General features: G+C 40.3%; 6 protein-coding genes and 2 non-coding genes across 18 annotated transcripts; 2 read left to right on the top strand and 6 right to left on the bottom strand.

Moving 5' to 3' along the window:
• Positions 1–13,973: 13,973 nt before the first annotated feature.
• Positions 13,974–27,695, bottom strand: mfsd8l1 (major facilitator superfamily domain containing 8-like 1). 7 transcript variants are annotated; one of them, XM_054790721.1, is made up of 12 exons: positions 27,334–27,695; positions 25,290–25,475; positions 25,123–25,185; positions 23,792–23,911; positions 21,179–21,258; positions 18,922–19,267; positions 18,741–18,814; positions 18,408–18,621; positions 17,334–17,456; positions 15,531–15,661; positions 15,311–15,405; positions 13,974–14,720 (listed from the first exon to the last, which is right to left on the bottom strand). In XM_054790721.1, exons 1-11 carry the CDS (start codon positions 27,407–27,409, stop codon positions 15,328–15,330), a joined length of 1,491 nt encoding a protein of 496 aa, XP_054646696.1. In that variant the 5' UTR covers positions 27,410–27,695; the 3' UTR covers positions 13,974–14,720; positions 15,311–15,327. The 7 variants fall into 7 exon arrangements, with proteins under 7 accessions (XP_054646696.1, XP_054646695.1, XP_054646694.1 ...); XM_054790720.1 differs by having other exon boundaries at positions 13,974–14,627; XM_054790719.1 differs by having other exon boundaries at positions 13,974–15,405.
• Positions 27,696–27,876: 181 nt separating this feature from the next.
• polr2h (RNA polymerase II, I and III subunit H) lies at positions 27,877–31,038 on the bottom strand. Its single transcript, XM_054789942.1, has 6 exons — positions 30,847–31,038; positions 30,470–30,550; positions 30,040–30,123; positions 29,757–29,850; positions 29,597–29,680; positions 27,877–28,734 (listed from the first exon to the last, which is right to left on the bottom strand). Exons 2-6 carry the CDS (start codon positions 30,540–30,542, stop codon positions 28,617–28,619), a joined length of 453 nt encoding a protein of 150 aa, XP_054645917.1. The 5' UTR covers positions 30,543–30,550; positions 30,847–31,038; the 3' UTR covers positions 27,877–28,616.
• Positions 31,039–31,259: 221 nt separating this feature from the next.
• Positions 31,260–58,836, top strand: LOC129188519 (lisH domain-containing protein ARMC9). Of its 3 annotated transcripts, none has more exons than XM_054789175.1 (26): positions 31,260–31,430; positions 31,730–31,987; positions 32,084–32,209; positions 32,311–32,475; positions 33,363–33,518; positions 33,631–33,723; positions 35,415–35,439; positions 38,715–38,872; positions 39,054–39,152; positions 40,347–40,382; positions 42,907–42,941; positions 43,023–43,131; positions 43,490–43,582; positions 44,073–44,160; positions 44,462–44,585; positions 44,699–44,838; positions 44,923–44,999; positions 46,135–46,209; positions 46,497–46,587; positions 48,467–48,519; positions 49,008–49,106; positions 49,894–50,009; positions 51,102–51,256; positions 51,959–52,067; positions 53,400–53,578; positions 56,200–58,836. In XM_054789175.1, the coding sequence occupies exons 2-26, from the start codon at positions 31,913–31,915 to the stop codon at positions 56,241–56,243; spliced, it is 2,520 nt and encodes an 839-aa protein (XP_054645150.1). In that variant the 5' UTR covers positions 31,260–31,430; positions 31,730–31,912; the 3' UTR covers positions 56,244–58,836. The 3 variants fall into 3 exon arrangements, with proteins under 3 accessions (XP_054645150.1, XP_054645151.1, XP_054645152.1); XM_054789176.1 differs by having other exon boundaries at positions 56,196–58,836; XM_054789177.1 differs by lacking the exon at positions 40,347–40,382.
• Positions 58,837–69,018: 10,182 nt separating this feature from the next.
• Positions 69,019–77,663, top strand: b3gnt7 (UDP-GlcNAc:betaGal beta-1,3-N-acetylglucosaminyltransferase 7). Of its 3 annotated transcripts, XR_008572657.1 has the most exons (3): positions 69,019–69,204; positions 71,640–73,226; positions 74,110–77,663. XR_008572657.1 is itself a non-coding variant. In XM_054789179.1 (2 exons), coding segments are annotated over exons 1-2 (1,257 nt in total). In that variant the 5' UTR covers positions 69,019–69,202; the 3' UTR covers positions 72,895–75,669. The 3 variants fall into 3 exon arrangements, 2 of the variants coding, with proteins under 2 accessions (XP_054645154.1, XP_054645155.1); XM_054789179.1 differs by having other exon boundaries at positions 71,640–75,669; XM_054789180.1 differs by having other exon boundaries at positions 69,020–69,204; positions 71,635–75,669.
• Positions 76,931–84,956, bottom strand: ncl (nucleolin). The gene is made up of 16 exons (XM_054789178.1): positions 84,793–84,956; positions 83,773–83,871; positions 83,592–83,694; positions 82,726–82,815; positions 82,261–82,482; positions 81,925–82,083; positions 81,491–81,571; positions 80,728–80,851; positions 80,401–80,537; positions 80,196–80,322; positions 79,960–80,096; positions 79,744–79,882; positions 79,357–79,502; positions 79,046–79,172; positions 78,544–78,830; positions 76,931–77,667 (listed from the first exon to the last, which is right to left on the bottom strand). Exons 1-16 carry the CDS (start codon positions 84,808–84,810, stop codon positions 77,603–77,605), a joined length of 2,061 nt encoding a protein of 686 aa, XP_054645153.1. The 5' UTR covers positions 84,811–84,956; the 3' UTR covers positions 76,931–77,602.
• Positions 82,153–82,221, bottom strand: LOC129189378 (small nucleolar RNA SNORD82). Its single transcript, XR_008572798.1, has one exon. It is a non-coding gene; the product is annotated as a small nucleolar RNA SNORD82 (small nucleolar RNA).
• Positions 82,554–82,690, bottom strand: LOC129189379 (small nucleolar RNA SNORA57). Its single transcript, XR_008572799.1, has one exon. It is a non-coding gene; the product is annotated as a small nucleolar RNA SNORA57 (small nucleolar RNA).
• Positions 84,957–90,195: 5,239 nt separating the features above from the next.
• On the bottom strand, positions 90,196–93,330 carry nppc (natriuretic peptide C). Its single transcript, XM_054790322.1, has 3 exons — positions 93,121–93,330; positions 92,413–92,707; positions 90,196–90,536 (listed from the first exon to the last, which is right to left on the bottom strand). The coding sequence occupies exons 1-2, from the start codon at positions 93,211–93,213 to the stop codon at positions 92,435–92,437; spliced, it is 366 nt and encodes a 121-aa protein (XP_054646297.1). The 5' UTR covers positions 93,214–93,330; the 3' UTR covers positions 90,196–90,536; positions 92,413–92,434.
• Between the last annotated feature and the right edge of the window lie 39,016 nt (positions 93,331–132,346).

Genomic DNA, 132,346 nt, shown 5'->3' with positions numbered 1-132,346 from the left:
AATAATTACAAAAGATTAAAATTTGTAATCATTTGAAAGCCCTAACTTATACGTCCTTTACGTTCTTTTGCGTGAGAGGCAAAAAGAGTTGATGATGCAACTGCACAGTAAAATATGTCACTTTTAAAGCAGGTTTAAGCCATAAAAACGGCCACAAAGTGACAGAAGTCCATTTGATAAGAGCTCGGCGTGGATCTTTCGTATTTAAAAGCATGCTCGACAGGAAGGAGGAAGTGAGGGAGCGTGGAGGAGTGTAGCGTGCGGAATGTTACGCATTGTAGGAAAAACTTTGAAATGCAATTACATCTTTTATTTAAAAGGGCATTGTGCCAATTTGCAAGGAAACAAGTTTAGTAGAGTACAGCATATGTGGCGCTACAAAGCATTCCATTAAATCTACACCCGTAATCCTAGATTATCTTTTTTCATGCACTGTCTTTGTTATCAGAAGAGAAATCGGTGCAATGAAAGCAAATGAAGAGAGAAAGAGATTTGTGCAGAGCCCCTAATGCACTTTTGAGCCACGACGTAAGGCTGGAGCTGTTCTGGGCTACTGGGCCCAAGATGGGAACACTTGACTTAACCGCAGGATTTAGCTTTGCAAACTTAAATCGGTCAGGTGACGCGGCCCGGTCACAATCTGACTCCTTCCCACAAAGAGACGGGTATTTGACTGCACTTGGCTGAGTCTGACCAAAGATACACCTTTTACACATTTCTATATGTGCGTATGATACTATTCTGACTTAATCACACTAAGCGATTCTTCCAGAGCTTGTCCTCACTGGGGTCGCAGGTATGCTGGTATGCAGCTCTCTTGGGGCACCAGCCAAAAGTGATATTGGGATGAATACGGTTTATACAACACCTAACATAATACAGTACGTCCAGAACAGTACTTTTATTTTTACAGTGATTATATTTTGATTTAATATGCATAATATTTTCATAGTTCCGATATTCCCCCTGTACTTGCATGGATTTACTTATTTAGTTATTTAATTATTTTGTTATTATTATTTTTTTTAATCTAATCCATGTATTTATTTACTGAGTGGCTCTCTGCACATTTGAGATGCAGGGATTTTGTGGCTTATTGGTTGAAAAAAAAAAATAAAAAAATGAACAATGTAAATTGAAAAATTATAAAAATGTGTAATTTCTAAAATAAAAGTCAAATAAAATAATGCAAATTAATTAAATAATAGTAGTAGTAGTAATAATAATAATAATAATAATAATAGCAATAATAATAATATGAATATTTAATATGTAATTAAAATACAATAATATACATATGTATATAATATATAATGTATGTATTTTTATTTATTTGTTTATTCATTAATTTATTGTCAAAAAACTTTCCTTCCCAAATGATCCCTTCCCACAGAAAACACAACACATTCAACCTAGGTTGGTAATAATTAACATTGGTATATATATATATATATATATATATATATATATATATATATATATATATATATATATAATTATTTTATTTTAATTATTAAACAAACTTGTATTGCAATTCAATTTGTAGCTGACATAAGTGGGAAGTACAGTCATGTAAAAGTCAATGCAATGGTCAATGGTCCAACCAATCAAATCAGCTTTTGAGTACTGTAGTCTAAAATATATCAAAAAAAAAAAAAATCTGGATGAATGTTATAGCAGTTCAAATATTCTGCATGTATTTTTTTTAAATCTCCTGTTTTACAGTATGTACAGAAATGTTTTAGACGAGGAGTAAAATGTTCAGGTGTTTTGTATTCCAGTTTACAAAAAAGAATCACGGCAATACAGAGATGCAACAAGCGTGGAGCTGACTCTACATCGTAAAATCAACTAAAATGAAAAACATGTCAAATGAATAATTCACATGGCGAGTGGCATTACCGTAGTGTGAGGGATCAGGCCAATGTTCCAATACAAATTCAAGATTCAAGATTCAAGATTCAAGAGAGTTTTATTAATGTCTCCACTGGGGAAATAAACCATACACTGTATATTTCCCCTTTGAAAGGGAAACTTATATTACTTAAATTAAATCTAAACATTTTTTTTCAACTTTTGCACAATATTGTAATTAATTGAGATGCCCCTGTACATGGTTGTTGTATTTTCACTTTTTAAGTGTGATAGACAACCATCTCTAGCATTAACCATGACATTAAAAAAAAAATTACAAACGTTGTCATGCTTGAAATGAATGATTATTGATAATAACTGATCATCTTTTAAAAGACATTAGGGCATAAAAGTAGAAGTATTTCAATAGGGTGCTTCCAGACCAATGAACCTTGAAAAAATGATTTCTTTTGAGAACATGAGCATAGATTGATAAAAGTCTACAGCCTTTCCCAAACTTCAATTTCAGACGTAGAAATCCTGTATCCAGGAAACATTTGTCCAGTAGTCTTTTAGAAAGGTTACAAAGAGGCCACGCGAGGGTGAAGTTGTGTTTTCTAATTATGTAGCATTTGTCTTTGCGCTGCATGGGTGTGATGCTAATGTCTCTCTTCCACATGCCAGTTTTATTTTTCTTTAATGTGATCAGACATGAATTAGTATGATTATGTTATCTGCAGTTGAAGTTCTGCTTCTCCGTCCTTAATTAGGACAGAGCTATGGTGTAAATCAGGGGTGCCCACACTTTTTTAGCCTTGGAGCTACTTTTAAAATGACCAAATCTGAAAAAGATCTACATCCCACTATGAAAATTATATATATATATATATATATATATATATATATTTTTTTTTTTTTTTTTTTTTAATGCATTTTATTTTTCCTGCTGAAATTTAATTGCAGATATGAAAAAATTGGCATGAAAATGCAAAGTTTTACAGGGATTTCCCATTAAATATTTACTCATCATTTTTTATTAAACTGTCAATGGAAAAAATAAATAAAAATAAAAATGGATATTATTATATAATATATAATCCATCCATCCATTTTCTATGCTGCTTATCTTCACCAGGGTCACGAGGATATTTGAGCCTATCCCAGCTGACTTTTGGGCGAGAGGCGGGGTACACCCTGGACTGGTCGCCAGCCAATGGCAGCGCACATATAGACAAGAAATACATCAGGCATATTAGTATAAATAATGTATTAATTTATTGTGCAAATGCAACACGTTGCCATAAGTTCGCTTATTGGTGAACTATTCGATAAATTACCGTAAATTCCGGTGTATAAACTGCACCAGCGTATAAGCCGCATGTGTCCATGTGGCCAAGCAGCATAGAAAATGGTGGGCGGCGCTGCAATGCTGCCTCTGTCCACCAGAGGGACCCAGAGGAGCCCAGAGGGAGGCTGAAGTCATTGCAGCACCCCAACGAATGGGTTGCTCAGATGCAATGCATTATGGGAAAACTTTAAAAATGTCAATTTTAGCTGAAGCCTGAAAACGGCCCCCCGGCCCACATTTTGGACATCCCTGTACTATGAATCTTTCATGCAATATTATTGATTGAAGTGGACATTCGATGCAGCACACTGGCTGATTTTTCTTTTTAAATGTAATTCACTTGTTGTGTTATTTGTCACCTCCTCATTTGGCAGGAGGGTAGTTCTCACCAAAAGCGCCATCGGCTTTATGCACTCTCCAAACATTCCGCCTCATCCTACCGCCCCCCTAATTGGATTTAATGAGTGATTTAACAACACAGCGCTGCCCCATCAAATCAAACTGCTACTGTCCACCACACTTACGTATGGGTCACCGCTCTCTAATGCTAACGTGTTCCAGGACCCTCTTAATGCAGCAGGACCCCATCCCTCCCGTCTGCTTGTCTCACCCTCCACTGCACCCACATAGTTTCTACGTTCTCACAACACGGGTGGGCCCTGCAGAGGGGAGGGGCGGTGCGGTGCGGTTTGGCCTGTTTGTTGCTGAGCTCAGGGTGCTATCACACCTGTAGGTTAAAGGAGAGAATATACCCCATGCGCTGCGCAAGTAACATCTTTCAAGAAGATTGAAAAAGTATTTAAAATAATGCACGTTTTTTTATTTTGGTTTTTGTATCGCTCCCCATGGTATGGCGTGACATCAAAGCAGTGTGATGTTGTTATGAGGTGCAATATGATCCTTTTTTAGTATACATTAGATCCCCACATTTCGTTGGGGTTACACACCAGGACCACCAGCCAACGATGAAAATAATGCAAATAATTGATGTCAATTTTTGACAACCCTAATTAGGATAAGCGGCATAGAAAATTGATTTTTGATAAGATGTTTTCTGCAAAAAAAAAGGCATGTTTTTGGAGGGAAAAAACCCAACAATTGTATTTATTTTTATACATTTTTTTTTTTACAATTTTTTTAAATACAAAATACAGTGAGTAGTGCTGCCATGGCAGAATATGTACATCTTTTTGCTGCAATATATTGGATTATGTTTATTATATTGAAATATTTGTGGCAACAAATGGGGCACAAAATATATATTTGAAGTGCATCTTATGTTATATATTATTATAGGGCCGCACGGTGGTCTAGTGGTTAGCATGTTGGCCAACACAGTAACAGCCTGGAGATCGGGAAGACCTGGGTTCGATTCTCCCCTGGGCATTTCTGTGTGGAGTTTGCATGTTCTCCCCGTGTGCGCGTGGGTTTTCTCCGGGTACTCCGGCTTCCTCCCACATTCCAAAAACATGCATGTTAGGTTAATTGGCGACTCTAAATTGTCAATAGTTGTGAATGTGAGTGTGAATGGTTGTTTGTCTATATGTGCCCTGCCATTGGCTGGCCACCAGTCCAGGGTGTACCCCGCCTGTCGTCTGAAGTCAGCTGGGATAGGCTCCAGCATGCCCCCGCGACCCTAATGAGGAAGAAGCGGTATAGAAAATGGATGGATGGATTATTATTATATCATTATATACATATTTATTACATATTAAATTGCCTAATCAACCAAAAATGTCACTTTGCAGAAAACAAACTCAAAAAGTAATAAATAAAAAAATGCCAAAACTCAGACATAACATTCTTTAACACCAGTGTAAGTAATTTATTATGATATCGTATCAAAGAGGACACTCCTATAGCTGCTATACATAAATACATTTTCATGCATTTCTTTTTGCCTGCTAAATTTAATTACACTTCTGAAAACATTAGCATGAAAAAGAGCACAGGGGATGGCTTGCATCATTTCCCGCTCATTATTTAGTCAAAATCATTTTTTTTAAATTGAACGTTCACTGGAACTATTCAAATTAAAATGTCCCTTATTTTTTTCTCCCAAAGTCAGCTTTCATAGGCTCCAGCATACACCCACAACCCTAGTAAGGACTAGCGGCATAGAAAATGAATGAATGAATGAATTATAATTGTTATTATTTTATATGTCCATAATAATAATAATAATAATATTTGTTACTATTTATTATTATGAGTTATTATAATTATGATAATAATGTAATAAAATACATGATGCATGTTAGTATGGATAATGTATTCTGCAAAAGCAACATGTTTGTTTTTGTGTCATTTGTATTAATTATTTACTCTAAATATTTTTGTTTAGGTGTTACAAATAGTAATGGCAGACTCTACTTCCTAAGGAAGCGTACGTCCTTCTTCGGTGTGTACAGCAAGCTGCTGGAGATCGTCTACCAATCTGTGGTGGCCAGTTCCTTGTATTATGCTGTGGACAAACGGATCCGGAAAGTCGAACAAAGTTATCGGCACTCAGCTGGAGGCGTTTGTAACAGTGAGAGACAGGAGGACACTGGACAAACTGCTCTCCATCACGGACAACCCCACCCGCCCACTCCATCGGACAATAGAGCTCATTCTCCAACAGACTCCTCCGGTTCCGTTCCCACAGTAAACGCAACAGGACTTCATTTATTCCACACACCATACCTCACCTGCCTGTAAAAGATAATTATTACGCTGTACTGTCTGCCCTCCCTTGTATAAAGTGTAAATTTACTTGTATTTACCATATTTGTACACACTATATGTAAATATGCAACTCTTGTTTATCTTATATTCCTTTTATTTACCTTGTATTCTTTTATTTTATTATATTTTAGTCACAATGCATTGCATTTTATTTATTTATTTTCTTCTGCTACTGTAACCAAACAATTTCCCTTGTGGATCAATAAAGTCTGTCTAAGTCTAATAAATACTGTATATGTATTTCTAGTAAATTACGAAAAACTACTGATGTCCTAATAAGAAATCATTTATTATTTACATGTATAACAAAACATTATTATTAACGGGCATATCAAATTGCTGATTTTTCAAACAGTAAATTTGCAGATGTATCCGAGAACAAAATGAAATACTGCGTATAAGGCAGCACTTATTACATACTTACTTACTTAAATACTATTAATACATTATCCGTGGCATTTAACTAGTTGTTCCAAGCTCAAGCCGTGAAAGTACAAGCTAAAACGTTTAGAAAAATCATTTCCTATAAAGCAAAATACACGATGGAAAAGATCATTTGAACGTCTCAATGTTGATGCAAAAGCTGCACAAGCAAAAACCGTCTTTTATTGAAGACTGTATTCACAAGATATTGAAGGTACTGCACGCAATGCAGAGAACGTCCACAAAGTCTTCCCTGTGTGATGATAACCTCGCCTTAACAGTTACGGACGCTTTAATGGCCTCAGCGGGACCCGGTGGCCATAATTGCAACACAGCAATTTATGCGTTACTGCTGGATATTGCTGCTGACACCCTGTTTGTATAATTCCACCCTCACATCCATACATCTTTTTTTTCTCTCATGCATTGACTGGTAGGGGGTCAACCAACGCTTCTTCTATTCTCACCCCTCCATCCACTTTTTTTTTTTTTTTTTCACGCTTGTGCTCTCATCATCCCTCCCCAAGTTTGCCCAATTCCCGTTCGGTTCAGCGGCAGGGCACTGGGTCACGACACTGGCTTGATTTTCACACTGTTCCCTCTATTGAACGCCACGTCACGTTAATCGGGGTTAACAACTGCGCCGGTGCCTTGCTGGGCAGGGCTCCCGTCGGCTTAACGCGGCCTGGTGCTGGTGATACAGATGGGCTGGTAATCTGTGCTCTGGTTGCTGGATGGGTGTGACGGTTAGCTGAAAATTAAAAACGGTGTCACAGGGGCTCAGACAAGGGAGATTTACTCACAAAACAACACCAGCATTGCCGCCGTGACTCGTGGCTGCAAGTAAATTGTACATGATTGTCAACATACAGTAGTTGAAGGGTTACCTTCTAAGACCCCCAGCGAAAAAAAGGCCCTAAAAGGCCTATTTTTGATTTTCATCTAAACAATATAATATACCCCCGTTATTAACATCAGTTTAAATTCCGTTTTACACATTAAACAACAATCCAGTATACAGTATTACCCTTGCAAAACATCACATCTTGACAAAGCATCTTCCTGCTGGAAAATGTTTAGCGAATTGACTTGTGAGACAGCACCCTCTGCTGGATTCATAGCTGCAGCACTCTTTTTCCCTTGCAGATAGCGCCATCAAGCAACTTTCGAGTTGAAGTTACCATACAAAAACAAATGATTGACAATTTAGAGCAGAGAAAAGAAATTTGGCAACAAATACTGACGAACTTTACAAGGTTTATGTGGAAGAATCATATTCCTAGCGCTCCGCAAAGACTAAACTACAATGTACGAAAAATGAAGCAGAAAACAGCCATGGATGAGGAGACGTCTATAATTATCTTATTTTTATTATACTCACATAAGCTCAACCTGGTTGTTCGTTTGTAGTTAACTCATTCAATACCAAAGACGTACTTATACGTTTTAATGAACCTGAGCGCACAATCCCATCAATGTAATTATAATTTTTTTTTGCGCGAGAGGTAAAAAGAGGTCATGACTAGTGCATTTCACTTCAGAGCAATTTTAAGCCATTAAAAGTGTCCACAAGGTGGCAGAAGTGCATTTGATAAGAGTTCGGCAGGAATCATGTGTACGGAAAAAACACACATGACAGGAAGGAGGAAGTGAGAGAGTGCGGAGGAGTGTAGTGTGCAGAAGGTTACGCATTGTAGGTAATTTTAATGCATGCACACGCGCACACACACACACGCGCGCACACACATAGTTCAGTTCCAAAAGTGAAAATTGTAAATCGTTCACATTCAATAGTTCAATTTGGAAATAAATTGTTAATTTGATGTAAAAAAAAACCTTTATGTTGGTATAGTTGTAAGATATTTAAGCTGTCACACAAGGAAAAAATAGCATGTGCGTCAAAAGTGAAAGAAATGTATCTTTTCACAAAAAGCTGGTTTTCTGCCTGTTTTAGTCAGGACCTGATATTTTCCTGAAACTTACCTATGTTCTACTGCTGATTACTAAAGAATGGAAAAAGGTAGAAACAAACCTTTTTTTCTGATAAAAGACAGGAGTCTAATCTTTTTTTTTGTTCGGTTCCATGTTTATATAACCATAGAACACAATATTTCGTGCGCCTTGAAAGATCAGTCAAAAATCGTCTAAAATGGCCTGTAGTGAATGGGTTGTCTTTTGAAAAATGGCTGGGATTGAATGAGTTAAAATATTCAAATCATGTTACATTCCAGTCCGGTGGGGGGGGGGCAGTAATGTGCATGACAGAATGGCAAAAGGAGAACAGGTCATGGATCCATGGATCAGATTATTAATTTACAATTATTCATTACGGATAATGACGAGCGGTACTCGTTTCATGCTCGTACTCGGCAAAAATGCATTATCGTCTAAAACGAGCATCCCGCTCATCCCCACTAACTACTTGACTCACCAACTAAAACCAATAAGACAACTCACCAAGTCCTCATACAAGTCAGGAATATAGATTTTAAATGAACAGATCTTCATGGGGGGCAAAGTTTCCATTTGAAAAGGTGCAACCTTCATTTCTTAAGCGCCATCTGCGCTGATCCCAAGGACCACACGGCTTCATACTTGGAGCAAAAAGCAGGGTTAAAGGTAAGGAAGGACTTTGGATTTTCATTGGAAGATCAAAGATTGTTCAAAAGAAGACAGAACACATCTCTCACTTTGGGAGCAGCTGGCCGACTCGGTGCTTGCTGGCTGTAGGCTGCACATATTCCATTATTCATTCACTCCAAAAAAAGCTTTACACAACACTTCAGAGTCAACAAGGGGGTGGGGGGAGCTTGTCCCGCAGCCTAAGGTGACAGAAAGAAATGGAGTTCCATTTTCACAGTCGCCAAACCAAGCCTGGCTTTCAAGCTAACATTTAAAATGAAAGACTGAAGTCTTTGACACAAGAGCTCTCATGTAACCTTGTATCACCTTCTACCTTTTTTTCCGTTGGTCACTGCGCCTCCGCGCTTCTCCCACGACTCAAGCATTCTGATCCATCCTTTCAGGCGCCACACACCTTCGGAGTGACACATGTTTTATTAACGAGCCGTTCCGTGGCGACTGGCAGACTTTCACGGGTTTTTGTCGGTGCCACCGTTTTGATTTGGCCGTGCGAGGGACACTTTTGAACGTGCGACACGAGTGAATATTTAACACACCCGACATTTTAACGCTAGTGCTTGAGAGTAGCGCTATTTATTCCCCAATCTCCGCTTGGGTCATGAAAGTCTTAGAAGGACGAAGTGTACTCTTCTTGAAATATCAGTTCAGTGCAGCCGAGGGGGGTGAAAATGGAGGAAAATAATGCTACAGTAGGGCACGGGTGTCCAAACTTTTTCCAGCGAGGGCCACATACTGAACTAGAAAAGCACTCAGACAGCGCAGACCTCCGCCAAGCGCAATAGTTGCCTCCATATTGTGATTTACAGCATAAATATTAGTCCTGTATTTATTTTATTTACATATTTAGATTCCTTAAAAACATAGCATGGATCATAGTATTCGGAATCATTCCATTATCTGGATCAGTCTTTGATATTTTGTAGAATCTGTTGGAAACCTGTCCTGTAATTTTTTTTTCCAAGTTCTCTGACCTTTTTTTTGTGGAGTTATATGCACAAATGCCGAAAATGGTCCCATCTCCCAATGTTAAAGAATCCGTTTAAAAATTCCTGGATCCAGACGGTGTTCCGGATCACTCCCAAAATTTGATCAGTTCTCCCAAATCCCATTTCCGACAACTCCTGACCATTTCCTCCAAATCCATTCGGAACTTTACAAGTTATTTTGAACACAAACAGATAAAACGCCGGCAAAGACATAACCTCCACGCTGCGCTTGGCGGAGGTAACAAAGTAACTGGAAAATTAGGTTGAGGAAAAAGTTCTGCGTCAAAAGTAAATATTAGGAGAACAAAGGCTAGTGTTACAGGACAAAAATTTACGAAGATTATTTGAGAAGAAAGTTGAAATATTTGAAAATTTTTGAGAAGGCAACAGCAAAATTTGAAAAAAAGAGGAAAGAATGAAGTTGATGTTAATACGCTTTTTCACCTTTATCACAAAGCTGAGATGCATTTTTTTTATATATACAATTTCTTAGCATATCTACTTGTGTTGCTTTACAAAATATCAAAGTGGCAAAGTTGCATCCTTTCATTTTTACCTCCGCCAAGCGCAGCGTGGAGGTTATGTTTTAGTCGGCGTTTCTCTGTTTGTGTTCAAAATAACTTGAAAAATTCTGAATGGATTTCGATGAAATTTTCAGGAATTGTCGGAAATGGGATACGGAAGAACTGATAAAATTTTGGGGGTGATCCGGATCACCGTCTGGAACCAGGAGTTTTTTAAAGGATTCTTTAACATTGCGACATTGGCAATTGTGCATATAACTTTGCTGCTGATAATATTCCGACTTTTTTTTTTACGTCTTTTCTTTAATATTTCACCTTCTCAGAATTATGACATAATTCCCATAATATTTTGACTTTATTTTTATAATATTCTATTTTTTCTAAAACACCATTTCCCCAAAATGATTTTATTCTTTGTTTACTTTGCTTCTCATAAAATTACGTCTTAAAAAAAACGTTTTCTTTAATATTTCAACTTTATGCTATTAAAATGACCTTATTTTTCTTCACAATAATATGACTATTTGTTGTTGTTTTTTTTTTTATTTTCCGACTATTTCCACATTATTTGTCTAAATTTTCTTCTCAGAATTATGACTTTATTCCCATCATACTTTGACATGAGTCTCATAATATTATAATTTTTTTTTCGCAACCTGATTTTCCAAAAAATACGACTTCCTTCTTTTTCTCATATTACGCTTAAAAAAAAAAACAAACAAAAACACACTTTTTTCTTTAATATTTCATACTTATGGAACTAAAATGTAGTTATTTTTCCTCATAATAGTACGACGTTATTTTTGTAAATTAATAATTTTTCTTGTTAGGTTAAAAAAAACTTAATATTTTGACTTTATTCTTGTAAAATTACAGCATTTTATTCATTTATGCAGGGTTTTTTTTAATTTTCCAAGCATTCTTCTGGTAAATTTTTGTCTCATAATTATGAATGATGATAATATTACAACTTCATTTTTTTTGTCTTTTCTTTAATATTTCACGTTCTTGTCATAATTCTGACATTATTCCCATAATATTTTGACTTTATTCCAGTAATATTATAACTTTTCCTGCAACCTAATTTCACCAAAATGACAACGTTTTTCTTTGTTTACTTTGCTGTCATTACCCTTGTAAATGTACTGCTGATTTGTCATTTTTGCTACGTTTTCTTGTTAAATTATATACTTACAATGTTCTGCGGGCCAATAAAAAATATGTAGGCCCCCGTGCCGCACTTTGGACACCCCTGCAGTGTGGTTTGATGAGGCTAAGCTTACGGCGCATGGTCCAAATTCATCCCAGGCAAATTGACTAATGAAGGCCAGGGAAATGGATGGGGAGAAAATAAAAACCATCCACACATTTAAGCCCTACTAAACTCCACCTGACCTCACTGCCCGTCTAGAGGAAATAACACAGTTCACCAAAAGTTCACGTGTCGGTTATCGTTGCCGATTCTCGCCTTATATGCCTCAAAGCAGCCCTGTGATTGGCTGGAAACAAGGAAGCAAACATACCCCGACTACTGTTCGTATGACACTCGACGTGTTCTACACCTCTGACCCTGATACACGGGGTCGCTGTTCGGTCAGACTGCTGCTGCAGGCCAAGTGTGATGTGTGTGTGTGTGTGTGTGTGTGTGTATGCAGAATGAGGGGAGGGGTGACCCGTTATGGGGGAAAAAAAAAAAAAAACATCAAGAGGTAAACGCTGAAAATATCTCCGTATCTGGCCTCGTGTCGTAACATTTTGGAGCCCGCACCGCCCTACATTAAAGCGGGTTCAAGTGCAGTTCACGTCTCAAGCCACGCCCCCTCGCCACCGTGTCGTCATGAGCGAGACACGCCACCACTTGTCGCTCAGACACAGTGACCCCCAGCGGGGCCTTCATTACACTTCTTTATTTTTTGGCGATACAAAGAAAGAATACATCATTGCCTAAAAAAATAAAGGTAAATGTAAACATGTTTTACAGTCATTACAGGCAACGCCACAGTGAGTTGATGTGTTTTGTTTGGGAGATTTTATTAGTATTCAAACCTTCTATTTTGTGACAATTGTGTTTTTTTGATATGACTTATGCCTTCATATTTATGTAAAACACTATTAATACTATTAAAAATATGTAAGAAAGGATACTTATTTTGCATTAATTACTGCTAAAAAAAAAACAGCAATCAATAAATAATAAAATGAAAATCAATAACATTTAAATACTTGGATATACTCAAATAATTATTACATGATATGCATTATTTTTCTTATTTTCCCAGAAAATATATTTCTTAGATGAAGAAGAATCGGTGTCAATACAGGATCACTAATATTATTAATAATAATAATAATAATAATAATAATAATGTAACATAATATTAATGTCAATCATTTATAATGGATTTAATATCACGTAAATTTATCATATTAAATGACGATTTTTTTGAGAAAAGTAAAATCCAAATCAAGGACTACTTAAATATTACATTTCCTAATACAGATAATCTTCATTTACTTGTGCATTTAATAGTATTCCTATAGTATGACTGTCAGTTAATTTGTTTAATTATTAGTTAGTTAATTATAAAACATATTCAGATCATTTCTATATGAACTGGGATATTTTGCTCACTAATGATATTTTATAAATATTACATTTCCTAATACCTATTATTTAATTTCTAAATTCCTGAGGTATAATTCATGTATATATTGTAATAGTTGGACATATTCCAAATAACTATTATATTATTTGTGATATTTTGCTCATTAAGGATATTTTTTTTTATATGTTTTTAATGAAAAGTAAGCTGTCTATTTGTCTTTTTTTTATGTAAAGCAAAACCAAAACGGGACATAGTTAAACATTGCTAAAATATGACATTTCCTCAAATCCATCACCTTCATTCACTAGTGTATTTCATAGTATTTCTCAATTGCTGACATATGATTAATATGTATATTACAATATACAGACATATCCAAATAATTACTATATTACCTGCGATGTTTTTTGCATGAAGGATATGTTTTTTCTGGAATACATTTATTTAAATGATGGGTATGTAGTGTACAACTAACAATGTACGAATATTTGTCTATTTTTGATGTAATATCTCATGCCATATACTATATTTCCTAATACTGATAGTCTAAACTAGTATTTTAAAATGACTGATGTATAATTCATGTGTATATTGTAATATGGACATATTGAAATAATGACTATATTATCATCTGGACTATTTCGCTCATTAAGGTTGTTTTTTCTGGAATGAATTTCTGAAATGAAGAATATGTAAGGGTTTTAAGAATATTCGTCATTTTATTGTGTCACGTAAAAACACGACTAGAGATGTTTAAATATTATATTGCAGTAAGATTTCTATGGGTCACATTAATCATCAAATGACTAAAAATATATATATATAGATACAAAAATAATAATAACGAAACACAAAAGTCAAGTGACGTTTGACATGTGTCGTTTAATAATTTATTGTAACATTACCCTTTCAGTCAAAAGAACATTAAGAGCAAATTGTTATATCAAAATTAGTGAAAGCATTTAAATATTTTCATGACTTTTTCAATGAACTATTCATGTTTGGGGGTAAAAGACAAAAAAAGAACATGCAATGGCTGCACGAGGAACGTATTTTGGTTTTGTTATTAACAGACTTCATTTGGCAAATTTAACTGAACAAGCAAATGTTTACTACATAAAATAACAACAGCAAAAAGTGGAACATTTGACTGTAAATAAATAAATCACTATTATTCCTGGCAGAGATAAAAGACACGCCAGTGCAACAGTCATCTCCTTTAGAAGTCCACGCGCGCCCTCTAGTGTTAACATCAAAAATCTTTCTTTTTTTTCCCCCTTGTGAGTGGATAACTGCAAGTTTGAACGTGTAAATTCAATAGCTTAACGTGTGCACTGAAAAAAATATGTTGGTACAACAACAAAAAAACACAATGAAAAAACAATCATCCTACAATTGGACAAATATGTCAGTTGGAGTCCATATTTCCATGGGAAATATCCATATTCACCATAACAGTCCTCCCACCTTCATTAGTGTGCAACGCTTTCCAAACACAAAAAGGAAGCCTTGAGTCCTGAGGTGCCAAGCAGGAAAAAAAAAAATTGATAAAAAGCAGAAAGGCTGATCTTTACATCCTGCAACACCTTCTAAAACCTACGGAAAAACACTAAGAAAATATAGCTTGAAAAAAACTCAATATCAAAAACTAAATACAGTGGTAAATGTTTCAGATCATCAAACAGACTTTGGAGTGGCCTAGTCAAAGTCCTGACCTGAAGCCTGCCGAGATGCTGTGGCATGACCTTAAAAAGGCGCTTCATGCTGGAAAACCCTCCAATGTGGCTGAGCGACAACAATTCTGCAAAGATGAGTGGGCCTAAATTCCTCCACAGCGCTGTAAGAGACTCATTGCAAGTTATCACAAACGCTTGATTGCAGTTGTTGCTGCTAAGGGGGGCCCAACCACTCATTAGGTTTAGGGGGCAATCACTTTTCCACACAGGACCGTGTAGCTTTGGATTTGTTTTCTCCCTTGAGAAAAAGTTTCATTTATAAACTAAATATTGTGTTCAATTGTGTTGTCATTGACTAATGTTAAAATGTATTTGATGATCTGAAACATTTAAGTGTGACAAACATGCAAAAAAGTAAGAAATCAGAAAGGGGGCAAACACTTTTCCACACCACTGTATATTTTGCAATTGTGTTGCCAATGTGTCTGTTAGAAATAAGATATTTTTAGAATGACCAACCAACCTTCCATAGCAACTGGATTAACAGCTGACTCTGCTTTCCGTTTCCTCCTCTTGAGAAGGTTCCACCAGCCGCTTGTACGAAAAGGCCAGCATCACCTGGACAGAAATATATGACATCAACATGAAAATATTAAACGAACCTGTCATTCTCCTCTTCATTAACAACAGGGCTCTTGAAAGACTTGTCCTCCTTTAGTTCCCTTGAACTACATGTTGCTTACCGTTAGCAGTACCAGCAGCGCCATCATGACCCCAATCATGATATACAAGTTGTACGTGAGGCCACCAGCCCACAGCGGACCCAGGATGGTAGCAAGACCTCCAACCGAACGACGTACCCCCTGACTGAAACCTGCAAGGCCAGCAACACATCCGCTAGATCGGGGTTGGCAACCTTTAGCATCAAAAGAGCCATCTTGCCTCCTCTTCCAGTAAAGATAAATGGTCTGCTTTGCTGGGACTAAATGCATGATGGGAAAAAGTTTAAATGGTTTTTTTTTTCATTTAAACTCGTATTGGTACTGGTATTGTATATTTCTTAGCTACCTTTTGAGTGTTAAGTTGCTGTGTGATGATTTTAGTATTATTTGTAAGATGAACCCGTAAGTCAGACTGTTATACTGAGTAATGACCTCCTGCGATTTCCAATGGGTTGACAAGCTCGTCGTGAGTTTATTCATGCTCATGATTGGCTCCAGTCAAATAAAGAGCTTCCTGGTCCTCATGGACTCGTGCCATTTTGTGACATGGACGTGGGCGGCTTCTAGTCTGGTGCGGCTTATATATGTACAGATCTGTTTTTCTCTTAAAATTTAGTGGGTGCGGTTTATACACTGGAATTTATGGTCGTCAACAAGAGGTTTAAATGGTATGTTTTTTTTTTTTTTGCCTGAATCAAGCATAAAAATGGCTAAATTAACTAAAACAGAAATATAAGGTATTCAAAAGACGCCCTCAAAGTCGTCATTATACATACTATACTGGTCACTAGGTGTCAGTAATGCTCCTGTAATATTTCGTGAGACACACAAGCACCAGACATGAGTGCCAGAACAGGCTCATATTGCATGTTTGAATCATCTCACAAACAGCCACAATAATCCCTAACACGGGCTACTGTTGCACCCGTAAGCAACACATACCAGTAGGAGTCTGGTTTATGTCTTAAATGGCTATTTTCTCATATTACTACACGTTTACTACATTGGGTAATATGAGTGTAAAGGTGAGTGAAGGGGTGTTAGTTCATGTCTACAGAGCTCTAATGTTAAAAAGTGTATTGAGAAGGTGGTAAACAGGTTTATTATGCCTAATATGTCTTATTTTCACTTATTATTTTTACTATATTGGATAATACAAGTGTAAAGGTGAGTGTAGGGGTGTTAGTTCATGTCTAGAGGGCTCTAATAATGTTGAAAAGTGTATTTAGAAGGTGGTAAACAGGTTTATTATGCCTAATAGGTCTAATTTCCTATTATTATGTCTACTATATTGGGTAATAGGAGTGTAAATGTGACTATAGGGGTGTTAGTTCATGTCTAGAGGGCTCCATTAATGTTAAAAACCCCAATTTAGAGGGTCATAAAAAGGTTTTTGATGCTCTAACTACAAAAATATTCAGTTTATAAAGAAAGAATCCTACTTTGCGGAAATTGACTTATAACGGTGGGGTGTGGACCTAATTAACTACGATAAACGAGGGATTGCTGCATTTGGGTTGATAAGCTGTTTGTGATGTGTGAGTAAGGGTGTAAATATCAAGCTGATTCACTGCATACCTTCTCAGGCAAGCTCAAGCTTGCTACATTCTGTGCAACTCATAGGTGGATTTTATCAAATTATACTGTATCTCATTTGTTGGTTTGTGTAGAATTTCCTAGCTATTTCTTGATGCATCAACTTTTAACCCTTTTATCAGTTGATTTTCTTTCATGCATGCTCCCATTTTGGTCCATATCCACACACCGAATGTATTTGATTCACTCATTTCACACGCAAAAAAATTCTCTCTTGTTGTTTCTCACCTTGCGTTTCCTCAGAAGTGACTTTGGAGAAGAGGGAAATCTGGGCAACCGCTACAAACGGCAGACCCAGAACCTGAAGAAATACGCCTATGATAAACTCTGTCAGCTGCCACGGGAAACCACCTGCACCAAGACACAAGCCAGTAGAGATAAATGTATGAAAGTTAAAAGAGGAGCACTATTAACTCATTCAATCCCAGCCATTTTTCAAAAGACAACCCCTTCAGTACCTCCCATTTTAGACGATTTTGACTGATCTTTCCAGGCACACAGAATATTGTGTTCTATGGTTATATAAACATGGAACCTACCAAAAGAAAGATCAGATACCCGTCTTTCATCAGAAAAAAAGGTTGTTTCTACCTTTTTCCGTTCTTTAGTAATCAGCAGTAGAACATAGGTAAGTTTCAGGAAAATATCAGTTCCTGACTAGGAAAGGGAGAAAATTAGCTTTTTGCAAAAAGATACATTTCAAGCATAACTTTCACTTTGACACAAATGTTTTGCTTTTGTGACAGCTCAAATTATCGAAACAACTATACCAACATAAAAAGCACAAAAAAGGTCGTTTTACATCAAAATAACAATTTATTTACAAATATAACACCATGAACTACCGTATTTACAATTTGACATTTGGAACTGAACTGTGTGTGCAGGCGTGCATTTGCACGTGTGTGCATGTGCATGCGTTAACATTTCCCTACAATGCATAACCTTCTGCACACTTCACTCCTCCACGTTCTCTCGCTTCTTCCTTGCTGTCATGTGTGTTTTTTTTTCATTTAAATTCACATGCCAAGCTCTTATCAAATGCACTTCTGCTACCTTGTGGCCGTTTTTATGGCTTAAAACTGTTCTAAAAAAAGCCATCCATTAGTTGCAGTTGCATCATCACCTCTTTTTGCCTCTCGTGCAAAAAAGCGCAATGACGTATAAATATGTCTTTGGTATTGAACGAGTTAATGTTAAGTGTGTATTTTCAGGGATCAACATGGTCAATCCAATTAAAAACATTACCCCCAGTTACACAAAATTTTGGTGCATAAGCCATGGGCCGTGATGCAGACTGACCTAGCGGGTTAGCCACGAAGATGAGGCACCAGACACAGGAAATGTTGCAAATACTGAGGCCAACAGCCAGAATCACTCGCTCAGCAACACGCCGGCTCAGCCAGCGCACAAACAGGAAGCCAGCGATCACCTCCACGCCGCAAAGACAGTACATGAGGCTGTTCTCCAGCTCCCCGTAGTTGAAGTACTTCTGTGTCAGTGGAGTCACCATAGTCTGGAGAACAAGTGGTGCATTGCATTTCTATTAACATTTTTATTAAAATGACTGAACAGCAGTTTTTTCATTAGGTTGGATTTTGCTCTAAAATTGCTGATGTCTGTTTTGTATTCTACCTCCAGTGCGGTCTGATTAAAGAGGGTGATGAACTGAGCAGCCAGCAGCACAACCACCTCCTCTCTCAGGAACTCTGCAGTCCAAAATAGAAAAGACCCAGCCAGGTCAGACTGTGTGAAATCAATGAAATGAAATGAAACTCAAAGTGCTTAGGCACTGAAAACCGAAAGAACCACCTACCACGAGAGAGGCTGAAATTCTTAAAGGGACTTGGGGATTCCTGTGACTCTGCTGGCCCGGGAGAAGGTGAAATATGATTCAGGGTTGGATCGGAAATCGGAGCAGCACGATTCCTGTGTGAGTCGGAAGCAACCACTGAGGTGTAGGATCCCACCAGCTCCTGGGAGTGCATTAGTGGCTTTCCTTCTTCATTATCCTTGCCCTCATCTTCTTCGGTCTCTTGTTCGTTCTCAGACACACTGTGTGGAGCTTTAGGAGTGTCCTTCCCCCTTTCCAGAGGTGGAAGATCCCAGTACATAAAGACCACAGCCAGTTGAAGAAGAATCCACAGTAAACACATGAACAACTGGAGGGAACACAGGAACAACATAAAAAGGCTGCACATAATTATCATATTGTTCCAATGTTTACCTCTGACAGTGGAAATCCAAATGATTATATTTTGTCTATACGCCCGTGTATTGAATTTTATTTCATAGGCGTGCAGGTGTACAAGCGGTCTGAGTTTTACCGCTTTCCGTTTTACGATAGCGTGCGGTTACGTACACACTCCTATAAACTTAATACTGTACAAAAAGGAGAACTAGTTACGTGACTGCAGCGGAAGAATACGTAAGCGGAGTAATACGTGGTTGCGTCGCGACAGTGAGGAACGACAACGTCACTTTTGTTCTTTTTTGTTAACTTTTGAAACTTTAACCTCCATCATGTCTCCCAAGTGTGAGGCAGACTCTTCTGATGGCAGCGCGTAAAAGAAAAGGAAAGTGAAAGAAGTGAAGTGAAATTAGACATCTTCAAACGCTCAGTGGAGAAATCAAGAACAGGAAAGTGACAGTGAAAAGTAAAGTAAGATTAGACATCTTAAAATGCTCAGTGGAGAAGTCAAGGAAAAACAAAGGGACAGTGAAAAGTGAAGCGAAATTAAACATCGTAAAACGCTCAGTGGAGAAACTGACAAATCAAAAAAGGAACGTGACAGTGAAAAGTGAAGTGAGATGAAACATTGTAAAACGCTCAGTAGTGGAGAAAACAAGAAAAGGAAAATGACAGTGATAACTAAAGTGACATTAAATATTATAAAATGCTAAGTGGAGAAATCAAGAAAAGGAAAGTGACAGTGAAAAGTAAAGTGAGATTAAACATTGTAAAATGCTTAGTGGAGAAAACAAGAACAGGAAAGGGAGGGGAGGAAAGGGGGGAAAGTTAGGACAATTCCATGGTCCCCTGACTGCCAGGGGGTCATAAAGATAGGTAATTATTAAAAAATAAAAAAAGGGAGGGGGCGCCCAAAGTTGTTTTTTTTTCTCTCCACGGGGCCCAGAATTCCTGGCCGCACCGCTGCTATTAGCTGTATGATATGAAAAATGGAACCATAAAATCACCTACATTTAAGCAAAAACATATTTGACTTACTTTTTCAAGAGAACATGTATCACTGGCGACACTTAGAGAGGATCCTCCTTCTTTACGGGTACTTTGGATGCAAGTACATAGTTTGATGGAGTTCTAGTAGGACTGCCAGGTATCATGCAGCGGGGCTCCAAGTAAGAGAGCAGACGGCAAACCCGGTGTCTTCCACGGCTGAGAGAGGGTGGTCATCTAGTCCGATGAATTCAATAATTTTTGGGGTTATTCGCTTTAGACTGCTGACTATCACGCACATACAGGCGAGTGTTGGCTACATTAGCCAACTGATTTGACTGATGATCACATCGTGAGTCTCGAAAAATCACCATACTCAGTCACGTGCTTGTTCTTCAAATGCCGTATTAAATTAAAGCTTTTTAAACGTGCTACTCCGCCCAGATTAGTTCCGTGGCACCTTTTTGCAGGGTGCAAAATTGATATAACTCTCATAATGGGCAGGTAAACTCCACATGGCAGACATATTTGTTTTGGGTGTGGCATGCCTGTGCAGTGTGAAGGAAAGTGGGCAGGCTCGCTACAGGCTGCAGTAGTACGAGCCACAGGTTATTGGCTTTTGTGATCGCCGTTGAAAGGCATTTATCAGCATATGCCGATCACGTGCTTATTCACGGCAAACGGCCGATATCGATGGTGGCCGATCGCTTGGAGCATCCCTACTAATTTCCACTGTCTTTGAAATACATTTCAGTGAGGAAATTTGTTGAAAACAAATTATTTAATGTATTTACTTAAAGATAGATAAGGCCATGATTCATCTGAGTGAACTTAGAAATAATTAGGTTAGTATCCAGACAATTAAACAACAAATGTATTTTCTTCTATTGATTACCCCAGGTGCTGTGTAGGTATTGACCACAAAGGGACCCAGACGGAAGTCACATAGTCGCAGGAAGATGTTAAATGCTGGACCTAAAGACACATGGAAAATGTGTTAATAAGAAGTCAAGTCATCACTACACAGTGATTCAACAACGAGAAGTAAAATACGCTTCTATTTTGACTGCTAAATATTTTTTAATACCCTTGAACTGGCGAGGTGTCTACTCGAAGCCCACGAATGCATTGAGGTCGCTAGTGAGACGTCATGTAGCTGTCCCACAGTACTGTCACTCCTATTTGCTCATATTGAAAGTTTAAATCAAGTTTAACAGCTGAAGTCGGTGGTGGAGTATTTGGATTTCAAACTCAAGTCGTCAACGTTTATTTGGAATTCCAAACTGTGTCAAAAATGCAGACTAGTTAGCTCTAGTTAGCTAACCTCTGAGGTGGCTGAGTACGATGGCCTTTGGGAACAAACGTGCCTACTGAAAAACGACATAATGTAGATATCGGCGCCTGGTTTCAGTGCTAAGTTAACTCATTCAATCCCAGGCATTTTTTAAAAGACAAACTCTCTTTTGATTTTGACCGATCTTCCAAGGCACAGAGAAAATTGTGTTCTAAGGCTTTATAAACATGGAACCTACCAGACTCATCTTTTATCAGAAAAAAAAGCTTGTTTCTACCTTTTTCCGTTTTTTAGTAGTACAAAAGTAGTAGTACATCAGTACAAAATAGGTACGTTTCAAGGAAATATCAGTTCCCGACTAAAACAAAGAGGAAAAACAGCTTTTTGTGAAAAGATACATTTCAAGCAATAACTTTCACTTTGACACAATTTAGTTTGCTTTTGTGACAGCTTGAATATCTAAACAAGTATACCAAAATCAGAGTCCACAACCGCACATCCAGCTCAAGAATTGTGAGCACTGGGACCCCACAGGGGTGTGTGCTGAGTCCACTCCTCTACACGCTCTTCACCTACGATTGCGTGGCCTCCCAGAACAACACCAGCATCATTAAATTTGCGGATGACACTACAGTCATCGGACTGATCACTGGTGGTGTTGAAACATCATACAGAAGAGAGGTGGCGGACCTCATAGCTTGGTGTCGTGATAACAATCTCCTTCTCAATACAGATAAGACTAAAGAGATGATCATCGACCCAAGAACAAGGGAAAAGGAGCCACATAGACCCCTGTTTATTGGTGAGACTGAGGTGGAGAGGGTGAAAACCTTCAAGTTCCTTGGCACACACATCAGCGAGGACCTCACCTGGTCTCACAACACCCAACAAATTCTGAAGAAGTCCCAAAGGAGACTGTACTTCCTGAGAAGACTGAGGAAATTTGGCATGTCCACCACAATCCTGAGTTGCTTCTACAGATGCACCATCGAAAGTGTCCTTACCGCCTCCATCACTGTTTGGTACGGTAACTGTACAACACGTGATAGGAAGGCACTCCAGCGGGTGATCAAGACCTCACAGAACATTGTTGGGGCAGCCCTCCCCTCACTGCAAGACATTTATACATCTAGAGTCCTACGCAGAACACACAACCTCATCAAGGACAGCACACATCCACAACACTCATTATTCACACTCCTGCCATCAGGCAGACGCTACAGGAGTTTGAAGTCCAGGACCACAAGGCTGGCAAACAGCTTTTACCCACAGGCCATCAGGCTTCTCAATGAAGCACTCAGACACGCCACACGCAACACACACTCATAGCACTTTATTTATTTATTTATTTATTTGTATTATTTACTTGCATTAATGTCTCTTCTGTTGTTGTTGCTTAATTTCTTGGTATTTATGTATATGTGTTTATGTTTCTTATGTTCCTATTCTTTCTTGTGTTTTTCTTTCTTTTCCTTGGGAGAATGAACAGAATAAGATTTTCATTGCATGGTATAACTGCTGTTTTACCATGCACATGACAATAAAACTCTCTTGAATCTCTTGAATCTTGAAAATAAACAACACAGAAAGAGTTGTTTTACAGTACAGGCCACAACACAAGTGGTGGTCCCAAACCCCATTAATAAGGCAAGAAATTCTACTCAGTAACCCTGACAAGTCACACCTGTGAAGTGAAAACTTCCTAATATGCTAGTTCAGGACACATTAACAAGTCTTCAACTCTCACATGAGTGTACAACACCCTCTACTGGTAGCAGTTGTAAATACACTCAGAACACAATGTGCGTACATACGCAAAAAACATGCAAAATTGCAGTTTAAACAGCGAGTCCCCGAAACATGATGTAGTGAAGGAACACTGTATCTGATCCCGCACACAATCACTGGTACTGTGTGCTCTGATGGGCTAATTTTGCAGAAGCTTGTGTTTCAGTTATCACACATGGTATGTCAGTAATGACTAGCTGTAATACTGCGTTATATTGACTTCCTTATGCGTCTTTGCCTCAGGTTTTATTACTAAACAGCCCAGCCTTAAACAAGAATATGATAATGATGTTTTCTCCTATTGTTATTATTCATGTTGAACAACTTTTAGACACCACACCGAATGAAGAGCTAGCAGCACAGTAGGAAACTCCTAAACAACCTGATTCTTAAAAACCTACAATATCTGCACCCTTACTCACTCACCAATCAGAAGGCCCACTTGTCGACACACCATGACGGCGGCAAACACAGTCGAGCGATCCTCTGGGAGTGTGCTTCTGGTCAGGAAACCGAAGATGGACGAGCCAGCGCCTGTGCCAATGCCTGAAGAGAACATGTCCAACACAACTATGCTGCAAGCTTTGTGACGCATGTCACAAGGTCACACGGTGGTATCATCTTTTCAAAAACAATACATGCCGTATATCAGACACCACAATGTAACATTAAAGGAAAACGGCACTTTTGTTTGGAATTTTGCCCATCATCCACAATCCTTATGTGAAACATGAATACATATTTCTTTACCTTTTCTGTACATTCTAGCGAGAGAAAACATGTTGGTATGGGCCAGCTGACATTGCAGGTCATGGGAGGTACCCATTTCAACTATGAAGCCCTCGAAAAAGATCTCTAACAACATTGTATGGTTTTATATCCATGCTGTGATCATGCATTAACAAGTACATTGATGATAACATGTAATACTTACAGTACCTTGCCGTATTTTAATTATTTTAAACATTACCGAAACTTCTTTCCTAGGTGCGTTGATTTGACATAGCCCATAGGAGCTAACGCTACTTCCATCAACAACAGCAGCATAGAAACTGCAACGACACTTCCAGTGTCGGCTCTCATTGGGATGGCTGTGTCTTCCAGCACACGACTTGTGCTCCACTCCTCAGGTAAAAAATGCTGACAGCAAACGAGCATCTTGTTCAGTCTTCGTAGATTGTGAGAACCAGTAGTATCCACTCTTGTGTCTGTCCCGTTGCGGTGGCTTGAGGCCGGGACTTGAGACTAGCGGCTAGCGAGGCATCATGTTACTCCACCAGATAAATATAGTTTTTCATTTTAGCTGCTGTAATAACAATATCGCTCTAGCTTGATTAATATACAGCATCAAAACAGGTATCTCCCATGATATGCATTGTTAGCTGGCTCATACTAAACTCGTTATCTCTCGTTAAGAACGCACAGAAAAGGGGAAAAAAATTCCTGTTTCACATAAGGATTGGGAATGATTGGAAAAATTAAAAAAAAACTGCACTTTTCCTCTAAGGAGTGGGGGAGGGCACAAGAGTTAGGTACACCAGCATAGCTATGTGTGCTGCAGTACCAGGCTTATCTCTACATTGCATGCATTGCAACACATCAGGACCAGGTCAAAGTCAGAGTGATGTGGTGATGGAAAAGGTTCTGCACCACTGATCTACTACTGGGTGTTAGACCTTGACGGTGCTCAGAAGTGCAATTTCAACACGCATTCGGCAACAAATTCACTAATAAAAAAGCCTGCTTCGTTGCCTCACCTGCCACCAGTCTGCTCGACAGCAGGAGCCACTTGGAGAAGCCCATAAAGTACATAAAGTTACCTGCACAGCCAAAAGAAGAAAAAAAGGTAAATACAGAAGAACAAGAGAAAGAATTTGCTCCCTTTTACCAGCTACACACGAGTGCAAGCGAGGTGGGAACTCACCCGCAATCTCAAAAAGGTTGGAAAACAAGATTATCTTCTTGGTGGTTCGCGTTCTGTCTGACCAGTGACCAAACAGCGGCCCTGACAGGAGGCCGCTCAGGCTGAACGCTGATAGGGTCAGACCCAGGAAGTACGGTGGTGCATCTAATGTTTGCAGATACTTCCATATTGTGGGCAGTATCACCGCTAAAGAGGAAAACGAGAGAGGGTTACCGTTGGTTTACTTGGTGGGACAGACATACAGTATATGATAAAATCATGCAATGTGCATGTTGACCATCATTGTGGTATTTGCACTTTGTTTCTCACGATGATATATCTGAATTTATGCAGGCCAAGAGGTGCAAAAATGTATAAGCAGGTTGGTAGAAAATAACATAGGTGATCAGCATTAAAGATCTACCGGTGGGATGCAGTCAGGGCCAGCAAAGCCTTCTCTGCTGGCCTGAACACGAGCGCTGACCTACATTTACAACTTAAATTCTAGCATTTGTTCCATGTAGGGTTGGGCATTGTCGGAATTTGAACGATTCCAGTTCCGATTTCAATTCCTTGTTTCGATACATAACGATTCTCGATTCCGATGCTTTTTAGAGGCAGTTCTTTCTGGATGAAATGCCTGAATGTATCCATGAATTGTTTCATGATTGATTTATCAACTATACAATTAATTTCTTACAGGCGTATTTTCAACCGTCAAAGCATTCGGTACTGTGTTATTTCTACACCATGAACGTGTGAACATGAATCATGTTGCTCGTGCTCCCCCCTTCGCATGACACTGTGTTGCAAATGTTGCGCCGAGCCGACCGCTCTTATTTATGAAGTTAAGCCAAACTTTTCTGTTCTTCGCTCGTGCTTGCCAGCTTCTTCTTTGTCGTGTTTGCGGCTATTTCTATTTCTCCCAGGTAACAAATGCGCCGCCTGAATTCTACATGTGTGTGGGTCAAACAAACCTTCTAAACTACCTCTGTGTCTTGATGTTAACGCTGCCAGGCCTACCGAAACATACTTGCGAGCAACCTTGACTGCTGAAGCAAATAGCTGACTCACTGCATTTCACATGTTATTCCCGGGCGTGTTTGCGAACAATGAAGTCAACTATTCCGCACCAAACTTGTTTTCAGAGGGTGAATACCACCGTCTTGTCACCCTGACAAAGATATCTCTATGTGAGGCTCGTTAAATGATGAGCTCACTAGACATTTTAGGCAGTATCTGTAATCTGATAGTGGGCCAGAAAATGCTGAGCAATCACAATCTTAATATGTCATTATTTTCTACTGATTCAGCGATTATTGACTATGGGATTCCTGAAAAATACAAAAGTTGTCATGTTTTCACACGGGGACATGAAGGTTTGGATTTTTTTTGCCCTTAATAATAAAACGTTTCAGTTAAAAACTGCATTTTGCTGCATCATTGACTAATATTTAAATTTGTTTGATGATCTGGAAGATGTAAGTGTGACAAACGTGGCGTTGTCCATCGAGGGAAAGGCTTCTTGAGACGTCATCTGTACTTCTGTGAAGAAAGTGTCGGACGTTTCGCTCCTCATCCGAAGAGCTTCGTCAGCGAACTAATAAGTGCTGGTAGCCTAGGCCTTTTATATTGTATTTTTATATATATTGTATTTTGCAATATTTGTCTTGGAGTTCTGGGCCGACGTCTACAAGCTATGGATACTTTTAGAGAATACCATTTTACAAAATGTTGTTCTTCTTCTGCTTCTTATTATTATTATATGAGAATATCTCTGTGCTTTTCATTTTGTAAATATACCAAACTGAACTGGACAGATGTGCATATTGTCAGATAATTCAAACACATTTGGTCACTTTCTTAAGCATACCTGCGTAAACAAGCTTATACAATCCTGAAAAAACGTTAATGAAAGAGGAAGATTATTATCATGTATAAATGCAGAATATTTGATACTCGTCTGAACCAAGCATTTTGATCCCACAATAAATAGTCAATGTGATAGATTACTGTCCCTGTCGCACATCCATGCAAAGGTTACTGTTTTCAAAGACATACTTACCATATTCCACGCCGCTCAAGAGGAAGATGAATCCGATGGTAATAAACGTCAACTTCTTTTTGCGTCCTTTATCCATCGCGATAGGCTGCTAAACACGTTTAATGCTCAACCACATTATTGCGATGAAGCGTCATCAGTGAACATAATCCTGAGTGAGCTGCTCCCAATTACCGCCCTGTGAGTATGTCTTTTAAAGGAACGTGATAAAACACATCCACGGGAATAGAGTGAATGAGGGTTTCTGTCCGTGGGGCATTCTTGAATCCCAGAACAAGAAGAACTGGCTGCACCTTCATATGAAAAAGGTTAAACATGCCAAGCACACGCGCGGCTTCCTGCGCATTTTAAGATCTCGTACATCACTTCCGGGTATCGGTTACACCTCAACCAATCACAAACGCGGATTCGGCTCCTGTCCAGAATTTATTGCGACACTTGAAAGAATACAAACATGATTCATAAAAATTATTTAATAGAATGGAAAATAAAGTCAAAGGTTTAAATACACTAAATTTGTTGTTTTCATTGAACCAGGTAAAGAGCTCTACACTATTGTGCAAAGTCTTGAGTTGTTTTATTCAAATCACTATCACTGAGGGGTTCTGCTGGACATCTTAGCAAACATTGAATGTCAGTACATTCTTTTTGGACAATTATATGCTTCCAGCTATGTGGGTAAGGCACTTGCTGTACCCTGTGCAGTTCTCACTGCTTGCAGGTGTAAACGCTGTGCACTATATAATAGGATAGATACGGCTATTGGCCTGTAATGTGCCAAGTCTGTTGGTCTGAGCCCCTTCGCAGTGTTACTCACCATCCTGTGACATCCATTACACACATGTGACATTGTGCTGGAATTCCACACAACACTCTGCCCCTTTCAGCTCCACCCTTAATTACATTTTGACCCCAGTGTCCACTTTTAGTGCCCACTATTGTACATGTAGGCACCCGTACGCTAAAATGCTCAAACCATTTAAAATGTCAGTTTCAGTTTATAGTGTTGTAATGTTAAAGGAAGAAGACGACATCAGAACTGCAGTTTCAAATATCAAAGCTTTATGTGATTTTTTTTTTCTTTGAAGGACCTCCATCATTTTGAAACTTGCTAAATGTATGAAAATGTAAGGTATTATTTTATTTAAAAAAAAAAGAAAAGAATATATATATATATTTACAGATTATGAGCAGATGGAGGTTTTAGAAGTGTCGCAAATGTGTGAGCATCTCCATGTGTGATTCTTGGAAAGCCTTCTCTAAACTGTTCGTTATTAGACTGGGCTCTAGAAGGCCAGCTTCTTCATGAGAAGGTACACCCTGGAGTCCACCTCGAAGCCGTGGAGGTTGTTGGCGTCTCCCTGCAGCCTCATGAGCAGGCCGCCGTAAGAAACATAGGCGGAGCTGAAAGAGGAGATGGCATGTTAAAGCTGTTTAATGTAAGATCGTATATGTAGGTGAAGCATCTTCACCCCCTTCATTCATTCACTCATTTAGTTTTGACTGATGGTAATAACTTGCAAAAAACATAACAAAAACAAATGATATCTTATATAGTTACAGAATAAAAAAAAACGTCCAGGCTGGACTTAAAAGGGAGCAGCTGTACCATTACATCACCAGGGAGTGTTACCCACTGAGGCAGTGAGAGTGGTGTCAGATTCCTCGTCTTTTTTTCTGTCCTTCTGTAAAGGATGCCAGCCAGTGAGGCTGTGCAAGTGTACGTTGGTAAAACCTCACTCTCTCGGCCATAAGAGCTGCGCTAAATGCTTGCCCGACAGTCCAGGCTATTGGCCAAGCGGTCAGCGCTTTCGCCTCCCATTCCGAACGAAGGTCCTGTGTTCGAGTCCTGGCACGGGCAGTGTGAAGCAGGCGGGTTACACTGCATCGAGCTGACTTGGTGCTCTATGCCTCATGGTAACGATGTGCACCCTTTGCGCATATGCCGAGAATGCGTGGCTCAAAATGGGGGTCCCAGGCCCCTGCTTTCACGTTTTTAACTCAATTTTTGTCTCTCCTACAGCATTATTCCTCTCTCCTACAGCATCTGCTACAATTACATGCACATGCAGTTATGCAAATTAGACGTTATGTCATTTAAAGACAATAGCTACCTTATTCCTAACCATAAATTAATAATTCAAAAAATAACTAATTATATTATTATGCCCACCCCTATTATGGACTAAGAATGATACAAATGCTGCAACAGGTCATTATATGATGTCAAACAACGATATGAGGCCAAATAATAAAAATTACTCACAGGCGCGTTGCTGCTTCCGTTGATGTCTCATCGCCCTCAATCTTATAAACTTTCCCGTACATCACATAGTCAAATTGGTCTGCCCTGAAAATTAGACACAATTACAGCACACTGGATATCATCTTAATAAACACGTTATTTACCACAAGTGGAAACATACCTTGACGGCCGGTCGTCCTGAGGATTGTACTCCCCATCATCCGGCGTCCCATCTTCGTACAACGTGCTGGCAATGACCAATCTGAACTTGTCACCTTCATGAGATGAACACACACTGTTTAACTTGACTTTCTCCTAACCTAAATAAGCTACGTAGGTTGACCCTAGGCAGGTGTACGCACACAGCTTTAATGACCTCAGTACGTGATTTCAGGGGTACATCATTTACTAAATTGTCAGGCAAAGACGCATGCAACTAGATGTGTGTGGAGATGTGTCCTTACCGAGATCCACAGGGTAGATTTGAATGTTTACATCTAAAATGAGGTCCATCTTAAACGATTCACTTTCACAATGTAGACGAGACACTGTGGGGAAATAATCAGTAAAACGGCATAAATCACCTCTGGCTTCATTGAGCAATGTAGAATGAATTGATCAGCAAATACTAATAATACAGTCAAAGATGGAAATATTCTTTTCACTTGTGTCCACAGGGGGGCGATGTTGCCTTTAAATTTGCTGATACAGCACATCACAACTTTTGCAATTGGCTCAATTCAAATCAGTTGCAAGAAAAATCAGGATAAAAATAAATAAATAAAATGTGCATAATTTTTGTAGAAGGTGGTTTTAATCTCACACTGTCATGGGTCATAAATATTTTCTATAATTAAACTAAAGCACCTTTCACTATAAAGAGTCACTACAAACCTCTGTCAAACTTCTTGCCATCTGGGTCGATGTCTTTCACGTCAAATATATCCTCAAAAAGAATTCCAGCCATTTGTTTCCCTACAGAAAAAAACAGACAGAAACACAAAAAAAAAACGTTGAAAACATGACTTATCTCAGTGTTTGGACATTTACAAGACGGTTGCTCCTCGATGGATTCACTACGCCGTACCGTGATATATTCTAAATTACAAATAAGATACTACCAAGTCTAACTTAACTTGCATAGATATGTCTCACTGTAGATTATATTTGAAAACAACACGTTATCATCGTACTAGCCACAAAGTTACTGTAAAGTGCAGTACAATGTTAGCTGTCTAGCTAGCTGTTAGCTTCAGCGCCCATTTCCTTACCTTACAAGTTATTTGATGCTGGTGAGCTGCGTTATCCCGTATTGTCCACAAACACAATGTTCCAGTACGTTCCTCAGGTATGTGACAATACGTGTGATTACAAGATGCACTTAATTCCTTATTTGGTTAAATCTTCATTCATTCACTCACTCATTCATAACATCGTGAGGCGGCGGAACAATGTGCACAACCTTTGACCCGTCAAGCACTTCCGGTTAACTTGAGCGTCATAGTGCATGTACTGTATAATGTTAGTAGTCATATTTAGAAAATATTGTCGTGATACGCTAATACATATTTTGATTTTTATTTGTTGCTGAAATTGTGAATATCTCAATTTTGAGGCGCAGAGAAAAATATTTTAGGGCAGTACTTTGCGACATATACTTCCGCTTTCCAGCCGCAACCGTCTGGTTGCTATGTAGTTTGTTTATTATCTGTTTACGGTTGCTAGCTAAAGGATAGCAGCCAGCGTAAAATAACTTGTGAGGTGTTATTATAATGTCCATATGATATTTTGAGTTCTGGAGAGAGGATACATGCACCTTTAATGATGTTATCTTAGTTTCCGATGTGGGAACAAGGTGAGAATGATTGTTTTGACGTCCTCTGTTAAAACAAGGGCTACTAGCATGCCAGCTAGCCTCATTTTAGTCGGCGATGAAATAGTGTTGCTGTATGTATTATCATGAAAATGTTGCTGTATGTATTATAATGAAAATGTAAACCCATACTTATTTAACACAGACTGGGTTAATGGTGACCAAAAGTAAACCCACGGCGGCTGCGTGAAGATGGTGTCCGCTTTTTCAGATTAAGAAAATCACAGTATAGAGAATAGACCTTGCATTGCTAACGTTTACTGTATGCTATGTGTTTACAGGCTTTAATGAGTACTTTGGAATCGACGATGAAGGCTTCAGTAGAAGAAACACGTTGGATCCAATGATGTACCAACAGGAGCATCACGCTGGAATCAACAAAGGCTTCGAGGAAGAAATATAATCTTGAATAAGGAGGAGAAATGTTTGCCTTCTACGTGTGATTGAAAAAAGTTGACACTCACATGAGTTTCAAGAAGGAAGCCAAGATGGGGGACATCTTAGCCACTGAAGCCAATCTGCTCGGGATGATCAAGGAGGTAGGAACGTAGTTTTTATATAGTGAAGTCATATCAGTCTTTGTCTTCTTTCATTGGTTCTTTTTGCTTGTTTTTCCATTGCCCATACACCTGTAGTACCTCAAAGTTGAACAGTTTGATGAGACTGCTCACAGCTTTGACAAGGAGTGCAAAAGCAAAGGAAAACTTGTGTCCAAGCCTCAAGGAAATGCTCTGAGGGACTTAAAGACTCATGTCATCCAGGTACATTTATTCAATGATGATACGCCATTCCAATGTGACAACTAGAGAGTGTGCAGCCAAGCACTTGTGATGCATCATTACCTTTTTATCTCCATACACAGAAAGACCTACTTAACGCTTTCGATGATGGAGACTACAAGGTGTTCTTTGAGCTGTGGACGGAGAACATTCCATATGATGCAAACAACACAGAGGCCCAACAACTGGAGTTCTACCTTCACATCCACTTTACAGTCTACCCACTGAGAAGCCACCCTGGAAGACACGTATGCTGATTGTTTTGTCTTGCATTTTGATAATTTTAATCAGGGGAGTCCAAAGTGCGGCCTGGGGGCCATTTGTGGCCTGCAGCTGTTTTTTTTTATTAGCCTGAGGCACATTCTGAAAATATAATTTAACAAGAACATTTTTAAAAAGTAAAAATCATCAGTAATTTTGCAAGAATAAAATTGAAATTGTAAATATTAAATATAAAACATATGGAAAAAATATATACATATATAATATATATAATTAGGATAACATAAGATATGCCTTTATTGGTCCCACAAGGGGAAATTCCAGTCTTACAGCAACAAAAGTACAAGAGCACAAAATAGCAGAGTACAAAAGCAGAAAAAGTGCTAAATCAAGGTAATACTAATCAGGAAGTTATATACACGTTTTACAGCTGTATACATGTTGATCAAGCCACAGGTTTATTGCAGTTATTGTACAGGATTTTTGGAGCAGTTTTTGTTATGGCGTCTGACAGCTGTAGGAAGGAAAGACCTGCAATACCTCTCCTTCACACACTTTGGATGTATCATCCCATCACTAATGGAGCTCCTTAGTGCAATGAGTGTGTGTTGGAGGGGGTGGGCGTCTTTGTCCATCATAGAGGACAGCTTTTATTATTTATATAAAAATATACATCATGGAAAAAGTTTGGACACCCCGATTTATATGATGAGATCATACTTTTCCTAACAGCACAGCACACAAGGGTCAGCTGCTCAAGATGTCCACTAAGCTGTGCTATTGGTCAGAATGTTGCATTGCCACAAGTTACAGCAGTGTTGCTTTGTAGCGGGCTGCTCACCAAGAAGTGGATGTGCAAACTGAAAGTGAATGGGTCTTTGACTGCTTGTAACTGCATTCTGATGGTCTGCAGGACCGGGAAGAGTTTGAAGAGAGGATTTCTTATTTCAAGAAGTACCTGGAGACGCGAGGAGGAGCACTGAGCCAGGCCACAGAATTTTTGCCTTACTATGCCTTGCCCTTCGTGTCCAATCCGAGCATCCATCCCTCCTTCAAGGATCTCTTTAAGGTTCTCAGTTCTGTTATTTAAATTTGTTGTCCTTTACACAAACAATATTTGATCTCAGAGCCATCACTTCAATTCACAAAACTACATGTTCTTTCACATTTTGCTGATTTAGGATTCCTGGATACCAAAGTTGAAGAATAAACTTGAAGAGTTTCTGCCTGTGACCCTCAAGCCTTCAAACTGTCCAAGGCTGCTGACGTTATATGTATCCTTGACCTTGGTGCCTGAGAATAATGACGTGCGCGGGTTAGGTTTAGGTTACATTAAAGCGGGGGTCTCTAAAGTGTGGCCTGAAGGCCATCTGCGGCCCGCAGCACATTGCTAATCACCGCTTTTGAACAAATGCGACATATGGGATTGTCGGTGTTCATGTGCTCACCTTGTTCATTCTGTTTGAAACCGAAATATTCCCACACTGGGGATGTGGCATTCGCCTTAAAAATCATTGCTTGTGTGCCTTCATCCATGTTTGCGTATGCTGGCTCACGAGGCTAACGTGCTAGCACTCTGTGCGCTGTAGCCGCTCACGAGTAGCCCCGCCTCCACAAAGAGACTGAATGAGATGTAGGCTCACTGTCTCTGTTCACTCCACTATAGAACTAATGCACACAGACAGATGCAGAGTGAACCCTCTTATCATCCAGCCTGTGTGATACAGAGAAACGAGCAGATGAAACAAACGACATACATGTACGTCCATTTATTGAGGGCATCATAATTATCTACCTGTTTTTTTGTGTTTTTTATTGTTGGAATAATCAAATTATCAATTATCTTGACAGGCCTACAATAGGCTATGCATTTAATAACATCTAATGTGAGTAGCTAAACATTTCCGAATCACTATCATTCACTGACAACAAACCTTTCATTTGTTGCTACGCTAGGCAGCCGGGGAACCCCTTTGACCTATGGTCCCTTTAAATACGTAAAAGGCAAGATATGTTTAGAGTGCCAATAACTCACTTATTGTCTCTAATGCCAAATTTGAAATGGGAAATGAAACTCCAAAATGAAGAATAGTTGTCTTTCTCCTTCCCAGAATTGAAATTCTACAATCAAGCATCAGTTGACATGACTCTACGTCACCAAACAGATCAAACTACTGCTGTCTGCAAACTAATGCACTTAACATTGTGTTTGTAATATGCATGTAATAATAGCTACAGAAAACACTATAGACTCAACAGTAAGACAAGTAAAGGATAACAATACTTGTTGTTCTTACTGGAAATCAGAGGATCATTTTTCATCCTTCATATACATACATCCATGAAACTGAACCCTAGCCTCACCGGCTGCTGATTGGAGACTATAGATTAACATATTAGTTACACTGTCATTTCAAAAGCTGAGGAAAGAAAATAGTTTTTGTGTCCATATAGCGTAACATAAAGCAGCTTATCTGAAGGCTTTCATTGTGCAAACACTCACACAGCCGTCGTGTTTCTCTCTCACACACACACACACACACACACACACACATGCACGCACATTAAATAAACGGCTGCTTGGCTAACTTTTATTTGTTATAGAAGAAATGGGCATGCTGGAAGAGGTCCCCTGTTAAGTACTTGTCAACTCAAGCATGACAGCTGTGTTTGTCCATGTAAGGGTGTTGGAGAATTTCTCAAGACCGGTTCCATGCCTCCCTGCAAAACAAACTAGTATCAATCGTGTATCGACACCGGTTTGGCGTCACACTGTAATATGGATTATCTTAATCCTGGACAAATCGTCCGTGGGAGGGTCGTGCCTGCTTTCAACAGGATGTACAACATGGAATGACTCACAACTTTAGATATTCTTTATGCTTAATTGTATGTCGCACTGGGAGCAATGTTGGGTGGTCAAATGATGAGTGCTGACGTGTGTTCTTTAACAGATGGCATGCAGAAGGAGGGTGGAAAGAGTTCTAAAGGTAAATGTCCCAATGTTCCTTCTAACGACCACATTGTAAACACTTAAAGATTGATTAACTCGTTCAGTCCCAGCCATTTTTCAAAATTCAACGCCTTCAGTAATGGCCATTTTAGACAGATTTTTTGCCGGTGTGAATGGCCGGTGTGGAAGGGGCTGTCATTTGAAAAATGGCTGGGACTGAATAAGTTCAAATTTACCAGGCACATTATATGTGCCGCAAAGTATTGGTATCAGATCGGTATCGCCCATATCAGACTGAATTTTATCCAATATAGGGTAAGAAGAGAAATCAGTGGTATCGCACATCACTAGTGGGGGGCCCCCTACACATAAATGAATGTCTCTATTAGAAACACTGTGTTACAACGGTGACAGGGTTTGTAGGTGTTCAGCATGCTTGAGTTTCTGACTAGGTCATTGTCTTTTAACAAATGCAAGTTTTTCCACAGTGATTTCAGCAAATTCATATTTCTTGAAGAGACATACCACAATAATTAAAAGGGGCAGAAGGATGATGGCAGGTGTCCATTGGAAGTACCGGAAGAGTAAGGTCAATTCCTTTATTTTTGCTGTAGACTGAAAACGTCTGGGTTTGACATAAAAAGAGGAATATGAAACCAGACAGCAACATTTCAGCTTTTTTCCCCAGGTATTTACGTCTAGATTGGATGCGCAGTTTAGAAGATAGCACCTTTTGTTTGAACCCAACCCTGTTTTCCATCCATCTTCTACTGCTTATCTGAGATTGGGTCAGCAGCCTAAACAGGGAAGCCCAGACTTCCTTCTCCCTGGCTACTTCATCCAGCTCCTCCCGGCGGATCCCGAGGCGTTCCCAGGCCAGTTGAGAGACGTAGTCTCTCTCCAACGTGTCCTGGGTCTTCCCCGAGGCCTCCTACTGGTCGGACGTGCCCTGGACACCTCCCCAGGGAAGCATCCGGGAGGCATCCTGACCAGATGCCCAACCAATCTCATTTGGCTCCTCTCAGTGTGGAGGAGCAGCGGTTCTACTAGTTTCTCCCGGATGACAGTGCTTCTCACCTTATCTCGAAGGGAGAACCCAGCCACCCTATGTCGAAAACTCATTTCGGCCACTTGTACCCGCCATCTTGTCCTTTCCGTCACTACCCAAAGCTGATGATCATAGTCGTAGCCAGTTTTCATATGATCAAAAGTATTGGAACATGTGACTGACGGGTGTGCTTTGATGCTTATTATGTTCCTTATTCAATCAACACTGAATGTCGATGCTCAGTTGCAGGTTGGGTAGGATAGTGTTTTCTTGCATAAACTGCATTTAGAGGTGAAAACAACATGACACCTGGAGAGCTGCCTATGGGTGACAAGCAAGCGCTTGGAGAATCTGAGAGAAGATGGAAAATCAATCAGAACCGTTGCACACACATTGCTCATAGGCACTACAACCATTCGGGATGTCCTGAAGAAGGAGTAACAGGCGTGGAACAGGTAGACCAAGTAAAACATTGGTAGTTGATGACAGAAACATTGTGGGAGATGTAAAGAAAGACCCTAAACTGAACATGAACAAAGGTACAGTGGCTACACCTGAAGATGCAAACCACTAATTAGCAAGAACAATAGGAAGGTCAGGTCAGGAATTTGCCAAAAAGTCCAGAAGTGAGTCTCAGAAATTCTGAGACAAATGTTTTACAGACTGATGAATTCTCAATCTGATGTGAACTTATTGATATTGTGAATTTCTCTGCACCAGGAGAAAGCTACACATAGAATGCTCTCTGCAGAGTGAAATCTGAGTAAAAGAGCAGCTCTCAAGTTGAACAGACATGCCTTGACATACACGGTGAAATCTTACACATGTATCCGTTTACTATTTGTCCCGTTACGTAACAAATAGCTGGCTCTTAGTCACGTTGACGTCCGCCTATTTCATTGAAAGTGTGGGCTGCAAGTCATAATCTTCAGCTTGTCCCCTGTCTGGAACAATGCCGCCATGTCATGATCCGAGATCGATGTAAAGTTGTCTGGTACAGTTCTCTTCCCTAAAGTAGTCTGCCCCTTCATTGTGTCCCGTGTCCATTGCCATACTATCGCTTACTGTACGTATTTGTGTCTTTGAGAAAGTATTGAAAAAGGACACACCTGGGCAACAAAACACACCTGTCAGTCACATGTTCCAATACTTTTGTTCACGTGGTTCAAACAAAAGGTGCTATCTTTGAAGTTGTGCCTCTGATTCAGATGTAAATACTTGGAAATGAAAGCTGCAATGTTGCTCTCTGGTCTCATATTCATCTTTTGATTTCAAACCCAGTGAAAATAAATGACCTGACCTCAGTGTTCCAATACTTCTGGGGGGCGCTGTATGTGTGAAATGTTTGTTGTTTTTTTTTACTTCCGCCAAGCGCAGCGTGGAGGTTATTTTTTTGCCGGTGTTTAAAGTAACTTGAAAAGTTCTGAAGGGATTTGTATGAAATTTTCAGGAATTGTGGGAAATTAGATATGGAAGAACTGACTACATTTTGGGGGTGATCCAAAATTCAGCCTTTTCCCTCTGACTAATTATTATTATTACCGATTCACCTCATTTCAACATCAACTCATTCAACAAAGTCAGGACATTCATGCTATTAGCCACAGCACCACGTTTTTTCTTCCAGCACACAAAATGCCTTTGATCTAAAGAGTTCTAGCTACTTCCACAGTTCTCAACCCATTCAGACCGTTCCAAAGTCAAAATTCTCAAGTCATTCAGGACATTTAGCCTTCCCGGTACATTGTGCTGTCATGCTAGGTGTTAGCCATGTTAAAGTTAGTATGTTAGCATTTCTAGCATGCTAACGTTAGCATATTAGCATTTTTTCCTGGGTAGACAAGCACTATTGTGCTACATGTTAGCATGCGAACGTTAGCATTGTTAGCATGCTAACGTTAGCATAGCAACATTTTTAGCCATGTTCATAGCTAGACACTTATATAAACTTTTTATATAAACACCACTATTATGCTAGATGTTAGCATGCTAACATTAGCAATCTAAATATGTAGATAAAATAAATGTAGGATTAATATTTATGGTGTAAATGGTTATGGTGAAACTATGCCGCTTGGCGGAGGTGTACACTTTCCAAGTGCTTTTATAGTTTTCTATTCTTATGAGGTGGGGTAAAGGGTAGTAAAATATATATAGATTTGTTGTCTGGTGCATTTTGAGCTTTGCACATATTGTATTTAATTTACAACACATCTCGCATTGTTAAAGTTATCTTCAAAAAATACATGTTTGAATCTACACAGAGGTCGTGCAGCAGCTCCAACTCCAGCTGGCTGAGTCGGAGCGGCGCGCTTCCAGTCACATGCGGAAGTTCAACAAGATGCAAGCTGACTATTACCAGCTGATTGGAATCACTGCTGAGCTGGTCGACTCTATGGAGGCCACCATCAGCGGAAAAACGGTAGTGGGAGCAAACAACACACACAATGAAACACTAGCTAGCTACAAGACTCATGTAAAATTGCTGTGAAAAGAAAAAAAAACAGAAATTTAGTCCCCTGGTTTTCATGGTTATAAAAATAACAACACTGCTATCTTGTGTTAGACCTCTAAAGCTCACGGGGCCTGCTGTGTTTTCTCAGATCTCCCCTGAGTACCTGCAGAGTGTGTGTTTTCGCCTGTTCAGCAGCCAGATGAGGCAAAGTGCGGTGCAGATGAGCGACTTCACCAGGCCTGGAACTGTAAGTGGAAGTATCTGCTCTCCCTAATAGATCCGTGCCAAACCGTGTCATGCCGTGGGCATATAGAGTAGCTACATCTGCATCACTGTTTCCAGTTAAGCACTGACACTGGCAGTATGTGAGGAATGGGCAAATAATTTACGTTGAATTTACATTGATCTTGTGGTGTAGAACTGCTCAAGTTGGTAAAGCGGCATCAAGAAATACCATAAATTCCGGTGTATAAACCACAACTTTTTTCTTAAACTTTGAACCCTCTGGCTTATACATCGGTGCGGCTAATTTATGGCTAAATTCTAATCTCATGACATCTCCTTTACTCCAGAACTGATTGTTTAAATACTGTGGCATTTACGAGTCAGTCATCCTAGTCATCAGTGTACTCACAACAAGCCTGTCAACCCATTGGAATCAGTGGAGGCCAGAATATGTAACAGTATAATAACAGTCTGACTCATGGTTTCATCTTTCAAAGAACACTTTATACTCAATATTGTATATACAAATATACAAACATGTCCCAATATGAATTTAAAATAAAAAGAAAAACAACATTTTAAAGGTTTCCGATAATGCATTGCGTCTGAGCAACACATTCATTGGGGCGCCGCAATGACGTCACCTTTCCTCTTTTTCGCTTTGGGCTCCGGGTCCTCTAGCTCCCTCAGGCGGACAGAAGCAGCATTGCAGCCATTTTCTATGCTTTCTATTCTCTCCTCCAATGAAATGGTTTTCTCAACCGCAAATATATTATGGTAAAACTTTAAAATGTTTTTTTTCCATATTAAACTTGTAGCGGTACATGTTTGTATATTTCAGAGGTATAACATTTGAGTGTTAACTTGCTGTGTGATGAGTTTAATGTTGTTTGTAAGATGACACAGTGAGTCAGATTGTTATATTGAGTAATGACCTCCAGAAATTTCCAATGGGTTGAGGAGCTCGTTTATTCATAGCTCATGATTGGCTCCTCATGGACTCGTGTGCAGCACAATATGTCATTTTGTGATGTAGACATGTGCAGCTTATACATCATAAGAACAAATGTGGTTTAAATTTAGTAGGCGCGGCTTATACACCGGAATTAACAGCAGTTGATTGCAGACACTTTCTAGTTTTCTTCCTACTCAGAACTGAACAACTTCTCTGTGTGTTTGTGTTTTCTTTGCGTGTATGACACTTTTGTCCCCAAAGGGATATTACTCTATGAGTCCCTATGATGATGGCTATGTAAGTTTCTTGTTTTCATCTTTTTTTTTTTTTTTTAACGTCTGAGCTGCTCTCTGCTTCCCGTCTCGCTCGCCGTGTCTCCTTTTCCACTTGTCTCCAACTCGTGCCTCTCCTTCACTGGCAAATAACCCCCCTCAAACTGCTTTGTGCTCACCTGTCTCCCATTCCTGCTAGATTGTCCTCGTTGAAAGGGCCTCATGTGACGTATACAAGACCCCTTTTGTCAGGCGTTCCTTTAAGATGCATCTCAGTATGAAATTCACCTGCATCCTTGTTGCTCCCCCTCTCTGCTTGTTTCATTTTTCTCCCAGCACCATTTGTTGAACAGTGCAGATTTAGACAGACGCAGTCAAAGGACCGGAACGGTAAACAAAAGGAGTTTTGATGCAAAAGCATTTCTCTCATGCTCAGGTTGGCTTGAATTACAGCCATTTAAAAAGGAGGCAACCGGTGTGTTTTTCTAGAAATCATCATAATTGTCAATCAGGTACAAAAAAATAATAATTGAGTCCGGAACACATTTCTATCTGCAGAGACAGGCGGCATTGTTTTCACTGTACGGACGTAACACCATAATTGATCATAATGGACAGTTTGTTTTGTCGCTTGGCTTGAGTTTTATACGCTAGGGAATGTCGGAGCAGAGCTGTCACCATAGACTATAACATGAACAATAAAAGGCTTTACAGCATAGTAAAGGCGAGACGACAGAATAGACATTGCTTATGTAAACCTTGTATCTTCTGAGTTGCGTGACTTTGTGCTGAATGATGCAATATGAAACCAAAGTCAATGAAAAGGCAGATGGTTTGCTTAATGCGACCTTTTATACAATATAATTTTGAAACACCAGCACCCATGGTCACGTTATGGAGTGTCTTATGTTGCATTGGAACTCCCTTGGTTAAATGTTAACAAGTTACTCCCCTCATTCTATGCCTTACCCACATTTTCAGTAGTAAAAATAAAAACAAACGCATATCTCCTGCCACCACGCACCAAAAAATGTAAACAAAATGATGTAAACCCAAGATTTACACAGCGGTATAATGGAATGTTTTTGTTGTAGGGGTGCAACAATACATGTATCTGTATCGAACCGTGTGATACCACTGTGAATCGAATGAGTCGCAAACGTCACATGTCATTAGTCAGCTGACATCAAAGTCCCCTCTCGATTCGCTGTTGCTCATCCATGGCGGCAAAGATGAAATCCTCGCAGTTGGGAGCAACCAGCGGCACTTGTTGTGGCGTCTCAAGTGGCATGCAAAACTCCATTTTTCTTCTTTATTATCCAAATTCTGATAAAATACATCAGCGGTAAGATACATACAGTATACAGACAATAAAAGTCCTCATTGCATTTGTAGCAGGTAGTTTCATATAAAACCTTTAAAAAAAAAAGTAAATTGCGCCAAGCGCGCCCTGAACTCCATTATGGAAATGTATTTTTTTTACACTTGCTTGTTATTGTTGCTATTATTTTATTATTCATTGAAAAAATATTCTCATTGCTTGAGTTTTTTTATGTGTTGCCTTGACTTCGGCTGTATTGCCATTTCGGCAATTGTGTTTGTTTCTTTTGTAATTGTATTGTTTAATAGCAAGCTGAACGTGTACATGAACGATGGAAATAACGCTATTTGATGGAAATACAAATGAATCTATGAACAGAATTATTGATGATTTATGTGTAATTAGCTTTATTGCCATGTTGAATTGAATTGTAAATTATTCATATTTTCTTTATTTCATTAATATTTTTACAAGGTGCTGTTTTTGTTTTATACGGTTCTAACTTGGTTTGTACAGCAGAAAATGAGGAGATATAGCTGTATTTTCAATACAATACAAGTTTAAAAAGGCATGAAAATCTAGTATCGATAAAATAACGAACCGTGACACTAAAGTATCGAATGAAACCGAACTGTGAATTTTCTGCACCCCTAGTAAATACCAGTCAAAAGCAGTAAATGTGTTTTTGTTTTCTGTGTTTATGTTCCACTAAATGGTGCGGGGTTGCCATGGCAATGCCTGAGAGGCTTTGGTGCTTACTACAAGCCAATACAATTACAATGACTTGTCGCTGTAAGAGTCAGCTACTTCACATTTCAATCCACTTCTGTGAAAATAATGGAATACATCGTTGACCTTTCTCGGGACAAATGGCAAACTTACCAAGGTGGCAATGTTTTACGTGCTAACACAACTGTGGGTGGCTGTTCTCCATTAACTCAAACAATTGTCTGCATGGATGATCTTGCCAAACTGAATGACATGTTTGGAGATTCAGCATGTACCACACGCATGATATAAGCATGGCCATACACTAGCAGTGATGGAAGTGTTCTAGGTGAGGAACACATCTGGGTGAGTATTGGGACAGCAAACATTCACACGTACAGTTTATTGTGTACGTATACTGTATACCGACACAACCTGGTAAATTATGTTGATCTAACAGCATGAGTAAGAATGTGTAAACAAACATGTTTCTTTTCCAAAATTCATATTGATTTCCTAGGCTTCCTCAATGCTACGAGCATCCATTGCACCACAGTAAGTCCTGATGTGTTCTGTACATGTGCTTCATTTGTACAGCCTTATAATGACACTTCTTTTTCTAACAACCCCCGTCAGACCAAAGGAAGTGCCAATGCTGCCCTCTTTGGATTATGTGAAGTTGAAGAAGGACCTGCTTGAAGGATCAGACCGCCTCAGGTCCATGCTGCTTCAGGCGCTGCGCTGGGTTTGTAAATCGGCCTTCCTCGACTAGATTACATATTAAAAGGAATAGTTGGGATTTTTTGACATGAAGTTGTGTGACATCCTCATCAGCAGTGTAGTACGTCAACATGGACTTACCTAGCACATTTATCGACTGATGACGGAGGAGCAACTGGGGGTTCAGTATCTTCCCCAAGGACACTTCAGGTTCAGACCTTCAGGTTGGGAGACGACCATTCACTCTTGATGTATGACACTGCTGATGGGGATGTCATACAACTTTGTGTCAAAAAATCCCAACTATCCCTTGAAACTCCTGTTGTGTCACCTTTTGTTTCCTGACTCTGCGCTACGCATTTTCACTTTTTCCTTCTTTTTAGCGACTGACTCGCTCACTTCCTGGTGAACAGAGGGACACCGTGCTTCAGGCCTACATCAGCAATGACTTGTTGGAACGCTGCGACGCAAAGCAGGTGGAGAACCATCATTAAATCCAATTGTTTTGTAACTTTATTCTCTCAGGACATTGAATCGATCGCAACTGGACTGTTCAAGTTCTCTTTAGAAGATATTCCACCCCTCATCTGACCAGGCTTCATCAGTTCATGCTCAAAGACTAGATAGGACAAGACCTGTCCTATCTAGTCAATGACAGGCCATCAAAAGACTTTGAGCTTCAGCGACCCACCAGTTGAGAATCACTGCGTCAGAAGACATTTCGCCTCTCATTCGAGCAGGCTTCACCACTTCATGCTCAAAGTCCTATTTTTAACTAGATAGGACCCTTCTAGCTTATAATATGTATAAATGAAGGAACCAACTAGCCAGTGGACTGAATGAACCGGTGAGGTTGTTGGTGTTTATGTGCCTTGTGAGTTAATACCTTTCCAGCAACTGGTTTCAGGTAAAAAAAATAAAGAAAAATAAAAAATCGAATCATCCCTGCACTTCCTGTCTCAATAGGAAGTGCTTCTTTTACTGACTTTGAAGAATGACATGGTGCGACAGTACATGGCTCGTCTCATCAATGCATTTGCCTCCTTTGCAGAGGGTAAGTGATCAACCGCTACAATAAATCACTGAATTCAAAGTCCTGTGATCCAGTAGATTTGTTTAATAGTTCCAGCAATGCTGTATTTTCATTGTTTCTCACTTATATAAAAAAAAACAATGCAATACAAAGAAGAACTTATTGACATACAGTGGTAGGTATTGATCTACCTTGCACTTGTGAAACAGCAGGAAATTGCATCTCTTAAGCCTACATGGAATGGATAAATGTCAGAATGTTACTTCTTTAACTTTTAACTAACCATTTTGAAATTGAACCTGTGTTGTGTTTGTGCTTCCAGGGCGGGCTTACCTCTCCCAAATCCCGTATCTCCTTAGAATCCTGATGGACACACTTACCACAGAGGAGAAGGACTCCTTGACCAGAGAGAATGTACTAGTGGCTCTGCAGAAACTCAGCCTGAGGTGATGGAGAGTTTGGAAAGCACAGTGTGTCGCAAATAATCGCTCATTCAACAGTGATTGCCACACATATTTCTAATGTTTAATCAACCTTTATGATCACACCTCTAATGTAGGAGGAGCCAGCAGACGATCATGATAGAAAATGATCTGATTGGCTGGCTTGTGGATGAACTCCATGACTCAGACTGTCTGAGTGATTCCACCCTAGAGTATTCTGCAGCTCTTCTTATGAACTTGTGCCTGCGAACAAAAGGTGAAGCACCCAATATGAATCTGAGGTCATTTGTTTGTGTGGATGTTGGGATTGTGTGCTTATTAACCGGCTGTGTTTATACAGGAAAAAGGAAGTGTGCAGAGAACGCAAAGCACGTGCTGAAGGTCCTAACTGACCTCCTTGGACATGAGAACCATGAGGTGACTCAAACATCTGTTAATTCCTGCAAACAATTGTCATAGACTGACACAACTACAGAAAAATATACATACATACAGTAGAGCCGCGCGTAAAGGAGACGCCCATACTCGCCACTAGTGAACGATAATGTAAAATGATCAATGAACAGATGGAATCCGAGTCACGGTATAGAAGTTAGATACTGTATGTTTCACTGTTGCGTCTTACAGCACCGTAGAGTCCGTTCAAGGAAGGCAGAACAAAGTGCGAAATCTTGACGAAAAAACATCAGTGAAGTGTAGACATAAACATGCAAAAAATTGTAGTGTACATTTTACCTTTATTATCATATTGTTACAAATGATTACCGACTAAGGCAGAATGAGATGTGCTTTCTGCTGCTGTGGAAAAAAATGAGATATTTTTTGAGTTTTTTATTTATTTATTTTTTTTTTAGCAAAAATACACTAATTTGCGGGCCGTGAATGCCGTATTGCAAATGTGTGGGGATCCACTGTAAATACAGTATGTCACTCACTCACTGTGGATTTTTATACATCTGTAATAATGCATTTTTATCAGTTTAATGGAGAGATTTGCCAAAGTTTATTATTTTATTAATTTATTGCGTGATATATAGTTTCTAATAATGTGGCTACCAGTGACATGCGCTGAGCTTTATGACTACTGAGGCACAGACTTCTTTGGAGTTAATTTTTTATATTAAGACACATTGCTCATTAAGAGGATAACAACACAAATAAAACAATAATGTCACTTTTGTTAAAAAAAGATTTTTTGAATACTTGATAGTCCCATTTACATTTTTTTTATCTTACCTTTTGTATATGAATTTCCTGTGCCCTATCCTTCTCCGAAGTTCTGATACTTTGTTGTGAAAGTCTGATGACCTCCTGAGATCTTGTCCCAAGTGGAGGAGTTTAAGTACCTTGGGATCTTGTTCACGAGTGAGGGAGGGATAGAACGCTCACGGCAGCCTCATTTTAGTTTTCTGCCCTTTATTTGATCAGAAAATGTACAAATTCAACAATTTTTACTAAATAAAATGTTAAAACTATGAGAATTATAGTACTGTATTGTATTTCGCCACACATGAGGCGTACTTTTTACGCACGGGTATCTGTTTCCTTGCAGATTCGTCCATATGTGAATGGAGCACTGTACAGCATCTTGTGCATCCCATCTGTGAGACAAGAAGCAAAAGAGATGGTGAGATAGCGAAGATGTCTTCACTCGCTTTGCAGACATCTCACTTTGCTTTTCTTTTCCTGTTTAATGTTGCAACACATCAAGCAGGTGTTCAGGCTTACCCAGCTGCTCCTTTTTTTTTTACAGTTGTTTTGCTTTAGGGATTCAAAACATTCCATATGACATTATATTCCATATAATCTTCCAAAGCCTTTGAAATGTACAAATGGGAAAGGTGACATTTTAAATCCTTTGGTTAGGCTCATATTAATAATCCACTGGAATGTGTGTTTTGCCTCCTCGTGTAGAGTGTGGATGAGATCCTTTGCTGCTACAGCAAAGAGGACAACCCCGATCTTAACAGGCAAATCGGCTTCATCATTAAAGAGCTCAACTCAGGTCAGTGCATGCACATGTACATTATTTCACTTGCTCACTACAATCAGTGGCGGAGCCAGCAATGTTTCATTGGGGTGGCCAAGGTGAGACTATTACTCACATAGGGGTGACAATAACTTGATACCTGAAATGTCGAGATGGCCAGCAATGCCACTGACTACAATGCAGGTCTCTGAATATTGGTTCCCAAACTTTTCACAGCTGCGTACCCCTTCAGACATTGGACTTGAAGCCATGTACCCCCTCCTCCTGCACTCTTAAACAACATAAACCTTTTTTAATCTACATTAACTTGATTAACATGATTAACTGATTAATTTATAGTAAGTAATTCTTGTTCAAAAATCTGTATTTTGCGTGGTCAAATGAACGTTTGACATGAGCACTGATAAATAGGTATGTATTGGTCCTAAATGTCTTTTATTTCAGCCAGGTGTTTGAATGGGATGAACTTGAACTTGCAGTCGCTATAATTTAAGTCTGCATATTAATTTGATACCAAACTGAAAGGGGAAATTGAACAAACATGATAAAGCAGTATCCAAAGTACAAAAATACACACAAGCAGTGATAAAGCCCCATTTTCGGGGGAATCCCCACTCTCTCATCCTGACACGCACATACATTGACAGGTTTTCACAGTGCGGGGATTGGAACACCAATATAAATTAAATATTCAACATGAAATACTCTTAATGCACAACATCAGCATCAAACTTACTTACTTGTTCATATAACTCACACAGAGCAATGAACAACTTCACGCCGTGTCTCCTGTTTTCTTTCTGCTTTGACTGCGCCGCTCAGTGCTGTGAGGCGTTCAGGCGCACTCGTAATTGTAAGTGTTACGCGGTAATTGTTTTTCATTTTTATTCACGTACCCCTTATGACAATTGGTGTACCCCACTTTGGGAACCTATGGCCAGGGGCGGAGCTACCATCAGGCAAACACATTCACTTGCTTGGGGCCCCGAGATTTCCAGGGGCCCCCAAACATCTCATACAAACTGATTATTGATTTTTTTTTCTTCAGTTGTAAAGTACTTTCTACTGTTTTGAAATGACTAAATACACCCCTGCCTATGGCCTATAGGACGCATTCGCCGAAGTAGCTGACTAAACAAAACTGAACGTTGAAGTGGACTCAAAACTTGCTTATTTTTTTTGCAGTGTTCAATCACCGACAGCATGCAATGTTAAGTTCATGGAAAATAGTGGTAAATAAAACCTTGCACTCGCAAAGCATTCATGTCGGTGATGACAGTCGTGATGTTTGGAGACCGTGCAATTTTTTTAGATATGAATATTATTAGAATTAACTGAATGAAGGTTTATTCATGTGGAGTAATTTGACAACAGAACTATAGCCTCACTTCTTGCTTAGCAGCTTGTGCGAGCTGACGGATGTCATGACAAGTGACATTTACGCGATCGACCCAAAGTACATTGGCGACCTACTGGTAGCTCGCGATCGACGTAATGGGCACCCGTGTTTTACAAGATGCAATTAGAGTTCATATCAGAGCCACTTAGTTAAACTATGATATTCTATGTTTCCCCCAATATCCAGGATTACATTATCAATGAAGGAAAGATCAAACGTTATCCAATATTCATTTTATCATAACTATATCTCAATAATGTAATAATTACAACCATGGAATTTCCATTTCACCTACGACTATGGATTTGAAAATAGACATAGCATAGAAGATCCTTGTAAAGATCTCTGCAGGTTGGGAGAACGTGTCATGTCTTCAATATCTGCTATTGTAGATGTACTTTATACTACTAATAACACATGAATAATAAATCATGTATTCCTCATATCGGGAAATATAAGTGAAGTTGTTTTTATTTTTACCATAAAACCATCCAGCTGAGGAAGAAGGGCCAGAGTCGGACGACGAAGAGGATGAGGATGACAATGATGTAAGTTAATACTTTGATGAGACACACCCAGTCCATCACAGAAACATAATAGTGACACACATATTTAACATAAGATTTTAAAAAAACAAAGGAGAAAATGAGGAGCCAAACCCAAAGAATTTGTTGTAAAGCGTACGGTAGTGGAGATGCTTATCTTGATATGGCACAGGTATTGCATGTCTTCCTCTTGTACATGTGTGAACGTTTATTTGGTGAGAGGCAGCAGGATTTAGTGTTAAAGAGGTTTATGAAGATTTATGGAGCTGAGGTCTATAAAGCTGGGCCTCCACCTGTACCTCATATCCATTTGTACTGGTGACCATGACACCAAACACTTGTGTAAACTAGTTTTTAAAGGATTCCTGTGGAGAACTGGAACACACAGTCTCACAAAGCTTACAGACTGAAGCATATTTTCACTACATTCAGCCTAAGAGCAGAGCAGAAACACTTGAATATCTTTTGTGTGTGGGATTGTGTTGTGACAGGAAGATTTAATAGAGGCAGACCTGGATAAAGAGGAAGTCCTCCAGCCTCAGCCCAGGGAGCTGTCTGGGGAAAGTCTGCTCACCACTGAGTACCTGGGTGTAAGAGTGCATACACACACACACACACACACATTCAACACAGCATTTACATTCACATACTTACACACCCGAGTGCGGTGTGGCGTTTTTTTTCCTAAGACTAATGTAAATGTAGCAGGAAGCCTCACAGACACAAGAGGTACACTAATCTTTTTACTTAAAGGCGCTTTTAAGACAAAGGGTAAGCATGTAGCGAAGCATGCGGCCATTACATTATACATTATTAAACCTTCAGTAGTCGTATTGACCTGAAATTTGTCACCCATTTTAGGAGTGTGGCCAAATTGCCACCAAAGGCGCATGTCGAAATATTTGTATTTATGTACTGTAGTGTAATGTGTGTGGTCTTTGACAGGTAAAATTTGATCTGAAACAGGTACATGCTTTGCATGCTAATAGTCATGTCTAGGGTTGGGTGATATGGACCTTAGCATGTATCATGATATTTATGGGATGGATCGCGATATGACTATATAATTAAATTCAGCAGAGTCTTTCATAAGAAGCTACAACCTTTAACCCATATAAGTAAATACACGAGCGTTCCTTCTCCTCACCATGACAGCATTTCATTCACATTGTCAATTTCTGCGAGATTCCACGTTTAACAGTAAATTCCGTTTTTACTGGCCGATTCCATTAATGCAGAAATCATAGAGCCCTACATGCTATGGTACACGTGAGGCTTCTGTACCGGTATTATTCATTTCCTTACCATTGGAAGAATTTATACCGGTATTTAACAAATTATCGCCCAACCCTAGTCGTGTGTGTGTTGGTTGTGCAGATTATTACCAACGTACCCAAAGTGAAGAGGAAATCGACCCGACAGCATCAACCAAGCGCTGACGAGCCCCTACAGCGGCCGGTGACCCCGAGCTCTCATCGTAACACTAACGCAGGGTGAGTGAGTGTGTCTTATTACAGTATATAACTGGCTCCTTACTGGTAGACTTTAAGATATATTTAGATTTTGGTGTTTATCAACAGTGACTTGGTCCCGCGAGTCCAGTTCTGGTTGGATTTCCGTGACGAGGAACGTAGTTCCGCTTGGCTGCTGCGTCATTTAAGTAAAGAGTTTGGCTTCTTAAAACAGCGTTCAAAAGAGTAATACATTTGCATTAAAAAAAAACAGACCTCACAAATCGCTGGGTGTTATGTTTTTCTCCCGTCGTATCCCTGCGCACTGTCGCCTGTCCATTCTTACGTATGTGATGAAGACGATCACATCTTCTTCCACTGTGGAACACACACGTAAACAAGATGGCCGCGGCGCTCAGTCGCGGAAGAAGATGCGAGCGTCTTCATCACATACATAAGAATGGACAGGCGACAGTGCGCAGGGATACGGGGAACACCCAGCGATTTGTGAGTTCTGACTTTTTTTGAGGAGGCATTTTTATTATGCAAATGTATTACTCTTTTGAACGCATATCGTTTTGAGAAGCCAAACTCTTTACTTAAATGACCCAGCGGCTAAGAGGAACTACGTTCCTCGCCAGGGGATGTCATACAACTTCATGTCAAAAAATCTCAACTATCCCTTTAATCCGCCTGGGGGTGATCACATGACATCAGCACAAAAAGAACAACAAATGGCTCATTGTTAAAACTTAAGTTTGGACAATGACGCACACCTCCAACAATAAAGAGCAAAGAGGTCATTATGACAATGATCGTGTTGCCCGTTTTGAAACGTTTCAACCTATTGTAATCTTTAAAAGTAGAGCAGTGGGTCAAAGAAGGAAATGGGTCAGCCTATAGCTTGAAATTAAGTTGTGTATGAAAGGAAAGGTTTTAAGGAGCAATGGATATGGACTCTAGTAACTGATGTGATCTGCTGCTGATTATTGACGCTTATCTGCAAGTGGGGGCGTACCACAGGGAAGCAGCATAAATTGAAATGTGTAGGATGAAACCATTTTTAACAGCATCTTATCTCTGGCTTCATCCAAAATCATATCTCAAGTGTGTTCCCCTGCGTGTCATGTGTAGGGATTACCGCCCAGGAAATCAGGGTGGTGATGGAGGCAGGGAGGTTGGGAACAGGAATGAGCAAAACACCTCCTCTCCGTTCAAATACGGCTCGCGACCTCACACAGGCTCTGGCAATCGCTCATGGGCGGCTGACTCCCTGCATCAGAGCACAAGTGAGTAGAAAAGTTTATGTGGAATTACAAGAAATACTACAAGTGTCAGCACACAGCAATCACTCGTAAAGGCATGCTTGGGTGCGTTTGGAGTGGAACAACTAGTGAGCCCTGACCTCAACACCCTCAAACACCTCCAAATAAACTTGCCTTTTTATTCTAGAGGGAATTTTTTTTCATGCAGCGAGGTGTCGTCTATTAATACTCTTTAAGGTGGCGACAACGCTCAGTAGTGCTGTTTGAAACCCACTTTCATAGAAGAAGACCAGCAACCTTTGTTAGTATATTTGGCGATCTTGAGTGGCACAGGAAATGGTCAGAGGTATCTTCAGGTATCACTTGCAGGTATCAAACTAACATCTACTGACATACATGCAAAACTATACGGGCATGTATAACCCGCAAGGCATGCTGGGTAACTTCGCTATAGCTGCCCCACATGCTCCACAGTAGCAGCGTGTTATTGTGCACTACCTCAAATTCAATCTGCACTGTCTTTTCATCAAATATTTGAGAAATTTGAGTTGGAAAAATGGGGGAAGGTGGGTCACGCAGCCAAACAAGGTGAGAAGCACTGAACTTGAACATGACAAACGATGCTTTTCTTTTATGTCCCATTTGCAGCAGTTTAGTTTGCTAATAGTTGTCAGATGTAAAAAGGTCTGAAGTCATCTTTAATTTCCCTTCATCACACACACACAGACTTGGAGTTCGGCCGTCTACCTGAGACTTCTGAGCTGGACCGATCCTACGAGGCCCAAGCAAGAGACGGAAACCTGCAGAAGGACAAACCCCATGACAATTTATCAAGGTGACTTGAAACACGTCCGCAGAAATCACATTTCATCAATGAAAAGTTAGTATGATTTTCATAACGGTAGGGACAAGGGATGTCCAATATTGGCATAAAAATGATATTGAATCATGCCAGTCGTTTTTTCTGCCGATAACGACATCAGCGCTTGAGTGAGACCTCATCAAACTGCACGGTGCTCCACATAGCAACAAGTTTTCCAGCTCAGCATGTCAGCGGTCTGGAATTAGTGGCAAATTGAATTAGCAATTTACACCATACACATAGCAATATAGAGGCGACTAAAGACAGAAATGCCATCAGTGTCTTGACTGTCTCAGGTTGGTTTTTAATGTGCTGCTCCACTGGAGTGATGTATCTTCCCACAGTTTTTGAAGTAGAGTTGCATAAAACTAGAAAAAAATTAAACTGCATTCCATCCAGCGTTCATGGATGACCATCACCTGCATGACTGAGAGCCTATGCAGCCATGCAGTTGCATAACATTCAATTATAGATGCTATCAGTGATGCTGGAGCCTGTGAAATGACTGTTAGCAGAGAGGAAAAATGAAATCCATCTCTTAGGACATCGGATAGCTCCACCAGCTTATTGCCAGATAAGGACATTAGCCAAATTTGGACTTTCACTGACTACTCAGTGTCAAGTGCCATCCTGAACACCCCATTGATTTTCCTTGGTATGTACTTACTTTATATCTGAGACAGCATGATGCATTTGGTTTCCAGATAGTCTTGAAATTCAGAGCCTCAGGCCCCACAACCAAGCCCTTACGGAATGAGCTACTATACCACTGCCAACCCCTACAATGAATACAAATACAAACTTGCGCTTGTAAAGTAGCGGTTGTGTGTGTGCTATGGATGAGCCTGCTGATAGCTATCTTGAAAGCATCAGCAATCAAGTCTGGTATGAAGATGTGGGGGCTTTAGATTGAAACAAGCTAAATGAGTGCTATCACGTGTCAAGGTCAAAGTTCCGGCAGGCATTGTGCCTGCAAAGCACCTTGTCACGTAAGAGCAGGATGAATGATCCCAGCAACCAAGTAAGAAAGGCTGATGTTGAACAAAGTGACTTCATAACGTTGCATAGTCAGGGGATGACTCAACAAATATAGCTTGAACACAAACGACCATCCATCCATGCATCCATCCATCCATTTTCTGTACCGCTTGTCCTCATTAGGGTCGTGGGTATGCTGGAGTCTATCCCAGGATGAGAGGCTGCTCCTCACAAATGACATTGACTGCATTTGTATAGAGCAGTGTACAGTTTATAGAGCAAAGCCTGGACTTACTGCATTTCTTCATCTCCTCTTTCCTCTTTCAGCGGAGATTCAATCGCGGCATTTGTAAGCAAACCTAAGATCTCCCGAACTCCTGAACCAGGAGCCATGCCGAGAGACACCGCCTGGACCCTGGCGCCCACGTTTTCCCACTCTGAACCCCAGCAGAGCAGCCGGCCGTGCTCTGCAAGCTCCGCAAGTGGAGTCGGAGAGCAGAGTGGAGGTGGGTCTAATGGTCTGGAAAGGGTGAGACATCAACATGACACATGATTGGAACAGGTTTTCAAATTCTTGAAAAGAGTTGCAATGGTGTATGTTGTGGCCTCCTTGTACCTTTTGCCGCTGAGAGCTCTCACAGCTATAATTGGAAGCATTTGGAAATACTAGAAATCAGAAGATCTACCCACTAAATGGTATTTTCATTGTTTTTTTACAGATAGTATCGTGATTCTTTATAACACTGCCCTGTGACTGACCAGTTCAAGGTGTACCCCGCCTCTTGATCCTGTATTGTAATATTATTAGGGGTGATCGATCCGATCGATCGGCCACCGATCAGTATCAGCAGATTTCCGTGAAAAAGCACGGTATCAATACTTGCTTTATAATACAGGTCACATCCGGCAATCAGCCCCACCCCCATTGCAGCATCCGGCCTATAGCGACCGTATCCCGCCCACTTTCCCTTCACAAAGCCAAAACAAGCATGTCTGTCGTCGTGAGAGTGATGCCACGAAAATATCTTAAAAAGCTTTAGTTTGGTGCTGCATTTGGTGGGCGGGGGGGCACTTTGCAGAGTGTGGTGTTCCCCCCGGTGAAAACGGCCCCCACAATTGAAAGCTTTAAGTCTCGTCTTAAAACCCACTTTTATTCTCTGGCTTTTAACTCGGCGTGAGTCGTGTGGTCCTCTGTGTCTTTTATTCTTTTCTTTTTAATTTTGATTGGTTTTATTTATTCTACTTTTTATTTTATTTTATTTTATTTTATTTTATTTTATTTTATTTATTTATTTATTTATTTATTTATTTATTTATTTATTTATTTACCAGCTTATTGTATATTTGCTGTTATTACTTCTTGTTTTAAATATTTTACTGTTTTAAGCGTCTTTGTTTTTATTTGATCTTCTAGCTTTTACTGTCGTCATTTGTACTTTTACTTCTTATTATTTATGGTTTTACTAGTCTTTACTAGTCTGGAAACTGTGTTCATAACATGTGCTATATAAATAAAGTGGATTGGATTGGATTAAACATTTACACTTCATCTATGTGATCCGTATCAGTATCAGCCCATTTCACTCACGGATGATCAGTATTGGTATCGGCAGCATAAAACCCTGATCGGAGCGTCCATAAAAAAAAAACTTAAATTAAATATGTATTTAATATTACGTATTATAGTTTGGTTTGATTAATAATTGTATTACTTAAATGAATTTATTTGATAATTAATTTCCATATTCTTGGCTCTTCCATAAGACAGGGAGGACATGTATGGCATTTCGGGTATATTTTATCTGTAAATGTTTTAAAATATTGAAAATATAAATATTATATAAAAAGTTAAATCTAAAATGGGAAGCTTGAGCTCCTCCAGAGCTTGCAACTCTGGTGCTCTTAGACGAGCGATAGCATCAATTCCATGCACTCATGCGTCTTACTTCCGCTTCCAACACCAGGCGCCCTCCCCCCGATCCATAAATCCTGTAATAGAGCCTAATGCTGAGTGTGTTTTCCAAGTCTGGCGTGTGTCAGACGTCAATGAGCTCATGGAGACGTCACTTAATCGAACTTTGAAGGGAGCGGAAACGAAGGCACACGGCACAACAAAGTAAATAAGTGCATTTATTGTGAGCATCCATTGCTTTTTTCCCCATAATGTCCCTTGTTATCTCTTTCCAGCCACTATCAGTCCAATTAGTTTACACTTGAGTGCAGTTTCTGCTGCCTGTTTGGCGTTTTTATCCCTAATATTTGCCACTTGCTGGTTTCCTGACTCCAGGGGGGGTGGTGGAACATCAGCTGCACGCTGAGGCACATCACCCTTCAGGGCCACATTTGCTACGCAACAGTCACATGCCAGCGCCGGCCACCCACTCTGCACATAAACAGGGGAGCTGCTCATCATAGGAAGATGGGAAAAAACATGCTTTTATACCCCCCCGGATTGAGTAGGGGAGATGGTTCCATAACAGAGGAGCCTGATAACTAAATGCTCTACCTCCCATTCTACTTCTAAAAATCCTAGGAGAGGCAAGTAATTGTAAATTGTGGGAGCTTGGTGTTCTCCTGGGTTGGTAGGGTTCTAGGAGCTCTTTAAGATATGCTGGTGCCTGACCGTGTAGCGCTTTATATGCAGGAAGGAGAATTTTCAACTGCAGTGAGGCTAATACAGGTGAGATATGATCTCCTTTGCTGGTTCCGGTTAAGGCTCGTGCGGCAACCTATTATCAGAGTGTTACAATAATCCAACCTGGAGGTCACAAAAGCAACAACAAGTTTTTCTGCATCTGGTAGTGGCAGGAATTGTCTGATTTTCTTTATGTTTGGTAAATGAAAAAATGCTGTTGTTGACACTTGTCGTATTTTGGAAAGGTCCTGATGGAGGATGACACCAAGGTTGCTGACTGTATTGTGGGGTTTCAAGTTAGTTCGAGTTTAGGCTTTTATTGTTAATAGTGGTTCGACACATATGACCACTAAGAATGGTGAAAGCTTTTACGATGCTAACATTTTGATCCTGCGATAGAAATATTCACTCAAAATGTTATAAATTAAAAGCTAACGGTCTGTCTTGTTGCCCCTACCCCCCGACGAACCCCCTGTGTTCTCCTCCAGGCAGCCACTCAAAGCGGAGGTGAAGAGGGAGCTGTCACCACGACGTAGCTCTATCTCCCCCGGAGCATCGGGCTTCCTGTAACCTCATCCTTCCAGGTTTTGATCAGGGTCAGGGTAACAGAGAGGGTCCAGAATCGGCGGCGGGGGCGCAGGGGCTTGAACAATGCAAAGGATTGTGGTCCTGCATTTTTTTTCTCGGCTTCAGCGCAGACTTTTGTAACCTAATATGGGGTCAGACAATAATCGCGTCCCCCAGCCGGCCAAGCTGGAGCTCTTTGTGGCCTCGTTTGGCCCTCAGTTTCTCCACTCTCTCTCGCAACGAGGTCACACTTGGCACACCTGAAAATGTGCAACATCCTGCCGCCATGACAGGTCACATAGCTAAGATTTTTTTAAACTGGATCTATTATTTATTGTAATGTTTACTGCTACAGAGTTAAGGGACGATGACCTAACAAAGAAATATGACATTACATCGTTTGTTCCAAAAGCTCTGACACAGACTGAAACAATGTTTTATAATATAAAAAATCCTAGGAATCCAATGAATCCATTCCAGACCCCCAAAAATATAAGCAAAAAGTACCATTTAATAGGGAATAATTCTACTTTTACATGCAGAAAACAATGTGAAATGATTATAAATGGTGAATGAAATGAATAAATAAAAAACATTTAACATCACTACAGAAAATGAAGCAGGATTTTGGCGAAAATTGCCATATCATGGGGCGTTCAAAAACCGAGGTTTGACTGTCTGTATATAGCAGGGGTGTCCAAAGTCCAGCTCGAGCCTGTTTATTTTATTATTTTATTTTTTTATCGGCACCTGGCACCTTCTAAAAATAGAATAGAAAATGGAAAAAAAACAAACCATCCACAACAGCAAAAATGGAAAAATCAACAGTAATTTTACAAGAATAAAGTCAAAATATTAAGAGAAAAAAGTTGTACCGTAAAGCACCGTGTATAAACCGCACCCGTGTATTAACCACACCCCCATTTTCAGGCTCATGCCGGGGAAAAAAAATTTTAGTTCATAAATGCTTGCCAACACTTTCATCTCAAATCAACATGCGTAAAGGTACAAAACAATTTCAAAAAGAAGAATAAAGGAGAAATCTGAACTTCGGCATCTAGATCTTTAATATTATGGCCAAGCACAGATTAATAATAATAATAATAATAATAATAAATAAAAATAAAGAAATTTGCAATTTTCAGAGATGTTTTGATATCTTATCTTTCACTCCTTCTCTTTTTCTCTGTTATTTTTTTGCATTGCTTCAGTGTGAATTTGAATCAACTCCAACGTTGTATTGTATTTTACATTGGAAGCTTAGGTTAGCTTCAGTGTATATAGAGATCGTTTCACTGTGAAAATACAGACAGCCGTCACATAAGTTACTGTAGTTGCATACACAAGCATTTTCAGCAACTGTACAGCAGAGGGCGCTAAAGTCAAAGCAACTGTCTGACCCACAGACGGCTATTCTAAAATGGACTTCTCGTCAATTTCTGCGTCTGGTCACAGACCTGTCATCGTGTAGAAACCGCACCCCGATTTTTTGCTTCTTACCAGTGGAAAAAAAGTGCGGTTTATACACGATGCTTTACGGTAATCTAACAAGAAGAAGTCCTAATTTTACGAGAACAACACTGTAATATTATAAAGAAAATTCATTCAAGTCATTTTAGGCATACATTTGAATATTAAAACGTTTTGGAGTCGTAATATCAGAAACAAACAAAACAACGAATAAAGTTGAAATTTTGGGTAAATTATGTTGAGGAAAAGTTATAAAGTTGGGAGAACAAAGTCAAACTATGATGGGAATAAAGTCATAATTCCGAGAAGAAAATTTATAAGAAGAGAGTTGAAAAAGTTGGAAAAAAGTTGAAAAAATGAAAAAACAGCTGTAATTTTATAAAAATAAAGTCAAAATATTAAGAGAAAAAAGTTGTATTCTAGCGAGTAAAGTTGCATTTTACGATAAGAAATACGTAATATTATGAGGGGAAAATAATGGCATTTTAGTCATAGTTTTTTTAAAAGTCGTGACATCTTGTCAAACAAACAAAACAATAAAATTGTAAGTTTTAGAAAATTTATTTGTGGAAAAATGGTATCATTATGACAATAAAAGTCCAAATATGATGGGTATACAGTCACAGTATAACAAAAAGAAAATTTACAAAGATTATTTAAGAAGAAAGTTGAAATATTGGGGGAAAAAAAAAAAACAGCAAAAATCAGGGGAAAATAAGAACAAAAAGCTTTTTCATCTGTATCACAAAGCTGAGATGCATCAGTATGTGGACACCCCCGGTATATACAGTACATTATACACGTGGTTTTTATTATATATCTTTTGTTAGCGCTGTCATCTACCGCTTAGTGTACTACGCACTTAATTGAAGTTATAAAATCTTTTTATTTATCAATATCCACCATCATGTACATACATCCTATGGCAAAAAACTTGAAATTGTGTGACTGTTGTAAATGCATCATTCTGTAAATTGCACATTTGCACTGTTGGGATATATTTATGTGGATTGCAACATTGGTTTTTGTTACGGTAAGACATCTTGGCGAACATTGCATTGGCACACAATAAATGACATGCAAATAATCAAACTGCCGTGTGGCCCACTTTCCCAAGGGCAGGGATCAGACTCTGCTTCAGAAAGTCAGAGCACGTGTTAGAATACATTTTTCTCTCAATGAACCGCAGCTCTCTCCAGTGCCAGCAGCACTCTCCAGTGCCAGCAGCACTCGTGCAGCCCCAGACCAGGACACTTGTAAACAGAGTGACAATGCCATTATGTCATAATTCTAGACAGTAAAACCGCCAGTTTTAGCTGTTCCCTAAATCCCATTTTGTCTCTCGACGGATGACTGCTCCGTTGACTCACAGTGCGGACTGTGCCGGTGAGATGCAGCACAATGTGAGGAAACAAGTCGCACATGACACACTGACGCACTTGCATGCAGGTGGCTGGCTAACCCTTCGCTCCAGCATGCTGGTACCGTCCAGCTGTAATCGCAGCAGAGAGGAAGCCGCTGCTTGTTATCAAAACAAAAGTGTGGCTAAAGAGATTGAGGGGGGAAAATAGATGGCTTTTCTGGCTTGTCACATTACAGAATGGAAAACTTGTTTCCATGACCTTCTGAGTGTATTAGTAGGGGTGGAACGGTGCACTAGAGTGTAATTTCGGTTCGGTTCAGTTTCTTTAAGTGCTCGGTTCAGTTAATTTTTGGTACAAAGAAGGCAGAAAAAATGACTTGCTTTAAATAAAATGCTTTTATTGAAAACAATACAAACAGAACTTTTTTTAAAAAAATAAATAAAAGCCCAATTGGGTGATATTTCAAATAAATTTATAAGTAATAATATATATTTTTTTTTAAATAGAAAAATAATAATAAAATACAATAAAAACTTTTGTATTTAACCATTTGTTTTAGCTTTTGTTTTGTTTTGAAATGTAATGGACAGTTGCAGTTAAATCGCTGTCTGTTGCGCGTGCGATAGCTTGTTGACGGCATCACTTTTAGCTTTCAGAATGCTGGCATAACTTTCCAAACATGCACAACCGAAACAGTTCAATACGTCCAAGTGAACCGTTATACCCCTATGTATTACAACACTGATTTGTATCAACCGGGTCTATCAGTCATGCCATTCCAGTGTAAAAGTGTCATGTAGAAAAGACGTGTAGAGGACAGCTTGCATCATACAATTGAAAAGTGCTCAGTTTGATTCGCTGGGTTTCCCTTCTTTCCATTTGCGTGTAAAAACCTGCCTCTTCTACTATTTAACGGCAGGAACTTTGTGTAACTTTACTACAAAGAATATACTACCGAGAATATATGTGTATGACGTCACGGGACATGGAGAACATGTTAGAAGGACATAACTGCAACATCTGGAGCAATTGGGGGCCGTGGTCTAATCAGATATGCTCTTTTGCCGGGTCACTTGATCTTGTATTATCTTCCATAGACAAACACACTGGGATTACACCTACAAAAAGTACCACTTCACCACAAAAACACCTTGCACTCTTCTGGGAAGCCCTTTCCGTTTCTCCAGAGGAACATTGTCTCAATTGGCAGTTAGATCTATGGAGTGTTCTTGCTGCTGCCCTCTGGAAAGAGGTTCCACAGCCACGGGAAATTGTTATTTTGCTCGGTCACATGATCCTGTGTTATCGTCCATAGACAAACACTTTGGGATTACACCTAGAAAATTTACCATTTCACCACTGTAACATCTTCCGCTCTACTGGGAAGCCCGTTCTGGTTTTGTCCATTTCTCCAGAAGAGCGTTGTCTCAATTGGCAGTTAACTCTATGGACAGTTCAGGCTGCTTCCACATCCTTCAGACGTTGTTCTTTTTCTCGGTCACTTGATCCTGTATTATCTTCCATAAACAAACACATTGTGATTACACCGACAGAAAGTACTATTGTAACTGTAACATTTTCCACTCTTGCGGGAAGCCTTTCTACAATATGTTGGCATGTGTCTGGGAGGTTTTGTTCCTTCATCCAGAAGAACATTTTCTCAATGTTCAGTAAGTTCTATGGACAGTTCAGGCTGCTTCCCTTTGGAAAGAAGTTCCCCAGCATTTGGAGCACAACAGCCAGGTTCACAAACAGCCTCTCCTCACAAGCCACAAGACTGGTAAATTCAAAATAACCGCCCATCCATATACATGCACATCCTGCAATGCCAGGACCGGAGTGTGAAGTCATCGACACCTGGCACTCACTCCTCCCGTCCTGTTGTGTTGAAAGTAATTGTCGCCATCTGGCAAGTATTGTACACACTGGTGCTGAGGTCATCATGCATATATGATTCCTTGTTGCTGTGTAAACATGCATGCAAGCAACGCCGTTGTTTTGCTTTGCTGGGTTCTGTGTGAAAGGCCAGACTGTTAGGGCTATGATGCCCTCATTTTGTGGGGGCGACTCCTTAGTGGTATTCCACTCACATGTGTTTATCAGCAAGTGTCCATGTGCGCTGCTGATAAAAGGTGACGCCAGCCAAGACAAGACAGTATTTCAGTGCGTCTGTCTCCTGAACCTCCTGTTTCCTCTTGAACTGTCCTTGTGTGACCTCCCACACACTTTCAGGCCAGTGGCCATAACTTTTTGGTTATTTTCAAACCCATTCATCTTATTGACAAATCACCTTTTACACGGTGTACCCTGTCGGGAATGTCCTCACAAATCTAATCATTAACCTTTCTGGATGAATGCAAAGTGTGTACAGGGCCACAGCAAGTTACCGTTGCGGGACCTGGCGTCGATCCACAGCTGTTGACTTGTGAACAGGAAGGAGATAAAAGCTGAATCAGTGTCACGGATGGCGACTGCATCAGCTTAAGTCCTTATGAGCAGTATTGGGAGTAATGGCGTTAAAAATAACGGCGTTACTAATGTTTCTGACGTGTTATTATTGTAGCGTAACATAGAGTCCTCAAACACCAAAGAAGTACAGGAAAAACTGTAAGACAGGCTCTCTTTCCAGTCCGACATTCTGGATGATTGGAAGAGTTGAAGCTGTTAAAGCTGCAAAGGGTAGACAAAATCTACATTTTCTTCCATTTTCACTTCCTTATACTTCCTTATACCAACAAAACATTGCATCAATGATTAATATCCTTGACCTGAAGAATGCTGGAGTCGGTAAACCATGACAAACACTAGATTCTGTTGCGGTATTTACGGCGCCTGCACAGGCTCCTGGATGTTTTCACGAACAACCCGATGATCACATCGCTTTTGTTCCCGTTGCCCTGTCAGAAAAGAACGTCCTCATTTGATGGCTGAGTGGAAAAGGGGGGGTAACGGAAGGGGGTCGGTATGCCCTCAAGCGTGTTTTGGGTTTTTTTTGCCTCGGAAGTAAATTCCTTCATGGTGACTTATAGCTGACAGACCCCAGGTAATCCTCTCAGGTGGGCTTACCTCAACAAAGGACAAACTTCCTGTGGGCTAGAAGGCAGGAGAGCAACTTGTCCCTTGTCTTATTAACAGCCTCTTTTTCTTATCACTGCTCATGTTGACACCTTCCTTGTTCTTGCATAACCTGCAAGAAAACATGAAAAGGAGCAGCTGATGGAGATGGAAACAAAGGTGTGTTCAAGGGCGTACTCATACTAGGTCGTGCCATGTGGCGCAGTGGCCTACGCTCGTTCATTCATGCCAACAGTAAGAGTATACAAGTAATGGGCATTTCTTCTACACTTTCACTGACTTTGTGGATTATTTCCAGTCTTCTTATAGTCATTGCGGATGAGCGAACGTGCCGTGGTCTTGACTTTTGGGTCGGTTATCGTTAAGAACTTGGGAGGAGCGTTGTGAAGTGGGCCCAAGCACGGTATGATTGGCCGAGAGTGGGTACTAAAGCATGGATTATGTTCCTGCGTTGAGGCGCCAGCGTATGCGTAGCTTGACATGTCTCTCCCAAACAAAAAGCAACCGTGTGTCGTGGACACGCAGACTATGAACCGATTTGTTGGCTCCTAGTACGTTACAGTAGGACAGTAATCCCTCCTTCATTGCAGTCAACTGCTTCCATACCCGACCGTAATAAGTGAATTTCCGCAAAGTAGGATTATAGTTATAGCATAGAAAACCTGCTTACAACCTTCTAATTATATTTTTTAACATTATTAAACCCATCTAGACATGAACTAACGCCCCTATAGTCACTTATTACAGACATAATAAGAGAAAAGAAGCCATTTAAGACATAAATGAGACTCGTGCTTGTGTGTTGCTATAAATGTGTTCCCCAGGGGAGCGCAGTGCTGGGCGGACAAGAAGTGACGTTGGGGGTTCAGAGGTGAGGATGGCGTGGGTTGTGGCCGCAACAGCAGCCCATGTTTTTATTTCGGATCATTGTTGTCTTTTGGAGATGATTCAAACCTGCAATAAAAGCCTGTTGTTGTGGCGATCAAGTCTGGCGTTTGTGTGCTTCACCGAACATTAGAGTAACATTACTGACACCTAGTGACCAGTGTAGAATACTACATATCACAGTGTCTTTGAATACGTCTGAATGCCTTGTATTTGTATTTTACTTAATTTAACCATTTTTATGCTTAAAAAAATCTGTAATTTTAGCAACAAATATGTAAAATTTGCTTCAAAATGCTCGTTTTTTGACATAACTGTCCATATTCAACCACGAAACAGTATTAATGTTTTTGAAAAGCTAAGATAGAGTGAAGGCACAGAATTTGAGCCGTGAAGTGGCGAGGGACGGCTACATATTTCCTGTGTGTATACGACTCGTTCAGAGGGCGTACGCCTTCGCCTCCGATTGTGGATCACCATTTGCAATAAAAGTGAAACCCGATGGCGACAAAAGAACGCTAACAGGTCAACCAGAGTTGCGGTTTCTCTTGAGTTCAGTCTCCGGACATCACCGCCCCTCGCGTTCCGGCAGAAAATTCCATGTCACGTCATTACACTCGATCCCGCCGAAACAAGGGTCGCGGCGCCGTCCAATGGGACAGCGTTGGTGAATCCAGGCTTTAGTCATTCCACCTGTTCAAGATTGCACAACACTTGTCTTGCTTGCGTGTTCCTTGCAAGGTTCATCAAACGAGGAAGCTGTTACGTAATTATTAACCCACGTCTTGCATTTCGTCTTTTCGGGTTTTACCTTCGGTCACTTTCATGAAAAAAAACATTCCAGCTCACATTCTTGGCCGCTTGGCATTTTTGGGTTGGTTGGTTTGTTAGTTAGCATAAACTTTGTGGGGGCGTGGTACACGAGTGAAGGCAGATTAGGTATTCAGACAAGAGGAGGACGAATGTATTTTATTTTCTCTTTTTCTGTTTGAGCCACAGTGGAACTAAACACGTTGCACTTTTTTGCTCATTTTTCTATTTTTGCTTTTAAAAGTGTTTTTTTTTTTTTGGACAAAATATTTTAAGTATATTCTTGTGAATCTTTTTTCCCCTCATAATATTATGACTTTGTCACAAAATATTTCAATTTTGTTCTCATAGAACTTCTTCCCAACCGACATTTCCAAAAGTTGCATCTTTATGCTTGGTTTTGTTTGTCATATTACGACAAAAAAGCAAAAAAAAAACATTTCTTTCATATTTCAACTCTATACTTCTAAAATGTACTTTTTTCCCACGTATTACGTTTTAATTGTAAAATTATGACATTTTTTTCTTAAAAGATGACCACTGTGTTTTTCATGAAAACATTTTTTTTTGACAAAATATTTAAAGTATATTCTTATAAATCTTTCTCATATTATGAATTTATCCCAAAATATTTGGATTTCCTTCTTGTAATGTAACTTTTCCGACCTAAATTTCCAAAAGTTGCATCTTTATTCTTTGTTTAGTTCCTCCTGATTTTACGACTTTAAAAAATGTATTTTTTCTTTAATAATTCAACTTTATGTTTCTATTTTTTCTCATAACTTTACCACTATTTTTTGCTGTTTTCTATGATAATTTTATTCTCTTATATTCTGACTATCCTCATAAAACGACTGCTCTTTTCTTTCATTTTTGCTGTTTTTTTTGTTTGTTTTTGTTTTGTTTTGTTTTCCTGCTGAATTGTATTTTTAGAATGTGCCGAGAGCCTTAAAACAGCCCCTTGGACACCCCTGAACTAAAGCAGCACAACACAAATACAGCATTTTTCAAGTTTTGTGAGAGATCCATACCCTTCACTCCTTTGTGGCTTCGTAAACAAACGTTCATTCATTCATGCGTGTGCATGAAATCGTGCCGTGCCCTGGCCCACCGAAGGACAAGAAGTGTAGCGAACGGGAGTTTGGATCGTCAAAAACTATGTTCTGATTGTTGACAAATCCCGAAAATAACCTCCCCCTGCACCTGCTGGAAAGGGCGCTGATGGGAGGCGGTTGTAAAACCACAACAAAGAGCTGAGAGCTGCAAAAATGCGTCATGGAGGTGAGAGGAGCTTCACTGTATGCTGCTGCTTGTCTGCGACTTTTGTCAACCCCCAACACACACACACACACACACACACACGCACTCCAACTAGTCGTTCGGAGCCATTGTAGCCTCTTGGTGAGCTTAGAGTTTTAACAAGAGCGCTCGGCAGCTGCAGGTTCTGAAGCCACGGAGAGAGGGGGGAACGGGAAAAAGCAGCGTCGGCAGGCAACAGGATGCACATGGCCCTGAGAAGGATGACTTGTTGGATGCAGGAAACCGGGAGAGAAGGGGCGGAAGGGGGCCGTTTGGATCACAGCTGCGTTCGGATTGAAAAATTCCTGTTTTGAAGCACACAGAGACATGTTGTTGTCCTTTCGCAAGATGACAAAAGAGGCGGAAGAGCGCTGCTGGTGTGCTTGTAGAGCTGACAGCATTTCACTCACACACTCTTTTGGTGGTTTAAAGCGCCTCACTTTTTTGTGACTGGAAAGTTTTCATTAGGGATGTCCGATACCGGCTTTTCCCCCCGATATCCGAAATGCCGATATTTTCCACCTCTCAGTTTCCAATATCGATATCAACCGATACCGATATGGGTAACATCGCATATCTCATGTGGTGGAATTAACACCACCGCCACGAGTGGCTGCTTTGCAAGCAGCTGTGTTTGTGTATTCAAGCACATTTTTACGTGCTAAGATGAAAGTCAAGCGGCTAGCAAGCAAGGAGGTGGAAATTCAAGCCTTCGCTACCTTCTGTTATCATGGGAAACGTGAATTCACTACCGAGCAAGATCCACGAGCTGGCAAGAACATCAAGACCTTCAAGGAGTGTCGTTTGTTTGTGTTCACTGAATGGCTAACAGCTAGCCGACTTCAGGACAGTCAGAGTGGACAGGAAAGGAGGTGGGATCGCACTGGATGTGAACATTTAAATGTCCATCTGTTTTAAAAAAAAAATAGGTTTTCATTATCGGGGAAAAAACCTGATGCTGATATCTACAGATATCACATTTTTATGCCAATATCGGGCTAATAATAATGGTGGGTCGATGTTATGCTTTCTCTCTACTTAGAACCTCCTTGTGATCCAACAGTGCAAAATGTACATTCTTGCAATTTTTCAACTGGTCTTAACATTTTGATTAGCTTTGCTTGACTCGCTAATTCAATGACTCGATGAAACAAAATGAAAACCAGGACATTTTCATCACTTTCTTAAAAAAAACAAAACAAAACAAAAAACAGGAAAGAACGTGAAAACAGGACCGTAGGCCAGGGGTGTCCAAACTTTTTCCAACGAGGGCCCCATACTGAAAATCAGTATGCGGGGGACCACTGCTAATTTTATATATTTTTTTAATTTTGTAAAAAGGCTAAAAAAAAAAAAGTTGTTTATATTTAAAGACAAAGCGTGACTTGATTATTCAGTATTAGTATCAACATTTCACCTTATTTTTTCCATTTTTGCTGGCTTTTTGGTTTAATTTTATTTTTCCAATGGAAATAAATTAAGTAAAAACCAAGCTTCGGGCCGGACTTGCCCCTTCGCTGTCATTCATCGGCTTGCAACAGAAGCGACCGCATTTATTAACGGACACTTCTTTTGGCCTTGTGTTTATTATGAACAGGAACACACTGTGTGTGTGTGTGTGTGTGTGTGTGTGTGCCATGTTCTTGATTTGATGGATTATTTTCAGTCTTTCAGTATATTTTTTAAAAAGTCCCCCGTCAACTGTCCTTCCGGGACCTCCCACGAGGAAGGGCAGAAAGGCCACATTGGACGTTTCTTTAAAGAAGACAATGAGGAGTCCAATACAGTCATTCAATGTATTTTCTGAAAAGTGTGATTTCTTCAAAACATGGGTTTTATTCTAAGCAAAAAAAAACAAAAATCTGAATCATGCAACGCTACTCAATCATGATCCCTAATGGGTTTGGCCTTTTCATGTTAAGAGACACTCGAGAGCAGATTTGGGTGCCAACTACGTACTTATTTACAGGAAATCTCAAATACGTTCACACTTGTGCACCCGTTTCTTATCCTTAAAAATCATTAAAGATGTACAACATCGTCCAACTGTTCCATCCTGGAAAAAGACAATTCAAATAAATGATTAGAGGCCCAAACTGGACATGCCATTCATGGCCATGATGAGTGTGTGCTGTGTACTCCTTAGCCACACAGACATCAAGAAAGGCCTTGCAGGCTCATAAAAGCACTTGGAGTTTGCACAGTTACTGCTCATTAACAACAGGACCTCTTGCTTGGTCCGCTACGCTGCTATTACAGTCGTAGCTCAATAGTTTAGTCATCGCTTGGTCCACTCCATTGCTACTATAATACTAGTTCAATAGTTTAGTCAGTCGTTGTTTTCAGAAGCATATGTAACTTCCTCATACTGTACTGCCAGCAAGGTAGTGGCAATATAACACGCAGGCGGGTCCACCTCGTTATGTGGCATTAGATGGTTTTTCATACCGAATAATCTAAAATAAAAGACGTATCAGTTATGCACGGACTGCACTACGCTAGAAGAGTACACTATTAAACTGTAATAGGATGCATTGAAATTTTGAATGAAATGTTTAGAATGGAACTCTAATTCCAAACATCATTTTAAAAGAAAAAATTCATTTTACAAGAATAAAGTCAATATTATGAAAAAAATAGCATGAAGCTGAAATACTAAAGAAAAAAAAGAATATTTGATCATATTTGAACCCCATGCTGCTAAAAAGACATTCTTTTTTCTCATAATAATAATAATAAGTTTGTTCTCGTAACATTGCAACTTTTTTCCTCGATAGAATACGCCTTCTTTCCCTTCGTATTTTGACTTTATTTTCAATAAATTACAGCAGTTTTTTTCCATTTCTGCTGTTTTTTTTTTAATGTTCCAACTAACTTTCTTCTTGTAAATTTTCTTCTCATCAACTTTTTCCAACGAGGGCCACATAGTGAAAAATGAAAGGGTGCAACCTTCCATATTTTGGAAATAAACACGTGTACTGTAGCTATGCTAACGCGTTGCCGTGTTGGTGAAAAAGCGTATTATTAGTATCAACTTCACTCTTTGGTGTCCCCCCCCCACGCCCCCTCCTCACCCCCCATTTTTGCAGTTTTTATTTATTTATTTTTTTTTATTTCAACTTTCTTCATAAAAATCTTCTAAAATGTTTCTTCTTGTAATATTCTGACTTTATTTCAGAATATTTTTACTTTATTCCTATAACATTATAACTCCCCCCCCCCATCTAATTTGCAAAATATTACAAGTTTATTTAGTGTTGTTTGATTCTCACAAGATTACAACTTTAAAAAAAACAACATTTTTTCTTTAATATTTCAACTCCATGCTACTAAAAGTAACATTTTCCTCATAATATTACGAGTTTATTTTCATTTTTGTAAAATGTCTTCTCGTAAAATTGCGGCTGCTGTTTGTTTTGTTGTTTTTTTTACATTTCCAACTATTTCAGCTTTCCTCCTGTAGATTTTCTTCTAGTGACTTTATTCCCATAATATCGTAACCTTTTCCCCAACCAAATTTTCCAAAAATTACCATTTTTTGGTTTTATTTTGCATAATGTTACAACTTTTAAAAACATGTCTTTTATCTTGCATATTTCAACTTTACGCTACCAAAATGACTATTTTTTCTCATAATATTTTGACTTTATTCTTGTAAAATTGCGGCAGAGTTTTCTATTTTTGCTATTTTTTGTTGTTACATTATATTTTTAGACTTAAAAAAAACTCACAAATGGCCCCTGGGCTTCACTTTGGACACCCATGCAGTCCATGTACTGTGTCATGTGTGTGTGTGTGTGATGGGTGGGCCAAAGTGACGCGCGTGTGCGTGGATGTGCTGCGTGTTGAAAAGCTGAGTGCGGACCGGAGGAGGAGTGAGACGAGTCTGCAGCTGCAGCGCGCACACAAACGCCTTCCTTTCTCCCAACAACCGGGGATGCCTGGTTGTCACATCGTCTACTTTTCTTGGGAAGGATTATTTCTCTTTTTAAATTGATTTGGTTCAACCGGAGACTTGACTCACAATGTAAGTGTCATTTGAATCATTTCTTGTCATGTTTTTCCACTCAGGATTGCGTTGTTTTGTGTTATTTTAACCCTAATTGGACACTCTTCCATGGACAGGTTCAAGAGAGTAACTTGCAGGACATCCGTCATTGATTAAAATGGCAGAATTACCAAAAGAAATCATGATACCATCTTGGAATGATGGGTTTTACTCCATCAGCATGCTTTACAACTTTGATTAGGGGACATAACTACCATACAGTCCCCAAAATTAGAGCGTAGCGGGCCGACAAGGAAGGGTCTTTTGGGCGAGCGGGACGACCCCTGGCATGAAATGATGGAAATGTGAGAATTTGACGAGCTGGGTTTTATTTCATGTCGCAAGTGACACGACATTCCTCACATTCTTCTCCAAGTGACACCAGCTTCATGAAAAAGTACCTCGCTTGAAGTCGCTCTGTCACTACTTTGATTTCATTTCCATTGTGGCATTGAAAATGAAATAGGACAAAAATCAAGGCTGTGGTAAAGTCAACCTTCTCCAGTTGTCAGAATTGTACGTATTCCACAGTGTGCATGGGAAACAACGTAAATAGGTACATTCTGTACGACGTGCATCGTAATGATATCATGACACTACTGCCCCAGGCGAGTAGTATACAAAGCAAGACATGTACATGTGGCCACATATTATGGCAACAAAGTCTTTTTCTCACAAAACAGCGGGGAAAAATGTTTTCTCATCTCATTTTAGAATACTTTGATGCAAAATTACTCACATCTACTTTTCTTTTGACTTCCAGTCAGATTATTTCCTCAGACCTTTGCTTGTTAAGGTTATCTATGAGTGTGAATGTTTGTCAATATGTGCCCTGTGGTTGACTGGCGACCAGTGCCCCCGTCCCTCGCCCAAAGTCAGCCGGGATAGGCTTCACCTCACCCTTGATCCTTAACAGGATAAGTGGTAGAAAAAAGAAATCCTGGCTAAGGATGAATTAATTGTGGTACATTTTCCAGCAGCCACCCTTTGGTATGTTTTCATCCAATTGAAGTTTGTTTCCCCCTCTTGTTTGGTCAGGAATGAACCAAGTAGTCAAAGTCAGGTGCGGCCCCAAACCCACTCATCTGACATCATCATGTCTACACGGGAACGTTTTCAGGTGGAAAGAGTAAAGTATTTTGGTGTTTCAGTCTTTAATCCACACGGCAATGGCGTACCCTGAAGTTGTATTTTGTTGCAACGGCTTCCAGAGTGGGAAAATCTGATAACGCTGCCTTGTCAGCAAACCGCTACTTTCTGAAAACGATAACGTTGCCGCCCCGTCGCCATCACATGACCGATTGTGTACTGCTACATATTATCTGAATATTTGGACTGGCATGCCTCCCAGTTAACATTCTCACGATATTGCTTTGTTTTATACTCCAAAATGACTCGCAGAAGTAATTCAACTTCGACATCAGTCTAGACAAGCCGGACAAGTGGAAGACGACGGACTTTACGGGCATGCGTTCTTTGTTCTTCTATAGTTTTGGTGTGTCACGCGGTTCGTTTGGTCTGCGTGTTCCCAGCACCACATCTACAGTCAAAGTTCCAAAATATTTTAAACTTGTATGACAAAGCTTGCATTTTTACTTTCAACTACGTGAAAGCCAAAGTTCTTCCAGATGCTTGTTTTTAATCCAGCGGGTGCGAGTCGGAGTTCACGCTCAGCACATTCTGGTAGCGTCTTACAGTTAGGGGCACCACCATAAACTGTTCGGACAGCACTTCCGCGTTCCGACATTTTTTTCCATCAGCATCGACTATTGACATTTATGAATTGATTAATAATCGTCAATGTCTGCATCACGATGCATCTAAGAATTGATTATTTTCCTCACCACTATAGGTGTGCCTTATGTATGACATTGTTTCGATCCATTCCCATGTGGGTGTGACTATTACTGAGCCAACACTGTGTGGACACGATTTTTTTTCAACCCACCACCAGGGGTGGACAGGGTCTAAGTCACATGTGTCAAACTCGTGCCCTGGAGGGCCGAGACGCTGCAGGTTTTCTCTCAAACCAGTTTCTTCAGCAGGTGATTTAATTGATGAGCTCCTTCCCTCAAACTGAAGGTGTTGATCATTAAAATCACCTGCTTTAGTGACTGGCTGAAAAGAAAACCTGCAGAGTCTCGGCCCTCCATGGCACGAGTTTGACACCCCTGGTCTAAGTGGTCTCGATACGGTTGAAAACATACCTGGCAGGATTTGGCTATAGTGAGAAAGCCGTCCAATCTTGATCTCTAACTAGCAAATGAACCAATCAAGTTTGATTCAAAACTACAGTAGGTAATGTACCCTTAGGTCATGTCCTATTGCGGTTGGTTCCCCAATGAGTGCCTCACAATATTTTGTTGACAATGCAAGTGCTGATCTGAACTTTCTCTTGTCTTTGTCAAGACCAGGATGAACAATAGAGATCGCTGGAAGGTGTACAAGAGGGTGAGTGTCATGTTCTTCCTGGCAGTGGTGGCGCTCACCGTTATCCAGAGAGGGAGCATCAACATGGGGGCTCCATTTGAACTCGAAAGGCAAACACGCATGGATGCCTCAGGGAGAGTGGAGTCCGGAGCTCCTCTTCAAGAGAAGATGCACTCCTTTCAGGGGGTGAAAGGCTTTTGGAAGGCAAGCAAACACCATCCGCCTTATGGAGGTCGATCCACCACCCAAGAACCCAGCATCACTCATGACAATAGCGCTACGACCTGGGATGTGACCGCCACCAACTGTACCGCCAACCACAATCTTTCAGGCCAGGATTGGTTTCAGGGTCTGGAGGATACATTCAAGCAGTTCATGCTTTATCGACACTGTCGTTACTTCCCAATGCTTCTCAACCACCCGCAAAAATGCTTTGGGGAGATTTATTTGCTCATGGTGATCAAATCTGTGGCAACCCAACATGATCGCAGAGAGGTCATTCGAAAAACGTGGGGAAAGGAGAGGGTCATAAATGGCAAGAGGATAAAGACATTCTTCCTTCTAGGTAAACCATCCAGCCAGGCCGAGAGGGCGAACCATCAGAAGCTTGTGGAGTATGAGAACCACATCTATGGGGATATCCTCCAGTGGGACTTCTTAGATAGCTTCTTTAATCTCACGCTGAAGGAGACGCACTTCCTCAAATGGTTCCATACCTACTGCCCAAGTGTTCAGTACATCTTCAAGGGGGACGACGATGTTTTCGTCAGTGTGGAGAACATCTTTGAGTTCCTTGACAGCACTAACCGTGCAAGGAACCTCTTTGTAGGGGATGTGATTTTTAAGGCTAAGCCGATCCGAAAAAAGGAAAATAAGTACTACATCCCACTGGCACTGTATAATAAAACCCATTACCCTCCGTACGCAGGCGGTGGGGGGTTTCTGATGGATGGTAACCTGGCAAGGAGGCTTCATTGGGTTGCAGATACCCTAGAGCTGTACCCCATTGACGATGTCTTTTTAGGTATGTGCCTGGAAGTCCTTCAGGTTGCTCCAGTAAAACATAATGCCTTTAAGACTTTTGGCCTTGTGAAAAACAAGAACAGCAAAATGAACAGAGAACCTTGTTTCTTTAGGAGCATGATTGTTGTTCACAAACTGCTCCCAACAGAACTCATACGCATGTGGCATCTGGTCAACAGCGACCTGGTCTGTTCACAAAAAGTGGAGATCCTATAGCTTGACCAGGACGATAAATGGACAGCGCCAAGTTGGATCTCACTGTCAGGATAGTCAAAGGCAAACTGTGCAATACTCTCCTTTCTGTGGAGAGGCTGGGACAGTATTTGCTATCGCTGTGGTATTTGTGTGGAGGTTCTCCAAAAATTGAGTAAATTATGTTTTAGGAAATTGTTGTATTTATAAGACATTTAAGACACTGAAGCTGTGGCATCAATCGGAACACGAAGGACGGCGATTACGTGATTTGTGATTTAGGCCTGCTGGTGCTGATCATTTCCTTTGGCACACTCCTTTGCAGCCTTCTCTTTGCTGGTCTCCTTGTAAAGACAGTGAGTCACTAATCATAAATCCATAAATGTGAATATTATTATTAAACAAAATCATGAATGTTTCTGCCTGCCATAAAGAATGAATGCTTTTTTTTAATGTAGGGTGCGTCACACTTGTCATTTTTGGTCTGGTTAATACTAAATCTAGTTTGTTCTGCTAGTACAGTTTGTTTGGTCAATTGTGAATGCAGTCCACCAAACAGGCGGCCTGAGAGATAGGTCTTGTCCACCTTCAGACAGACTCTCGTCCTGAGTGAGGCAAGCACCGACGCACCAAAACACTGTCTATGATGTAACCAAATGCGAGCAAAACCAGGCGATCTTTAGCAAAACCCAACAGAAAGCTGAGTGAAAATTATAAACAACGGTTAGGTAAGGGTTAGGTAGAGTTAAATGTAAGACCAGAAGCGTAAATATAGTCAGTTAGTAGCTTAAATACAAAAAAGCCTTACGTTTGTACGAGACCCAGAAGACGTCATGTCGCTTTGGAGGATTGAGTTTCGCCGGACAATGTCCAATCGACACACAATATCATGCAAATGTTTTATGCTGATAAAAATACAAGTCTGAACGCTTACCAAATTATACCAAAATATTTTTTTTTTCAGTTTTCTGGGACTACAAGTGTGAATGCACCCTTACAGTTGGTATTACTAGGCCCCCTAGAGGTCTGTATGCTGCTGTGCCTTTTATGGTTCACACTAAATATTACTTGAACTTTGGCCAGTATATGTGTGATATAGTGGTTTAAAAGTATGAGAATGACTAGTCTCTACCTCAGTAATCTATACACAGATCTCCTGTTTTCAAGTGTCACCAGGATGCAATTGTTTGGACATGCAGAAACATTCATTCAATAAACACTAACTTATCCTGTTCACAGTTATGGGTGGGTTGAAGCCTATCGTAGCTACGCTCTGGACTGGTCGCCAGAACCATTCTTTGCATTGTACTGGTCTTTGCAATTTTTGGAGGGAGGAACGACACTGACTTGATGTGGAGAGCAACTACTTCATACTGAGAGCTGCCCATGAAACTGAATGTGCTGATATACTTGATGTGACATTGACTGAAGGTTTACACGATGACATTGTACTAAAACTATTACTGGTACGACTATGTAAGACAGGGGTGTCCAAAGTGCAGGGCGGGGGCCATTTGCAACCAGCGACTTTTTTTTATTGGCCCAAGGGCACATTCTAAAATTATAATTTAATAAAATAAAAATCGAATACATTAAAAATGTATCGTGATATGAGAAACAAACAAAACAAAAAAATTGCAAAAAATTAAAATAAAAAAAAATGGTTGTGGAAAAAGTTACAATATTATGGAAATAAAGTCAGAATTATAAGAAGAAAAATTATAAAAAAAGAAAGTTGAAATAGTTGGAATAAAAGAAGCAGAAATGGAAAAAAACAGTTGGAACTTTATTTAAAGTCAAATCAAGAGAAAGAAGGTGTATTGTACTGAGATAAAAAGTTGCAATTTTACAAGAAAATACTCTGAATATTATGAGGAAAAATAATGTACTTACTAGCTTAGAGTTGAAATATTAAAGAGAAAAAATATTTTTTTAAGTTGTAATATTATGAGAAAAAAATGTAATTTTTTAAAGTTAGCTTGGGGAAAATTTTATAATATAGGAATAAAATCTTATTACAAGAAAATTTGCAAAGATTATTTATGAAGAAATTTGAAATATTTGGAAAATTTAAAACTGCAAAAAAAGAGAAAAACAGAGCAAAGTTCATACTATTAATACACTTTTTCACCTATATGATTAAGCAGAGATGCAGTTTTTTCTTGAAATATTTTTAACATCTTAGCTTTGCTTTACAAAATATCAAAGTGGGCCTTTTCAGTATGTGGCCCTCACTGGAAAAGGTCTGGACACCCCTGATGTAGGATGTTAATTTAGGAACCCTGCCCTCGACAAAATGTGAGCTTAAATGTTTAACGCATGGAATGTTCCATGGTTATTAATATTTTGGGAGTGGGAGTTAATTATGGTCTCGGTGATGTAAATACTGTATATGCACACATTAAAGAATGTAAATAAATGTTGAGTTTTGGTCCAAAAAGAATTGTTCTTTGTAAATCTGTCCTGGATCAGCTGCTTTTGTGTTCGCCCTTATCAGCATCTTTGTGAAGATCTGCAACAGGTCAGCCAACAATAGTGTCCAATGTTGACGCGGGAGAGGCAGTCACGCTACGTGACAGTAAACAGTAAATATAACTTTACGTGGCTATGAAGGTAATAAACAATGGTCCTCATGAAACATTTTGTAAGAACATAAAGACATAACCAAATGTAGAGATGCAACAATTAATCGATTATTATTAATCGAGCAAATCCGCTCCAATTTAATAATGATGACGTCCCCACTCCGTTGCCGTCACGTGACCAGAATTGAGCTTTGACGACAAGCCAACATATCTGAATATTTTGAGTGCCTTGACTCACCGCAGTCGACATTCTGCCGGTATTTTCTTGTCTTATACCTGCACAGGGCGGACGCTACCATTTTTCAAAAAAGAAAAAAAAAAAAAAAAAGAACGTTCGTGTGGACAGGACAGTTGACGGTAATACAAGTAGCTGTTTGGACCACACCGACGGCAGCTTTATGGCAAGAAAAATTAACATATCAGACTTAATTGCACAGTCATCCACAGCAAATTTCCCACTCAAGTGATACTATTCCACTCCACGACCGCTTTCTTTAATCTACAGACCAACAACTGTTGACACTTACTGGTGGAAGCGTTTGATGTCAGTCTGGTTAATGGATTGAGCAGCGGTTTTTCCACACAAGTACTCTTTTCGCAAAGGCCCCCCGAAAAACAACTTTGTTGGCACAAGCAGGAGGTGAGAATTTTACTGCTTGGGTTCAAATGAAAAGTTGCGTTCCTTAGTATAAACGTTGCTAAAGTTTTATAGAAAATGGGAGTGTTTACCAAGATAAGGACTATTCCCACCTCCAAATACACTGCTTAGTTGAACCCTGATGGCGACCATTTTTTGGCCATCCGGTGTAACTAACGCTAGTCATGACCCTCGCCATGCCAACTGGGCTAGCATTAAAATTAAATTGTGCCCACACAATCGGAACACTTAATTTATTCTTCCAAATGCTTCTCGTGGTATAGTTGAAGGAAAAACCCTCCGTCGTGATGTTCGACATACTTTACTGCAGTTTAGTGGAGAATTGAGCTATTAGCCTGCCCCCTGGTGGAGAAAGGGTTACCATATGAAGCCTGTCATTTTCTAGACTTCAGTCGTTGCTGCGAAGATCTTAAATATCAGACAGGCATTTCAAATTTTAAAGAACTTTAGAACAAATACCTCGGTGGAAGTCTAAAAATGTGTACTACTCGAATGCTTTCATTTACGTGAAACGGCAGAAGTGAAACCAACTACAAAATACCCCGGATGTTTTTGCACCGCCCATTTCGGAGACTTCCGTGTACTTGCCATCCCAGAATGCATTGCGTTTCAGTGCGCGCCAAATGGCTGCCGTGCGTTTTCCCCGTAGTAAGGGTATTTCCGCTGTAAACTTTCCATTTTAACAGCCATCTCGCCTGAAGCAAACATCACTAAACTTATGGAGTGCATGTTTCGCAGTTGGCTACCGTTTTTATAACGCATTAAAAATAAAATAAGAGTATTAATATCTCAGACACAGGGAAGCCCAATATTGACAGACGTTTAAAAATCACCACCTTTACGGTTTATTCAATCAGACAATTAGATTCTCAGATGGGAAAAATTAGTCAACAATACAAATATGTTACAGATCAGAGGTGCTCGCCTTCCAACTTGAACATATGTCCCGAAAAAAAAAAAAAAAAACACAATGACAGTTTGTCATGGTAACGCCAAACTCTTGAGTGGACTCAATCCTCTAGCAAAATATGCTTTACACATTACAGCAAGACTAAAGCAAATGATAAACGATAAAGAGTGGATACAAGTGTATTTTACAAATGGTAAAATGGAAATCACAAACTGTTTTAATTTACACATGTATGTATGTATGTATGTATGTATGTTTGGGGGTGGGGGTAGAAGACGAGCTCAGTTTTCACAGCAAACTGGTTTGCCAGACCCATAACATTTCACTCCTTTAGAAACACAAACTAACCGGGTGAAGGGGTGCAAGATCTCATTCAAGACATTCATTACTCACATGAGTTGAAAGGTCAAACATGCCATTTTGGCACAGGAGGGCAGGTAAAGTTTGAGGGTTCTAAATATAAAGGGCTAAAATGCCCATTAACAGTTAAATATAACAATGACGCTTTCTGGAATGTCCAAAAGCTCTGAAAACTGATGAAACCAGAGTCCATTCAAAAAGTAAAAGACTAAAAAGGATTTAGTCATCAAACTTGATTCTCTTTCCTTGGGGCTTGGCTCCAAATCCTCCACCACCTCGTCCGCCTGAAATGACAAGACAATGGGTTAGTAGTTGTCACAAAGCTCCACCACACTGTTCTTCCTGAGTTAAGTGTCAACTGTGAGCGGATAATAGAGTTGGGCGATCATTTTTATATACGTATATAAGTTCTTTCAATTATTAAAAAAAAAAAAAAAAATACTTTTACCGGTATAAAACGGTACCATATCTAATGGAAAAGCAGAGTTGATTACATGTGTTTCCTGCAACTACGGGCTACAGTGCACTGTATTGATGCATGACTGTGAGGTACCTCTAATTTAGAAGTGGTTTGCTTTCGATAGAGCAGATGTGGAGTAGCTGATTCATTGGTATTCATGTCTCTTCTGTTGCTTCATTTATTGGTATTAATGTTTGTTCTTCATTTTCTTGTTTTTTCTTTTTTGGGCGAATGAACAGAACAAGAATTTCATTGCATAGCAGAACTACCTGTTTTACTGTGCATATGACAATAAAACTCATGGTCCACTACATAACCAGCAACTGGAAGTTGAAGTTGTCTGGTCTCCAGACAGGAATTTTTTTCCCCCCCGAGGAGCACACAGGTGAACACATGGCAAGTGAGTTGAATGACTCCAGGAATGGGACTTGTGTAACAAGTGTGTAACTACCGACAGTGGATCTAATGTGAAAGCAACTGGAAAAGACAACACAGTGCCATAGGTAAACTTACTTTTCATTAGTTTTAATTATATGGGTTAAGGTTTGCAGCTATATATATATATATATATATATATATATATATATATATATATATATATATATATATATATATATATATATATATATATATATATATATATATATATATATATATATATATATATATATAACGTTGCAGCCAACAAGAAAAAATTTACCTCCAAAGCCGCCGCGTCCGCGACCACCTCCACGAGGGCCTCCTCTACCTCTTCCACCAAAGCCACCGCCTCTGCCGCCACGTCCGCCGAATCCGCCACCGCGACCACCTCTGCCGAAGCCGCCACCGCGGCCACCAAAACCACCTCCGCGGCCTCCACGGAATCCACCCTCGCCCTTGGGCCTGGCGTAGTCGAGTGTCACCTTGCTGCCGTCGATCTCACCGTCCTCCATAGCTTCCTTAGCTGCCTTGCAATCATCTTCATTGTCAAAGTCCACAAAGCCAAAGCTAAGGAGGGAACAGTACAAAAGTACAAACTTTTGTATGAATACAGCATAACCTCAACTCCAAACATTTTTATCCAAGGTTCAATTATACATTTATACAAGCTGTAACTGGGCATTCATTTGCAAAGCTTCTCATATGACAAGAACTCCCACAATAGTCTTTCTACTTCTCGTTTGAGGCTGTGCACGGTCAGGGTTTTTGTACTTCAAACCTACCCTTTGGAAGACCCTGTCTCTCTGTCTGTGACAATTCTAGCACCCACTGCACCGTCAAAAGCATCCTTGAGCGTTTCATCAGTCGTATCCTCTGAGAGACCCTTGACGAACAGCGTCTTCGTTGGACCTTGCAAAAAAAAAAAAAAAAAAGTGTCAGTTGTTTATTACCAAAGCATCAGGTTAAGAGGCACGTGTAAATCAGATCAGGACTTGACTATCTTACAAATCGTCACAGAATTTCAGATGCTCAAGTTTTCATCACATCTGATTACAACAACACCGTTTTGATCAATTCCAGTTTGAAGACCTACCCGAGTTTCCCCTGCCTCCTTCTGCCCTGTTGTCTCTGCTCTGGCTGAACTCCAGTCGGATCATGCGGCCTTCAATCTCTGTGTTGTTCATGTAGTCCATGGCTTCCTTGCAGTCTTCCATGCTCTCAAACTCTACAAAAGCAAACCTGCCAACGACAAATAGCGATGAACGTGGGGGTTCAAAACACCACAAGGCTGCCTGGTGTTACAAATGTACTTGTAGCACAGCAGACATGGCATTACACCCTCATGTGACCGGGGTGGCGCCGGTTTTAACCGTGCACCTGGCTCTGCTTCTCGTGCGAATCCGTGCATAATCATGGCAAGATTACCAGGAGCTCATGAGAAGGTTGAAAACTAGACATGGCACAACTTGAGTTTGCTCACCCTTTAGGTCTGCCGTCTCTCTGTGGCACTCTGATGGAAACAGCCTTCTCAAACACGGATTGCAGGGTCTCCTCTGTGGCACTGAAGGCTAGATTATTCACCACTAATGTTTTACTCGGTGGTACTGCACCTGCTGCTCCTGCAAGGAACGAGATATTCACATCAAGCCACTTTTTTTTTTTTTAACTGCATGAGAACACTGCACCAAATATTTACCTGCCCCCTTAGCACCTTTCTGGCTTTTCTCTCCTACAAAGTCTACAATAATGGACCTCCCATGCACATCAGAACCCTGTGCCTCTTCTAGCATCTTCTCTGCCTCAGCCTCAGTTTTGAACTCAATGTAGGCAATGCTGTCAAAAAGAAAATGACAATTTTATTCATGCTTGCAAATGTATGGAGTACTTTAATGAAATATTGTTTAAGAATGCCTTAAGTGTGCTTATTCCTACCCTCTGTTGAGGCTGTTGTGGCCTGGTGGAACCCTGATATCCACTGCATCTTCAAAGAGCTCCCTCAAGTCCTCAACCCCGACAGAAAAGGGAATGTTTTTTACAAAAAGTGTCCGTGCATCCCTTTCTGCAGACAAATGGTCAAGAATGTCAAGAGAATGCCGTACAATGTTTCCTCAACAAAGCTAAGCAACACCACCAATACCTTTCTTTTCTTCCTGTGAGTTCTCTTTGTTCCTTGCCTTGTCCAGTTTGATCTCCTGGCCCATAAACTTTTTACCGTTGAGCTCCAGAGCTTTCTGCATGTCCCCCTGAGATCCAAAGTCTACATAGCCAAATTTCCTAAATGAAGAATGACATTCAAAATTATTGGTCCAAACTTGAACACAACACAGTAGCTTTGCCTTTATTAAACAAATTGGTCCTGCAAATTACCTAATTCAACATGCATGGTATAACTGCTGTTTTACTATGCACATGACAATAAAACTCTTGAATCTTGAATCTCTTGAAGATAAATGCTTTTTCATACCTGGAGCCGCCTAACCGGACATCAGCAATCTCAATGCCATTCTTGGAGAAGAATTTCCTCATTGCAGTTTTGATTTCTTCAAAGTCCTTCTCAGAATTCAGGTTGCCAACAAATAGACAGAAACCTGCCAGATAACGGGGGGGATACACTTTCAGTGCCAGCAATATATTAACAAACTACAGACTTTCCCGTTTGAATTTCACAGCTTCACTCCTGTTTTTTCTTATAGCAGTTTTGTGGCCAACTACAGCCTATTAGTAAAAAAAAAATTATGCATAAGCAAATCATGTACTCTTGGACTAAATTAAGCATAAAAATTGCCAAATGAACAAAAATACTGTACAAAAAAGGCATTCAGAAGACTCAAAAGACAGTGTAGCATTCTAGAGTAATGTTACATTGATGACAACCACGGCAGGAAGTATGCTGTCCAGAAAACTCCCAATGCCAATGACTTCCACTCACTAGTAGCCCCGCCTCCACAAAGAGGCTGAATGATAGGACGGCTGACTGTTCATTCCACTATATAACCAATCCAGGCTGTGTGGTACGCAGATGAAACACACGTATATGTCAATTTATAGAGGGTGATATATTTGGACTTGTTCTTTTTTTTAAATAGTTCGATTAATCGATTTATCTAACATGACAGGCCGTAGTCCTACTTTGCAAAAATTCACTGATCACGGTTGGGTCTGGAGTCAATTAACTGTGATAAACAAAGAGTCAGCCAAAGGATAGCCAAAAGAGCAAACAGTTTTACCATCTCCATCTGACTTTGCTTTCTTGGCAGGTGGAGTGTCCTTGCTCTCCGCCTTCCTCTTGGCAGGGGTCACTGGGGGCTCTGTCAAATTGTACGTAAAAATACAGTCATTCCACTTTGGAGGAAGCAGATTTGGTGGTTGTGGATGGTGTGTGTGTGTGTATAGTGGGCAGTACAATGCTATAGCTATTCATGTAAGAACTGTCATTTTGGTTATCAAGAAAATCATGGGAGTTGCTAGATATCAGCTCTTAAACTCTTGTGAGCTGTATTTGTTAAATTTGTCCAAACCTTTAGTTGTACCAGGCATTAAAATGTATCAATAAACTGAACAAACAAGTGTGGTTGAATCTTTTCCATGACTCAATTACCCAATTTTGCATTGCAAGCACCACCAATTGTAACGACGCAAATGACTGGATGCCATGACTCACCTTCTTCCTCATCATCATCCTCCTCATCATCATCGTCGTCATCATCATCTTCCTCATCATCCTCCTCCTCTTCAGACTCTTCCTTGGCTTTCACCATGCCTGCCTTCTTTGCCTTTGCGGCTGCTGGAGAAGGTGTGGTGTCCATCTCCTCTTCAGAGTCTAAAAGCCACAGAAGCCATTGGGTTAAAAAGAGAGCCGTGATTGTATGCAACCCTCAAGACACGAGCACTGCATCAGACACGTGTAAAGCAACATCATTTGTCAGAATTAAGTCCCTTGTTGATCATCACTTGCAAGCCACAGTCTACCCAGACAAACGTACATGCATCACCGTACCTTCATCATCATCATCCTCCTCCTCCTGTTTGGCTGGCTTGGCCTTTGGCTTCACTTGTTTTGCAGCCTTCTTGGGAGGTGGGGCCTCTTCTTCTGATTCTTCATCATCATCATCATCATCTGAGGGCTCCTTTGCAGGCTTGCCCTTCACTTGCTTGGCAGGAGCCTTCACAGCAGGTTTGGCTACTTTCTTGGGGGGTGGGGGTTCCTCGTCAGACTCATCTGGAGACAGCAGATCAAGTCAGCCATTTTCTTCGAACCCATGCAAAACTTTTATGTACTCAAGGAGTTGTTCATGTCACAGCGATTGAGGATAGAACTGGCGCACAAACAAACACCAGCACCGAAGACATTGCGTTGTAGGTCACTTTTCCTCCGAACATTACACACATGAGTACTGCAAAACTGCACGCGTGCCAAGAAATGGAGGGTGGGACATAACACTATATGAACAGGATGACCAACCATCATCATCGTCGTCGTCGTCTTCATCTTCAGACTCTTCAGCAGGCGCAGCTTTACCAGCGGCTTTCTTTGGGGGTGGTGGTTCCTCTTCTGCAGAAACAAAGCATGCCATATTCGTTTAACAGGTTCAGTAAGAGATTTTCAAACTTTCTTTGGTTACACCAAGTCAATCTGGAACCAGTGGTGAGCAAACACGTGTGTGTGTTTTTTTTTTTTTTGGGGGGGGGGGGGGGGGGGGGGAGGCAACTCAAGATATTAAATGCCACCAATAAGCCTCACATTTTTTAATTTACGCTGCATTTTGGACTTGTGCATGAGTAGCAATTTATGACAAGAATCCGGCCTGTCAAACATGTGCAATATGTGCATTTTAAGCAAAATTTTTCTTTCTGCCCGAATTAAGCATAAAATTACCTAATACACAAATATGATGTGTACAAGCTGACGCCATGTGGCATTCTACACTGGTCACTAGGTGCCAGTAATGTTACTGTAATGTTCCACGAGAAACAAGCACCAGACATGTCGGAAGAGGTCTTATTGTAGGTTTGAATTATCTCACAACAGGCACGGTAACATAACCATTACAACGCAACTGCCTGCTTATGTCACTTCCTGTCCTTATTGCAGCACACAGGAGCGTCTACTATATTGGGTAATAAGAGTGTAAAGGTGAGTATAGGGCTGCCACTTCATGTCTAGGGGCTCTAATGTTCAAAATCATATTTAAAAGGAGGTGGTAAACTGCTCTAAATACAAAAAGATTTAGGATTTATAAATAAGGAATCCTACTTTGCAGAGATTCACTTATGGTTGTGTATAGGACCTATTAACCGCAATAAAAAAGGGATTACTGTACCACTCACCTGACTCATCTTCACTTTCTGCTTTCTTGGCGGCTTTGCCGTTTTTAACAGCCTTGGCGGCTTTGGCCGGTGTCGCTTTCTTTACCGCTTTCGGAGGAGGAGCCTGGCAAACAAAGTTGAATGGGCAAATTAGTACAATACTTTGAACACGAAAATACCAGCTATCTCGAATATAACGCACCTCTTCCTCTTCACTGCTCTCCTCTTCACTTGATTCCTCCTCCACTTCTTTTGGAGGCGGAGGGGCTTTTTTCTTCAGGTTTGCTTGTTTATTTGCTGCCTGCAAATACATACAAAAAAATATCACTGTTTAACCTTAATTTCAAGCAAATGAACAGACGTGTGACTCATTTTACAGTGTTAGGGGGATCTCATTCTGATAAAAATTAAAAATTATTGCTAAGTGCATTAGCATTTAATGAAGTACGGAGTATACCACGTTGGGGGGGGGGGGGGGGGGGGGGTGTCCATTGTAGGCGAAATGTGGCGGCCTCTGCGTTCCACCTCGTGTGTCACTGTGGGGGAGGCGCAAAACCCACGTGGATATCCGCATGTTAGCATGTTGGCTAACGTAGCGGTGTGCGTGCGATCAAACATGCCGATGAACAAAGCGTTAAAAACTGCGATGGCAATATACGTGCGACATATCCCCCCAATACTCAAAACAGTGTAAATATGGCAGTGCCACTAACTGGGTGCCTGAGACCGACAAATTACCGCATTTCACCAGCTAACCCTCGTATTAATACTTACATTAACCATTTTGCTCAACCGATTATTTAATATAAATAAGTATTGTGTTGAAAAACCTTGCCGTTGGCAGGTTTTACGTCATGTGTGCGTCAAATTAGAGCGATCAAGTCGAGAACGCGCACGAATGCCATTTTGAGTGGCTAGCTTACAGAAACGTTAGCAGGCCGAGCTAGGACGCCTCACCACTGAACAAACATGGCCGCTCACTTCACAGCACGAAACGCCTATTTTCTCGCCATTACACCGCGTTTTGCCCCCAGACTAAGATAGCATTTAAACATACATATAATCCAATACAGTAATTATTTATAGTGTCTCGGCAACCACTTCTACTTCTGTCATAATCCCTTCTTAAAGACGTAGCACAACTTCACCATGAAGGCCTCGTGCTAAGACACAAAGCAAACATTATTGCGCCAAAAATGACTTTTAAGTTTAAATGTCTTACCTTTGCTAACTTCACCATGGTGCCGTCGTGTGTTTCAATGAAACACAAATAAGTGGACGTTGGGAAAACAAGCTAGTAAACAGCTAATGCATGCACGTGGCTGAGCCTACACGGTGGGGCATTAGTCAGGAAAGACAGAGCTGAGGAGAACGCGTTCCTTACCCTCTTGCAACGCGCGGGCACGCGAAAACATCCCGCGTGACTCTGTCGTCCAATCAGAAGGGAGGAGATTTAAATCGTGCCCGCGCCTCGCCTGCATGGCTTTAAAATGGGCTATTTGTTCACAAGGCTTTTCTATAATAATTACAATACTTAGAATGGCGGGGGCTGGAACATATTTAAACAATAATAAGAAATTAAAATTGAAATGCAAATGTTAAGGCTGACTTTGCTTCATACTGCTTTACACTGGTCATGTGATGGGGGTGGGGCAACATGGGGTCTTGCAGCTGTTTTCGAACCATGTGGTTTAAATGTCGCACATGTTTGCCTGTTGTACTGGAAACTTGGGAGTATTTAGCATTTGAATCGACGATGCAATTCAGGGTTTCTGCTGCATGTAATTGATTGTGGCGCACCACTACTGCAAAATAAAATCCACCAAACATTAAACATGAGTTTTTTAACCTTCAAAATAATGTTAATAATAGATTGCATAACTGGATAGACTGCATATGCTATATAGATGCATATGTAGCTTATTATTTACGCACATATTGACTACATTAGTTTCAAAACAATTTAAAATATCATAAAAATGTTTCACTGCGCTTTATTTTTGATAAACATACACCGGAATCGCCTGTCTGCCCTGTTGGCACTTGTGCATGTGTGACCACAAAAAAGTACGCGTCTTGTGTTGATGTTCACTTTGTTACTTATTATCGTGAGAATGAAAAATAGTCGCTGAAATGTGTAGTCAATCGACGACAGCTCGTCGCAGGCTGAGCCACTGTGTGTGATCGCTCATGTTTCAGTCTCATTCGACGTTGTGGCATCTTTGTTTACACATTTTGCCTGATTCTCACTGCCTCTCTGGCGGCAGCTAGCTAGCTCGTTTTTGTCCCATGGGCGAGCTACAGGTGGCTATCAAGTTCATGCTAACTTACTGTACTTTTTAAAAAGTGTTCCTTAACAAGCTTGCGCTCTTGTTCTCATTATAATACTTATGGCTTGTCTTCAAAACAGTATGTGTGCGTCTAAGTTGTTTAACATAAACACGTAATGTGTACACACACAAACCCCATTATGAATGAATTAAAAAATGTCCTATACTACTGTACAGTGCGCACATATTGCTATTGCCAAACAGGTTGTCATGGAGATAAAATGACTCCTTGCTCTGATGGTACACCAGCAGCAGCAGCATGTTTGAGTAATTAACCATAAAAACCACACAGAGGCAGTAGCGCCTTTCACAACTTGGTATCTGTGAGCATAAGGGGCAGAGTGAAGCATCCGACTGCACTCAACATCTCACAGTGGGACGATCCACAATTAGTGACTCCTTTTTGGAAAAGCCTCCTTTGGGGTACGAACTTCAGTAGCCTGAAGAATAGGGCCAAGACACACAGCAAAATCCAGATGTGAAGAAGACTGATGATGTATATCACCAATTCCTCTTGTTACTGTGTTCTAAGGTCATTGGTACATGCTTTTTTTTGTTAGCACAATGCAAATGTTAGTGGAATTTTGCCCAGTCTAATCAGTGATAGGTCTGCAGGTCTAGACATGCTTGTCTCTGACAGTCGTATCGGTTAGAGACTCCTAAAATGAACAAGAGATATTTGCTGGTGCTAAAAAGTCCTGCACTACAGTGGATCCCCGCACATTCACGATTCAGCATTCATGACTCTGCACATTCACAGATTTTTGGTCCAAAAAATTTTCTCCAAAAATAAACTTTTTTTTCCCCTCTGAAAACACATCTCCTACACCCTAAGTAGGGATGTCTGAAATTGGCTTTTTTTCTGATATCCAATATGCTGATATCAACCGCCGTACCTCCTGTGGTGGAATGAACATATCTGTGGTGAAACGAATGGATGCAGCATCAGCAATTAGCTTCTCGACGTGGCTGTAAACAGCATCTCACGTGAGCAAGCTACCGCGTCTGCCTGCCCCTATTTCCACTTTTTTTTTTACATTCCCTCGATCCCATAGACATATGAATGAATGAATTGTGTGCAGGAATATATTGTTTTCCACAACGTGGGGAAACAATATATACATCCATTTTCTATATCGCTTATCCTCTTTAGGGCCAAATACCATCAAAGGTAATTAAGTCTTACCTGTGAAGTGTTATTCCCTGGGATTTGGTTTGCAGCACGACTCTTGCCACATCCAATATGGCGGCGACGTTGACGTACGGCTCAGCGCTCGATGCGGCGTCTACATATACATGTCTATGAGCTACCCCGCTCACCATTAGTGGTGTTTTGACAACCCACCACGTCCTGCCCCCCGAACACGGTTAAGCAAAACATGGGCTCAAGTATATGCAGCGCGTTGGCTGTTAGGGTGACAGCATCCTTGCTTGTGATGCTTAAAGGGCCTTATCATCTTTCATTAGAGGGAAAAAAACTGATATTCACCAATATTACATTTTTATGCCAATATTGATCCGATAATATCGGTGGGCCGATATTTAGAAACATGTGTTAATAGAGGCGAAATATACAGCACACATGCACCACTGCTGAAAAGCCCACAATTTGTACACGTTTATGTCTTCATGCTTTGCTCATACTGTTTTTTCGCCAGTTGTTGGGATTTTGTATTTTCGTCGCTTGAATGCACCACAGTTGCTGTGAGACGCAATAGTGAAACTTATACGCTCCTCATCAAAATTTTAAGACCAGTTGAGAACTTCCCTTAATGTACGTTTTGCACCGTTGGGTCTTAAGGAGGTTCTGAGTAGAGCTACAAAATCCAAAAAGAAGAAACGGGAGTTAGACAAAAAAAATTGTAGTAAGCAATTTACTGCACACAAACATTAAAGTGAAATAGGCTGTTCATCAAAGGTTTAAGACCACAGCCTTTAAAAGCCAAAATCTTGGCAAAAATATGGATCCAATGTCATTTGATAGTCATTTGAAACTTCATCAAACATCCTGGTGGTAGACCCAAAAAAATGTGACCGGCCCTGAGCTGAAGGATCCGATTGGGTGTCCGTCAAGACAGGGGATAATCCTCAACCCAAGTGAAGGTTGTTACTGGTGCTGAGTGAAGTCCAATAACCATCTGACAGCATCTGATAGTGAAGGCTTTTAAGAACAAAAAATTGTCTTCAAAGGCCTCGTCTCCTTCGGCGCCACAAAATTGCCCGTTTGCAGGTGAGCACCAAACATGGGACGTTGAAAGGTGGAAGAAAGTTTTATTCTCCCTTGATGGTCCTGATGGCTTCCAACGTTACTGGCATGACTCCCCCATTTGGCATTTCGATATTGATAGTATTGATACCAAGGGTGGTAACAGTATCATACTGATACTAGGGTGATGAGATGGATCATTTTCCACTCTTCTATGTTTATTTTCACAAATATCAGGGTGTTTTTTTTGTGTTGTTCATATTGTTATATTTATATATTGTTTAGAAACTCAGTAAGTTATTGGACAAAGGAGGGCTTTGCTGTATAATATATATACTTAATATATATACTACTTAATATATATTAAGTATTGAATAACTATTTTTTCATTTGTTTAATTTGTTATAAGTTTGTTCATGCATTTTTTTTGTTGTTCTGGTTAGAATTATAATCAACAGCAACAAAATTCAAGTTAAAACTACCTGTATCAAACAAGTATCGGCAGTACTTACTTGGTAATCCATGTGGTGTAATGGTACGCACCTAAACAACTCTCATTTCCACTGTTGTGATACTTAAAGGGTCAGGATGGAGGCTCAAAACACGTATCTTCTTTTTATAAGAAGGCTACATTCTTCATGTTGTTTATGAAAAAGCTTTAAAGGACAGTCACTCATCCTGGACAAGTGCTGTCTTTTTTTTACGCTTGTAACAAGTGTATCCTTTTCACCCACAGAATTATTCTGCCCTCTAGTGGAGGAGTACTGTACTGCAGGAAACAGCATCCCTTACTCTGTATTTGTACACCATGTAAAAGTGAGTGAAACGGTAACTCATTTATTTCATAATTACATTATTATTATTTTTTAGCGTAATTAACGCATAGGCATCATGACTCTCTCTCTGCTATGACGACAGACGGCGGCACAGTGTAGCTCCCCACATAGAGTCTTCATTCTTACCTGAACACATCAACAAGCAGCGCAATACCAACACCATATATGTACTGTATCTCCAGCTCGTCTCGAGTCCATTCGTCATTGCAGCGACACTTCCTTATTGTCATTAGACAGACTGCGAGATGCATTCAGGGACACTCCGAACATCACAAGAACGTCTTTATTATGCGTGTATGTGCGGTCTAAGTAAACATATATGCGAAGAAAAACAATAAGTGGATATTGTTTTCACTCACTTTGAAACTCTAAATGCGGAATCCCAGAAATCCCAGAAATCCCAGAAAATTCACAGAAAACTTGTGACGTCATCTAAGATGACGTGGTGCCTTTGAACGCACCTCCTCATTGTCCATAATAACACAGGTAAACAGATTTTCAGACATGTGTGCCATCTCTTAACTAGATTTAAATGTTCAGTGTTGGCGCTGTCAATACAAACAAATATATATAATCCTGCCCTGTTATTTACCTTTTTCAATAAAATACAGTAAAAATGGGCATATTTCAGACATAGTGTGACATGGTGATTAATCATGATTAACTAATTCATTTGAAAACGTTGCCTAATCTGTTTTAAAAATCTGAATCATTTGACAGCCCTAATTATTATATGTCATATTTGTGCATGTGTGAGTGACATATTATTTGATTTAAATTTAGCTAATCTAAAAAGTACGCCATATTAATTAAGTCATCTACTTTCATTCATTTGGAAAGCCTGCATATCCTCTCCCAGGGCTCTCCCGACTCTCGGTTGATTATACCGTGAGACTGTGGAAGACCCTCCCTCTTAAAACGCCAGCTACTTCATTCTTTTTCATGTTTCCCCCATAAACGCACTTTATGGACTTTGCTTTTATGTGTTTCCATTTCACAATTTGGATTGTTTGTTTGCTTGAATAGTTCGCTGTGTTCCTGTATGCCTTTTTTTGGAATCCGTGCTGAGAAAAGAATCATATAAATGAGGTTTTATCAACAGAGGACACATGTAGGTGCACATGGAACGTTCTTTTTATCATTTTGGAAAACATTTACAACTATTTGAGACAAAAGAAAAAGTTACAAACAGAATTGACCTGCAGTTTGCATCCTTTTCAAAATGTTACATAAATAAAACTCATTTATAAATATCTCTTTTTTTTATAAACATATAAATAGTTCTTAACATAAATACATTTATGCAGGGGAAGATGTAGTACATGAATTTACAGCAGCAGCAGTAGCAAACAATATACAGCTTTGCGGTTTGTAGTTTTTACACCGTTGTCTGAACATGTCGTGTGGTATACATCTACGGATACACACCTGCATATTTATATTTATATGAGGCTTTTGTAGCATTGTCATCTCAGTCTCTGTTAATGCTGGTCATGGTGACTTTCGTACCGAAAATCTGTCCCGTCTGGTGAGTTGTTTTTTTTCCCTCGTGTGAGAACAAAGTGAAGTTTTTCCAAACCCATCCTCCGGAGATCTGGAGACGAAAGAAGGACAGAAGCTGTTAGCGATCTTATCTTCATTTACTGATTGAAACGTGGGCCTTGTTTCCCTGACAAATATGTCAAAGCGTTGCACTTCACCTAGGAACCATGCTCCCCTATTTGCTTACAATGACTCATCTGGTGTACTCATTGATAGATTCACTTCTGTACTCGTAGTAAACTAATAAGACACACTATTTTCTGAAGGACATGCTTCCCTATTGCTCTAACATCTGCTGCTCATGATGACATGCACGTGTGAGAGCATCACTTCCTTGTATCTGTGCAGAAGGACTTCCCACTTTTGATGAACCTTCTGACCCCTTGCTGATAACAACCTGAGTGTCAAGCAAGCTTGACTCACAATTACAAAAAAATCTAATAATCATGTGGTTTGGACCTCATAGGAAACAACCGTACAAACCATACACACAGAAAAATATGTCCATACGTCCAACCAAGGGTGTCCAAAGATGGTCTTCCTCTTCTTTTCGTTGTTGTCACATGTAACACAAAGCTTTGTTGTCCATGTTTTGTTTGAATAGCTTTATATTCCCAGGGCTTTGACTGGATAGGACAGCTCTAGAGCAGTACTCATCAAGCGTTGGATTGTTCACCCGCCAACATGGACCGTGATCCGGGTTAAGACCGTCATGAGACAGGTTAGTTTTACCCTACTGAGAGCTGTCCTATCTAGTCTTTGAGCATGAACTGATGAAGCCTGCTGGGATGAGGGGCGAAACGTCTTCTATGTTCTATTCAGTGCCCTGAGAATACAGTCATCTGGATGAAAGAGAATATTCATTTTGCTAGGCCTTTCACGATAACAATTTTACGCTGGTTGATAATTGTGCGACAAATTATCGTCGATAATCGATTTTATCAACATTTTGTTTAGACCATTTTTTCATTATTTGTCATGAAACGTGTACTTCACATTTGAACCACTAGATGGTACTCAAGTATAGTGTATGGTGAACCTGTGTGAGACATTAGCTTGACACAGAAGTTGCCTGTGTATGTTTTTGCAATGGAGCCAGCGACACTGTCTGTGAGCGTGCACCATTTTGCACTGTTTGGTTTATATTTGCAGACCAAACGCCTCAGTAAGCGTTGACTGTCGGGACGAAGGCCCCGCTGCCCGAGGGACCTACGTTCCCCAGTTGAGAAAACTGTCCGTGTCAGCCGTCGGGTGTTCATGCGCTCACCTTGTTTATTCTGTTTAAAAATGAAATGTTCCCACACTGTGGCTGTCGGCCTCAGAAACCATCGCCTTCTTCATGTTAGCATATGCTGCCTGAAGAAGCTAACCCTCTGTACCCCACTCACTAGTAGCCTCGCCTCCACAAAGAGGCTGAATGACATGAGGGCCCACTCTCTCCGTTCATTCCACTATAGAAACAGATGCAGAGTGAACCCTCTTGTCATCCAGCCTGTGTGACACAGAGAGACGAGCAGATGAAACAAACGCATACACGCACATGTCAATTTATCAAGGGCGTCATAATTATTGACATGTTTTTTTTATTGTTCGATTAATCGATTTATCGATTATCGTGACAGGCCTCGATTTGGCACATCTTTAATGTACAAAATGTATCAAAGTGGGCCCTTGTTTCCTCATTGGAAAAAGTTTGGACACCTCGATCTACATTAATAGAGCTAAATATTGTTTCAAGTGCACCAAGAACATACATATGTGCCCTTATTTGCTAGTTTGAGTACACCACTGCAGTTTCATGTGTGAGAATTTTGTCACTTCTTCCCGCTTCCCTTCCCTCCCTTTTTTATAACCCTACATCCACATATATTGACTACCACACTGTGTCAAGTGCAGTTGATCTAAAGAGGAATACGTCAAACACTCACCGTCAAAGTCTGTGTTCCAACACTAGCAGCCCATGCCACTGATGGTCCCTATCCTGTCCATCTTGTGTCCAAAGCAGCCACTCCGCGCCGTGGACCCGGCTTTCTTGTTTCCAGATTTGTGCCTCCTAGGCACGGGCTGGTCGTTGAGGAGCCGAGCCCACATCCCCCTGGCCCGGGTGTCCACGCGTAAATCTCGCAGTAAGCGCATCCGAGAGCGCACAGCTTCTATCCGCCGGTCCCGCTCCTCTGACTCCAGCAGGTCCGTCAGCTCCTCGCCCAGCAAACTTCTAAGAGACTGAAACAAACACACATGGATCTATATCAGTAATTACGTCACAAGAAAACGCATGCATTTGGGGAAAAACAAGAGAAACCTAAAATTGATAAAATATGCACGCATAGTGTGAACCCATAGGGAGCATTTAAAGAGATATTTCGCTACTTTCTGACGGCAGGTGCTTTTGGTCTGGATAAAGATTTTGGCGTTAACTCACAGCCACGTCAGTTCCAAAAGTTTTGGAAAATAACCAAACATCTAATCAAAAGATTTTCTTTTCAAATATTAGACTTCTGCTTCGTGCGTAATGGTGATTTTACGCACAAAAGCATTTAAGGCTTAAGACGTTTCTTCCATTCTTTCAAATGAAAATGGAATAAATGTTTACAGTGTTTAAAATGATTAAATATGAGCGTAAACATCTGATTTACCTTCTGCTGTGCCTGCGTTAAAGGTTTGGCTCCCATCCTCCCCGAAAGCAGCGTGACCATAAGTCCACAAGCCACCAAGTACGACAAGTTCATCTTGACCAAATTTCAGCCGTGGAGGGGATTCCTCTGGTCTGGAGTGCAATAAGAGGATGGGTGGTGTAGTATTGCAGCCAATAAAAGCTTCGGATCCGTCCTTGTACTCCAAAGCTCCTCAAGTGCTCCTCTGCTTGTGTGTATGAACCCTTAGAGCACTTTATAGCCAGCCCATGGTGATGTCATGACAACCTGCGTAATAGTCACCCGTCCTCGCCAACTGCCTGTTTTCTCTACCTGCCCCTGAGCACGTCATGCCAAGGATTAATTGAATGATACAAGCTCCGGTCATCATGGCTTTGGAGGAAATGGGATGGACTTTGATCTATCAATATGCATACATTTTCCCTTTCAGCCACTTTAGAGTGCTGGCTGGGATGCCGCATCTGAAACTGGAGGTGGTTTTAAAGGCTGAGGGGCAGCTTTGGTGCAAGCAGACATGCACAAGTTCACTCTGGATCACAAATGTGATGCAGTGATGTGTTAGAACTGCAGCCTACATGCAACTGATGCATCTGTGCACACTGAAGTTAGCGCATGGGCATCATAAGCTTTTGTTCAGCCTGTTTGATTGGATAAAGATTCATGATTCGATAAAGATCTATGCCTAAATTAAGCATAAAAATGTCTAAATGAACTCAAATTCAAATATAAGGCATTCAGAAGACACATTCAGACGATGTCAGTAATATTATTGTAATGTTTGCTGAGACACACAAGCACCAGACTTGAACGCCGGAACAACAGGCTTTTATTGCAGGTTTCAATGATCTCACAACAGGCACAATAATCCCTAACAGGGGCTACTGTTGCGGCCGTAACCCACGCCCAGTGGAGGCGCTACGGGGTGGCCGTGGCAACCCTTTGGTCACTCTCCGGCCACCCCAGTGGCCAGCCCAATTTTGAGAAATGCGGCTTTGTGGTGCAGAACATTAGTTCAGCCGAACCGACGCATTTCACTGCAGCACACAACTTTCCATGTGGAGGAGCTGTCGATAAAAGCGCATCTTGCATGAACTGCAAGCGGTAGGTAAGTTTCCATCATTTCTTTGGTCGGTTCCGGTGAAGTTTTCTCACTATGTTGACTTTGACTTAAATTCTGAAGTGTGATTCAGCTCACAAATCTGTTAATAATGGAAGCTCTCTGTAGCAGCATCAGTGGGCATGTAAACCAAGGAGTGTAGAGTTAAAACAGGCGTGCCGATCGGCATTCACTTCCGTATTATGCCCTGCTGCCATGGCTGCCATGATGCGGAGCAGAATCTAGAAACGATGCATTGAAAACATGTCCTCGGCACACTGCTCAGCTATTAATCGCTCTAATAGACGCTCCAAAAGCAGTGGCGGAGCTAAGGAGTGGCCACCCCTGGTCACTATCTGGCCACCCCACTGGCCATCTAGACAATTCAACTTATTGCCACCCTTATGTGAGTAATGGTCTCACCTTGGTCACCCCAATGAAACGTTTCACTGCCCACGCCAAGCTAAAACTAAACTCTGAACACATTCATACACACAAACATGAGTCTTATTTATGTCTGAAATTATTTTCTGTTATTGTAAAGGTCACTATAGGGTTATTAGTTCATGTCTAGAGGGCTCTAATAATGTTAAAAACTGTATTTAGATGGTTGTGAACAGGTTTTCTAGGCTCTTACTATGAAAAATATTCCATTTATGAATAAGGACTCCTACTTGGAACCAACTAACCTCGATAAACGAGAGAGTACTGTAAATGGGAAAGAAATTCTTGAAGAATTTTTTTTTAGCGCAAACAACAAATGAACAGAACAAAAACTGTTCAGGGTGGGGTCGAAGCCACGCCCTGTGCCTGTGCCCATCATCCACAATCAATGTGAAACATGAACACGTATTTCTTTCCCTTTTCCGTGTATTCTAACAAGAGAAAACGAGTTAGCATGAGCCCGCTAACATCGCTAACATCGGTACCTATTTTGACGCTAAAACCCTAAAAAAAAACGGCAACAGTGTTCCATTTACATAACTGAGCTGTATATTAAAAAAGCTACGGCGATATTGTTATTGAAGCAGCTAACATAAAAAACTATATTGATCTGGCGGAGTAACACGACGCCTCGCTAGCCTCTAGTCTCAGTGTCACTCACAACGCCTCAAGCCACTGCAACGGGACAGACTGAAGAGTGGATACTACTGGTTCTCAATTTCGCTATGAAGACTCAACAAGATGCTCGTTTGCTGTCAGCATTTTTTACCTGAGGACTGGAGCACAAGTCGTGTGCTGGAAGACACAGCCATCCCAATGAGAGCGGACATTGGAAGTGTCGTCGCTGTTTCTATGCTGCTATTGTTGACGGAAGTAGCGTTAGCTCCTATGGGCTATGTCAAATCAATGTACCTAGGAAAGAAGTCCGGTAATGTTTTAAATCATCAAAATACAGCAAGATACTGTCAGTATTACATGTTATCATCAAGGTACTTGTTAATGCATGATCACGGCACGGACATAAAACCATAAAACCTTGTTAGAGTTTTTTTTAGAGGACTTTATCGTCATAATAGGTTCCTCCCACGACATGCAATGTTAGCTAGTTTATACTAACTTGTTTTCTTTCGTTACAACGCAGAGAAAGGATTGTGGATGATGGGCAACATTCCAAAAAAAGTGCAGTTTTCATTTAAAAGGCAGCAGCTGTACCATTACACCACACATTATGGCAACATCTTATTTGGTCTTATTTTCTTTCCAGCCTCTGTCTGATTTGAAGCTTTATGCCTCACGGTAGAGATGCACATATTTTGCACATTTGTGCAAAATGGCGCCCCCCATGGATCGTGGTGCGTGTGTTCTCTAGTTAATCAAATTATAATAGCGTGGTGTTCATGAAACATATCCCCCATCTAGTCATTCTGAAATGCCATTTTGACCAAATCATTTTCTTATTGTGTCTTTGTCAAATGTGCAAAGGGTAATGAAAAACCTGGCATAGATGATTGTAATTACCTAATGACAGAAATGTGTTCATTTTTCACCACTTATGCAAAGCTGGAGCCTATCCCAGCTGACTTTGAGCTGACTGGACATATAGAAAAACAATCACTCACAGTCACACCTTGTGTCCCGATATGGTTGCATGTGATGAATGCAACTTTTGCTGTGTTAAAAGACTCAATAAGAACATTCAGCAGACATAACATGCAGGAATACACACATTTCCTTGCGGAAAATCCATAGTTTTTAGCCTCTAGAGTGTTCGGACGCCAACTGAGCAAAGTTGCACCCCCAAGCAGCACTGTCTGTTTTGAGACACAGAGTGGCAGTATTTACTGTGCCGAAAATGGAACCACAGTGGCAGATTTAATAGCGAGATATCATCCAAAAGTAAAAGTGATTGAGAGCAGAAAGTGAGTGTATGAAAACACTTAGCAAGTTTGGTGTGTGCAAAGTCATTAATCGACCTGCCTTTAAACGTCATTGCACGTCTTCATAAGACCCCTTTTTATTGTCATGTACACGCGTACACAAATTGACCTTTGCTTTTAACCTCATAGTGAATACAGACATTCTCCAACACACTGGAGCAGTGGGCAGCTTTCCAGCACCTGGGGAGCAATTTGGGGAGTGGCTAAAGAGCTCTATAACCCATGTTGGTCCAGGAGGAGTGAAATTCTGGGTCTTTCATCCACAGACTGCATTTTTATCAACTTGTTCCTCGCTGACGCATTGCGTCTATCCTTCTTGTCCACCCATCCTCTGTGATAATAATTACTCATAACTGCTACCCAGGAGCTTGGTTCATCCTAATATTCCCAGAAATAAACGTTGGAGTCGCTGACCCGAGTTTTCCCTTGTGAGAGCAACCAGACACTAGAACAACTGACCTGAAATGTTTCATGAACTGGGAAAACCCTTTTGTGTGGAACTGTATCAGTCAGTAAGTTTCACAAACCACACATCACTGATATGAAAACCTTGCTTCATTTTAGTATGAATCATTGGGTAATAGACATTAAAAGCTGAATAGTCCTCCAGAGGGCGAGAGGTTTGCTGTAAAAGAAAGATTAGCGGTGACGAAATGAATGCATTGGATCTTTCCTTATATATTTGACATACGTGTATTGCATATAGCAGGTGTGTCCAAAGTTTTTCCACGGAAAAATGAAAGGACGCAAGGGCCACTTTGATATTTTGTAAAATAAGAACAACTCTACCATCTGAGCCTTGCCGCCCTCATCATGCATCTCTTGCATTTTTTTCCAAAAACTGGGAATGAAATGCTTATTTTTATATAACATTTTATTTTGATACATTGCCCACTCTTTTAGCCTTATATCATTGTTTAATTTCGAGCAGCTCTTTGCGGGGTTCATTAGCCTGACGTCCTAACAACCTCTTCTGGGCCTTTGAATGCTTACTGTGGTTACACATTCCTTTTAATTTTGCAAGTGAAGTGATGTACTGACTTCTCATCAAGCGTCTGATCCCGATGCTCCTTGCCACTGGAGCAAAGCCTTGTTGACACATGCAAAACCTTTCAGGGAGCTTGTGTAAAATGCATTAAATGTCCCTTGCTGTTATTTATAGGACTTTAACAGTCTTGTAGTTTGTCTAGCATATTCCCGAGACAGCCAACTAAGACAGTCCGTCTTTGCCTAGACTGCAGCCCGTGGCACATGCTCTGTTGTTAATATCTTCTAAATACAAAAAAGCTATTTCCCCGCCAAATGAAAGCTTAGGGATGTAAGAAAATGAAGTGAATGAGGCAGTAAGATGGTTTAGAAAGCCACGTGATGTCACTGGGGACAACATCGTTAAACCATACTAGACTTGATTCAATTAGCTGCAGTGTGTCGCTTCTTAAAATTCAAATTAAATGTCAATTTTTAGTCACTGATGGTCTAGTGGTGGACTCACTGGTCTCAGTTCTTTCTCAATATACGGTGGTGTGAAAAAGTGTTTGCCCCCTTCCCGATTTCTTATTTTTTTGCATGTTTGTCACACTTAAATGTTTCACATCCTCAAACAAATTGAAATATTAGTCAATGACAACACAACTGAACACAAAATGCTGTTTTTAAATGAAACTTTTAATTATTAAAGGGGAAAAAAAATCCAAACCTACATGGCCCTATGTGAAAAAGTGAAAGTGAAAGTGCCCCTAAACATAATAACTGGTCGGGCCCCACTTAGCAGCAACAACTGCAATCAAGCGTTTGTGATAACTTGCAATGAGTCTCTTACAGCGCTGGGGAGGAAGTTTGGCCCACTCATCTTTGCAGAATTGTTGTCATTCAGCCACATTGGAGGGTTTTCCAGCATGAAGCGCCTTTTCAAGGTCATGCCACAGCATCTCAATAGGATTCAGGTCAGGACTTTGACTAGGCCACTCTAAAGTCTTCATTTTGTTTTTCTTCAGCCATTCCGAGGTGGACTTGCTGGTGTGTTTTGGATCATTGTCCTGCTGCAGAACCCAAGTTGGTTTCACCTTGAGGACACCAACAGATGGACGGACATTCTCCTTCAGGATTTTTTGGTAGACAGCAGAATTCATGGTTCCATTGAGCTAATCTTCCAGGTCCTGAAGCAGCAAAACAGCCCCAGACCATCACACTACCACCACCATATTTTAATGTTTCTATGACGTTCTTTTTCGAAAATGCCAGATGCAATGGGACACACACCTTCCAAAACTTTTGTCTGGTCAGACCACAGAGTATTTTGCCAAAGGTCTTGGGGATCATCAAGATATTTTATGGCAAAACTGAGACGACCCTTAATGTTCATTTTGTTCAGCAGTGGTTTTGGTCTTGGAACTCTGCCATGCAGGCCATTTTTGCCCAGTGTCTTTCTTATGATGGAATCATGAACACTGACCTTAACTGAGGCAACACACCACTGTAGGTGTGAATGGCTGTCTGTCTCTATATGTGTGTGCTGTGATTGACTGGCGAGCAGTTCAGGGTGTCATTTGCTCAATGTCAGCTGAGATAGGCTCCTCATGACCCTAAACAGGATAAGTGGCAGAAAATGGATAGTACTTGTTGAGAATTGTCTGCAAAAAGCAGGGCATCCATTTATTTGTGATGGACGCGGGGTCTGTAGAGGTTGTCATATCCACAGCGGTGCCTCTGGAATATTTTAGAACAGTAAATGGATCCTCCGTGAGACCTATCATTCGTAACTTTGTGTCTCTCTTCAGGAGAGTGAGGACTTGTTTTTTTTTAACAGCGCCACCGTGTGGCATATTTTTCAGGAAAATTATAGCAAAAAGACGCATGTTTTATACGTTTTGGCACATTATTAGTATTTTAATGGTAATTCAGGAAATCAAACATAATTTAGAAATATTACTAATACTTGACAAATAATTAAAATTAATTTACTTCATTAAAATAATAGTTGAATTTAGTAATTTATATTAATTTCACATTGTTTCATGTGTAAAAGTGAATGTGCATTCATTTAGACCAGGGGTCACCAACGTGGTGCCCGCGGGCACCAGGTAGCCCCCCCATGACCACATGAGGTGCCCGCAGGCCTGCTTTTCATTCAGGTTTTCAGTTAATAATGTGAGAACACTAGAAAGAAAAGTATTCTGAAACATAAAATGTGAGTTGTGGATACCAGCATTTTGTGAATGTTTTGGTAAAACAAGCATATTTGATTTGTTTGGGTTGAAATAAGGTATGAAAATCATTTCTACAAAAACGAGTAGCTTGTGGCCATTTTCATTTTCTAAAAGTAGCTCTCGCAAGAAAAAACATTGGTGACCCCTGATTTAGACAAATGACAGACACTGCCTTGCTACTTGTGCCATCTCTTCGTAACACTGCATCAGAGATGAGTGGGCCAAAATTCCTCCACAGCGCTGTGAGAAACTCATTGCAAGTTATCGCAAACGCTTGATTGCAGTTGTTGCTGATAAGGGTGGCCTAACCTATAATAATTTAATCATTTAAATTAAAATGTAGAAATAAATTCATTACATTTAAAAATGAAAATGAAATGTGTACTTGCCTTTTTGTTTGTCTGCATGTGACCATACCCTACTGTGCCAGAAACCAGACACCAGATATTTTGGAAGATACCATAGAAAAGTGCGACAAGCGTGCTGGTGGAATTATGGCATTGTCACACCGTTTCCTGCATTTTAGAGACCATAGCTGCTACACCTTGCCAGGTCATCATTTCAATGTGACCACGTGAGGCCAACCAAACCAATCAAGTGTGGCATTGGGCAGGCAGGGGGTTAAAAGTAACAAGAACTCCTTCGTCCCATGCCCATGTGTCGTTGATTAAACGGGCGACGGCTTACGTCAAACCTGGTACAGCTGCGCAAATGCTACGCATGTCTACAACGGGTGTGTTTGCCGCAAAATTCAAACTGTTTCTTTTTTACACTGCAAAATATCTGATTTGCATATTTTATATGTTTGTGTCGGTGAATACAACACCCGTGAGATTGAATGTATGATCTCAGCGATGTAATGTTGTTTATTGCTGTTTATAAAACACAACTGTTTGAATGACTTGGATGACTGCCTCATTTAATTGAGTGTGACTGACATAGCGAGGCTCAAGGGTCTTTCACGTATCAAGAGTAACCTGCTGGCGTAAGACCTAAGGAAAAGTTCCACGCTTGATTGCAGGTAAGTTTACAGTCAGGAGCTAATTCAATAAAGATCTGTTTTCAGCGCACATAGCGAGAAGAAAGGAGACAGTCATTTTAAGTGCTGTGACTCGCTGTACTTGAAGGCAACATCAGCTCTGCTGTCAAAATGCTCACATAAACTTTTGTCACCGCGCTAACCCCCCAGCGACCTCTTCTCTTGTACTTCAGGGGTCAAATATAGTTCCAGACGAGAGTGGTCAGTGTTCTTTCTTAGACGTACTGTTTTGTTTGGCTCTTTGGAGGACGTTGCATGTCTAGGTTTCCTCAACCTGAATTAATCGGATCTGCGATAAAGTCAAATAACCACAAGCGCATCATCAAGCAGCATGTGAGGTCATCTTGGATTCCAATCGAAATATCATGGCCAGTTGGGAAAACCGGGGTGCGGTTGTGCGGCTCAACAAAACAACAAGGTAGCATGTTAGTGAATTCACATGAAGTCATGTATGCACTCACAGCTGTTGGAATAAAGAGATGTGCGTTATTGGGAAAGCAAATGGTGGGAGCCACCGCTCTAATAAGCTCCATGCTCACTTAGAAGCTGTCGTGCAAGTGTTTCTCTGCAAATGCAGGCAGACTAATTGACTAAATGTGAATGTACAATGGTGTGAAAAAGCGCTTGCCCCCTTCATGATTTCTTATTTTTTTGCATGTTTGTCGCACCTAAGTGTTTCAGATCATCCAACAAACAGAAACATTGCCAACACAACTGAACCCAAAATGCAGTTTTTAAATAAAACATTTTTATTATTAAGCAAGAAAAAAAATCCAAACCTCCATAGCCTTGTGTGAAAAAGTGAAAGTGAAAGTGCCCCCTAAAGGGCTTTCCATGAAGCGCCTTTTTAAGGTCATGCCACAGCCTCTCAATAGGATTCAGGTCAGGACTTTGACTAGGCCACTCCAAAGTCTTCATTTTCTTTTTCTTCAGCCATTCAGACGTGGACTTGCTGGTGTGTTTTGGATCATTGTCCTGCTGCGGAACCGAAGTTGGTTTCAGCTTGAGGTCGCCAACAGATGGCCGGACATTCTCCTTCAGGATTTTTTGGTAGACAGCATTCATGCTTCCATTTATCACAGCAAGTCTTCCAGGTCCTGAAGCAGCAAAACAGCCCCAGACCATCACACCAACACCACATTTTACTCTTGCCATGATGTTCTTTTTCTGAAATGCGGTGTTACTTTTATGCCAGATGTAAGATGTAGATGTACATTTTGTTGTCGTCTGATCATAAAACATTTGTCCTGAAGGCTTTTGCCTTGTCTATGTGGGCAGTTGCAAATTTCAGTCAAGCTGGAAGGTGTCCATATCACATCCTAGCATCCTCTCAGTCCATGGTGATGTAAAACTCGATTCATTGTGGAAAATGACGGAGCCTTGGTGGGTCCTAAATTGCGCCTGAACATCCTAACCCTTCTTCTGAGGGTAAAAGTTTGGCTCTTGTTCCAGATCTTGGCAAAAAAAAGCTGACACATCACAATAACTTGAACTGATGAGCTTGCAATTTTCAAAACTTTCCCACTTGGCTAAAATTATAATTCTCCTTAGATTTTCACTGAGTTCCTTGGACTTTCTCCTTGTTCTGAGTATTGTTCGATCCAATGAGTGCTGTAAAACACATTCTTTTATGCTGCCAAAGAGAAACTAGCAGCTGCAGTCAATCATGATCACTAACGAGAAGTTAATAGGGCTTTGCCTTGTCAAGTTAAAAGACTCTGTAGAACCTTCAGTACCAATTTTTGAAATATTTAAGTGAACGTATGTACACTAACTATGTATCGGACCCCGTGTAAACAAGAGAAACTACAGAATAATTTCAAACTTGTGGACAAAATCCTTATTTTTACTAATCATTGAAGATGATGTAAAATCGTTCCACACAAATCAAGCATTTGCACTTTGTGCCACCAGTCCATTGGAAGCTCACACTATCCTATGTTGTCCCCCATCCAACAGATACGCCGGAGAACTACTATAGAAGAGTTGTCAAAATGGCTACACTTGTAACCCCTGGAAACATATTACAATTCCAGATAGATAAAATGGTTCTATTTATTATGACACAATAGAGACTGAGTAGGGATTTTCTGCTTTTTGTCCCCTTCAGGTGTGTATGCTCTGCCTGACTCTGTTTTCTCGTGACATGACTGACTTAAGAGGGGTCCAAGCCAGCCTGTTATTGCATCGTCTCTATGTTGCTATGCAGACAGATTTTTCCATTGGCTGAGTTTTACCAGTCGTCCTTTAAGACGAGCCTATTCCTGATTGCTCCGGATTGTTCAGCGGAATTAGAAGCTGGTAATGGCCCTAAAGTCCATGTCTGAGGCATTATACTCAAGGGTGTGGGCCCACCTCACATTTCCCATCTGCGTTTCCTTTGGTTCCTGCTCCTGAGCTGGCTTGTCAGCTTTGTTTCATTACCAGCAAATCTAGAGATTAGTAACTAAAACAACAAACCGATAAAAAAAGGTACACATCAATGGCAGAGAGTGATGTTCCATAACTCAATTATGTTCATAATTGGCCACTTCATCCATCATGCTTGTTATTCCATGTCTGGAACCCATGCTTTGTAGTGCCTGAAAAGCCTCTAATGCCCTGAAATGTCTTGTGTCACTGTCCTAATATGTCAGGGGATATGTAAATCCCATAGTCAGTTTTATCTCTTGTATCTACAGATTACCTCAAACATAATATCAACTTACAATTCACTTTCACTTCCATTGTGATGACTTTCCTTTTCTTTGGCGCACTTCTGCTTGGGAGACATTATGAAGTCCAAAAAGTTAACTAATAAGTGATGTTATTTTCTCTCAGTGTCCAGTGTACTGGACTCTTGTGCTGTGTGCTTTTATACTTTTATTGGCATGCGCTGTAACTAGTTCTAGCTCTGGCTAAGAAGTGCAAAACATGCCCACAAAAAGCAAAACAAATTACAATTTCACTACCCGGAAGGGGAATGTACCAAATCCCAGAGATATAGAAAGTGAGAACGTTTGGACCAATCACCTCAGAAGAGTTGGTACATTCCTTTTCCGGTTAATGTTATTAGTCGAGAAGTGCAAAATACTTTAACAAAAAGTAAAACAAATTGCAATTACACCACCCAGAAGGGGATTGTACTACACAAAGAACACAGGTAGCGCTAACATTTGGAGTTGTGGTGGGTGATGGACATTGGTATCATGTTTTTCCCGTTTTGTGGCACACAGTTGAGCTGCTTGACACGATTTTGTTGCACATGCGGCCGGTCATCATAGTTGTTAAATGGTACTTTCCAGACGGAAGGAACTGATGTACTACAGGAGTCCAACAAATAATTTCATGAGGGTATAACAGGGGTACAATCCCCTCCCGGGTGGTGTAATTGTAATTTGTTTTGCTTTTGGTATTTTGCACTTTTCGGCTACCAACATTAACAACAACCAATCACTTTGCCGGAGCTGATTGGTCCAAACGTTGTCACTTCCTGTAACTCTTTGGGACATTCCCCTTACAGGTGGTGTAATTGTAGTTTTTTTTGCTTTATGTTAACGTGTTTTGCACTTACCCTGTGTCATGTTTACGAACCACAATTTAATTTTTTATTAATTTATGGGAGTGTGTTCGTAACCAAGAAATGTCGTAACACAAAACACCGTAAACCGAGGACCACCTGCACATGTGTTGGGGTCTTTGAAGGTCTGTGTGGTCTTCCCATCTTTTTTACATTCTGCGTCTTCTCCTGCTCCCTGTTAGAGTACCTTTGAGGATGGTCTTTGCAAGGTCTGCTCCTGTTCTTCTGTGTCTGTACCATTTAATTTTTTCTCTCTCTCTCTTTTTTGACATAGTGGTCAGCAGGTTACGATGAACGGTTTGTTTAATGTTCAATATAGGAACTACATTCCTAGTAGTTTTTTTAGTAGTTTTTGGTTGCCTCTGATTTCTTTTTGGTGAGAATCCATTTTTTACACATTTGTAGAGTCACTGATATGACACTGGAGCTGCCTATGCAAATTATGTAACAGAAATAGCTGCAGTAATACTGTATATATGACATTCTGGAACACTGACTGCAAAGGACCATACAAGGCTCATTTTGGATTTCAGTGTGATGTCCCAGTGACAAATGTTCTCAATTACTTTAAAGGTCATAATAGCACCTGTAGTAACCGGGCATAAAAACTAAGTAGCTACTGGTGCCTCATTTCGGTGCTAAATAACGGTGCTTATAATAATAATGTGCAAGTACCGTAATTTGCGGTGTATAAGCCGTTACTTTTTCTCATGCTTTGAGCTGCGGCCTGTACAGCAATGGGGCTAATTTATGGCTAAAAACTAAATTTCCCTTGATGCTTAGAGTGTAGCTTCAGGAAGTAGTGACGTGGACGAGTGAAGTGGAAGCTAATATCACGTTTTGAAGTCTTGAAGTCCCAAACACGGGACATCGCCTCGACTCCATTCATTTTCAATGGAACCTGCGCGATAGGGCGATTATTGCGAGTCACCGTCCAGCCAAGCGACACGCGAAATTCATGTGTGTGAAAGTTTATGCTCGTGCATGTCATCGTGCACACGCTCGCTTGTGACACAATCCCAGAAAGTTGAAAAATGTTCAACTTTTCATTGCTGATGCCCAGACGAGGACCAATCAGACCAATGAGAGGACATGATGCTAATCAGTACGCTCTCACAAATTAATACTTGCCGTGTCAGACTTCCTGGACCTATTTGACCTTTTTAAAAAAGAATATCAAGATATAAAGAGTAAACATATTGGTTTAAGTTTACATTAATTTACAGACATTTATATAAGTTTATCTTAAATACTAGCAAGGTCTGGTATTAGCAAGAGTACTTGCACCTTGCACCATTTCAAAAGTGCCATTTTGCACCGGTATCGGATAATTTGTCAACAATATCCAACTGTAGACTTCTTCAGGTATTTCATGTGTGCTGAATATGTTTTATATCTCAGTTTTTTAACAATTTCTTGGTTTTCCAACTAGTTTGTTTGTCCTGTACTGTATCGTTGTGCAAAATCAAATCTTTTCATTATTTTTTTACATGTAAAACTATAATTTTTCTTTAGAAAATGTATTTTCTGTTAATATTTTTGGGTGTCTGGAATGAATTAATTGGATTTACGTTACTTCCTAAGTAAAAAATTGCCACGGTTTTCATATGTTTCGATTTTTTGGTTTTCATCAAACATGTTGGACCAAACTGATGACGAAAACCGAGGTTCCGATGCACTGGAAAATATGACAACATCCAGAAGATGTCCATTGGGTTACATTGTGGTCTTCACAATGGTTTCACTCACTGAAGTTTCATTTGTGGTGCACATGACAGCTGTATTTTGAATTTCATCTTGTAGTAACTCTTAAGTCTGAATGAAAGTCATTTGGCCAAGTGAATAGACAGGAAACACACAGCAGACAGAAAAACACCAAAACGTCCGCTCTAACGCTTGATGAGAAGAGGCCCTCCTCCGAGGGCTATCAAAGGTTATAGGAAACACGGCTGGAGACCTGGGCCAAACTTGTGTTTGGAGAGTCATCTGAGGTAGACCATTTGTTCTGGGCGGGGATGTTGATCTGAACCAAAAAATGGACGGGAAACTCAATAGCGGTGCTACAAGTAGGAAGAAACACCCAAAGGGCATCAGGCTACTGCAATTTGGCACTGAATAAAAGGCCTTGTGTCATTAAAGGCAAGGCCATTATATCTCAGAGATAATATACTCCTGGATTGCTGCGCATAAACTGCCGCAGTTTGGATTGGTATCAGCATATAATGTAGCAACTGAAAGACTTTTCTTCTCAGTTGTGATACTTCTTCAGTGATTCACATTCAGTTTTTGATTGAAATTCCATGTCTGCTTTGGTCCATGCCACCCCTTGTTATTCTAATCTCAATAAAATTACATTTACCCAGTTGATGTGCTTTGATGGCGTAGCCTTTATATTTCATTTTGATGAACAGAAAGAATGGGCAAACAAAAAAGGTTTCTGAAATATGACGTTTGAAGTTATTAACTTGAATAACACCTCCAGACATGGAACATTAACAGAAAAGCTTTTATGGCACGGGCAATCCAACACTACCAACACTAAAAACAACAAGTCATGTAGCAAATGTTTATATACATTTTGTTTAGGGATGTCCGATATTGACTTACTGCCGATATACGATATGCCAGTATTGTCCAACTTTCAATTTCTGATTCTGCTATCAACCGATACCAAAATGTGTAACATAGATACATTTTTTTAAAACCGGCACCACCTTTGTTTCCCTACTATTATCATCCTTTAAGCAATATATTCTATCCTATGGATATGCACTTGAGACTTGGTTATTCAAGTACATTTTTTACGTGCAATGAGAGGGAGGTGCCTAATCGGACATCCCTAATTTTGCTTTAACAAGACTGCAGGAGGGAGACATTGTCTCATACAGTGTGCCAGTGTGTGAAATGTTTTTTTATGGTAACATTTCTCATGACTAGGCTACTTAATGAAATATGTTTTTATGCAAACTATTACCATTGTTTTTCAACTGTAAGATAACATGTCAACCAATTTACATGGTTAGCAAATTACAAATAAATACAAAAAAAACCTGATAGATATTAGTAATAATAATAGTTAAACAGTGCCCTTATCGTTTCTCTATATCGCCTAATGGGCCAGCCGGCTTGTGAGTTATCCTTGCTACCTGAGTGTCTATTTCTCTGAGACGATAATGGATTTTTTAGATGTTAATCATAATACTCATTATGTCGTTTTTAGTGACAGAATCTATGCGGTTTGGCTTAATCGTTTCTCCCCCTTTTTCTTCCCAGCTGTTATGGAGCCATGGGGTTTCTCTCAACTACACACTCACTTATTCTCCTCACAGTGTTATATTTGAAATGTTTCCAGCTGTTTTTTTTTCTGATTGTGTCTTCCTGTCAGTACACTGTGTCAGCCGAGATCTTACAGCTACTGGGTGCATTGGTTTTGTTCAAATGTAACATTACTGCTGCAGTTCCAGAATATGTTTAGCACACAGCGACTACTCCCTTACCTTTACCTTTATCTACAAATACCAGAGGCGGGAGAAAGTCAGCCTTTTGCAAGTCTCAAGTCGTTAATCCCAAATCAAGTCTCATGTAAAGATGTGCAAGTCTCAAGACTCAGTCAGTCTTAAAACAGGACAGGTCGAGTCAGGTCCGAGGTCATAGACTTGAAATTTTCGAGTCTTTACAAGTCATATGCACTGTTAAGTGTTTACCAAATAAATTATCATGACCTTGTCATTTGTGAATGCAAATTAAATTCAGCTTGGTAGCATGTTGACACACGTCTGGCGCTCACAGAAATGCAAGCCACACCCTTGTTGTTTGTTCTTAAACCTGATTAGGCTTGAACAGATGCATTCAGTGAGGCAGATACTGTGGGAACATTTGGTGTCTTGCTGGGAATGACATAATAACAGTCATGTTAGTTGAATACTTTGAACGGGGAGACATTTTACTCAACACACGCACTAAAAATCGCAATTTTTAAGTCACCATACTAAAGTCCGAATCACTGATGTCAAAGTCCAAGCCGAGTAACAAGTCTTTGATGATGATGATGATGATGCAAAGTCATCAGAATTGTGACTTGGGTCCAAGTCGCATGATTCGAGTCCACACCTCTGACAAATACAGTCAAAAGAGCCATAGGTTCATTTCTTGTACCTTCTCTTTTGTTTTCAACCAATCAATGTTCTTCTCACAGCCTGCCCGTCGAGAGTTCCTGGTTGATGGTATGGCAATATGGACACGGGACACAGAGAATGGACAGACTGCGGTATGGAGGAGAACTGTACCAGACAACTACATCGAGCGCAGGTCATTACAAGACAGCAATAAATGACAGACTGACAGAGATTCGGGTTTGCTGGGCACAGTTATGTATATACCTTTCACAGAACAGGCGGATATCAGATGTGACTTACAGCCAACAATTTGTAGCAAGCTATGTAAGAAGTAAACAGATACATGTGTAAGGCTTTAACCATTTATGTCGAGGTATGTACACTACCAGTCAAAAGTTTTAGAACAGCCCAGTTAATTATTAAAATTCAAGTGGTTCAAGTCCAATGAATAGTTTAAAATGGTACAAAGGTAGTGTTGAAGTTCCAGAGGTTAAAAAAAGGTAAAGTACTGTTTCAGGGACCACAAAATGGGTCAGCAATTTAAAGCGGTTCTGCAGAAATGGAGGCTGATCAAGCCTTGGTGGTTGGTACAATTTATTCCTACAGGTGTTCCATGTTCTGGAGTACTTGCTACCTTATCTGTCTGCATAGAAACAGTGTTGGAAACACACTGTGGTACTATAACCTTGTTGCTACTAAAATGGCAAAAAAAGAGCAATTAAAAATGTAAGAGACAGACCATCTTAACGCTTAAAAATGTAGCTTTTTCCTCCAGAGAAATTGGACAATTGTAAAACTTTTGACGAGTAGTGTACGTATGTTCAACTAAGAGCTGTTATTTCGCTCTGCAGGGTGCGAAATTCATGATATCCCTGGTAATTGGAAAAGTCCTACTAGATACTTTTAACAGGTAAAAGATGTGGTTGGTCAAAGGTTTTTTTTACCTGGGTAACCCAGGTAATAAAAAAACCTCTTGCCTCTTGACAGGGCAGTAATTATCTACTCTTCCTTACATAGTGCTCACAGTTTGACAGGTTGTAAGGGAATCTCTTGTGCACGGCTATCTTTGGGTAGCCGCTTAGATTTTCTATTTGATTTAGCTCTTGACCATTCCGGATGTAAGTTTTAGTTCAATATTTTTTCCCCTGACCTAACGTCGTTTCAACAGGCCAACAAAATGAGCAACCTGTCAGGCCATTCTTTTGTAGACATAATATTGACAGCCCAAAGGCAAAGAACATCCAAACCAAAGTCCATTTGGTGACTGTCCCTTCTCTCCTACTCAGTTTCCCCCTTTGTTGTTATCCTCAGCCATTTCTGTTTTGCATCACCTCAGTTTTCCACATACCTGTGTCTGAGCAGCTGGTCTGCCCTCTGTGTAACCTGGTACACTGCAACCTCTGTGCTAATGTGCTTCAGGGAACTGCGCTCAACTTCAATTATGTGCGTGTTCCACCAACACACACACCCACACACTCACACAAACACAGACAAACACAACGTAACACTCATACAGTGGTGATGATGCTGGAAGGAAGGGTGTATGGATGTGTGTGTGTGTGTGTGTGTTTGTGCAGAGAAAGGTGGTCATGCTGTCTTTTGGGAATTCATGGGATAGTCTGATGGGAACCATCAATGAGCAAGAACAGAAAAAAACGTTATCTAGAACTTACAATTTTGTATTTCAAAATGTAGATATGATGAACAATTTAAATAGATAAGCTCTGATTCTCCCTACTCCTTTTGCGACATGTTGAATTGTGCAAATGATAAGCATATTGTAAACAAATAAAACCATTACAATTAGCATGATGTTTCTAAATGAACTGAAAATTTACTTTGAACGATAATCAGCAAATAATGAATGAATTAACTTCATACTTTTTTACTTTTAGTTTTTTCAATGGAAAGTATGCTGTTATTTCACTTTTTGGTATTCATGTATTTAAAACACACATACACACCCCCACCAACCCTAATCCAAAGTTTCCCCTTTTATGACTGCTGCTTACCTAACAGTTGAGGGGATATTACTTAGTGGTCTCCTTGCACAAACCCACAGGAAAAGGTCGGGGATAGTGGTCGATTTCTCACAGGGAGTGGTAAGTTGTTGGTTTCCTGAAACAAAAGACTTGTACTGTGTTTCCAGCAGAGGAGAGGCAGTTGTGAGTCATCATGAACAGCTTCCTATACCATAAACCATCATACGTACTGTATCTATTCAATGCATGTGACACAACTGTGGAAAAAACTGGTGATTAACAAGTTCATATGATTTCCAATGATAAATGGAAATGTCTTTCTCTGTTCTGTGCATTCTAGATAGCGGGCCTCGTTCTGGCAGTTTTTCTCTAAGTATGCACTTCATGGGGATTCACATATTCCGCCTATAAAGCCCTCTAAAAAAACATCCAAAAACCTCCAACAACATTTTATATGCATGCTGGAACCATGCATATAACATGATAACATGATAACATGATAACATGTAATGTACAGTATAACAGTATTTTGGTCATTTCAAGCATTACTTCTTTCCTGGTTGCATTGATTTCACACAGTGCATAGCAACTAACGGTACATCCGTCAACCACAACAGCATAGAGAGCGCATTCTGTGTTTCTGTGTCAGTTGTTCAACATAAAAAAAAGCCGTCTTCTTTGGAGCTTGTTGCAGACAGTGACACCGTTTATTTCCTGGTGTGAGACAATGTCCACTGGTCAATACTGTAATGCCCCTTGTTGTGGGGAAGGAGAGACTCACGTCGCCGATGCACTTTAATCGCTTTATTAACAGCGGTTTATTAAACTCGTAGTTCTTTACAACTTTTATCCGCAGTCCCACAGTGCCCTCTATTGGTCAACATGTAACAGTATAATTACTGTATATGTATCTGCAAACACAAGCTTCTAATCACAGACATGTTAATATGTGAGCGCACAAATTCAAAATGGCCACCAACCTGTCTATGACGGCCACCTGCCTATAGCGGCCACTTTTGCCCGTTTCCCTTTAGTGGCCGCTATAGACAGGTTTGACTGTATATGTATTAAGTTGTTTTAAGTTCAATTTACAATGATACATGGGCAAACAGACTTATGTTGTTTGAATCATTGTGAGGCGCACTCTTTGGCCATACAAAAACCAAGACATATTTTTGCCAATAATTTTTGCCCAAAAACCAGTGCGTACCACTTCATACAAATTACCATTTCTAATAATTTTTTTTTCAAAATCAACTCTTTTCCTATGAAGACTGGCTGATAAACTGGCTCAACCTAAAACTTGTGGGTGTGTGTTTGAGATACACATCTGCAGTATGAAACAATATATCAGGATGGAGCTCAAGTTCTATATGGTTCAAAATGAAACCATAAAAACTAAGCACTTGTCATTAAAGCCAATGGCCTGCATAGATATTGTCAATAAAAATCTGACAAACTATTTCATTTCATGACTAGTCACATTACAACTTGTGGGTTGGCATGAAAATAGATGAACGCAATTATTTGTTCATTCTCCCCTTGTCTAAATGGATCCAGGCACTGAAGAAAAACAAATAGACGTGTTCAAGATACAGTGCAATCTATCTTATATGAGATATTAGAATGGAATTTAAAAGGCAAACTAAGTGTGATGTGAAGACCTTTGTTTTCCTTGGCTGGTGAGCAGCTATAGCCCATCCTCGCTGACCAAGAAGTGGGATCAAAAAATGTTAATTTTAAATTTGGGGCATTTGAAGGGTGGTCTTGACAGACTGGAAATATCTATTGCTTTCTTTGGGAGCAGACAATTATGACAATGTGTGCTGTTCTGCTCCTCAGAACTGTATTGTGGCAAGCCGCATCGGGCAACAGTCACTACTTGAGGACTGACTTTTGTACACTACATATCATATTGTTTTGCATGTGTCTAAAGCATTTTTACTTGAGAAAACAGATGGGACGTAGGTTAGGTCACTTTGCCAGGATTAACTGTGATTAGAATGACCATGCTCTCCCTTAGAGATAAGGTGAGAAGCACTGTCATCCGGGAGAAACTCGGAGTAGAACCGCTGAGAGGAGCCAGATAGGGTGGCTCAGGCATCTGGTCAGGATGCCCCCTGGATGCCTCCCCGGGGATGTGTTTGTGGAATGTCCGACTGGTAGGAGGCCTCGGGGAGGACCCAGGACACGTTGGAGAGACTATGTCTCTGAACTGACCTGGGAATGAGAGGGAAGTCTGGGCCTCCCTGCTTAGGCTGCTGCCCCACGACCCGACCTCGGAGTAGATTGCACTCTGAGGTGGCAAAGTTCAAATATCTTCAGGTTTTTTTAATGAGTGAGGGAAAGATAAACCATGAAATTAACAGGTGCATCTCTGCAGGATTCGCAGTAGTATTGTCACTATATCAGTTCGTTGTGGCGAATATCATTTTGAGTTTGAGTACCTACAGAAAAGGACATGGTCGTGGGTTCAAGTGTCTTAAATGCATAAAGATAGGGTGAGGAGTCCGGCCATCTGGCAGAGAACCAGGGTAAAGATGCTGCTCGAGGGAAGCCAGCTGAGGTGGCTCAGCCATGTATTTCAAATACCTTGCAGTCGCCTGCCCTCTTCAAGACATGTCCAACCCGAGAGAGGACCTAAACGCTAGGACTGTCTCACCCAGCTGGCTTGGGAACACCTCTGTGTCCCCTACATGGAACTTGGGTAGGTGGCCAAAGACAGGCAAATCTGGAAATGCCTGCTCAGATTGTTGCCTCCGTAACCTGGACCTGGTTATGTGGAATGTATAGACGATGAATGTGGATGAATAGACGCTGGTTTGTGTTGTCCTCCTGTCTTTTTTCTCTATGCGCTACGGACTGACATTACCGCATACTAGACGTATTTTACTTGTCAAAAGGTTTCCCTTAGATGTCATGCTTTACTGCGTGAGTAACAAGCATGACTAAAGTCATTAAGTCCCATTGAACCTGTAAATTAAGTATTCTGTTTTGCAGGGTTGTGTTTATGGTTACTATCCTTGCCATCAACCGAGTAACCAATGACAACCTTATGTGTGTAAGTCATTGACAAATTGTATGAAAATCAAACCATTACAGAAGTGGATTTTTGGGGTAGGCGAACTACTGTTTGGAGGAACTTTTTTTTTAGAAATCCTAAATTGTCATTCTTCCAAGAACTCCTCTAGGATTTTCCCTCAGAGCTCCTGTCACTTGTTAATGCCGTCATTAAACAACACAAGATGGGAAAAGTATTTTGGTTTTGTCATCAGCAGTACAATTGTTCTGGGGACAGCCCTTATCTTGGAATTAAAGTTCTGCTCAACCAACAGGATGAGAACGATGACACAATTCCCTTATCCCATGACGATGACGACAATCTCTGAGCTTGCCATTCATGGAACACTGCCCATTTCCTTCCCAACGGAGTGAAATAAAGAGGTTGAGTAGTGCATGGACCTCTGTGTTTTATTCGTACCCTTGGTCAGAAAGGTGTGTGTGTGTAAGTGTGTGAGGTTGATTGATGAACACTTTATCACAGCTTATTCAGTGGCAGCAGAAACCAAACCCATAAACCAAGCCTGTAAAAAGTGAGGGCATTCAGCGGTTGATGGAAGAGTGACATAGAATGTGTCTAAAATAAGACTTACGCTAAGAAGTATTGACCCACTGCACAGCTTTCTTAGCATCTGCTGTATTGCTTACAAGACATTTCCAAACCAGTAACTGGAGAGCACAATAATACACTTGGAAGAGGGAGACACTGTTGCATGACATGTAGCCTAATTGTGTTTTTGCAGGACAAGTTTCCAATAGGTTCTACAAAATATCAAGGAGTGATCCAGATCATGGAATAATTCCGAATGCTATGATCCAGATATGAAAAAATAGGGGAATTTTCATCATAGGAAGACAACAAATGAGGCTATAAACATGCAACAAACACCATTATATATAGCCAAGGCACGGTGGAATATGGAGTGTGCCAACGGATTTTTTGTATCTTCAAAAGCTATAGAGCTAGATCCAGAAGAAAACCGCCATTACGGAAAATGCCATTTTTGTGAATAACTACTGAATTAATATAGATATCATTATGAATCCAATTGCTAATGGTATGTTTTCATAGTCAAGGAATCTAAATATATAGATAAACAAAATGACTAAGATTTATGGTGTAGATCACAATATGGGGGGTAACTATGGTGTTTGGCGGAGGTCTGCACTCTCTTAGTGCTTTTCTAGTTCGACAATATCGTCATAATTTTTTTAGTGTGGCAATTTACTTAAAGTTTTTAACGATACAGTATATCCGATTCACGAGGAGTAGTTAAAGTTCACAACTTTTTGCAATCCTAATTGTAATTTTAGTGATTTTTTTGGTGTTTTTAGTCTTTGCCTTATTTCTAAGCATACCTTTGCATTACACTTGTTAAATTAGTTTTTCTATTGACAGCAGTTGATCAATTCTCCTTGTTAGACTTCCTTTCATTGTTCTGAGTCAGTCCAATGAGTGCTGTCAAACAAATCCGTTGGAATGCCGTCCAAGATAAACTATAATCTGCAGTCAACCATGATCACTTATGAGAAGTTAATAGGGCTTGACCCTGTCAAGCTAAGTAATTATATAGTACACTACACAATAACCACCCAGTTGGCCCTCATTTAATACTTTCGTAGATAGAGAATAGAAAACATATTTCCGACCTTCTAAATACGGTTTTTAACATTATTAGAGCCTTCTAGACATGAAATACCCCTAGAGTCACCTTTACATTGCTTAATTTAGGGCAAGAATAAGTACAATTTGCTTAAATATTATTGTTATTATTATTTTTTACTAATAATAGGCCGTACTCAACCACAAAACAGCAATCAATTATTAATGAATTATTTTTGAAAAAACGCAATAGAGTGAGGGCACGATGTTCAAACCGCGATGCATTGCCTAATCGTCCAGCTCTGTTGAAGTTCCACCCATGTTGTCATCTAACAGTGAAAACAGTGGCTTCATAAAAATTTCATTAAGAAGTAAAGTACTTTTCCATAGAAAATGTAATGTTTCCTATAACAGTGAAACCTCAGATCGATTCATTTACAACTCTTTATGGGAACTCAGGTGTGCTTTGCGGGGGGCTTGACTCCCATGTCACTCAAGAATTGCTGCACAGATTTTATGGTGGATGACTTGGGAACATACTTTTGGCTCCAAAAAATTCCCTTATTAGCCCTAAGAGGTGCACATTACTGGAAATTATAACCTGAAGTACCTAAATTTACTTCACCCCTGTTGTGCTTTTGACAGTGTCAGCCTGGCAGGACATTTAATTGCATTACTATGCCATATTCAGCTGATCGTGTTATATGAAAACTAGAGTTATCAGTTGGAGGCAGTGGTAGCAAACACAGGGCTGGAGAACCACGGAAGCAACACAGGCATGCACAGGGAAGGAGGAAGAGATTCTGGGCTAAATGCCTGAACAGGAGAACGCATGAAAAACGAAGTCATAGCCAAAGTTAAGATCTCAGCTTTCATTAAAAGTTCCAGAACAATGGTTTGGGTTACTTCTGGATAAATCCTATCATGATGTGAGAACATCATTTTTGGTTTTGACGATTGTGCTGACTTGGCAATGTTAAAATGTACTCAAGAACACAGTTATTCAATATCCAGGCCACTAAAGTGTTCTAAGTGATAAAACAGAAATTCCCATTCAATAAAAGTTACTTAATAAGAGACACAAGAGGTTAGAGAAGCTTTGCCTCCAAATGCGCATGTGTGTCGATTCTGGTAGGATGGACACATATATTTTTATAAGCATACTAACAATCTTCCTTGTGAGTGGTCCACTACTCTGTGGTCAGTGACATGATGTGGGGTTGCCATAATACAATACTTGCTTGGAAGCGGAACTGTAGTGTTTTGTTTTAACCAGCTGTGGCAGCACTTATATACAGTGTCTAAGCAAATGACCTGGCCGGTACAGTTAAATTGCACATTTTGGAGTGGCCTTTTATTGGGGCCAACCTCGGGCACACCTGTGTAATAATCATGCTGTCTCATCAGCATCTTCGGCCTTGTGTGTACATAGAAAAGTTTTTACCGTAATTTATGGTGTATGAGCCGCTACTCTTTTCTTAAACAAATTTATGACAAAATTCTAATCTCGTGACATCTCCTTTACTTCATGACTAATACTCATTGTGCCGCTAGCGTATCAGTGAGGAAACGATAGCTCTTTTTTTGGCAGGAGCCAATCATATATATATATGAGTATATATATACCTCAGAAATATACAAAATAGAAAAAAAGACAACTCTTTCCCATAATGCATTGTGTCCGAGCAACGCATTCATTGGTGCCAGCCGGTGATGATGTCAGCCTCCCTTTGGGCCCCTCTGGCTCACAATTGTGGACATTTTCTATGCTGCTTGGCCTCCGATGAAATGCTTTGCTCAGGCTAAATGCATTATAGGAAAGTTGCTTTTTTCCATTTTCATTATTGGTACATTGGTACATTTCATTATTGGTACAACAATTGTTATAACAACATACATTATTGGTACATACTCAATATAACAGTCTGACTCATGTTGCCATCTTACAAACACTAAACTCATCACACAGCAACTTAACACACCAAAGGTATACATCAGAAATATACAAACATGTACCAACACAAGTTGAAAATAAAACATTGTAAAGTGGGAGCCAGAGGGAGGCTGACGTCTTTGCAGCCCCCCAATGGGGCTCAGGCGCAATGCATTACAGGAAAACTTTAAAAGCGTTGTTTTTTTCATTTTAAAGTCATGTTTGTATATTTATTAGGTATACCTTTTGAGTGCTGTGTTGCTGTGTGATGATTTTAGTGTTCTTTATACGAGGACACCATGAGTCAGACTGTTATATTGAGTAAAGACTTTTTTCCTCTAAATTTAGTGGGTGAGGCTTATACACTGGTACAACTTATACACCGACGATTACAGTTCAGGTCATGAAAAACGGGTGCAAAATAAAAGTGTTGCGTTTATGTTTTCGTAGGCTCTAGGCACATAGATAGAACAAACTCTAACGCACTTTAACTCACAGCACATAATCGGTTAAAAAGTCAGCCTGAGTTTTAAAAAGTGCGAACATCAAAAGGCTGCTGAGCAGCTGGCATGCTTCCTTTCAAACGCCGACATCGGAGACTAGGCAAGTAGCTCCATCTTTCTTTAAAGTGTTAGAGTGTTCGTAAATAATATTGCAAGGCTAAATGACAGCAGGTAATGAGTTGCAATGTGCCTAATGGCTTTAATTACTTGGTGTGAAAAAAGGGATTGTCAGCTTGAAAAGAGGTGGGCCTAACTGCAGAGCAATTCCCTCCAATTGCTGTGTGCTTTATGCAGCTGCAGCCTTGAAATAAGATGAACATTTGGGAAACTTCTTCCATTTAGAAGGCATAAAGAAAGGTTTATTCGTAATGGATGATTATCAGTGCTTTGGAATTACTAGGGACTTATCCAAGTCATATTTCTAATTTGTGTCATAGCTGAGCGCACGTGGTTGTTTTTCTACACCCCCATTTTCTCTCCAGGAATGCCCTAAAAAACCTGAAAAAGTGGTGAATTAAGCATCACTGAAGACTTTCCGTGTGCTCAAAATGGTCATTTCCACAAAAAAGTAGAAGTTGTTCATAAAATCCCGACCTTATATTTTAAGAAAACAAAACATTCCTAAAAAATGCTAACCATGCAAGCTTATGTCGAGAATGCCAGACATTAGTGGACCAACCAGGACACCTTGCATGCTTTGTTAACAGTCGCATCAGTAGCCATGTTACTGCTTGGTCAAATTTTTTTTTCACAAATTGTTGATTTGCTGGGAAACCCACGTGCACACATCGACAACAGGAAATTACCAAGCATGCCTTGTGGGTTAGAATTGAGTGTTAAATAGTATTGTTTTGCATGTATATTAGTGTGTAAGCAGTTATTCCACTGTTCTTTGATTTGCTGGGAAACTCACATGCACACTTCCACAACAGGAAAGTACCCAGCATGCCATGCGGGTTATAACTGAGTCTAAAATAGTATTGTTTTGCATGTATATTAGTGTGTAAGCGTTTATTCCACTGATCTTTGATTTGCTGGGAAACCACATGCACACTTCCACAACATGAAGTTACCCAGCATGCCTTGCGGGTTATCATTGAATCTTAAATAGTATTAATAGTATTATGAAATGAGGGGGTGGGATGGCTCAGGTGGTAGAGTGGTCGTCTCCCATCCTGAAGGTTGCTGTGATCATGTCGAAGTATCCTTGGGCAAGATACTGAACCCCCAGTTGTGCTGACACTGTCAAAGCGTCCTAACGTCCTATTGTCCTCCTGTGTTAGTATCAAAATAGACATTTTTATGGGTGTCACAAATACTCAAGTTTTTTTCCCCATTTGAGGGTGGTCCGAGTGCGCAATCTACTGTTAGTTGGGATTCCCATATACGTTTTGCTGTCATTCCAGTCTGTATATTTGTCTTCAGTACCTGTGTGTTAAGTGTTCACGTTTCAACTGAAGTGAACGCAAACTTGCACACCAGGCTGCAAGAATATTTACAAGTTGGTACTGTGTACTGTTAAAAAGACAAAATGTTCAAATTTGTGTCTCTGTCTGCATGTTTACTGCTGTTATCGTGTTTTTCTGCACAACTGTGAGCCAAAACAACAACCAAAAAAACAAGTATTACCTGCTGCTTTTAGAAGAAAGAAAAAAAAAACTGCGTACCATTTTCTTTCATTCTTTTGCCAGCCTGCAAGCTTGCCACGGGCTATGTGAGCTCAACGCATATAATAGTGGTTCTGGGGGCACGGGCCTGCTTTTAATCCTTAAAGGATATGACCTCAGAGAGGCATGTTGAGCCACTTACCACTAGAGAGGCAGGGACAGTTAGCGGTGACAACATTATTAGTGCTGATGGGACAATGAGCACTTTTGCACTGAGCGTCCCTGTGTACTCGTTGGGAACTCACTGCGTATAGTTTTTGGGAGCTGAGTATGTGTTTATAAGCAAAGGAGTTCTGTTGTTTTGCTGTCAAAATGACCAAGGAGGTGGGGAGGAACTTGCACCAGTTGACTGCATCGTATGTGTGTTCTATGAAACACATCAGCCCAATGGCCTAGCCATTATCTGTAGGATCTGCAGGCTTTTCAAGACGCTATAATTTGTTCCATGCAACTTTCGAGGAAGGAAATTTCTTGTCAGACCTGCAGTCAGACTTCATTTCATTCACAGGTAGAGCAACCGTGGGTTGTTCGACACTTGAATTCAACAGTGAACACTGATGTGCTGTGTTTGTGTGATTACGGTTTGTGTCAGCTAATACTTTTATATGTTAAAATACCCTGACACTCCTGATCAGAATTGAAAAAATAACATTTTGCATTGATGGATCTTAAGGAGGTCCTAAGTCGGCCCTAGAAAAAATGCTTTCTCTCTTTGAACACGCTGGGATTGTTGAGCTTATTTTTAAACTTCTTAAAAAATCCTGAGGAATATGGAACAAAAAAGTCAAGTGGTAGACCCAAAAAACTGTCGCTGTGCTTGAGCCGGAGGATCTAATTGGCTATCCATCAAGACATGGGACGCTCCTCGGCCCAAATGAAGGTTGTTACTGGTGCCGCATGAAGTCCAATAACAATCAGTCAGCATCTGTGAGAGAAGAGTTTTAAAAACAAAACAGTTTTCAAAGGACTCATCTCCTTTTATACACAAAAATGCTTGTTTGGAATTTGCAGGAGAGCACCAAACATGGGACACTGAAAGGTGGAAGAAAGTTTTATTCTCCCTTGACAGTCCTGATGGCTTCCAACGTTACTGGCATGACAAGGAGATCCCACCTGAGATGTTTTCCACACAGCACAGTGGAGGGGGTACCATCATGATCCTTTGGTGGAGCAATGGAGCTTCAGGTTGTGCAGGGGCGTCAAACAGCAACTGACCATGTGGAGATGTTGCAGGGGGCATGCCTCATGACTGAAGACCCTCGTCTGTGTGGTAATTACTGGCTTTTTCAACAGGACAATGCTGCAGTTCACAATGCCAGTCTGACAAAGGGCTTCTTCTAGAAGAATAAGCTCACTCTTTTGGCCCGTCCTGTGTGTTCCCCGCATCTAAATCCATTTTTTCCCTTTTTTTTTTTTTTTTTTTAGCTATGGTCTTATTTAATTTTAATGCTTCTTTGCAATAAATTGCTTACTCATTTTTTTGGTCTAACTCTCATTTCTTTTTGTTGCATTTTGAAGCTCTACTTAGAACCTCCTTGAGATCCAACAGTGCAAAATGTAAATTCTTGCAATTTTTCAACTGATCTTAAAATTTTGATCAGGAGTGTATGTTATGCATATTTATACTCATTACATGTTCAGGTTGGTCCTTGCAAAACAACCCCTCCTTGCAGCTCCTTGAGAAGTTTAAAGTGCATATCATTGCACACTCTCCAGATCTCTTGGCATTTTCAAGTGTTCCGCTGCTCTGTGTTTACATGTCCCAGTTGCACTTAGTTGCTGTGTTTCAACACAATTAAACACTAAACACACACACTCTTTGCAAGCTGTTAAATGTTAGCATACTTTCCAAGCACCTTATGTACAACGGTTGACCCATTCCTCCCATTCGTTCATTACTGACCCAGCAGTTTTACTTCATTTTAGAGGGAGTTCTGTTTAGTTCTGCGAATGGTTTCTGTTGAGCTGTGACAGCGCTAATTCGGTGCCACAAGAGGTTGTCCATGAATTTCAGCCAAGAAAATAAAATTTGTATTGAAACTCAACTGCCCATGAATGTTTTCCCATCGAGGATACGCAGACCTGTCCTTGTCTTTGGGAAACCCGAAAATGACAAATGACACTATCATCTAACCATGGGGCGGCATGGCTAGGTGGTACAGTGGCCCTCTCCCAACCTGAGGGTTGCACGTTCGATCGTCCGTCCTCCTGTGATACTGAACCCCCAATTGCTCCTAATGCTGCGTCATCAGTACGTAAATGTGCTAAAAGTCTCAAAACGCTTTGAATGCCTTGGAGTTGGAAAAATCTGTTGTCTTAAACATGTTTTGTACTCAATTTTTAATTTAAGGTAATTGTTTTAGACATTATAAATCAATCATCAAATACAGAAGATTATTTTTTTAGCAATTGGATCCTGTACACCTGACAGGTACAATATTTCTTAGATTAAGAGCAGTCACTTTTCAGACAACATCAGATCAAAAGATCAGATATAAATTTACGGCAATGCAACGATATGGGCTGCAATGTTAATAAGTGAAATATTTTTGTAGTTAGAGCATCGAAAATAGACTTTTTAAATATGGTTTTTAACATTATTAGAGCTCCTGACACTCCTATTATTCATTGTTTACATCACATTGCGCAACTCTTACGTTGCAGGGACTTGAGATGAGATAGCCTCTAATTTATTTCTTCTAAACTTAAGAAGCTGAAAGCTTACCACTTCCACACGGGATGGGAGGAGAACTTTTTTTTTCACTCTATCATGTCGGACATGCCAGTGTTAAAGTAATGTGATGTAAGGTAATGTCTCATCAATGTTTTGTGTGTTTTTGAATAATAAACGAAACAGCAATAACAGCAAGGGAGCAATAATCGAACCGCGATATTGGATGGGACGACGGGGACGGGGACGATGGGACGGGAGTGGTTTAAAAAGCCCTTTAAGATCACGATAGCTTCATGGAGTCAAGTCAGGGTATGCGTCTTACCGAGGTGCTTTTGAGCAAACTTGTGTAACTACGCCACTAAAGGAGGAGGCTTCACATTTCTTGACTCTCCACCCTCACAGCCTCCTTAAAGATTACCCGTGTGTAAAACGCCGGGACAAATTAGGCTTTAGTGCATTTGTATTGAATTATCTCGTTTAATCCAATTTCTCCACTGGATACTAAACGTGGGATTTAAACAATGTTCCCTGATCCCCCCCCAGAAAATCTGCTAAATCTCTTGAATCATCTGGTTTGACAGAGTGCAGAGCATTTGGTACCCTCACAGGGAGGATTTTAACAGACTATTATCAAACTGATAAAAGTCAGACACCACTTTATTATCCCTGCTTTGAGCAGGCATGTATTAAGCTGTAAAAGTTCATTAACCAAAACATTTGAATGTGATCAAGATTCGTTTGTGCTGAAGGAATTGTTGTTCCCGCTGAGGCAATTTTACCTGTAAAACCCCCGAGACCTTTCTGCTCTCGGTGTGTCTTGGTGTGTTCCTGCGCAGGAAAAAGGGAGTCCTGGGCAGGTCGTCAAGCCGTAGCAGGCTAAGTTTCCATGTGCATTCCATGAGTCAACTGTTTATAGTGGTGTTTCCCAGTGAGCCTGTAGCACTGCAGCCGCTCTTGTTTTGTTTTTGTTCTGGATATTGGAAACACAGATTAGCGGTGCCAAAGACCCCTTGATGATGCCTTGTCCTGCACAACCACTCCCAGATGCTTAGAAGGTTTTACGAATATACTTTCCTCATTATTCGGGTCTTTATTTGTTTGGCGCCCTGCTGGCTGTGTGCACCAAAGTACATCTATGAGACAACATGGGGAAATCAAACCCTGCCTTAAAAACCAGTGATGCCACTGTAGATAAAAGACAAACACATGACCACAAATAACGCCATTTCATTTCTTACTGACGTTTCAGCTTCCATCAGGTTTCCCATTGCAGTGGGAAACGGTTGTTAGCTTTAAAGCCAATCCAATGTTCCCTCTTTAAAAACAATTTCCACCTTAACTGCACAATTAACACCACATTTCGTGTAGACAGCCACCAGCTACACCTCAGTCCTTGCTCATTTAATTACATAACCCAGTGTAAACATACAGTAGTTCCGATGAATTCTGGCTCCCGCTCTCGCTAAGAGGGCTATCCGAGCCCAATGCCTGTGGGTTGTGGGGCAAAAGGAGAAGTGTTTCATTGCATGCTGCTTGATTTGATGTTAAACACATTGCTTTCATTTCAACAACTGCTTTAAATAGATTTGCGGTGTGAAATACATGTGGGAAATAGACTTGTGTTTGCTTCGAGTTGCATGATGAACCAGAGTCATGTTGTCACACTATGGTGGAACCTCGGTGAGCATGTTTTTCGGTTTCGGTGAAAAAAGTAAGCGACGGTTCGCATACATTTTCCAGTTAATGTACAAAACGACGCGGTCTTGTGTTATTAATACTCTGCTTGAAACCAACTGTGTTCTTAATGTGTTTTTAACACAAAACTTCCTTGTTAACAGCCTAATGTATTAGCTTATTAGCAACATAGAGACTGGAACCGGAAGTCAGCTTTGTCGCCCGTCAATGTCATCGGCGGTTGACTCTGTAGTTATGCCACAAGTCTCTGCTTTTCTTTTGATCACACCTGCAAAATACCCACAATGGAACCAAAGAAAGTTGCAAGTGCCAGCATTTTGATAGCAAAGGTAAGAAAACACAGTTGAATTCAAGAAATAACTCAAAACACAAAGCTGGTGTCCCAGTGGATCTCACTGCCATAGATGACGCTGCCCAAGACATTAGTTAGAGCAAGACACAACACTGCATGCACGGATCACTGTGGGCTGCAATAGTACTAGCCACAGGTGATCGGCTTTTGTGGTCGGCGTTGAAAGGCATTTATCGGCATATGCCGATCACGTGATCTTTCACGGAAATCGGCCGATACTGATCGGTGGCCGAGCAGCATCTGTCGAATAACTAACAAAAACCTTACAGCAGGACATCACTCAAGGTACAGTATTTTTGTTTGCACACAAATGTAATCCAATGCTGTGTGTTATTAGTGCATAACAGACAAAAATAGCATAGAAGTGTACAGTTAAATACAGTCGTCTTCGAAATATCACAGCCTTAGGGAGTGTTTGAAACACATGGCTGGCATTGATCAATGTGATTTTGTTATAGGCACAAATACAGTGAGTGATATCTTTTTTTCTCTTGTTAGTGCACTGTTTATGTGTCATCGAACCAGCTACCTATTGTGGACACTGGCCAGACTACAATATTGGGGAACTAAACCAGACAGATCAGCAGACAAGGGTGTATAGATGGATAGATAGATTATTGATCTCCAAGAAAAATTCACATTTCCAGCAGCTCTGCAAAAATGTCATAATGAACTTATGTAGTGTAGTGAAGTAATACATACTGAATAATAATAATACGTCATACATCATAATAAGAATACATAATAATAACAATACGTCATAATGTAATAAGTCCAGTCTTGTGGTCCTGTGTGTGCCGCATGGCGTGGGGGAGGAATGATCTGCTCAGTCTTTCAATAGAGCAGGACAGTGATAGTAATCTGCCACTGAAACTGCTCTTCTGTTGGGAGATGATGCTGTGCATTGGATGATGCTGGTTGTCTATGATGGAAAGGAGCCTCCTCTGTGTCCTTTTGCTCTGCCACAGATGTGAGGCTGTCCAGCTCAGTGCCAATGACATGCACAGATATACACGCAGAAACAGAACAGGTGGCTAACAATATTGACTTATGGCCAGCTGTTAATGGAACTTGTGTAAGGAGTAAGAAGATTTACATGCAAGTCCTGACCATTTATGTAAAGCAATGTGTGTGGCCTGAGAGGTGTTACTTCCCCTGCAAGGTGTGATCTTGATGTATCAATTGCTAGAAGTAAATACAAATTCATATCAGTGTAGTTCGGCTATGCGCTTGATCAGCAACCTTGCAGAAAGTTCAACTTCTGCAGCCTGGCACACATTACTGTTATTATTATTATTATTATTATTATGCTGTTTGATCTCACGCCCAATGTGTCATTACATGGGAACAGGGATTTTCACAACAAGAAGGTGATAATCATCAGAGGTGAAATACTGTAAATGGCGGACCTGATTTGCAACCAATGCCACTGCTGTATAGGGAAGATTACTGGCAGGTGTTGCCAATTGGCAAACAGTGGCCCAGTCTAAGGTTTGAAAGCAGATGATTGTCGACAGATGGAGGCCTCCTAGTCAAAGAAGAAAGTAATCAGGTAGGCGAGGAATGTGGGAGTTCAATGGGATAAGGAAGGCCCGTGCTACCAGGCGGATGAAAGTCTGGCATGATGTCAGCCTTCACATCCACACTTAACCGTGGCCTTAAGCGATGCTGACGTAATGCCCCTCCTCCTGTGTGGCGCAAGGTGATGTTTTGCAGCATGAGGTGGAAGGCTTACAAGAAACGAATGAGCTAGATAACTGTAGACAGGTGCCACCAGAGTTGACCAATGTAGGTTATCAGGTGACATCTCCTTTTCAAAGATTTCTACATTGGTGGAACTGGAAGAGGTGGCCGGAGACTGGGAAGACTGGGCTTCCCTAGCGAGACTGCTGCACCCACGATCTAGGTATGGATAAGCAGAAGGATGGATGAAACAACTCCTTGCCTTACACACTGGAAGGGGCGTTGCAAGGGAGGGAGAGACACGCTTAATGGGAGGAGGAAGCCTCAATAATAATGCTCAGTAATGCTGCTTACTTATACAGTAACTGACCATTTCATAGGAGCACATCCTTTCACGTATTTAAGGATACCATCTTTGTTCTTGGTGATGGTCGGGTGTTTGAGCGGCTCGGACAGGCCAGGATCTTGATTGGTGTTCCTCTACTTTCTGAGCATTTTACGACATTGAATTTCACTTACTTCACTTAATTTCACAAATGTGACCTCTCAATACAGAGGAGCATGGGTTCTACTCTGAGTTTCTCCTGGATGATTTTGCTCCTCACCCTATCTCTAAAGGGAAAGCCAAGCCACCTTACAGAGGAAACTCATTTCGATGGCTTGTACACGCAATCTTGTCCTTGCGGTCACTAGACAAACTCATGGCCATAGGTGAGGGTAGGAACTTAGATCGACCTGTCAACGTATCTCGTATTCAAGATTCAAGAGAGTTTTATTGTCATGTGCATGGTATCACTGCGTGCCGCCAATTGTCCATTGTTGTGTATGTGTTGAAGACAGCTACAATGCAAGAGAGTTAGCATCACAGCTCTCCTTTGAACACATATTGTTTTGAGACCCCAGAAACTATCTAGAGCTACTTTCCTCCACAATGAAAAGAGCTGGGACGAAGTGGGGAATAGTCACCATTGATGCACTCCACCGCTGATGGGGATGTCATACAACTTAATCCAACTATCCCTTTAACGCACTTAACGCACAACTTGCTGTTCCCTGACATAACTGTTGTGCATATCCCTAGCTTTTTGTGAGTCTTACACATAAACCACATTTGAAAACATCTGTACACACAGAAAAATGAACCGAAATTGGTCTTCTAAATCAGGTGCCTCCATTGCAAAGGAAATTTTGACAGAAGTTGCTGAAGTCACTCAATTAGAAACTTCCAATGCGTAAATGTTTTATGTCAACCTCCTAAAAACGTACACACAGACTCATTCTGTCATTTATAATAGTACCAGCTCCGGTCAATAAAACCCACAATGCCCAGTGAATGATGACTCAGCACTGAGTTAATGTAACATAGAAGGAAATGTAATTACACATTGACATTGCAATTAGACATTTCCAAAGGTGTGGTGGTACACCTGGAATGCCTCCTGAGTTGAAGTGTCCCTGACAGTCTTGTTGGTATGACGCCATAATGATTTCAACACTGGCTTTTATCCCCCTGTTACCGTAGCAGCCAGCATACAGACACCTTGCACTTAAAAAAAAAACAAAAAAACAAAGCCCAAGGCTAGATAATTACAGGATGGGACTTACCTATTTACAATAAATGCAAACATTATCAGCTTAACAGGTAAGCCCAGATGACCCCCTGCCACAAAGATGCCATTTTATACTTCAGATCAACAGAGAGATATTTTTGCTCATGGCACAGCAAAGGCTCCCCACTTCATTTCCTGTTTCAATGGCAACAGTTCCGAGATTCACATACATTTATTCAAAGGTCATGATTACGGAGGGCACTATACGTTTCTCATCAAGTAAATGGGGTCTGCACAATGCAAAATGTTTCCTTTACTACGCCAAAAAAGGGGGACATATTCCAAAATACTTGGGGATCACCAAGGCTGCTGTACGGTAGCCAAGCAACAAGCAAACACACAAAGCTTCACCTAATGCAGGCACTATTGTTATATGATACTCTTCGACCTCAGTAATGCTTTGGTTTCCTGTTTTTTTTTTGTTTTAATCCAAGGCTGAAGGGAAATGATCAATTTTTAACCCTTCCTGTATTCCAAAATAACTTTTCCGCCCATTATGACCATTACTATATGGATGCCTTTGCGCTTTAGTAATTGAATATGATACAAAATTGTGTAATCCCATTTTAATATAGTTTACGTTTGTGGACCAAAGGGGGTCATGATGACAAATGACAAGACCAATTTCCAGAGTTGGACTGGATGTTACATGGATGTAGGAAATATCTAGGAACCATGAACCAAGATAATCATTTTGTATAATAGATCATTTCCACCTTACATGGACAATAGTACCCTCATCTTGTCAAGAGATGGTCAGAGGCACTTCAGCTTGCTTAAAAGGAAATTGCTCTTTATTTAGGGAAGCAGTAGCAGAACAAAACTTACAATGAGCTTGTGGATGCGGTACATGTGCCGCGTGTTTTGTTGTGTTATTAATACACCGCGTGAGTCCAACTGTCAGAGGCCTATTAGCTTGCTAATACGTGGAAACAGGACCCAGAGGTCCGCTCTGTCGCCTGGAGTCAGCAAAGTCAGTGGTTGACTCTGCAGATCTTTGCTAACTAACACAGTTTTGTCACAAGTCTCTTGCTTTTTTTTTGTACATGGTTGCAAAATAACCCAAAATGGAGCCAAAGAAAGTTGCAAGGGCCAGCATTTTGGTAAAGAGGGGAGCAACACTATTTAATTCAATAATAAACTCATGGCAAAACAAGAAGGTGGTGCCCGTGTTGATCTTGCTGCCACATTGCCGTCTTTGTCACCAATCACATCTGCAATAAAGGTAAAAGTGATGTAAACATTTACCCTTGCATTCGTTATTTCCATGCATTTCAAAGTGTTTTCTCCATGTAACACTAATTGTAAATCTTAAAAAATGTGTTTTGTGTTAACATTTTTGGCTTTCTGGAATGGATTCATTGGATTTACGGTATTTATGGGAAAAAATGGATTTGGTTAGCGTACCTTCTCAGGTAGAGTCGGACCTTCTGGAACGGATTAATAACACTAACCAAGGTTCCAGGGTAAACTATTTACAAAGTGACTGCCGCAAGGTATGCTGGGAAGCCAAAAGAACCAGTGATGCTACAATATTCAATTATGATCGAATAATAACATTCTTTTTTGATCTACGAAGTAAATTAAGTCTTTAAGACAGATAACAACATTTGAGGAGATGCATTTCCGTTTTGACACACATGGGGACGAATACAGCTAAATAATATTCTCTGTTTTCTATGTAGCTCAGCAAGGTGACTACTTTTAATCCAAGAAATAACCAGTTTGTTTATAAAAGTGTGTTTAGCAACTGTGGATTGGGTTTTGCTTTAAATCAAATTATGAAAGTACCGTAATTTCCGGTGTATAAACCCCCTTTTCTTAAATTTAGAACCATGCGGTTTATACAGCAATGTGGCTAATTTATGGGTAAATTATAATCTTGTGACATCTCCTTTACTTCAGAACTACTACTAATTAGTTAAATACTGTGCCGCTTGCGAGTCAGTGAGGAAGCGGTCGCTCTTTTTTTGGCAGGAGCCAATCACAAGCTGTCAGTGCACTCACAACGAACTTGTCAACCCACTGGAAATCGCACGACGTCATTATATATAACAGTATAACAACATAACAGTCTGACTCATGGGGTCATCTTACAAACAACACTAAACTCATCACACAGCAACTTAACACTCAAAAGATATACCTAATAAATATACATGTTTGACTATAAAATGAAAAAAAAACAACGCTTTTAAAGTTTTCCCGTAATGCATTGCGCTTGAGCCCCATTCGGGGGCTGCAATGACGTCACCCTCCCTCTAGGCTGCTCTGGCTCCCACTTGAAAAGGTTTTATTTTTAACTTGTATTGGTACATGTTTGTATATTTCTGAGGTATACCTTTGGAGTGTTAAGTTGCTGTGTGATGAGGTTAGTGTTTGTAAGATGACAACGTGAGTCAGACGGTTATATTGAGTAATGACCTCCTGCAATTTCCAATGGCTTGACAAGCCTGTTGTGAGTTTTTGTCATAGCTCATGATTGGCTCCTGTCAAATAAAGAGCTGCCTGGTCCTCACGGACTTGTACGTGCCACAGTATGCCATTTTATGATGTGGACATGTGCGGCTTATAGTCTTGTGCGGCTTATATATGTACAAATAGTTTTTTTCCTCTAAATTTAGTGGGTGCGTCCTTTGCGTCACACTGGAATTTGCGGGAGTAATTAACTGAGTGACTTCGTCACTGTTGTAATGATTGACACGTGAGACTAACCAATGATTGCATGAACAGCGCCTGGAATCACATCCATCCGATACAGGAAGGTGGGACTTAAACAGAAGTATAGCGCTATTTTTTCTGTTGAATGAAATCATCGATCTCCGATACTGGAGGGATAAAAAAGGAAAGGTATTATAGATGCAAAAAAATTGTATTTTCTTTTTGTGCATAAAATGCCCCTTCGCCTTTATTTGTTGCGACATCACTAGCAAGTAAAGAATACAGATTAAGGTTATTGCAATATGCAGCGCTTCATAAGTACTCGGCCTTCAAAGTGACCCGCATGTCGGTTACTTTGAAGGCCGAGTACTTATGAAGTCATTTGATCTTTCGAAAAGAGGAAACATTTACCTCAGTCATTCACCAGAAAAAATATATACACTGGTGATTTCTCACTGAAAAAGTGAAGAAGAAAAAGAGATCGTGGTTTAAAAATGTGGACGGGGGCTCAGATGAACCAATATTTCAGTAAATGTAAAATCAGCTGGGTTTATTTTAAAGCTGCCCTCTATTTTGATAGTAATTTGTGCTGCTCAATTCATAATGTTAGTCTTGGACGGGGCTTGGTGAGAGTGCAGAGCTGCGGTAGATTAGACATCTGCGCACTGCAAACACAGACGGACATTGTGCGGAAAAGAAGCGGACAAGAAAGTTGATCAGAGGATCAGAGTTATCTGGTCGGTTTTATCTTGTCCAACGGGAACATTTCTGGTTCACAACTGAGAGACAAATGGGGTGTTGAGGGAAGCCCGTGACACTCTCAAGTGTGGCTTGTGCGGTGGCTCGCACAAGCGTGATTGACTGCCATGACATTATTTGTGAGTACAGTCGAGTCCAGCGTGAACCCTCCCTGTTTTTTGGAGAAGCAAACCTGGCAAGGGCGTCGTCCATGAGAGAAAACCCATGAGCTTTCTCAGAGCTTGTCGGCTTTGGAGAGCTGCTATTTAGGTGGTCTTGCGGAAAGTCAGGTACCGGTGAGCTCCCAGGGTCTGTACAGTGTTGAATTATGATTTTTTTTTAACCCAGTTGTGAAGACTAAATGTTATTTCGTATTTCACAGCAAAGACCAATAAGCCGCTGATGTGAGTTTATCTTGTCTGAAGTTAAAGTGGCCATGCTGTGATGTAATTCAAATTTGGTGGAAGCAGATTAGATTGCTTCTGCTGTTGAGAGGAATAATGAATCATTTATTCTCAACTTTTATGTTGTAATATTGACAATTAAATTAGTGTCCCCACCTTATGATTATGTTATTGTTCTAGTCGATTCTTCATGACTTCATTCATCAGACTGCGTCACGTTTTGTTTGTGTATTTTATCACCCCTCTTTTAATGTTGTACTAGGGATTGGCTGCCGATCCGCTGTGTTTTGAAGATCGGATAATATCGGCTTCCACCACAAGATCGGGCCCATCCGGATAACATTTGTAACTCTGAGGAACACTCCAACGCGGTAGGTGCGGTAATGTGCCTCAAAGCTAATTGTCACTCGACTCCCGCCACCCGTAAGAAGAAGGCAACGCAACACCAACATGCAGACATGTCGGCGGTGTACCGTGGTGAAGTAAGTTTCACGTTGGACTTTGGATATTCGGCTCCGTAGCTACAACGGTGGCCCGGACTGCTGTGTGACGGTGCGAGGAGCTTACACCTCATCAGTAGGTAAATGTGCTAACTGTCAAAGCGCTTTGAGTACCTTGGAGGTGGAAAAGCGCTATACTGTACAAGTGAAACATTATTACCATTTAATAAAAAAGTACATTCAGCAATACTTTGGTTGCATTATTTTTAATGCTTTAAAGAGCTATTTGCATAACTATATTCAATTCCACAAATTAATGTTTGTAACAAAAGCTTTTTATTAAGAAAAATTATAATAAAAAAAAAGGATTGGTACCGGATCAGATCGGACGAAAAAAGACTATAAAAAAATCAGAAAAAATCAGCCAAAAAACATGGATCGGTACATGCCTATTTTGTATCATATTCAAGTTACAGTTTTCAATTTTGTTGTGTTTAAAGCCGGTGTGTCCAAACATTCTCCAGCGAGGGCCACATACTGGAAAATGGATGCAAGGGCCACTTTCATATTTTGTATTAGATATGCTAACCATTTTTGCTGTTTTTTTTTTTCTCAAATAATCTGCATAAATTTTCTTTTTCCCCAACCTAATTTTCCAAAAATTATAACTTCATAAAAAGGCATTTTATGGTTTAACATGTTACTGATGTCATTTGCATACGAGAGCTATTCCATAAACCCCAAAGCCATGAGGAACAAGAGACTTTGTGATGCATGTAAAATGAGAAAATAACTTGGACACCCCCT

Source organism: Dunckerocampus dactyliophorus, chromosome 10, assembly GCF_027744805.1.
Source record: "Dunckerocampus dactyliophorus isolate RoL2022-P2 chromosome 10, RoL_Ddac_1.1, whole genome shotgun sequence".
NCBI lineage: Eukaryota > Metazoa > Chordata > Actinopteri > Syngnathiformes > Syngnathidae > Dunckerocampus > Dunckerocampus dactyliophorus.
The sequence above is the reverse complement of the archived record's forward strand: the minus strand, read 5'-3'. Positions and strand labels throughout refer to the sequence as shown.

Bases quoted from the DNA above. Each gene is read 5' to 3' on its own strand.
- mfsd8l1 (XM_054790719.1), bottom strand. From the start codon at position 27,409: ATGGATAAAGGACGCAAAAAGAAGTTGACGTTTATTACCATCGGATTC. The intron at 18,815-18,921 runs GTAGGTGGTTCT...TTTGGACTGCAG, and splicing joins GAATTTCAGCCTCTCTCGTG to AGTTCCTGAGAGAGGAGGTG. The intron at 15,406-15,530 runs GTAAGCAACATG...ATTTCTGTCCAG, and splicing joins CGCTGCTGGTACTGCTAACG to GTGATGCTGGCCTTTTCGTA.
- polr2h (XM_054789942.1), bottom strand. From the start codon at position 30,542: ATGGCTGGAATTCTTTTTGAGGATATATTTGACGTGAAAGACATCGAC. The intron at 29,851-30,039 runs GTAAGGACACAT...CATCTCATGAAG, and splicing joins AATCTACCCTGTGGATCTCG to GTGACAAGTTCAGATTGGTC. The intron at 28,735-29,596 runs GTGAGTAATTTT...CTCCTCTTTCAG, and splicing joins ACGGAAGCAGCAACGCGCCT to CTCCGCCTATGTTTCTTACG.
- LOC129188519 (XM_054789175.1), top strand. From the start codon at position 31,913: ATGAGTTTCAAGAAGGAAGCCAAGATGGGGGACATCTTAGCCACTGAA. The intron at 33,519-33,630 runs GTTCTCAGTTCT...TTGCTGATTTAG, and splicing joins CCTTCAAGGATCTCTTTAAG to GATTCCTGGATACCAAAGTT. The intron at 35,440-38,714 runs GTAAATGTCCCA...GAATCTACACAG, and splicing joins GGGTGGAAAGAGTTCTAAAG to AGGTCGTGCAGCAGCTCCAA.
- ncl (XM_054789178.1), bottom strand. The intron at 83,695-83,772 runs GTGCGTTATATT...TTTGTTTGCCAG, and splicing joins AGAGCAGTGAAGAGGAAGAG to GCTCCTCCTCCGAAAGCGGT. The intron at 79,173-79,356 runs GTAGGTCTTCAA...TTTTTTTGCAAG, and splicing joins AGGAGGCAGGGGAAACTCGG to GTCCAACGAAGACGCTGTTC.
- nppc (XM_054790322.1), bottom strand. From the start codon at position 93,213: ATGAACTTGTCGTACTTGGTGGCTTGTGGACTTATGGTCACGCTGCTT. The intron at 92,708-93,120 runs GTAAATCAGATG...TGTTTGTTTCAG, and splicing joins TAACGCAGGCACAGCAGAAG to TCTCTTAGAAGTTTGCTGGG.